The sequence below is a fragment of the Anas acuta genome, chromosome 4, assembly GCF_963932015.1.
Source record: "Anas acuta chromosome 4, bAnaAcu1.1, whole genome shotgun sequence".
Taxonomy (NCBI): domain Eukaryota; kingdom Metazoa; phylum Chordata; class Aves; order Anseriformes; family Anatidae; genus Anas; species Anas acuta.
This window is the reverse complement of record NC_088982.1, coordinates 5,842,255-5,945,106: the sequence shown is the minus strand read 5'-3', so window position 1 is coordinate 5,945,106 and position 102,852 is coordinate 5,842,255. Positions and strand designations below refer to the sequence as shown.

The following is a 102,852-nucleotide window of genomic DNA, read 5'->3' as shown; positions in this document are numbered from 1 at the left end:
AAAACACAAAGCAGGGATCTGCTTTTACACCAAGCTGGCAGCAGAATTATTTTACTATGATTTATGAGAGAATGAGACCAAATTCTGAGGACTGGAACAGCCGAGTTTTCGTGTCAGCCAGCCAAACCTGAAGGCTCTGCTGCCCGCTGATAAATGGGAAGGGTTCCCCTCCTCTCCTGTGATCAGCTGCTGGCTGCGTGGCCTGGGAGCGCAGACAACAATCTGCTTCCTAAACTCAGCCTCCTGTTGGGAACAGGAAGATGAGCGTTGTCATTTCTGCAGTCAGTGAAACTGAAGATTGAAAATTTGACTTCCATCCCTTCCCCTGTTAAAATATTATTGTGCCCTTTGTCTGGGGGGGCTGCGTGCCAAGATAAATTTCAGCAGCCCAATGTTTAAATGGCCAGAAACCTGCTCTTCCTACGAGTCAGCCTGCTCCGTATGTGTAATTGTTAGGAGTTCACCAACACGCAGGCTCTGGATGTGTATTTTAAACAACACAGGTGCACCTCAACCATTTGTGTGCAGGATATGAAGTTTTATTTGTCATTAACCCATTAAATAAACCAGCAAACCTCTAGGTGAGTGTCCAAGCAAAATGTCAGCAGCCAGACAATGTGATTATACGCAGGGGAATTTTCCATGAGAAGCTGTTTCCTACAAAAGGAAGGAGATTTAGTGCACAGGTGTGAATCTGCAATACAACAGCCAGTATCCGAGACCTCAGTAAGGCACTGGCTGTGGAGGTGAGGCGATCCTGACGTGACCCAGCAGTGAACCACTGGTAATGCTGGTTGGAGCACAAAGTCCGACCTCGTGCTCAGAGCGGGGTCAGCTGGGACACCAGGCAGCACTGCTCAGGGCTATTTCGGTCTGGAGTTTCACTCCTCAGCTCCCACAGTCACTCCTAGGCAGCTGGTGTTTTCTTTAACAGCGTGGAACCCTTTATGACCCTTGGAAACATCGGGTTCTGTTTCATGGCAGATGTAGGAACACACACATACATCAGGAAAACCTGCCTGAATGTCCTGAGGTGACCCAAGTGCCCACTGTGGTAAAGAACATAATTAAACCAGCATGTTAATAGCATAACCCCTCCCCCCACGGCATTTGCATGTCTTTATGCATCATACATGAGCACATAAAGAGCATGAATGCAAACAAAGGCAGCTCTTTGGGCCTGAATCCTAAAGAATGATGGTGACCTGTAAAAACCTACACAAGTCACACATTCTTATGCAAAAAATACTGTTTTCTTGCCTTATTTCAGCAGTATGGGCACAGAGGAGACGATACAGCTCCAGACTGGGACCACACACTGCTTTTCACAGCATCACAGAACTGTAGGGCTTGGAAGGGACCTCCAGGGATCATCAGGTCCAACCCCCCTGCCAAAGCAGGTTCCCTAGAGCAGGCTGCCCAGGCAGGCGTCCAGACAGGCCTTGAATATCTCCAGAGAAGGAGACCCCACAGCCTCCCTGGGCAGCCTGTCCCAGTGCTCCATCACCCTCACCGTGAAGAAGTTCTTTCACGTGTTGGTGCGGAACTGCCTGGGCTCTATTTTGTGGCCATTGCTCCTTGTCCTGCCCCCACAAACCACTGAAAAGAAGTTGGCCAAATCCCTTCACACATGACTTTAAGTTTAACAGGGTCTTTGGTTGCATCACACTGCAGAAAACACAGGAGCACGCCTGGCTTGGTTTATTACCTCCACATACTGAAACTGGAAAGAGAACGTTGGTCAAAGAGCATTAAAGCAAGGCCATTTCTCACAGCTTGGCTTCCACCAGATGCTCCCTAGATAGACAGGCAGCCTTTAGGGTTCAGCACAGCCCTCACAGAGCTACTCCCCGGCCCACCTACCTGCGGCCGGGCCCCTACGGCTGCACTACCCACACACAGAGACCACTCGGGGGCCACCTCCCCTGACTGGAACGCTGCCCCTCACCCCTCAGCGAGCCCCCAGGCTGCCCAAGGAGCCTCCCCATGGGGTCTCAAGACAACAAGGCCGAACCCCTCAGCGCAGCGCTGCCCCCCAGCCGCCATCTTGCCCCTTCCCCATCCCCATAGCAACAGCGCCTCCTCAGGCCCCCTCCCTTTAGCTGCCCGCCGCGCTGCCTGAGCCACCCCCTCCCTCAAGGCCCCCTCCCTCCTCCCTATACCTATACGGAGCCGGGGCTGCCCGCCGCGCTGCCTGAGCAATAATCACCGCCCCTCCCCTCCCTCCCTCTATCCACCGGGGGGGGTGGCCGCGGCGCTGCCTGCTCCGCTGCGCTGCTCTGTGAGGCCCCCACGGGGGTGGCCGCGGCGGTGCCTGCGCGGAGCCCGGGCCCGGTGGCGGCGGCGGCGGCGGCGGGGCCGGGACCAGGCCCTGAGGGGACGAAACGGGAGGGGGGGGGGGGAGGAGGGGGAGATCCTGAGGCGGCGCTGAGGGGAAGGCGTCGGCCGCCATGGAGCAGTGCGTGACGGTGGAGCGGGAGCTGGAGAAGGTGCTGCAGAAGTTCTCGGGCTACGGGCAGCTGTGCGAGAGGAGCCTGGAGGAGCTGATCCAGTACGCGGGGGGGCTGCGCAGGGAGATCCTGCAGAGCGAGAGTACGTGGCGGGACCCCCGGGGCCTCCTCAGCCTCCTCCTCATCCTCCCCTGACCGACAGACCCGGCCCCGGCTCCCTGCCCCCTTCCCTCAGGGTGTGGGGGGTGAAAAACTGCCCCAAAATGGGCTAAAACTGCCCCCAGACGGGTTAAAACTGCCCCCAGACAGGTTAAAACTGCCCCAAAACGGCCTTAAAAGAGGCTCGGGGCCAATTTGGGGTATGCCCCCCTCCCCTTAGCCTCCCCTCCCCTCTCAGAGCAGCCCCCAGGGTGTGAGGGGATCAACCCCCCAGCCTGGCTGCCCTGTGCCCTCCTTTTTTCCCCTCTTTTCTCTCTGTTTTCCTCGCTATCTCGCTCGCTGACCGGGTTTGGGGGTGTGTAGGGTGAAAGCTGGAGGTAGAGGCAGCCCCCCTGAGCTTTGGGTTTGTTTCGCAGCCGGTATTAAAAAACAGGGGTAAAAAAAGTCGGGTTAAAAGCAAAAACGGGCAGGCTCTGAGCCCAAATTTGAGGGTGAGCTGTGCTCTGTCACCGCTCTCTGGAGCCTGGTGCTGTTTGGTTCGGGGCAGAGCTGTTTGCAGGCTGAGGGTTGTGCAAACACAGGTGCCAGGCTCGCTGCCGAGCCCCGATTTGCATGGAGAGCAAACAGGGAGCTCCAGCTCTGAGGCATCACTTTGGGGTGAAATAACGCCCGGTTATTTCAGGTTGCATGCTGCAGGGTGGCTCGATGGCCTGGGAAGCTCTGTGCACAACTGGGATCGATCCCTGTAGGGCTCTGTGGGGCTGGTTTGGCAGAGCCCTGCCTGCAGGATGTCTGCTCTGCATCCCCAGCTCCTACCTGCTCTGTAGGAACACACAAAAAACACTTACAGAGAAGGGTTGGGGTGATCCCGTCCCTGCCGAGAGCATCCCAGACCCGGCTCCTTTTTATTTGGGACTCTAGGGTGAAGCTAATGGGTTACCCGTGCAGCTCAGGTATTTGGGAACTCTGAAATTTTTGTTCCTGTGTGTAAATGGCTTTCATGGGGGACAACAATTCTAATTTATCTTTAATACCTTCTGTATAAACTTCTGATAGGAGCAGGCATTTGTGGCTTTTATGTCCCCTAACCTGAATATTTCTGAAAATTGGTGGGCATGGAAGCAGCCACGCATCTTAATGTGGAGTTCAGGGGTCAGAACTTCAGAAATATCCTCGTGTGCATCATTTCAGAGGGGAGAGGAAGGAGGAGGAGAACAAATCACAAACCCCAACCAACCACCCCTCACTGCTGCAGGAGAAATCCCCACTGTAGGACGAGGATGGAGAGCAGAGACGTAGGAAAACACCGTAAATAGGCAGTGGATGTGGAGAGGAAGTGGGTGGAGAGAGGGAAACGCTCTGAAGCTGCTTCAGTCTCGAGGCTGCCCTGGGTTGTGGTGCTGCTGGAGGTGGTTTTTCTCCCGGTCATCCAGCCCCGTGAAACTCCTCGAGCTGTTTTCACGTGGCAGCCCGAGTACAAACAGCCCCATGTGGACAGCGAGGCAAAGTTTGTGTTTGTTTTTCTTCCCCTTGTTCTGAGCTCTGTGCTCGGGGCTGGCTCCTTCATTCCTGGCTGCTTCCTCCTTCATTGTTCCGCTCTTGCTGGTTTTTCCCCCAACATGTGGCAGAGGACAGCGATCCACTTGCCTGGGGTAAAAATACCAGCATGTTTAGACCCAAATCGATGTTTTTTTTTTCCAGGAAGAAGTGACTGTTAGGAGAATGTTTTATTTTCTGCTCATTGGGTGATGCAGATCAGGGGAGCGAGCGTTTCCCGGGCCTTAGTTGTGTCACCTGGCCACTCGGTTTTGTCTCGGGGGCAAAAGTCGTGAGAAAGAAACTTAAAATCCTTGCTGTGATTGGAAGTGTACGCAAACAGGAACAGAAAGGATGCTTATTCCTGAAGTGGTTGTAGGAGGCCGGCTTCAAGTAACAGCTCAGCAAAATTTCACTTCTAATTTAGGATGTATGAAGCCAAACCGGTGGCTGAAGGGATTTTCTCAGTCTTATTACTCCGTATCCATTCGCTGGGAGAAACGTGGAGCACTGGGAAATGACCCCTAGCTTCATGGGACTGCAGGGGGGAAAAGTCAGGGCTTTTTTATTTCCCCCCCACTCCTTAAAGGCTGTGTCTGGTGCAAAAACACTTCCAGCTTCTCAGCCAGGGCTCGTGCAGAGGAACCAGAGTCGTTTGCTCTCCTGAGATGAACCAGTTCTGGAGGGTGACAACTTCAGCTGGTTTTGCTGCTGTCACCAGCAGCCGAGCTGGAGGTTGGGAAGCAGAAGAGGAGGCCGAGCAGCGGGCGGCTGGTAAATCATTCCCTCCCCCTCCAACTGCAGCCCTTTTTCTTTGTGAGGCTGGGTTTCCTTTGCCCTCTCCAAGGCAGGCTGCGAGGAGCAGTTGCAGTTTTCTTTCTATTGTTCTGGCCTTGCCGGGCCCGCAGCAGCAGCTGGACACGGCGAATTTTGCCTCAACGTGAAATCCCAGCAGTGAACCCGACCCTAAAGCCTGTGAAAACACAGAACGGGAAGGGACCGAGCCCAACCAAAAAGTGGTCGGTTGCTTTTTGAAGCTTTCTTTCAAAGAGATGCTTTGGGTTTTTATTTTTCACGTGAAGGGTTCAGATCTGGAATGTTAGGAAATTATTTCTGGGCTGGGCTCCTTAAATGAGCAGTTAAGTGGCAGTTGTTAGGTGAGGAGAGAGAGCGAGGGGCTTGGGAACACTTCACATCTCTTGCTTTGCCCACAGTGGGGTCCTACAGCCTTGTGCTTGCTGGGTGGTTGGACAATAGCTTGAAAATATCATATTTTCTAGAGGATAACCCTTACCTGATCATCCACTCCTCTTGTAACTCTTTGATGTTCGTGGCCAGGGCCTCAACAGGCCACTTCTCATCTGCCAAGGAGAATTAGAGACCGAGTGGCTGAGCTCCTAGGAGCTCTTCCCTCCAGCCAGGAAGCAGAAGTTTCATTCTTCCAGACAGCTCCCTGGAGACAGTCTAAAAGAAAACTCACCCTGGAGTAGATCAGGGGCTGCATCCCATCATACTCCGTGAGATTTTTGCTTTTCTCTGAGTTCTGTTTATTACTTTGCTGAACTCGAGCAGGGTGCCTGAGGTATTTACATTAATTTTTTAAAGCCTTGCATTTGTTCATTGTTCCTAATGGAGTGAGCTGTGTCCTGTACATCTTTCTAGATTGCATTTCTTTCTTCTAATGCCATTCCTTGTCCCTTTATAGTGCTGGATACTGAGTGATGGAAGCTATCATTGTTCACAACGAAGCTGGTGATTTTCCTCTCTTGTTTAGATCAGGATGGAGACTTGTCGGGGACGATCTCGCTGGTCATGACGCAGTGCTGCAAACGGATAAAGGACACGGTTCAGAAACTGGCCTCCGACCACAAAGACATCCACAGCAGCGTATCCCGAGTTGGAAAAGCCATTGACAAGGTACGTGTGTTGTGGTTTCAGTGTATGTTGTGGTTTTGGTGTATTATTGCATGTATTCTATGATGGGTACTCCTCTTCAAAATTTATATTTGTGCTGCAATTAATCTCAAATAAGCCTTCCTGTTAAATGCCAAACTATAGGGCTGGGAGCAGAGGTCAGACCAGGCGAGGTCTTGCTTCAGAACTCATATACAGAGTCCTCCCTTTTGGAATACAACTCAAATCTGTCATTTCTGAGAGAACACACCATATAGACTTAGTAATTGTGTGTTGTATTTGTGTAGCAAAATGCTTCAAGAAATCTTATTTATAAATACGCGCTGCGTTTCTAATTAATCGGCAGTAGCAAATGACTTGGCGACGTTCTGTCCTAGAAGGCAGAGTAAAAACTGGTGGAATTTTTAAAGACGGACATTTTGCACATGATTCAGGCGTGTTGTCGGTTCTTAGGGCTTAATTTCACAAGGTTTAGATCGTTTTTAATGGGAGCAGAGTGCGTTCAACTTCTCATAATATCTGTACCAAGTAGTTCATGTTGTGCAGCTGATCTTTGAAGCTTCCTGTACGAGACATTTTGTGTGAATTCCAGGTTCAAGAATAACTGGGGTCTGGATTATTTTTGTAGGTGGATATTAATAATTCTTTTAAATAGCTCAAAAAAAAAGAATTGTAGTACTAATTGGTGCTATGTGTGTACTTTCAGGTCATGCTTTTCTCCTGTCTGTTCACTCTTACAGAGTAGTTCTGCAGGCAAAGGTTCTGTTAGTCACTTTTTTGGACTTTCAGTATAATACCTCATATCAGAACATGCTTATATTGAGAGGGTCTTAACATTTGGCGTGGGATCTGGTTTATAAGCTTACTGAGGAAGACACTGGGCAGTGGTCTTTTCAGCTCAACAAAGACACTTGTAGCACAGCAGAAAAGAGATTCGTCCTTTGGGTGTCTCATTACTCTCAGTTTAAATGGCAATCTCTTACAGCATGATTTAACAGCACAACCAGCTGACAAGGTAGGACATAATGCTGCGTTACGGGGCAGAATGTCTGTGAAACTTTGATTTTGCTTCTCTCTGGGATTGACCATCATGATGGAGAGCTGAAACTTTGTTCTGATAGCTTTAATCCAAGCATCACGGTTATCCAAAGCTTAAGGACGCATCTGTCTCTAATCCTTGCTGCTGTACCTAAACCAATTAACTAGAGCAAAAGCCCATCCCTATTACTGGCTTGAGGCCTGAGATAAATCTATGTAATCTCGTCCTGAGGTTGAAACTTCCCGATTCTGCCTTAGCAAGTGGACTTGGTGTGAAGGAGCTCTCAGGTTTGGCCGTGCCTTTTTCATTTAAATAATCTGATGGGGTAGGGCATCCCTAGGCCTTATAGAATGGGTTCTTATTCTATGGCAAGTGGTGGCAATGTTTCTTAGATGCCAAAGAAGATAAGCTTATAAAGTTTAAACTTCAGTCTGATCTGCAAATTGCTGTTTCAGTTGTCAGGTGCACAGTTTTTGTAGCGTTGTTACTGTCCTAGCCTTCTGCGTTTCATCTGCTGTTTTTATTTTTAAAAAGATAGCTGTAAATGAAAGCATTTGTTACATTTCACGTACTCAGCTGTGTAAAATAACAGAAAGGGACAGCAGTGATGGGATCTGTGCCTGTGCGGTGTCACAAGGGCTGCTTCAGTCAGGTGCTCCAACCTGAGCTCAACTTGCTGCATCCAGCGGGCTCGTTCCTCTGGGTTCTCAATCTGGCCTGGAGTCTGTAATGTTTACAACAGAAGGCTAGAAGCAGGAATTCCGTGAGTCCTGCTGCTAACATAGGACACTTTTATGAAGTTCAGAGCCTCAGTTGGGATTATCTCCTGAAATATGAACTGTTCAACATGCCAGTAACTTGATTTTTGTTACTTTTCACCAACTTTAATATCTTAAATACTTGAAAATATACCTGGGAATCTCAGTCTGTTCGTCAAATATGTGTAAGGTTTAAATCCAGGTGGTGTTTAACCCTGTTCAGTGATGTTTGAAGGAAATCTTCCACGTGCACTTAACGCGTTTTCTACCTGCTGCTTGAAACCTAGCAGCGAGCTCTTTGCTGGCACCTGAGTCCCATAACCTATGGAAATTGTTCTCCCCCCATTGCTTCCCAATAATATACTTAAACCCATAGAACTAATTAAGTATAATTTATGTAGTGAATTGATTCTTGACACGTTCTGGACGAAATATGACTGCCCCCTAAATTAAAATGCTTGTTGGAATTTAAAGCAGCAGCCCTGGCTTTGATTCACGAGACGTGAGTTCTGCTTGTGGTGTTTAAATCCTCATCCAGCATTTTTCTGTCCGATTTTATGGCCAGATTACCATCTCTAGAACAATTACGGCCGTTTTAGCTGTGTGTGCTCAGGCACAGGTAAACATAACTCAGGGTTTTATTGCCTGCTTTGAGATTGGGCAACGTGCTAATCCTGGTGCCAATTTCGTGTGACACATCCGCATGACAGCTGGTACACGTAGCATCACCAAGCTTCCTCCTTAACAAGCTTGGATTCTGCAAGAACTCGCTGTATTTCCTGCTTGGGGCAATTTTGGGGTTAAATTCCTTTTTTTTCCCAGTGTTAAGGAAGAGGTACACCTGTCTGTGAATTTTATTTTGGGCAGTATTTGATCAGTGTAGTTGTTAGGTAGGAACTTGGAGCAGACCTAGATCTGCCCTGAGAACAGAAGCTCCTCAGTCATTTAAAAAATGAACTTTGAGGTTGGCATGAAATATTGCTGGCGAAGTTGGACACTGAAATGCCAAGGCTTTGTGGATTGCTTTTAAATTAGCAGCTCCTGAAAAGTTGAGCTAATAAACTGGGCTGTTTTTCATGGCAGTTCTACGTGGATTACGTGTTCCTGATCTTTGAAGGCTCCCTTTTCTTCCAAAGAGCGCTTTCCTCTTTGAAAAGCAATGTTTGCATCCCGTTTGCTCTGTGTTGTACCAGCATCTGCCCCACTTCCCGAGTTCCTCATGCCGTTGGTGTTCAGCAGGTTGTTATCAGATAGCTCAGCCATCAGTCTCCCTGTAAATCACACGGCTGGGGTGATTTCAGTTCATCCCCAAGCACGTTCGGTGGAGCAAGTAAACATTTTCCCTTCTAGCAGCAATCTGAGCAGTGGTTAAATGCCTTCATTCAGGACAGCAGGTGGGATAACTGGTTAACTCCTTACATTTTTCCCCCTCCAAATTTTAAGCTTGTTTTTAAAAGGCCTACATTTTAATCCAGATTTTTGGGGAAAGCAAGGTTTGTCTCAGTGTAAAAAAGAAAAAAAAAAAGTATACAAAGAAAAAACCTTTACTGAATGTAATTCTGTTGTTGTGAGGAATAGGGCTGGATAAATTCAGGGTTTTTGCAAGTTGAGCACTGTCTTGTGAACCAGCAAACTGAACAGGGAACGTAAACAAGTGTGTGGTGTTTGTAACGTGAGTCAGAATTCAGGAGGGAGCAATGCACGAAATGATCTCAGCTGGGAAACTGAGGAATACGACTGTCCTTAACCCTTCGTATCGTGGCATTCATCTGGAGGGTTGTGTGGTGGCTGAAATGTGTGTCTCGAGTCCCCGTATTCCAGCAGGTATCAGTAATGTGCTTTACATAATTGCTATATTTAGCACATAATGCCCTCCACTTCGGCACTAGGCTCTTAAAAAAAAAAGAAGCTGTTTCCCTGGAATGAGCACTGGCACGCTTCTAAGCTTAAATCTGAACAGTGTGAAATAAACTTTCTGGAGTTCGTGACTTAAGGAATTCATTTCAACTTTTACAGTCCTGTTAAACTCCCCGTGCTAGCAGCGAGCTTACTGTGAGCCTTTAAAAAAACAAATCTCGGAGACGCGGAGTCACGAGCACGTACTGCTTGTGTGATTATGAAATAAGTAAGCCAGAGGCCAGCAGCTGTTTGTTGTGCCGGGTGACTGTCGCTCACTGTAACACAAGCAGGCACTTCTTGAAACTGCTCGGGACCTACTGGAGGCAGAGCTTAGGGTCCCATGTACAACAAAGACCCCCGAAATCGTGACTTTAAATATAAATTACTGAAGTGAGGACCTGGCCAAGCGTGAGTTGTCAGAGATCGGATGAGGGGGAGGGTAAAATAATTCATGAGGTCCCCAGGTTGTACGATGTGACCTGATGCCATAGCAGGTAGGTTGGGATGAGTCATTATTAACATCTTTTATGGTATTAAAAAAACAAAACCACACAATTTTCCATGGGGTTTTGAGAAGTTTCGCAAATCTTCCAGGTTTGTTGCTTCAGGACAAAGTGTTGTCTGTAAAATTGCTTTGAAACAGTCGAGAACATGGAAACCTCGGGGATACACAGCTCTGCAGTAGCTTCAGGACTGCAAGCAGAAGTGAGCGCTGTATGGGGTGCCTGCTTGCTTTAAAAACAGCTCGGTTGAAGTTAAAAACTTGTGTTTGAGTGATCTGTAGGTGGTTCTGGCACCTCTGTCCCCAGGTAACCAGGAGGATAAGAAGATGTTTAAGGCATTGGTTCAGCTCAAACAGCTGGTAACTGCCCAGAACAGAGCTGCTTATGGGGTTATGTGTGTGCTAGGAGTTGAAACTGGATGAAGAATGACTTCATTGATAATTTTAGATTACTGATGACTTTTTTTTCCACCCCAGAAACCTAGGTAAGAGAAAGGGGTTATATGTTCTTGATACTGCCTCTGGTATTTCTGTAATGCCTTCCCTATGGATTTATGCTACCTGCTAGAGGCGTTTGGAGAGCGATACCAGAGTCAGCAGTGGTGCTGAACCTCAGGGGCTTCAAAGGATGGGCGCAGACAAGAACGTGCATTTAATCTTCAAGACACTGATGTTTTCCAGCACGCAGCCTAAAGACGAGCAGCGGGACAGGGAGCTTACAGGTTGAGACACCCGGTTGGAAACCTCACATCTGAGACTTAGATCAGTGGCAGTGATCTGAAGGCTTTCCTTGCCCCCACCGTCTCCAAAAGATGGAAGAGAATTTGCTTGCCTGGGGTTAGGGTTTTCTTGGAGGTTTGAGAAGGGACTTGAAGGGAGAGGTGGCTTTGAAGCAGTGGGTGTGGGTTTGAGGAGGCTGCCCCTTTCTCTGACAATGCAGAACACCATCAAAGTGGTTTCAGCCCCTGAGACTGGCTTCTGAAGTGTGCTTAGCTAGGTGCTGCCTGCTAAAGAAAGAGCAGAGAGGCTGGGTTAGGTCGGGGTGAGCTCCAGCACAAACCCTTGAGCCCTTTGGGTGCTGTAATGGGTGCGTTCACCCTAAATGCAGGGATCAGGGTGCTGCTGACCCCTCTGTGCTTCCCTTGACGCATTTCTGTGCACGTACCTTAGAGGAACTCTTAATTGCTTCAGGTGAGGTGAGCCTGGTATTCACGAGAGCTGCAAGGATGCTGTTCCCTACTCTTTTTAATCAAAGACTCCTTCAAACTCGATCAGACTCCTGAAATGGGTTAACAGGAGGCTCCTGAACGCCTCGGGAAGTGTCACCCTGCAAGTGCCTGGTCTGACATCAACCCACATTGCCTGCTCCCATCCTTTCAGGAGCTGTGTGCTGGCAGACCTTACACCCAGTAGGATTTTGGCTAACCAGCGTTACGCTGGCTGAGAGCAAACCCGTGGTATCTGGTTGGCAGGTAGCTTGTGCAACCTCTGTTGATTTGAGGCGAGTGTTGGTGCAGGGTGGATGTCCCCGTGCTGTGCCGAACCCTTCCTGTCACAGAGCCACAGCTAAATCACTGTTAATTTCACCAAGTTCAACCATTTTCTGGTTTCTGAAATCCCTTCCTGGAAGGGAGCTGCAGTTAGCAGACAATGGGATCAACGAGCCGTCTGCTCAACTCCGCTCCTCCTGCAGAAGGTTTGTTTTGGGCCACGGGTGAGGGTTTTTATTCAAATTAACTTCTTTGCCCTGAGCATTAAACATGTTAGTGGTTAAAACCCCGTTTTATATCCTGGGTTAGAGTAAGCACTGCTCCCGTGCTGCCAGGAGGCGCGGTGCCAAGCAGTGCCAAGTGTTGCTAAGGCATCGCTGTGACAATATTTTTTGCTTATTCTTGGAATATGTCCGCAGGCCGCTGGCCTAAAAATACCCAGCAGTGGGATCATCAGGGCTGGACCCGTAAGAGATCTCAGACCGTCAAAGCTCATCCTGTTGCTGGTGTCTCGAGGTCTTCAGAGAATTGGATTTCATTGTCATTCGCAGGGTGGGGAGAAGTGGAGTTTTCCTTTTTCAGCGTTGCCTGCCCCCCCCCAGCTATGTCAAAAATCCTTGAGTTAAAGCTTTTACTTCCAATTTGGTGCGCTGTGGTGACAGTGATGCATTGATAATGCTATTTTGATTTTTAGTGTAGGCGATTTTGTTTTCTGTTCCCTGTGCTTTTCAGTTTTCATGTATGGCAGAAGCCTTTTCTGCAGATACTTCCTCCAGAAACGCATCGTGGTCTGGTAGCCCCTTTATTAGTTAACAAGATTTCTAATTTGCTAGCTAACTTGTAGTTTGCCGGTGTAATTCCTTATGCTGGGTAATATTCAGACTCAAAATGAGCGAGGGAAAGGATTTCTGTACACAGGAGATAATGAAGCAGCTGATGGATAGGCTTCAGGTCGACCAGGAGGTAATTAAGGGCAAACTGAGCAACAGGCAGAAAACACCCAAGCAGAGACATAGGTGTCGTGCATAATTAAAGAAAAATTACCTGGGGTTATTTGTTCCAACCTATTAAATGTTAACTTGTATGTTTCAGAATTTCGACTCCGACATCAGCAGCGTGGGGATAGATGGGTGCTGGCAGGCTGACAGCCAGCGAATCCTCAACGAGGTGATGGTGGAGCACTTCTTCCGACAGGGGATGTTGGATGTAGCCGAGGAGCTTTGTCAGGTAATGACAAGTACGGATGTTGAATGGTATCAAACAGAAAATGTTACTCTTTATGACAGCATCCTTATCTGGATGGTAGTGTTCCAGGTAAATATTGAAATTGTCAGAAAAACAGCAGTTGCATTGCGTATTTTTTTTTATTCTTTACCTTTGTTTTTCAGGAATCCGGTCTATCAATAGATCAAAGCCAGAAAGAACCATTCGTGGAGTTAAACCGAATATTGGAAGCATTAAAAGTCAGAGTTCTGAGACCTGCGTTAGAGTGAGTCTGCTCGGCTTTTTCTCCATTTTTAAATTCTTTAATAAACTCTTAGTTTTTCACTTTAAATATTATCTTTGTTTTGATGCATCCCCGTTTGGTCTCTGAGAGATCTAATTAGGGAGTGAACGTTTCTTCTGTTGTCCCCTCCGTGCCCCTTCCCATGGGACACAGCGCTTAACTGAGGGTCTCTTCCTTAGGTTAAGGATTAACTTGAATCATTTGTGATGTTAATTTAGGATTTGGGGAAGAAATGCTGTCTGCCATGATGGTACTTCACCTTAGTTACAGTGAAACACGGGTGAATCTTACCTGCAAAAGTCCCCTTATGAAGGATACCAGGACTTACTGAAGGTGTTGAGAATCCCTAAGCTTTTTGGCTTCACCAAGCCATGGGGGTGAGGAGGATGTGTGTGATTCAGGATCAGCAAGCTCATTTTTCTTCAAGCTAGTTCCCTTTTTAGAGCAGATAAGGGATCCTGGGACAGAACCAAAGTATGGGGGAGAAGTCTGAGATGCCACTGATCAACCTTAGACTAGGATATTTTCATGACCTTAATGGACTTTACAACTATTAGACACCTGAGCTGATGCTAAAAACAACAGTGAAGAGGGAAAGGTGATGAAGTATCTCTTGGGCTACTGCTTTATAATTTCCAGTAGTGGATGCATTACTGTGCTGTACCATTTCAGCTTTTATTTTAAGAGCAAGAAAATGCCAAACCAACCCTCAACCTGATTTTATTTTCTGGTTGCAAGACCTTTGGTTAGCCTATGTTGGTCCCAAAAGTAAGACAAAATAGAAGGTTACTAACAAGGTATTACTCTAAAAATAGTGAAATAAAGCAGATTCAGAGTTTGTTTCATTCCAGAACATAATTTGTACACTTCAAATAATGCAAAAAAGATATTTTATTCAATACATTTTCACACTAACAAACCTTTTTTTCTCCTTTTAATGTGAACCAATGCAGGTGTATGCCAGTTCAGAGGTCACTGGCATCTCAGCTAAATGCAGGGGCTCTCTGATATTCCAACCTTGGTGTTCCTAAACTAAATTCTGGGTTATGCCTCTGGGTTGTGCAAAGTTTGGCCCAAGTAGCCTTTGAATATAGTTACGCAGATGAAAGCTCGGGTGGTTTGTTGCCGTTGAATGGGTTAACTGAAAGGAAGCAACACCAAAATGCTGCTATAGCCACACACTGCAAGTCACTGAACTCATTTTATCTCAGGTTAGCTAGGATGGTCTAACTCATGGCACCTTCATCATATCTTGTAGCTCCTGGCAATGTGTTAAATATTTCTCCAACAAAGGAGAAGGCACGGTCCTTCTTCAAAGGAAGCCTTATTCCCCAGACAGTCGAGTGGACAGAGAATAGGGGGTATTGTTAGCACAGTTCGCATGCAGGTTTCCCTCCCCCACCCAGCCTCATTTCTGTTTAAAATGCCACTTTTCAGAGCAAAAACTCTCTGCTCCGGGGTTTGCGAGTGCTGGGCATGGATGCTTATGTGAAAAACATGATGGTTGGGGAGGACAACCAAGGTGGGGTGAATGCACAGTGATCGGGTACACAAGGATAATTAATTTACCATGTCATGAACAAAGAAGGGGGAGGGTATCAGGGTCCCTGTGTAAAATTGTGGAAGGCTATGAAAGCAGTAACCAGGCTCTCTGGCTCTGTTGGTGCTCTGCAGTTGGTGCTAGGCTCAACTCAGCGTGGGAAATGGAGCAAAAACTCGTTGCTCCTGGTCACTGCTATCTAAAGGGAGCTGGCAGATGAGTAACTCTTTAAAAAGACTTTCAATCTTTGGTGATGGAAAGAAGTTTAAAAAAAAAATAAATTTAAAAATTTTAAACAAACAACCTCCCCTATTTGTAGTTTTCTTTCAGATTTTCTTACTAGCAGAAATTCCAACACTTACTCATACTGTACCTTTGGAATTAAATGTAGTACAGCTGGCCAGAACGTTTGTCTTTTTCTTGTGGTTTTCAACTTAATTTTGTAGATGCTCAGTCTGGGCCTGCACACACAGCTGTGTAATTTCTGTGCCTCCGTAGGATCCCATTTATTTCCAGTGCCCTTTCGCATTGGAGTTTGGTGATGGGGGAGGGAAATCCGTAGGTTCTTTGCGGATGGATTCAGGTTTTTGTGAGCCCAGGTGGGTCTCTATGTGAAGTTGTGGTGGGAATGGCTTGCAGGTTCAGAGCATTTGGCTGTGATCTCCCAGGGAAGAGGCATCATCTTCTCATATGTCTGTAAAGCAGTAAGGTCCTGCTATTTGTTGGGACCTTTGGGACTTGGTTTAAACTTAATTTAATCTTTATTAGGCTTTGTGGAACTTGTTTTAATTAAATCCCATATGGGAGCTCAAGGAGAGCTCTGTGTATCCGTGGTTTGTGTATTGTACCGTGTGTATACTTTAAAAAATTCAGATGGATTTGAGTCACAGAGGTGAAGGCACTGTGGAAGCATCATTCTGAGAGGAGTTAGGAAGGCAGATGTTGTGATTACTGCTGATTTTGGGTTGTGATAGAGAATATGTGCATTGAATGTTTTAAACAGCGCTTATTGCTTCTTGTTTGTTACGAAGCCTTTGAATAGGAACAGAACATCCTAGCCCAAACACCTCAGGCCTTGCTTCTGTGGTTGCTCTCCTCTGATAAAAATCTGTGCTACCACTCAGAGCAACAACAACAAAAAAGGGAAGCCTGCCTAAAAGCTAATTTGGAACGACAGACTCTATCTCTGCAAGATGAAGCACCGTGCCACGTGGGCACGTGGTTGTGAATATTGGCAGGGAGAGGATGGAGGCTCTTTGCCTCCCTTTTGATGCAATACAGATTAATATCTCATTCATGGGACTGTGGAACTTCAACCTCATATCGATATATTAGTTTTATAGTTTACTGATAATATCTTCTTATCTTTCAGCTGCTTATTGGCCTACGGCTGTCAACTTCAGGCTCTAGTTTTCTTAGTTGGGGGTGAGCTTTATTGCCAGTAAATCAAGTTCAAACCACGGATGCTGACCATTTAAAACAAATAAGCAAAAAGCAAAACCAAAAAGAAAAAACAAAACAAAAACCTACCCCAACAAGCAACAATAATAACAAAACCAGACAAAACCCCCATGGTTAGTGAGTATATTCAAACTGAAGGTAGACTTGGCTTCTCAATGGTACATCTGCAGACTAGCTTTCCTTAAAAGCTTTACCAGTACTGTAAGAATGCTTAATTTTCTTATTTTAGCAATGATTAAAAAGAACAGGAGCCTCATATAGTCCTCCTGCTTAAGGGACAGACCTATTGCACTCCTCGCTAAAAAGTGAAAAGCTCCTCTTTGCTTGATGGGGCCCCCACAGTGCAAATAGTATAACTAATTAGCACTAATGAGAAACAGATGTGACTGAAGAACACAAACTTGAAGTTCTTCAGAGGAAAAGATTGGGTTGATTTAGGCCTGACTAAATTGAATTAAAAAAAAAGGATAAAACCTAAATAATATCACTTTTTAAAAATGCATTAAAAAATCCAGTTTGTTTTACATGGTGCCTGTTTAAAAATTTATCCATGCTATTAAGGAGCCAAACATTGGAGCTGTCGTGGTGAAGGAGACCCAGAAAGTGAGAAGTATTTTTATTGTCCAAGTTGAAAATAACACAGAAAACAAAGTTTAGCAGAGCAACGTATGGTATTTAAATGAATTTCACTTCCCCCTGCCCCCTCAGTGTAAGGTCTTCATAATTTTTTTTTCTTTGATGCTTCCTTCCATGGACGTACTTCCCCTCTCCAGGGCAACATACACATGCATGTAAACACAGTGGCCGAGTAGAAAATGTTTGGGGAATGAGGAAGTTGGAAAATACGTTGTTGAAAGGCTTGGTCAAACCTGTTTAACGTGCAGCAGCAGCAGGCTGTGTGTAATTGTTAAGATTTGGTGACAGAGTGGTATCCATCCCAATACAGGAATTAATTTCAAATGTTTTTCCCTTATGTTGTGACCGTATCAGAGTTGCCTTCCAGCCACCGAGTGCTGAATTCTGCTGCTGTGTTTGTAGACAGAGGTGAGCTATACAGCAGTCCAAAAGTACTGCTACCCTCCACGTGCTGTGCATACCGCAGAGCTCCTCACTTGTAAAAGCTCCTTACTTGTAAAGGGTCTGGCTGTTTTCTGGGCTCCACGTAGGCTAACAGAAGCTCAGGGAACAGTCATATTCTTCTTGAAATAGATGTTTGACAATTGTAATAATTTCATATCATGTAGGCTGACATTTAATTACTCCTGTGTCATGTCCCTTTGTACCTCCTCGTTTCTTCCAGGTGGGCGGTATCCAACAGAGAAATGCTCATGGCACAGAATAGTTCGCTGGAGTTTAAGCTACACAGGTTATATTTCATTAGTTTATTGATGGGTGGAACAGCAAATCAAAGAGAAGCACTTCAGTATGCAAAAAACTTCCAGCCGTTTGCCCTAAATCATCAGAAAGGTGAGTAGGGTTTTGATCACACTGAGGGGAATAAAGCCCTTGGATGTGGCATGTGGTAGGAAAATACAAGTCATTTTCCAAATGTGTTTTACTCTATTGTTTTCATTTTATTTGAGGCTTCTTATTTATATATTTAAATATGCATTACTCAAATCCTTATGACCTGATTTAAATCTCATTTTTTTAAAGAGGGTGCAAAGTTGTAGTTAAATGCCTGCAAACTTTCTTGAATTCAAGAAGTAGCTACGTGGATGAGTTTGTAGTATAGTTATAGTAGCTGCTTAGATTAGAGATCTGGAATAGTCCTGGTGTCAGGGCAAAGTGTAAAACACGCACAGCAACATTCTTGGAGCAGTCATCTGCTATTTTCTGCTGCGTGGGGTAATATAAAGAGATACCAAACTTTTGAAACAGAACAGTGCAAATTGAATCCAGCATAAATCCTTATTTTTAGCATGCTGTATGTGTCAGAAAACTTCAAAAATGCTAGTTTGGAATTAGTCAATAATACCCACTTCAGCCTCTTCCTGGATGCAGAGACACAGTTTGTTCATTCTTTTGTGATGAGCATTGTTCATTTAAAAAGGCTGTATCTAAAAGCTGCTAAAAGCATGCAGAGCATTAAAGTAAACCCTTTTAAAACAAATCAGTAGGCAGAATGCAGGTGCTTCTAGAGGAGAAGAGCCCCCCCCATCTTTTTATAGTAGACTGGAGTTTCTGTAGACATCTGTTCTGTGATGGCTGTAATTGTATTTTGTAGAGGTGAGGATATGTGTTACTGATTTGATGTATGTGCCAATTCTGCCTGTTTTCCTTGTAAAAGCTAAAACTGTAGACACTAGCTTTTATTTATAGCATGAAATAACTAACTATTCCTGGTCCCTCGCAGATATTCAGGTTTTGATGGGCAGCCTGGTGTATCTGAGGCAAGGTATAGAGAACTCTCCGTACGTTCACCTATTAGATGCAAATCAGTGGGCGGACATCTGTGACATCTTCACAAGAGATGCCTGTGCTCTTCTGGGTCTCTCAGTTGAATCACCTCTCAGTGTTAGGTATGCTGCTTTTCGCTTGCTTTTAAGACCAGGTTTTGGCTTCTGTTCCTTGCTGAGGACAAAATGAACAGCTTTTTGACAAGTAGCCTGATCTAGCTTGTGTTAAGTAAAAAGTATGATTTCTATCATCTCTGAAAAGATTTGTGAAGATTAAAATTCAGATATTTCAGCTTGCTGTGCTTTCCCAGCTCGTGAGGAAGCACCTTTTCGGCTCAAGAGGAAACATTCATAGGTGGAATTTGGCTTCTGTAGTTTAGACATCAGTGTGAAGAATGAGGATGGCAATCAGCCATTTATTTCCACAAGCGTGTGATAATTGTTCCTGCTGTGTAACTGCAAAGCACTAAAATTTCAGCCATGATTCTGTCAGCACTTGATCATCTCTCTTTTTAATCCACACATTACTTTACCTGTCTTCTCCCTACAATTGTGTTCAAGTGTTGTGATACTAGCTGCTAAAATTTCCAAATTATTTACTGGACCTTATTTGCAAAGAAGGAAGAAGCACTTTGAAGCCCAGTAGCTAATCTGACAAAATGCAAATCTGCTGGAGGCTGTTAGAAATGTTAAGAAAAAACACAATCCAATCTCCTAGCTTTTCTGAAGATAAAGCAGATTAGCTGCTATTTTTCTATTGGATGCCAATGCCTGATGTCTTAATTTCTATTTCAAACATAAAATGCAAAATAAATTATATGTATCTTTTGGGGATAGATTTAGTACTTATCAGAAGCTTTGTTACAACTTCTTTATGTAAATTTACTGTTTGCATGCTAATATTATTAGACTTCTGTGCTTAGTTTAGAGCTCTCTTAAAATTGTCAAACCTTCTGCTTCTCCTGTTCTGCACCACTGTCATAAAATACAACCAAACCAACAGAGGACTTCAGATAAAATTGTCTTTCGTGAATAAATTATGCCTATTTCAGGGTTTTATAGATACAAATATTATTAGATATCTAAAACTTGTTTTTTGTTTTTTAGTTTTCATCTTTTTTTCTGTTCCAGTGAAATGAATAGCCACCTTTTCATTTTCATTGTGTATGCATTGACACTAATGCCACTACTTCCAGTGCAAATGTCCAAGAGATTTTCAGTGGAGTGGAAAAATCCCTCTTATTGATGTTTGGATTTATTGGATGCTTGCTTTGGGCCTACCATGAAATCGATTGTGCTGAAACTTATTTACTGTATAGGTGGTATCGATACTCTTGTCATAAACAAGACCCTTCTGAGCTGTGGTGACCTTTGTGTGCTGCAAATCCTCTAAAAATTAAACTAGCTTAAAGTGAGATCCCTGTTATAAAATGCACTGCTTTCTAGAGAAACAGTAGTGGTCACTTTTTATTTTTAAATAATATTTTTTTTAAAAAAAAAGCTGATAGGTTTCTTCAGTAGGCCTTTTTCTAAAGGCCTCATGGTCTGAATTCAGGCACGTCCCTCACAAGCAAACTAGCCAGAGTGGTGCTGGAGAAACATAAAAACAAGTATCTGGAGGGGCAGAGTTGAGAGGAAGGTCATGACTTCTGTAGACAATAAAACTTGCACAAATAGTGAAATAATTTGCCAAAAACAGAGCAGGCTGATACCGAGGTCAAATCCTGTTTCTGTTGCTGCTGCTTTCCAGGCCTGTAGGCCCGTCACTGCACTTAAATTATTGTCCGTCAAAATGTCGGCTGAGATGTGGAAAATCATGGTCATGCTTTGTGTTGTCACAGAGGGAAATACTTCAAAATCATGTGGTAATTTCTGGAAACGGGTAGCTCTCAGGGCAGGCAGAAGTGTCTTCAGGGCACTGCCTTGCTTCAGTTGTTTACTGCCCTTCTTGTTAGTCATGGCAGGTTGTGCTTGCCTTCCTTCACTCACCTTCCTATGATTTTCTACATTTGTTTTCTTGATTCAAGATACAGGTGGAAACATACATTTCTTTACATGGTAATTACACATTATTAAAGGATTATCAGTGGTGTGTGCACCTGTGGGTTACATAGAACCTCTCAGACTTCATGCAGTCCTCCATAGCTGTAATAGAGAGCAACTACCTATACAAGTTAGTATGTTTTCCTCCTGTATACCTCAAATCAAAATAGGTAGCTTGGAAAATCACTTAAATTACAAGATTCAGAGCAGGTATTAACTGTTGTTTTCAGTACAAAGTGTAGTGCCTTTGGGGTCCTTTGAGGCAGGTTAACTGATAGTCTGCCCCAAAGCTCTTGCTCTTGAAGGGTACTTGTAAGTATGGACATGAACTGAAAGACACATACAACACTCTTCTATCTTAAAGCTCTTTAACATAGAAATACAAAAATGCTTTTTTTTTTTTTCCTAAAAGGTACGTTATCTTAATATTTCCTTTTTCTGCAGTTTTTCAGCAGGGTGTGTAGCATTACCAGCTCTAATTAATATCAAAGCAGTTATCGAGCAAAGGCAGTGCACAGGGGTTTGGAATCAGAAGGACGAACTACCGGTGAGTTAACACTGAGCTATTCCAGGACGCATTTCTGATGGGGAAAATGCTGTGTTTTGTGCTGAATGTTACAGGATGTTACATTTGACTGCCACCTCCAGCAGCTCCAGGGCCTGAGGTTTCCTCCTGTACAGAGACCTGGGGATCTCTCTCCTAGGCTGGTGGACGTGGCTGTTTCCTGTTTGTAGGTTCAACCCATGGCAAAGCTGAGCATGAATCACACACCCACGCGCACACACAAAGGCCACTGGTATGACCAGCTACGCAGGCTGCCACAGACAAGGCACTGTCTTCAACACCCACGTACAGGACTTGCATAAAACATAAGCACACAGCTGAGTCCCCTTCCTCCTCTGCGTCTGGTAAAGATTGAAATTCACTGGTGAAAATGCATACGTGCACACACACCACACTCTGGTTTCACAAGCACATTTGTGGATCCTTGAGTTTTATACCTGACTACCCACTCTGGGAAGGAAATTCATCTCACAAAAAAACATTAATTTCCTCTGGCTAGGCTTGAGCTCTCCACGGGCTGCTTCACATTGACACTTTATTGTGCAGATATGAGGTGAAAAATGTAAGGCTACGTCTAGGGATGTGGGAATTGAATTAGGATCCAAAACATTATGCTTCCAGCACAGCTCTTTTGTATGAGTTAAAATTAAGTTTGGTTGTTAAGAAACCCTGTTCTGTAGCTGTTACAAGGTGTGTGCAGCTCTCCAGTGACCTAGTCCTGTTTTGGAAAGAAAACCTATTTAGTGCAAATTGGGCATGAACTGAATTAGCCTCATGGATTGTAGATAGAAGAGATTCATATATATATATAAACATATAAAAACTTCAGTTCATGTGTTATTTTTTTATTTTTCTTCCCAGCTGTTTTTCTGAAACACTGAGAGTGGAACCTCCAAGTCAGTTCCATGCCATGCTGCCCAGACAGGAATGTTTAACTAGGAAATATTTGGGAAAAGACTGCTATCAGATGCAGATCAGTTAATAGGTTTTAATATGCCTTCCTGCATATTCTAAACTTAGAGGTGTCCACTGTGTACTGCTAAGGTAGCATGGGGATGGGAAAACTTATTTTCATCATGCAAAGATAGAGATTAAGTAAAATGAAGAGGTTATATCATCAGATTTAATCAGAGACTGTCTTGTCAGAACCTGGAGCTTTAGCTATAGAAGCTGAGATTTTGGCACTTTTCAATCCTTTCCTGAAATCATGCACACATTCTTTTCTATTTGAGATGGCCTTTTCCAAAATCATTTGGTTCTGATGGCAAGAGTTTTTCTGTACAAGTGTTTTCTGTGTTGGTACTGAAAATAAATGATTCTGGTATGCTTTAGTATTGATGGGACTTGTAGGTGCTGGAGGAGTCTTTCAGGAAGCTGCAGAATATTGCCATCATCAATCTAAGGATGTGTTGTGGTGTTTTTGTTTTGTTTGTTTGTTTTCCCTTCCCCCTTAAATGAGATCTGTCATCTGAACCACTTTGGAAATCACTGGCTAGAAAGTACAGAATGTCTTGGGTCATCAGCCCAATTTTCCTGCCAGAGTGCAGATCTGCACTAAAAAATGCATTTGTCTCTTGGCAGAGTACTCTGCTTTCTTGGGGGTGGGGAGAAGCAACATAAATTACCATTTTAAGATCACAGTTAAGTATTTTTGGCTGGGAAATTGTCAGGCATCAACACAATGGATTTTGCTGCCTTCACAGCTCAATTATGAAATCTGTTAAGGAAGGGCCATGACCTAAAGGGCTAATTGCCTGGAGATGTAGTTTCCCAAGATAAATTGTTGTCTTTATTTCTTTCACAGATTGAAGTGGACCTCGGTAAAAAGTGCTGGTATCATTCAATATTTGCCTGTCCCATTCTCCGTCAGCAAACAACAGATAACAACCCACCTATGAAATTAGTCTGTGGTCATATTATATCAAGAGATGCTTTGAATAAAATGTTTAATGGCAGCAAGTAAGTACCATTTTTATATTCCAAGTACAGACAAGGACAAATCTTAAGACTAGAGTATGGCATTTGGGGAAAGCTGAGTCCACAATTACATAATTGGAAGCTTGTAAATCTTGGACTATGACTTTGAAGCCAGATAGCTGGGTTAATGTGCTGGAGAACAGCATAATCAACCCTCTGATGTTGTAGAAAGTGAGATGACATGAAGAAAAGTGGCAAACAGTAATTTTCCAAGCTGCAAATACCATTGTGTTGTCCCACATTCAAACAGAGACTTTTGGACACCCAGTTTTTTGCTGGGAGCAGGGTTGGTAATGGTTGGAACATCTCTTTAAAAAATGAAGGGAGTGGGGAAAGTAAACCTCTGGGGGGAAATACAGCTTAGTAATTGTGTGGATAATTAACTATCACTCCTTCAGGGGGATGCCTATGGGCTTTTGGAAGGGAGGAAATGTGAGAGGGAGAACTATATGGATTTCCTTCAGGAAGAACCAGTGGTAATTTGGATTGAATGTATGCAGCTTCTGTGAGGGCTGACAGCTTAATTTAGAGTTGTAAGTTGTTTTGTGAAATCCATTGTGAAAATAAGTGACGCTATGACTAAAAACGTTGAGTGGAAAAAAAAATAGAAGCATAAAGGTATGCTTTCATAGGTGACTTCAGTCATTTCAAGCCAGTAAATTCATTGCAATGTTATTCTGGTCCCCGATCATTTATTCCTGATGCTCTCATTCATCAGCTTCAGTGACAGAACAGCTCTGATAAAATTAACTCTCGGGGATGAAAAGCCCAAACTTAGAGATGGAGAAAAAGACATCAATCCTAGAAAACCTGTAGTGAGCAGATGGAATTGTATCAGTGGAGACCTCAGCAGGAAGGCCAGGCTGACCTATTTAGCCATAGCCTGCAGGAGTGGATCTAAGCGGGTTGTAAAATCACAGCATTTTGGGAACTAGGAAGTCAAACGGACTGGATGTTAATCAAGTCAAACCGAAAGCTACCGGCCTGTTTAAAATGACTAAAATACAACAGACTAACCTCAAAGTTTAGATAAAAGATTAACCACAGAGTGTAATTTCTTGGTATTTAATGATTCAGAGGTGGGTGGGTAAAAGGTGAGGAAAGCCCATAATTAGAAGAAAAAGAGTGATAAGGTAACTTCTAGCAGAGCCTTGGAGTACGTTCACTTTGTGCTGTGGGGAGAAAAGAGGAAGGACCGTCACCGCAAACTCGATACCATTTTGATGGAGGGAAAAGTTTAGTTCTTAGTTGTTTCAGCAGTGCAAAGTCACTTGTTTCAGTGCGAAATCAGTTGTTTCAGCAGTGAAAGTACACGGCTATGGGGCTGCTTTCTGCATTACCATGATTCTAACATGTTCTCTTTGTCCCCAGATTAAAATGCCCCTATTGTCCGATGGAACAGAGTCCCGGAGACGCCAAACAGATATTTTTCTGAAGAAAAGTTTCCTTATGCAGTTTGTAAGTGACACTCTGAATTTCAGGTGCATTTCAGGAGAATTAAAACACACCTGTTCCATTTTATGCAGCAGACTGAGGACTCCTATGTTTGTATAAGCTAATGCTACAGAAACTTTGCCAACATTTAGTATATACATACCAAGTGGAAATGCTACAGAAATATTATTACCATAGGGCTTTACCTATACTCTTGGTCTCCATACCTGATCAAGTTACTACACCAGCAGTTGTCATTCGATGCAGGTTTTTGTACTTAATTATATGGTGACTTTTTACTTTTTAAAGGCAGAAATTGATCACCTCCCCCCATTTCTTTAATATTCTTCCTGCTATCATTCTATCGGTAACTGTCACCTTAGAGAACGTTTGTGGAAAAAAGTTTTATTTCCTGTAATGTGTATATAATTAAAGGTAAATACTTCAGAAAAAAAAAAAAAAGTTTGATAAACTGAATAGTGGTTATAAAAACTAATTTGTATTTTTTTCGCTGAAAAAGCTGTGATATATTCTGAGTTTTTTCTTTCGAGCATTTTTTCAACTTTTACATAGAATTCAAAGTAAATGTGCATATATATAAAATATATTAAATATATAGCCCCGAGGGGCTACCCGTTAAAATCCATCACTAATTTATAAGGGTGGTGTGTGGATAAATTGCTACTGGAACAGAGAGGGAATAGGAAATCCTGTTCCTTTGGTTTCATGATCAAGAAATGTTTGTGTAAGAGAATATTCAATAAAACGAAATTCTGAAGTGGAAATGCTTTTAGTTGATGACATTTGCTCTCTGGCCTTTGTAGTCATGTTCTTTGAACTTTGTATTCAGGATTAGGCTATAAATGTCATGTTGCTGTATAGTTTTAATAGTCATTATAGTGTGCTATTTATAAACAGTTATCAAAACCAAATAAATTGTACAAGTATTCATTGTTAAATGGGGGAAAAGCATGTTCCGATGCAATCTACTGATCACGACTCTGCACTCAGCAGAATTGGGCCCTACATCATATATTAGGAGATAGCAATTTTTCTGTAGCTTAAACACTTTGCTTCTAGCCTTGTTTTTGTAGTAGATTATTACTGCCATTGCTACTTTTTCTGCTAAATTTGTCATATTGGTGACTAGGTAAATTTGTACTCATAAACCAGATGTAGATCATGGCAGTTAAATCTTTTTCTAGTGTGCATATATTTGTATTTATTGCACTGTCCTATAGTAGGGCAAGCAGCCATAAGGCATGCGAAGCTACATGTAAAATTATATTTCTGTATGTGTAGTAAAAACAAACAAAAACCAACCCAAGCTTATCTGGTTGAATACTAACACACTGGTTGAATGCACTAGCACAATGCACTACAGAGAAGACCGTCTTTGGGAAACCTCCACCTTTTGAATTTGTTTGTCGCCTGGCTTGAGAGACTTGAGTTGGACTCAATCGGATCGGTGACATTGGACCGCCCTAAAGAGACATTAAGAGGAGCAAGTCGAGGCACACACATTTTAAACTTTTTAAATGTGCTTGATACGTGTGGAAAATGCAGGCGTGTGACTTTCTGCAAAACTTAAACTGTGTATTCACACTGAGTTCAAAACAACTGGGTTACCAAATGGTAAATCAACAATAAAAGGGTGAGGATGTTATTTTCCATGTAGGTTTCCTAGTCTTGCTGAATGTGCTTCTAGTCTTTTCTTTGGAGTGGAATTGCCTAATGCTTTGAACTTAAATGAAATGACACCTGGACTACTTAAACGAAAGAAAAACAAGCGTAAGTGCTTCATCTCCCTTTCTCTTCTGTCACACTGGTAGTTTTTTGGCATTAATGTGAGCTGAGGTTTGTGTTGATAATGCCTCTAGTGTAATTCTTAGTATACAAAAACAGCAGACTCATAACAGGGCACGTTGGTAAAAATTCAACTTACATATTAGAACATTTTTAATGCAGTGATTCTGTTTTCCCTTTAAAAAGCACCAATTAGAGATAGGTAGCTAATTCACCAGCTTGGCTGTTATCACCAGATCGTTGCAATTCTCGCCGTCTCCACACTTACTTAATAATTGCCTGCAGTTCTGAAACTCCACCAACAGATGATGCTAGCAGCTTAATACAGAATGCTCGTGTGCGTACAGGAATGGGATGCTGGGCGTTTGTGAAACTCTGCCTGCATGTTGGCTATTACAGTTATCCAGTATTTGCTTCTGTTAACCAGAGAAAGTGCTTGCACAGGGAGAAGGGAGTAATAACAGGAGGTTTTCATACTTAAAATACGGTTAGCTGATGTGTGTACACTTTCTTTGCTGCAGCTTGGAAACATCCATAGCAGAGTATTTGATTTTAAAAACCTTTAAAGTTTGAAGTGCTGCGGTGGTATCTGGGCTCTGTCCCTATTACACTCTCATACCATATTCTCTAGCTGTTAACTTAATCCTTAACTTAATTGCAGCAGTCTCATGAAAAGCACATAGCCAGAGGGACAATATTCATCTGTCACAGCGAGGTCTGTGTCCAGGTCACCGTGCAGCTGCTGCAGTGCTGCTTTCCACCCTCCTTTGCAGATTGTTGGAGCGCAGCTCTGCGGTACCAAGCTCACCAGTGATGCAGATGGGCTTTAAGTCAAGATTTTTCTGACCACAATTCTCTAAAAAGGCTTAGTTTCTAGGTGCTCTGTCGTGGGTGTTTATAAACAACTTCCATAGTGGTGGGTTGGTCGTAGTGTTAGTTTTATGTCTTTTAATAGACTCTTCCAACTTTGGTACCTGTCTTGACGTATCACTGCAGCTTTCCCATTTCTTGGCGGGTTTGAAGTCTGATTTGTGTCAGCACGCACGATCAAACCTTAAAAACAGATACTGGGGAGTGAAAGTAGTATGGACTGTTTGACCTTAAATGGTTCTTAAAACCTATTGAACACTTTCAGGGTAACGTGACCGTGTCGCTGTGACAAAGCTTGTGTCTTTACCTCCCGTTCAGCGCTGTGGATGATCTGCTCTGTGAAGTATTTTTCAATAAGGAAAGTCTTTTCCTGCGGGGACTTTGGCGCTATAAATTGCAAGTGGACATGGCTGAACAACCGGCCATGCCTGCCAAGAATCAGCGTGTTTTGCTTCTGCAATACGGCATTGATCTCAGCCTTCTGTCTGTAAGTCAGATTGATTAACCAGTCTAGAAGCTGCAGCAAAAGCCGTGCGTTGAAACTAATGATTGAGAGCTCCTGATCCCTGTTTGCTTAGATCTGTCTCCTTCCTGGAGCTTTCATCCTTTCCTTCTAGCATTTCACAGGGTGCTGCTAACGTTTAAGGCTGAAGTTAGTTATGACTACTCGGAGCCAACGCACCAGATTTAACAGAGTACGTTTGGGTTAGATTCTGCTTGCAAGGTTTGTTTGCCTGCTGCAAAAATACTGTTTGCTTTTCCGCGCTTGCCACTGCAGAGGTTGATTTGTCTCTCTGAAAATGTTATGTCCTATAACCCATCGCCACTCTTGTGATCTTCCTTTTGTAATAGCAGAATGCAGTGTAGGGAAAAATGCTTTGAGGATAGAAGAAAAGAGGAGAGAGGGGCAGAGATGATCTATAATAAGGAGAACTGTACCATAGTGTTGGATTACTACTCTAAATTTAATTCAAGCCTTAATATATATGTGCAAGAGAAAAGCTTAAAATGTGTGAGGTGACACTCAGTATGACTTCATGTTTGCATTAAATTAGCAGTCCTATAGAGAAATATGGAAACTGGACTCTTAGCCTGCTGTAAACTAACAAATCTTGCTGGGCTCCTATGCAGGAACTGATGTTTAAGTGTCAAATTTAATTGCAGTGGTTTTTAACACAAGAACTAGCAGAATCCTCATTCAGCAGGGAAATCCTCAGAAGCAGGGAAATGGCAGGAAACTAAAATCAACTCAGAGCCTGAAATCTGTGTGGTGGGTGCACCTTCAAGGACAGGTGCACAATCAGTGAAGGAAGAAGGGAAGTCACAAAGGCTAAAATACCTACAGTAAAAGTAACGGGGTAGGGAAAGGAGGAATTCAGATCCCTTTCTTAACCTATCGCAGCCTGTCGTTCCTTGCCAGCAGCCTTTCAAAGCTAAACTTTTGCTCTCTCCACAATTTTCAGCTTGTAGGTTAAGTTACAGGGTGACACCCTGCCTCATCCATACCTTTGTACGTTTTCTTTCTTCATTGCACGCTGTTGGGATAGCAGAATATCGATGCAGGCTGTGGGGAAGGACAGCTCTGTCTGTATCCTCCAAATACAGAAGCCCTGCTAGGCTGGCCCAGTGCATGTTCTACTTTACAAATAAGATTTTTTTACAATTTGGGGGTTATTCTGAATGTAGCTAAACAGCACAGTTTCATGGAAAACTGGAACGAAGACCCGGCCCTGAAGCTGCAGGGTGCTGTGACCAGGACTGGCGTGAGCACAGCTTAGGTGAACTCAGGCTGGGAAACAGCCACTTTTCTCCTCCCTTTTCTCTCCCTCATGTTTGTTTTCACACTTGGTGCTGCTGCTGTTGGTTTCTTCTTTATAGGGTCAAGTGAGCAGGTTTTCTTTGATCAAAGTATCGAGGAGGTGGGGGAAGCTGCAAATAGCTTCTCAGATTTGCTTCAGCATCATCCACGAGATGTTTGCTGCAGAGGGGGGGAAAAACTGAACACATACAGTTATTAATTTCTTTCCTAAATTCCAGTGTTTTCCAGTGTTTCTGAATTATTTAAAGAGGTTTCCAAGAACGTGGAGCACAAGCAAAAATGTAAATGATTTCCTAGAACAAAAATAACATTGCATTTATTTAACAGAGCCCAGGATGTCCATCCAGTGGTGCATAGGTCATGCTGACCCTGCGCATCAAATGGGTTTTATTTCAAATTAATTAGAAGGAAGACACCCGGTTACAGGAGGCTCGTATTTCACTGTCTCTTTACAGTTCTCCCTGGAGCTATCGGTCACTGTTTCTTTTACCTTATCATGCTTTTCTGTTCTGAATGCTGAAGGGGTTTGGTTCCCACGGGGCAGCTGCCAGGCACTTGCACACCACAGTTTTAGTGCAGGGAGTCTGGGCTGGGCTGAGCTGCCTTCGCTGTAGCAGTGAATAAGGCTTGGACGGGTGAAGGGCCTGGAACTGGCTCAGAAAAATCACTCAGAAAATATTTTGGAGTAAATGAAGCGCTGGCTGAGGAAGCAGCAGGTGTCTAACAACGGCAACAAATTCAGGAGGCTTTGCGTTGTGGGGGCATCTGATGCATCCCTCAGCTTCTTAGGGTTTGCAGTGACCACCTTGTATCTTTTTTCCTTCGTTAGCTGAGGTTCTGTTTAAATCATAAATCACCTCTTAGTCTTTTGACTGCTAACCTGTGTTTGCCATTAGCCCATCAGCTTCTGATGAGGCTTTGAGCTACTCCCTGCCAGGTAACCCTCAAGAGCTGAACAAATTTACTGCTTCTACTTGTCTTTAAAAAGGTACTGCTCTCAGCCCCAAATCCAGCCAGGTTGTTCCTAACCAGCTTTGCTGGAGGCACCTACGTGCCTCCTAACATGATGCTGCACTGGGGCTGGGCTGGCTCTTGGCTCGTTCGTCTCACCCCTGCAGTGGTGTTTTGTGTCTGGTTATTATGGCTTTAGTGCAAAAACTGTGGTTTGTTTTTTTTTTTTTGCCTTCCAAATAGATTTGATCAGAGACCTGAACTGCAAAGTGACCTGGTCGTGGGACTGCACAGGAGGGGCTGGCTCAGGGGGCTCAGCCCTGCCTCGGAGAGCTCGTTATCTGCTGGAGGGCTCCTCGGTGATGGAAGATCACCCAGCTTCTCGTGGATGTCTGCTGGGGAAGTGCTCCTCGTTTCTAGGGTGTCCATCCATAGCTGCTGGCCTGTGTCCTTTGCTTTACTCCGGGCTGCCTCTGACTTGGGAAGTGATCGTCCCCTTGTACTCGGCTCTGGTGAGGCTGCACCTCGAGTACTGTGTTCAGTTTTGGGCCCCTCGCTACAAGAAGGACATCGAGGTGCTTGAGCGGGTCCAGAGAAGGATGACGAAGCTGGTGAGGGGCCTGGAGAACAAGTCCTACGAGGAGCGGCTGAGGGAGCTGGGCTTGTTCAGCCTGGAGAAGAGGAGGCTCAGGGGCGACCTTATCGCTCTCTACAGGTACCTCAAAGGAGGCTGTAGTGAGGTGGGGGTTGGCCTGTTCTCCCACGTGCCTGGTGACAGGACGAGGGGGAATGGGCTTAAGTTGCGCCAGGGGAGTTTTAGGTTAGATGTTAGGAAGAGCTTCTTTACTGAAAGGGTTGTTAGACATTGGAACAGGCTGCCCAGGGAGGTGGTGGAGTCACCATCCCTGGAAGTCTTTAAAAGACGTTTAGATGTAGAGCTTAGGGATATGGTTTAGTGGGGACTGTTAGTGTTAGGTTAGAGAGCGGACTAGGTGATCTTGGAGGTCTCTTCCAACCTAGATGGTTCTATGATTCTCTTATTCCCTGTTACTCAGCACTGCGGCCTACATCCCGTGCTGCACAATGGGCAACATCAAAAGAGGCAGGGCTGGTGGTACCTTTTGTGTAGGGGTGAGTCACAAAGAGCCTCAGCAAATAAAAATACGAGGAGGAAAAGGAGTCCTCTGGGTGGTGACGCTGGGCCCAGGGCCTGAACACGACGCAGGAAGAGGTGGTCTTGTGTGGAAACCACCTCAGTCTGTCAGCCACGAGGACCAAGCTGAAGGTCCTAAGCTGTCCTTATGAGAGGAAACCGGGCTCCTGTTTGGTATCTGGGACTGACCTGTAATAAAATAACACTTTTAAGTGGAGAAGTGGAGTTCCTGGCCCCTGAAGTGGAGAAGTGGAGTTCCTGGCCTAGGCTCCTCCATTAGGCGGTGAAGCCAGGCACCTCCCAAGAGCAGCTTATCCCATTATAAAGGCAGCATGGATTCCACTTAGGTTAAGGAGAATAACTTTAAGGAGAAAGGAGAATAACTTAATGAGGTTAAGGAGAAAACTGCCCCCCCAAAACAGAAGGGGCCTACACAAACAGCATAACTTAGAAGTCACATCCAGAGATGGCCAGAGTCCTAAGAGATTTCTTTACCTCAGGCCTGATGTTCACGTTTGCTTGATGGGATTTCGAGATTCAGACCCTTGTAATGTTATTTAATTGACAAAACCTATGTTCTTTTGAAAAAAGAATCTATCTCGTGTTGACATCACAAGTCATACAAAGCACATTTTACATACAAAGCTTATATACATGTATACAAAGCTCATCAAAGCACGTTTCATGGATCTTAGTGGGCCTAATACATGGTGTCCTCACTCATCAAAAAGCTTTGAGGCCTGGTGAAATGAGCCCAGTTCCTAGCCCATTTAGCTCACTTTCTCATAACCATCACATCTAAGTAGCAGCCAGAACAACAATTTTATCAGTCAACAGCACCTGATTCCTGGCATGCCTAGGAACAGGGGGCTTTCTTTGCAAAGGAGTAGTAGAAATACACCTCCCACATAAAGGAAAATCATCACCATCATCATAGAATCATTAAGGTTGGAAAAGACCTTCAAGATATCTGGTCCAACCACCCACCGACCACCAATGTCACCACCAAACCATGTCCCCAAGCACCAGGCCCAACCTTTCCTTGAACACGCCCAGGGACGGTGACGCCACCACCTCCCTGGGCAACCCGTCCCAATGCCTGACTGCTCCTTCTGACAGAAATGTCTCCTCATTTCCAACCTGAACCTCCCCTGGCACAACTTGAGGCCATTCCCTCTGGTCCTATCACTGGTTACCTGTGAGATATAATAATTAAAAACAAAATAAGTACGAAGACCAGGAAATACCAGCAAATAACACCAGCAGCCTGGTGAAACCGTTTCTAGTCTATGTGCGAATACCAGGAAGCCCAACCCTCCCAATGTACAAGTGGTCACCTGGAGGCAAAACCAAGGGCCCTGAATGCTGAAACGTGTGAAGTTTTTTTTGGCAGTATGGAAGTCCCTGCGGTTGGAGTTGAAAACCACAAGATGCTCAAAAAAAAAAAAAAAAAAAAAAAAAGCCTGCCACTGGGCACAGGGCTTTCTTGATGGGTTTTGCATCTGCGACCACCTGCCTTGCACAAAGCAGCTTTTTCAAAGAACAATTGCAGAGAGCAATTGGGCTGAAGGACTCAGCTACACGTCAGCAATGCATGGGCTTGGATGTATGTGTATCTATATAATGATAGATAGATGGGTATATGCTGTAAAACATTCCTGCGTCTTGATCGCTCTGTAATAAAAAAGCTCTTCCACCTACACCAGGCTGCTTGAGCACACACAAGTGAAGGCCTGTGTCCATGGCATGGCACTCACCCACGTTTTCTGCAGAGCTGGACCTGATGTGAGTGACCCAAACGGCTGGGAGACAGCAGTCTGCGGTAGCTGATCCTATTTCAAGCCCACAAGTTGTGAGTCTGAATCTCTGGTGAAGTTGCCACAGCAAAATCCTCAAGGCACCATTGAAATAAATGCCATAAAGACAAATGAGCCCAAGTTCTGGAACAGAAATGAATTTCTTCAGAAATCATTGCCTGTTTCATTTCACCTCAGATGCTGAACACCGGCTCTTCGCTTAAGAGGGTCCTGGTGACATCACATCCTCTCCAAAAAGCTGCACAGCCTCCGAAGGCAAGCGAGAAAGATCATCTGTGCTCCACTGCCTCGTCCCCGAGGATGACCGACGCGTCTTCTGCGCTGCTCCTCCTGCTCAGCCTGGGGCTCTGTGAGTATGGGACTGGGATTCTTGGCCACCTTTTCCATGGGGAGCGAGTAAAAGGGGTTAAGGTGTTCCCCTTTCACCAAATCCAAGGAATTGGGGAAAATGAAGAGCAAGCCCAAAAGACAAACGATCAGGGCTGCTCAGTGAACGAGGAGGGAAGGAAAGCAGGAGCGGCGTGACTGCAGCGTGATGCAGCGGGAACACAGCCCGCTCGGACAGGCATTGCTGGAGGGGACAGGGAATGGCAAAAAAAAAGGGGGAAGGGGAAAAAAAAATAGCAGTTGTTATTAGGGAATCACTTCAGAATAGCAGGGAAATGTTACCACCCCCAAGAATGCAGCTGAAAGCTATTCTGAAGGGCAGCATCTGCCTTAAAGCCTGGGTGGCTGAATGCTGAGTCCCCCAGGGACTCAACCAAGACACCCAAGCGTGCCAGACGGTGCACTCCTCCCTTTGTGTCCTCCTTCAGGACAGGGGTGCCAGCCCTGGGGTTGCCCAAAGACCCCCAGGAGCAGCCCCTGAGCTTGCCCGGAGCGAAGCCGCCCTTCCCGAGCAGGCTGTGAAGGGTGATGATGGACTTGTTCCCCCGCAGGCTGTCCTGGAGCCCAGGGCCAGAGGATGACAGTGACAGCCAAGTTCTACAACAGCAAGACCACGCACCCCCAGAGTGGAAAGCCCCTGGAGCTGGAGTGCACAAATTCCCAAGACAGTGGCGTCTCCTGGATCCTCCAGGACAAGGCTGGGACCCCTCACTTCATCGTCTATATTTCCACCTTGTCCAAGCCAACATTTAAGGGGAGCCAGGCAACGTCTTTACGTTTTGAGGCGTCAAAGAGTGGCAAATCCTATCGGCTGGTGGTGAAGTCCTTCGAGGCACAGGATGAGGGGACCTATTTCTGCACCGTCAACTACAACCAAGCGCTGTACTTCAGCTCTGGCCTACCCGCCTTCTTCCCAGGTCAGCAACATCCTCACCTACCTCACTTACACCCAGCACCCCTGCCCATGCCTTTTTTTCTTGTTGTATTGCCCCCAGTCCCCATCTCCCTCCTGGTTTGCCCAAGGCATCTTATGCCCAAAGCCCTGGTCCTCCTGCTGGAGGCTCCCTGCTCACCATCTCTGCTTGCTCGTCCCTGCCCAAAAACAAAGGTGGTTGAGCAGACCCAGCAGCACCTCCCCATCCCACTGGTGGCTGAGGGGATAAGAGTAAAAAAAGTCCACAACCACCCCCTCCTTCCTCACTTCGCCTCGGCCCTAAAAGTCCTTCCAACCTCTGAGCGCTTACAGCACCTCAAACGGAAACTCACGGGCGAGGCTGGAGGTTGGACTGAGGAAAGAAAAAAAAAACAACAGGTCAGTCAGGACATGTGTCCTAAGAGCTACAGATGAGGTAAGATAAGAGTTCAGAAATTGAGAAGTGGTGGCAGAAAGCAAGAAATGAGGAGCCCACAGCTATCAGCCTGCAGCTCGGCAACACGTTGGGGCATCGCAGTCCCAAAACGGGCCCTACAAAGACCTCCCAAGCTGGCAACAGGAGCAGCCGTTCCCCAGCAGGGCTGGGGGTGAGCTATTTCATTCTGTCTCGCTGTGTGCTACATTCATCCCCTGTCACTTACAGTCACAACGACAGTGCTGTCCATCAAAACCGTGCCCCCCACCACCCAGGGCAGCTGATGGTTGGACTTGGTGATCCTGAGGCTCTTTTCCAACCTAGATGACTGCATGGTTCAGGGACTCCAAGCACTGATTCCACCCCACCTGGGATGACTTACAAAGCATGAGCCTGTCTGATGGCTGGGCACTCCAAACAGAGGGCAAGTCCTATGGGCTAGCACTGGTTTTAGCCTCAGCAGGAGACACAAGAAGACTTTTGGCTCCCTCAGCTGCCTCTCCTTACCTACAGCTCCTGCCAGCCTCGCTCAGAGCCAGACGGGTCCCTTTGCTTGCTGGGCCCCCAGGCGGCTCTGCCAGAGCTGGCAGTAACCCCAGCTGTGAGTGCCTGCAGGACCTTTCCTCTCTCTTGTCTCTCTTTTATTCCTGCAGAGACAAGCAAGGAGAAAGAGCTGAATTACTTCTGTGAGATTTTCGCCTGGGTTCCTTTGACTGGCGCCTGCTTACTGGTTCTCCTTATCCTGGTCATCACCATCGTGCTGTGCCAAAGTAAGTCACACCCCAAACCCCTGCAGATGTTCCTGCAGCCTCAGGCCAAGGAGCAGAGCCCGGTCCTCCAGCAGAATGGGCTTTCTGGCTCTTCCCCTCACATAGCTATTGAGTAACCAGGACACAGTGAGTGCAAAAGGGCCACTCTTAAAATTCATTTCCACATTTTCCTCAGCTGTTTGTTTAGCTTGAGAAACAAGCATCAAATCCTACACTATAAGACGACAGAATACAAAGAGGAATCTTACCCTACCAAACTGTATCGGTCCTACCACCCTTAAATCAGGGTATGAGGGGCAAAAGTACCAGAACTCTTTGACAAAACAGGATAAAGGTGCTTCAGCATGGGCCTTGCAAATCCAAATGACTCTGATTGGCAGCTGGAGCTGCAGCCAGCTGAGCTACTGAATGCCCAGCCCCAGAGGCTGGTGCAGGTCAGGCAGTAATGCAAGGTCTCTGGGAAGGCAGGAGTCCTGTAGCTGAATTTCATGTCTGAAATGTCTTTAACTTACCCTCAGCAAGCAGTGGGAGCAAATGGATTGAAATCAGTTTAATGCCAGCTGAAATCAATTTAGCTTTCCTGTGGGGAAGGGCCCAGACACCCCCAGCACCTGCACCCCTTTCATTACATGGCTCAGCTTGTTAGTGTGGGTCACTGCCAGGCTCTGCTGCTGAATTAACCTCACCACATCCTCACTGACCCAACAGCCCAGAGCTGATGTGAGATTGATTTACCAGTTTAACAAGTACATTTTTTCAGCATCTGTTAGCCTCAAAAAACACTAATAAAAACACTAATCTCCACTACCCATGGCAATAGGAAGGAATACACAAAGAAACACTGATAAACCCCAGCCAATTAGCTGCATTAATTTCTGCAGCAGGCAGCACAAACCCCTCCAGGAGGGTTTTTTACATCCAGACACCTCCCTTTCGTGCTAAAATGAATGGTTTACCATTGTATTTTCCTGAAATAATGACATAGATGCTAAAACGGGGAAGAGCATCGTTCAGGGGGATGGATCCTGAGCTGATCTAAGTCAGGTTAGAGCCACAAAGCAGCAGTGTATTTAACAAATGCTGGCTGAAGGCAGAGCCCCGTGTCTCTGCATCCCTCTGCACATTTGTAACAGCAGTGAAGAAGCCCAGAGGGTGAAACCAAGCCCAACAAAACCCTCCTGGTGTGTGCAGGCAGATTGCAGCCACCTGGAGAGAAACTTGGGATCTGTGCCACTCGCCTGCTGCTGAAATAACTGCTGAGTCTCAGCAGCGTGCCAAGAAGTCACTGCAGAGAACAAGAACTTATTCCCTGGCAGTATTGGTAGGATGACCCTGCTCTTGCTGCTGCTCCCAGGAAAACACCCTATGGTTTGGGATGATCCTGGAGCTGAGAGTCGGGGGGACGTGCAGCACTGCTCACTTGTGTGGCTTTCCCCCCAAACAAGCTTTATCTGCTGACAGCCTTCAAGGAAACAGAAGGGTGGCAGGGTGCTAGGGAACACCAGCTCGATGCCACTGCTGCATTTCTTCACGAAGCTGTGTCTTGGTGTCTCTGAACTAAAACATTTCATTTTTATTTTTTTTTTCCATTTTAGAAACCAGGCGATGAAGAGAGGAAGGTAAAGGTGTAAGAGGTTAGTACTTGACAGCTGGTGACACTTTGCAACTTGTTGGCACCTCAGCCTGAAGTGACACAGCAAGCAGGTGTCAAAAAGCACCTAAAAAGCCTTCATTCAGGGCAGGGTGGTTGGGAGGGGGCTGTGTAACTTGGGGGAGGGATAAGGGCAGAGGTAAAAACAGAGAACATTGCTTTCTGCTGCTTTCTTTTTAAGGAATTCAAACCCCTGAGAGCTGATGCTGCAGTAGATATTTAACAGAGAGACAGGAGGCATTTGCAGCAGTCTAAAACCCTTGCACATCTCCCAGAAATTAGCATTACCTTTATGCATTTCTGACATGCTGCCACAAAAAAGCTGCATCTATGGACCATGAACAGGGTGTGCTGGTGCTAACAGAATGCCCTCTGCACCATTTTGGAGCAGCGGCACCACAGCCGTATGCTTCTGTGTCCCCAACAGGCACCACGTAACAGCAAGGAGAAGGCTCATGCAGCCTGAGATGATTTGCCTAAGAAACAGCAAGTTAGATGAGTAAAGCTTTAAAGTTAATTTATTTTATTGGGCAAACAGGAATCCTTTTCTCTGCCTTCACCTACCTCTATCCATTCCACTCATCACCCTGAGCCCCCAGGACCAGAATGTAACAATACTGCACTGAGCAATTTCCCAGGTAGAAGCAAGAAATCCTCCTGCCCGCACGGACCGCACGGTTTGCTTCTGCAAACTGCCCTCCCTGCAGCTGGTTTCTTCACCCAGCCCACGCTGCAGAAAACCACCCGTGTGCTTCTGCAAGCCCCGTGCTGAGGCTGCGCCCTAGGGCTCGCACAAAGAGCAGAGCTCGAGCACGGGATCCCTGCTGCTGCCCCAGCACCGGGCTAGCGGTAGAAAAACTGGGTTGCAAGAAAGGCTGGGGCAGTAATTTCACACTACCACAGCCTCGTTCTTTGCAAATCAAGCATCTTGCAACCAAGGTAAATGCAGGTTCCTTATTACACAGCCGTAGGTTTCACAGTAAGAGAAAAACCATGTTTTAGTTACACAAATAAATTAATACAATCACTCAAAAAGCGACTACTAAGAGGGAAAAATAAAATTCCCTCCCCTTGCATTTACAAAAAATGGATCCCTACGGATTTATTTAATTGTTAACTGCATGCACCTCAGAGAAAGATCAGAAATCAGTGCCTGAATAACAACATGTTATAACAATAACATAACAACAACATGTTATGGAGCTGGTACGGAGTGGCAGTGCCTCCTGATGTCTGGGTGCAATTTTCTGCACGAACCCCATGACCACACAGGACATCACACCTCCAGAGCTGCTTTCTGTCTGGCCAGGCTGAAACACCAAGGGAAGGGCCCCTGGCTTTTACAAAGCCTATTTTCCACACCCAGCCCGGCACAGTTCTGATCTTTGCCTGGCTTTCCAAGGGCTAAATCGTAATGAAGACTCTTCTCCTAACGTTTAGGCCAGTGCCTGCATTCCTCGCTTATCTCTATTCCTGCTGCCAGCCCTGTGCAGAGATGTTTTCTCCCCCGGGAAAATCATCCTGCACGACTGTAGAGCTCTTCAGGTTCCCACTGATGGAGTGCTTGGCTTCCAAGAGCCTCAGGAAATCACCTCACCGAGGACAGCTTTCCTTTGGCACTGCTGACGTGACAGGGTTATGTTTTAAGCAACTGCAGCGTATCCCAGCTTTTATTTAGAGAGGAAATCCCTGCTGCTGTTAGCAGTTGCCACTCATTGAAATGAAGCTCTCTGGAAGGTCACAGCACAATTCATTCAATTAAAGAGCACCTCAGGAGCTGGCCTGGGATTCCTTCTGGCACCTGAAGCGTTTGTTTTCCATCACAAATCAGTCTTCAGTGAAAACAGATGCCAAATCTTCACCTCATTAAATCATAAAGCTATCAGTTGCTGGGGACCAGTAACATCTGTCACATTGGGAGCACGCGTGGAGCCTGTAAAGCCTCCTAACAAGCAACCAGAGCAGAACTGGCAGCATCTCCCCTGCCTCCCCAAAGCCCTCAGCCTTGCTTTCAGGGCAGCGTTGTGTTAGCAGAGGGAGGGGGACAAGGCTCCTCGCCTTTCTGACAGTGCAAAGGCTTGGTGAGAGCATGGAAATGCGCAAAGGTTAAAGGTAAATTTTAAAACAACTCGAAAAAGTTTTTTAAAAAAATAATAGTTAGACAGACAAAGAAACAAAAAAAAAACACAATTGCTTAGCAGTTTATCTCAAGCCCTGCTACTGAAGGGGCTGTTGGAACACTTCCCAGCCTGCTCTTTGAGATCCCAGCTGCAGACCAAGGCCAAGGGAGCTGATCAGAAGTGTTACAGCAATTGCCTTCTTGTTTGTTTCATGTCAAATAAATCACAAACTTTTCTCTCTCTAGACCTGCAAACTGGAAGCCCAAAATGAAACCCAAGGTGCCAAGCCAACAGATATGAGCACCTGCACCTCTTGGCTTCTGGATCCCCTTCTGGGAGCAAATGCCCATCACCTACACGATCCGTATGGCTGCAACTTCTCATGCACTCTTATCCTGAGAAATTTGAAGAGACAAGTGTCCAGATGGAGCAGGGACACGCAGAAGGCAAGCGGGCACTTCCTCTGCGAACTGCGTGCCAAAGCACAGCTCCTTCCACAACCTGAGGTTTGCAAAGTGATTCCCAAGGCCGAATGTCGCCTTTAATCCCAGTGACAGAGCTCAGGTTCAGGCAGAAGAAACAGGTCAGTCCTGATGCCAACATACAGGACTGTTGGCAGTCCTGATGCCAGCAACAGCCAAAACGCAGCAAAATTTGAATTTGCTCCAGAGTGATTTCCAAATAAAACAATCTCACTTCCTATACCCTCTTTTTTGGGGTGCCATGCATCTCCAGAGTCTCCATCTAATACAACACAAGGTCACAACGAGAAAGTAAATATGAATTAATGGGCCTTACTCTTCAGGGTTTTAAAGTCCTGTAAGCTGAAGCTTACTGTTTCCCTCTTGCTGTCCTTGTTCTGCTGCTAGCCCCACTTCCACGGATTTCAGCAGTTTTACCTGAGCACAGAATGGGAGCTTTTATTTCTTTCTGGAATAAATGGTTGTGTAGGTAAAAAATAAAAGTCTTTGCTACTTGTTTTGGTTAAGCAGGGTTTTTAGCATAACAACCTGGGACATATCGACCGACCTAAATGAGAGTTCTGGGTTTTTCTAGCTGTGTACTTGGTGTAAATATTTCCTTATGAGACTGGCAAATCAACAACTGGGGTAAAAAATAAAACAGTATTTCTAGTCGGACTTATTAGTGTTTCTTTCTTTCTTCACTTCCTAGCTTCAGAAAAGCTAAAAATCAATGTGAAAATATAAACGAGAGTTTGAGGCAAGGGGTAAGGGAAAAGGCAGTGACTTACACACCAGCCTGGGCTTTATGATGCCAGAGTTTAGCTTGCAGTTTGCCACAGCCTTGAAACAAGCTCTCTACAATTATTTTCCCTGGGACTCGCAGGATGGGCCCAGTAACACTCCCCCATGCTAGGAAGGGGGATGAGATAAAGGCTGGGAAGGTGCTCTGATATCCTTGCCAAGGGACTGATAAAAGCCTGGAGAGAAAAAAAAAAAAAAAAAAAAAGAATGAAAAACTCTTTGCTAATCTGCAAACAAGCTGGGAATGAGAGAATTGAGAGAGAAACTTCTCTTAGCTCCTTGTAATAATTAACGTGGAAAAAAGAGAGACTGAGTAAGTGTATTTAAACAACAGAAGAGAAATACGGAGTGACAGAACTACAGGAACACACACTGTAAAGAAAAAAAAGGAGTCTCAAGGTGAGCTGCTGCTTCCAGGCACATCGGGTCCAGCCTTTACCCCCACTTCACCAGGCTGTGCTTAGCCAAAGCAGTCTGAGCTCGCCCGACGGTCAGCTCTAACCACGCAGATGAAAGGCTCAGGCCTCTCGTCTCCCCTGCGAGCACCCCTTGCATTATCGGCTTGGAGTTGCTGCCTTCATTTGAGATGAGCTTGAGTTCCCCGTTTGAACGCAGAGGGCTCACTGGGGCTGCAGGAGAACCGATCAGGGAAGAAACGCAACAACTGCAGTTAATTAACCAGGGACAGGAATTGGGGCTTAAAGATGTCAGTGCCACGTCTGGCTGCTCTAGGAACCAAGAGATCCAAGGGTTACACGGTACAAAATGTGCTCAGGACAAACCGAGAGGGCAACAAGAGAGGCTGGGATGCCCAGTAGGGACACTGTGAAAGGTTTAAAGAAGTTTCTGATTCCCTGCTTCTGAGCTAAGTGAGCTGTCCTCTCCTTTAAACATCTGCAGATTTGAAGGACCCTGAGCTGAGCTTGTAGGACAAGCTGCTAACTAAAGACGCTCAAAAAGCCCTTCCTCCCCTGCGCCTCCTCAAACAAAGGAGCAGGTGTTATTTGAGTGAGCTGTAAAGCCTTCAGAAAAGAAAGTGCAAGCAGCTCACGCAGTCACTGAGGAAAAGATTAAACTCTACAGCTGACATCTCCTGAGCCAGCCCTTACCACGGGATTCGTACAATGCCACGATCTGCAGCTCTGCATCCACCTGCACCCCCTGTGCCTTCCCCAGGGCTCTCGTCACGGGCTCTGATGTTACAGAGTCACTGCTGCTGAACTCGGCTCTGTCCTGAAGCACAAGGCTTAAAACAAGAAGGGATGTGATCCATCTGCCTCGAGTCCCCCTCGATTGCTGATACCTGGCTGCTCACACTCACTCTGTCAATCCAGAGAGGCTCCTCTTAGGGAGGGGAGATGACTGGAGACATCCCTCCCTCACCAAAATCAACTAAAGGAGCCCAAACGTGCCTCTTTCACACTGGTGATGGCGACAAAAACCCACCCTTACTGCCTGCAGGAGGGTCTTGCACATGGCCACTTCAAGGACTCCTCGTTTTTTCCCCTCAGCCTTCATTGTTGCTGGTTCTTCCCCATCACCTCCCCCTGCTGCTCGGGCTTTCCGATGGATTTGGAGAAAGGAGGTGCAGGAGGTTTAGTGGAGGACTGTTAGTGTTAGGAAATTCTGTGATTCTGTGACTCTCCTGACCTTCTGCAGGAGGGATTTTGCTGTATGAGCAACAAAATCCTCAATCACAGCACTTCATTGTTTTTTTTTTTTTTTCGTTTTTTTTTTTTTTTTTTTTTTTTTCCCTAAAACATCCTTAAATTGCAGGCTCACAAGGGGCTCAGAGCGATAATATTCCTACAGATACCTTACAGGCAGTTTGCAGCTGGCTTAGGATGTAGTTTGAGTGATAACATCCCTTCTGTCATCTTCACAGGTGTAAGAACCAAGCTCAGAGAACACCGAGATCTGTGTTTAAGGAGATGCCAAGATGTGATCAAAGATGAAGACGTGAATGTGATGCCCAGCTGACAGCAAGAAGCTGAAAGCAGTCATTTATTTGTAATACCTTGCTGCTACCCAGTAAAATGCGGTGCTCCCGTAGCTGACAGCTGTGGTGTCCAGAAACTGGCAGGCGGGGGAATTTGTGATGCCCCCATTGATGGGGCTTGCTTTATAGGTGAAACAGGGAGAGCTTTACAGAAGGAACGTAGTGCACAGGCAGGAGTGGCACAATGAGAGCCCTCCCTTCGCAGTGCTGACATTGCTAGGGATTTTCCAGGCTCATGAATTTAGGAAGGAAGGCCTCAGTTATCTCCCAAGATTTCCTCTCTGCTCTCTTTGAAGGTGTCTGGCTGTGAAACCGGAGCTCAGACCTGAGGTAGGGGTTGCTGCAGGCAGCTGGGTGATGGTTGGTGAGCATCGTGCCCTGCAGTGCCTGGATGCAGGCTGGCTGCTGAGCCCTGTGCCCTGCAGCACGGTGCCAGCTGTGGCTGCAGGAGTGCAGACTGGAAACGTGGCACGAGGGGTGTGTAGGGACAGGCAGGAGCCACCCCAACCCCTCCTGATGTTGGCATCGGGGCTAACGAATCAATTATAGCCCAAAAGCCTGTAGACCCCCCTGTGCAGTGGGTTTTATGCTGTGTAATTGCACCTGGGATGTCAGGCTGCGTCTGAAAGCAGCAGAGCACGTGGGGAAGGACACAGAGTGATGCTGCCGGGCTCTCTGCTCACCGTTTCACACCACACCTCTCATCCCTGCACGTCCCAGGCCACGTTCACGCAGCGCTGTGCTGGGCAGGATGCATTGCCAAGGAGGGGCTCCCCGTGCACGGGGGGCTGGCTGTGGGCAGCAGCAGGTGCCTGCAGCCCCATCCCTGCACCTCCTTTCTACAAATGCAGGTGGATGCAGAGCTGCAGATCGTGGCATCGTACGAATCCCGTGGTAGGGGCTGGCTCAGGAGATGTGTCAGGTGTAGAGCTCAATCTTTTCCTCAGTGGCTGCGTGAGCTGCTTGCACTTTCTTTTCTGAAGGCTTTACAGCTCACTCAAATAACACCTGCTCCTTTGTTTGAGGAGGCGCAGGGGAGGAAGAGCTTTTTGAGCGTCTTTAGTTAGCAGCTTGTCCTACAAGCTCTGCTCAGGGTCCTTCAAATCTGCAGATGTTTCAAGGAGAGGACAGCTCGCTTAGCTCAGAAGCAGGGAATCAGAAACTTCTTTAAACCATTCACAGTGTCCCTACTGGGCATCCCAGCCTCTCTTTCCCTTCTTTGGGTTCTCCTCTCAGTTTGTCCTGAGCACATTTTGTACCGTGTAACCCTTGGATCTCTTGGTTCCTAGAGCAGCCAGACGTGGCACTGACATCTTTAGGCACCAATTCCTGTCCCTGGTTAATTAACTGCAGTTGTTGCGTTTCTTCCCTGCTCCGTTCTCCTGCAGCCCCAGTGAGCTCTCTGCGTTCAAACAGGGAACTCAAGCTCATCTCAAATGAAGGCAGCAACTCCAAGCCGATAATGCAAGGGGTGCTCGCAGGGGAGACGAGAGGCCTGAGCCTTTCATCTGCGTGGTTAGAGCTGACCGTCGGGCGAGCTCAGACTGCTTTGGCTAAGCACAGCCTGGTGAAGTGGGGGTAAAGGCTGGACCCGATGTGCCTGGAAGCAGCAGCTCACCTTGAGACTCCTTTTTTTTCTTTACAGTGTGTGTTCCTGTAGTTCTGTCACTCAGTATTTCTCTTCTGTTGTTTAAATGCACTTATTCAGTCTCTCTTTTTTTCCCCGTTAATTATTACAAGGAACTAAGAGCAGTTTCTCTTTCAATTCTCTCGTTCCCAGCTTGTTTGCAGATTAGCAAAGAGTTTTTCATTCTCCTTTTTTTTTTTTTTTTTTTTTCTCTCCAGGCTTTTATCAGTCCCTTGGCAAGGATACCAGAGCACCTTCCCAGCCTTTATCTCATCCACCTTCCTAGCACGGGGGAGTGTGACTGGGCCCATCCTGCGAGTCCCAGGGAAAATAATTTGAGAGAGCTTGTTTCAAGGCTGTGGCAAACTGCAAGCTAAACTCTGGCATCCTAAAGCCCAGGCTGGTGTGTAAATCATTGCCTTATATCTTACCCCTTGCCTCAAACTCTCGTTTATATTTTCACATCAATTTTTAGCTTTTCTGAAGCTAGACAGTGAAGAAAGAAAGAAGCATTAGTAAGTCCGACTAGAAATACTGTTTTATTTTTTACCCCGGTTGTTGATTTGCCAGTGTCATAAGGAAATATTTACACCAAGTACACAGCTAGAAAAACCCAGAACTCTCATTTAGGTCGGTCGATATGTCCCAGGTTGTTATGGTAAAAACCCTGCTTAACCAAAACAAGTAGCAAAAACTTTTATTTTTTAACTACTCAACCATTTATTCCAGAAAGAAAGAAAAGCTCCCATTCCGTGCTCAGGCAAAACTGCTGAAATCCGTGGAAGTGGGGCTAGCAGCAGAACAAGGACAGCAAGAGGGAAACAGTAAGCTTTAGGTTACGGGACTGTAAAACCATGAAGAGCAAGGCCCTTTAATTCATATTTACTTTCTCAGTGTGACCTTGTGTTGTATTAGATGGAGACTCTAGGAGATGCATGGCACCCCAAAAAGAGGGAATAGGAAGTGAGATTGCTCCAGAGTGATTTCCAAAGAAAACAAATTCAAATTTTGCTGCGTTTTGGCTGTTGTTGGCATCAGGACTGCCAACAGTCCTGTATGTTGGCATCAGGACTAACCTGTTTCCTCTGCCTGAACCCGAGCTCTGTCACTGGGATTAAAGGCGACATTTGGCCTTGGGAATCACTTTACAAACCTCAGGTTGTGGAAGGAGCTGTGCTTTGGCACGCAGTTCATAGAGGAAGTGCCCGCTTGCCTTCCACGTGTCCCTGCTCCATCTGGACGCTTGTCTCTTCAAATTTCTCAGGATAAGAGTGCATGAGAAGTTGCAGCCATACGGATCGTGTAGATGATGGGCAATTGCTCCCAGAAGGGGATCCAGAAGCCAAGAGGTGCAGGTGCTCATATCTGTTGGCTTGGCACCTTGGGATTCATTTTGGGCTTCCCGTTTGCAGGTCTAGAGAGAGAAACGTTTGTGATTTATTTGACGTGAAACAAACAAGAAGGCAATTGCTGTAACACTGCTGATCAGCTCCCTTGGCCTTGGTCTGCAGCCGGGATCTCAAAGAGCAGGCTGGGAAGTGTTCCAACAGCCCCTTCAGTAGCACGGTTTAAGATAAGCTGCTAACCATTTTTTTTTAAATTATTAATTTTTAAACAAGCTTTATTTTGGTTTGTTTTAAAATTTACCTTTAACCTTTGCGCATTTCCATGCTCTCACCAAGCCTCTGCACAGTCAGAAAGGCGAGGAGCCTTGTCCCCCTCCCTCTGCTAACACAACGCTGCCCTGAAAGCAAGGCTGAGGGCTTTGGGGAGGCAGGGGAGATGCTGCCAGTTCTGCTCTGGTTGCTTGTTAGGAGGCTTTACAGGCTCCACGCGTGCTCCCAATGTGACAGATGTTACTGGTCCCCTGCAACTGATAGCTTTATGATTTAATGAGGTGAAGATCTGGCATCTGTTTTCACTGAAGACTGATTTGTGATGGAAAACAAACGCTTCAGGTGCCAGAAGGAATCCCAGGCCAGCTCCTGAGGTGCTCTTTAATTGAATGAATTGTGCTGTGACCTTCCAGGGAGCTTCATTTCAATGAGTGGCAACTGCTAACAGCAGCAGGGATTTCCTCTCTAAATAAAAGCTGGAATACGCTGCAGTTGCTTAAAACATAACCCTGTCATGTTAGCAGTGCCAAAGGAAAGCTGTCCTCGATGAGATGATTTCCTGAGGCACTTGGAACCCAAGCACTCCATCAGTGGGAACCTGAAGAGCTCTACAGTCGTGCAGGATGATTTTCCCGAGGGAGAAAACCTCTCTGCACAGGGCTGGCAGCAGGAATTGAGATAAGCGAGGAATGCAGGCACTGGCCTAAGCGTTAGGAGAAGAGTCTTCCTTATGATTTAGCCCTTGGAAAGCCAGGCAAAGATCAGAACTGTGCTGGGCTGGGTGTGGAAAATAGGCTTTGTAAAAGCCAGGGGCCCTTCCCTTGGTGTTTCAGCCTGGCCAGACAGAAAGCAGCTCTGGAGGTGTGATGTCCTGTGTGGTCACGGGGTACGTGCAGAAAATTGCACCCAGAGATCAGGAGGCACTGCCACTCCGTGCCAGCTCCATAACATGTCCTTGTTATGTTATTGTTATAACATGTTGTTGTTATTCAGGCACTGATTTCTGATGCTTTCTCTGAGGTTCATGCATTTAAAAATTAAATAAATCTGTAGGGATGCATTTTTTGTAAATGCAAGGGGAGGGAGTTTTATTTTTCCCTCTTAGTTGTCGCTTTTTGAGTGACTGTATTAATTTATTTGTATAAGCAAAATGTAATTCTTCTCCTATTGTGAAACCTACGGCTGTGTAATAAGGAACCTGCATTTACCTTGGTTGCAAGATGCTTGATTTGCACAGAACGAGGCTGTGGTAGTGTGAAATTACTGCCCCAGCCTTTCTTGCAACCCAGTTTTTCTACCGCTAGCCCGGTGCTGGGGTAGCAGCAGGGATCCCGTGCTCGAGCTCTGCTCTTTGTGCGAGCCCTAGGGCGCAGCCTCAGCACGGGGCTTGCAGAAGCACACGGGTGGTTTTCTGCAGCGTGGGCTGGGTGAAGAAACCAGCTGCAGGGAGGGCAGTTTGCAGAAGCAAACCGTGCGGTCCGTGCGGGCAGGAGGATTTCTTGCTTCTACCTGGGAAATTGCTCAGTGCAGGATTGTTACAGTCTGGCCCTGGGAGCTCAGGGTGATGAGTGGAATGGGTAGAGGAAGGAGAAGGCAGAAAAAAGTATTCCTGTCTGCCCAATAAAATAAATTAACTTTAAAGCTTTACTCATCTAACTTGCTGTTTCTTAGGCAAATCATCTCAGGCTGCATGAGCCTTTTCCTTGCTGTTACGTGGTGCCTGTTGGGGACACAGAAGCATACGGCTGTGGTGCCGCTGCTCCAAAACGGTGCAGAGGGTGTTCTGCTAGCAGCAGAGTATCCTGTTCATGGTCCATAGATGCAGCTTTTTTTTTGGAGCAGCATGATAGAAATACTTGAGGGTAGTGCTAATTTCTGGGAGATGTGCAAAGGTTTTAGACTGCTGCAAATGCCTCCTGTCTCTCTGTTAAATATCTACTGCAGCCTCAGCTCTCAGGGGTTTGAATTCCTTACAAAGCAAGCAGCAGAAGGGAATCTTCCCTGTTTTTATCTCCACCCTTCCCCCCAGTTACACAGCCCCATCCCAACCACCCTGCCCTGAATGTAGGCTTTTTAGGTGCTTTTTGACACCTGCTTGCTGTGTCACTACAGGCTGAGGGGCCAACAAGTTGCAAAGTGTCACCAGCTGTCAAGTACTAACCTCTTACACCTGCATCTGCGTCGCCTGGTTTCTAAAATGAAAAAATAAATAAAAAATGTTTTAGTTCGGAGACACCAAGACACAGCTTCATGAAGAAATGCAGCAGTGGCATCGAGCTGGTGTTCCCTAGCACCCTGCCACCCTTCTGTTTCCTTGAAGGCTGTCAGCAGATAAAGCTTGTTTGGGGGGAAAGCCACACAAGTGAGCAGTGCTGCACGTCCCCCCGACTCTCAGCTCCAGGATCATCCCAAACCATAGGGTGTTTTCCTGGGAGCAGCAGCAAGAGCAGGGTCATCCTGCCAATACTGCCAGGGAATAAGTTCTTGCTCTCTCCCGTGACTTTTTGGCACGCTGCTGAGACTCAGCAGTTATTTCTACAGCAGGCGAGTGGCACAGATCCCAGGTTTCTCTCCAGGTGGCTGCAATCTGCCTGCACACACCAGGAGGGTTTTGTTGGGCTTGGTTTCACCCTCTGGGCTTCTTCACTGCTGTTACAAATGTGCAGAGGGATGCAGAGACACGGGGCTCTGCCTTCAGCCAGCATTTGTTAAATACACTGCTGCTTTGTGGCTCTAACCTGACTTAGCTCATCTCAGGATCCATCCCCCTGAACGATGCTCTTCCCGTTTTAGCATCTATGTCATTATTTCATGAAAATACAATGGTAAACCATTCATTTTAGCACGAAAGGGAGGTGTCTGGATGTAAAAATCCCTCCTTGAGGCTTGTGCTGCCTGCTGCAGAAATTAATGCAGCTAATTGGCTGGGGTTTATCAGTGTTTCTTTGTGTATTCCTTTCTCTTGCTGTGGGTAGTGGAGATTAGTGGTTTTAGTAGTGTTTTTTAGGGCTAACAGATGCTGAGAAATTGTACTTGTTAAACTGGTAAATCAATCTCACATCAGCTCTGGGCTGTAGGGTCAGTGAGGATGTGGTGAGGTTAATTCAGCAGCAGAGCCTGACAGTGACCCACACTAACGAGCTGAGCCATGTAATGAAAGGGGTGCAGGTGCTGGGGGTGTCTGGGCCCTTCCCCAAAGGAAAGCTAAACTGATTTCAGCTGGCATTAAACTGATTTCAATCCATTTGCTCCCACTGCTTGCTGAGGGTAAGTTAAAGACATTTCAGACATGAAATTCAGCTACAGGACTCCTGCCTTCCCAGAGACCTTGCATTACTGCCTGACCTGCACCAGCCTCTGGGGCTGGGCATTCAGTAGCTCAGCTGGCTGTAGCTCCAGCTGCTGATCAGAGTCATTTGGATTTGCAAGGCCCATGCTGAAGCACCTTTATCCTGTTTTGTCAAAGTGTCCTGGTACTTTTGCCCCTCATACCCTGATTTAAGGGTGGTAGGACCAATACAGTTTGGTAGGGTAAGTTTCCTCTTTGTATTCTGTCGTCTTATAGTGTAGGATTTGATGCTTGTTTCTCAAGCTAAACAAACAGGTGAGGAAAATACATAAAAGAAATGTAAGAGTGGCCCTTTTGCACTCACTGTGTCCTGGTTACTCAATAGCTATGTGAGGGGAAGAGCCAGAAAGCCCATTCTGCTGGAGGACCGGGCTCTGCTCCTTGGCCTGAGGCTGCAGGAACATCTGCAGGGGTTTGGGGTGTGACTTACTTTGGCACAGCACGATGGTGATGACCAGGGCAATGAGAAGCAGCAAGCAGGCGGCAGCCAAAGGAACCCAGATGAAAATCTCACAGAAGAAATTCAGCTCTTTCTCCTTGCTTGTCTCTGCAGGAATAAAAGAGAGACAAGAGAGAGGAAAGGTCCTGCAGGCACTCACAGCTGGGGTTACTGCCAGCTCTGGCAGAGCCGCCTGGGGGCCCAGCAAGCAAAGGGACCCGTCTGGCTCTGAGCGAGGCTGGCAGGAGCTGTAGGTAAGGAGAGGCAGCTGAGGGAGCCAAAAGTCTTCTTGTGTCTCCTGCTGAGGCTAAAACCAGTGCTAGCCCATAGGACTTGCCCTCTGTTTGGAGTGCCCAGCCATCAGACAGGCTCATGCTTTGTAAGTCATCCCAGGTGGGGTGGAATCAGTGCTTGGAGTCCCTGAACCATGCAGTCATCTAGTTGGAAAGGAGCCTCAGGATCACCAAGTTCAACCATCAGCCTGACACACCAAGTCCCAGCACCAAACCACGTCCCTTGGTGCCACATCCACAAATCTCTTTCACCCCCCCAGGGATGCAGCTCCCCAATTCTGACAGAGCTCAAAGGATCCCTGCCCATCCCAAAATGTAGCAGTCACTACAGACATCCAGCTGAGCTCTTTGGATCCACAGCAACCCCTGTGGCAGAGCCCCCCTCCTTCCCTCTGCCTCCCCTGGGTTACCTGCCTCGTGGCTCTGCAGGCAGACGTCCCTCTTGGTGACCTGGCTGCCCTGGGTGGTGGGGGGCACGGTTTTGACGGGCGCCGCTGTCGTCGTGACTGTAAGTGACAGGGGGTGAATGTAGCACACAGCGAGACAGAACGAAATAGCTCACCCCCAGCCCTGCTGGGGAACGGCTGCTCCTGTTGCCAGCTTGGGAGGTCTTTGTAGGGCCCGTTTTGGGACTGCGATGCCCTGACGTGTCCCCCTGGGGTGAGCTTGTGTTGCCGAGCTGCAGGCTGATAGCTGTGGGCTCCTCATTTCTTGCTTTCTGCCACCACTTCTCAATTTTTGAGCTCTTATCTTACCTCATCTGTAGCTCTTAGGACACATGTCCTGAATGACCTGTTGGTTTTTTTTTCTTTCCTCAGTCCAACCTCCAGCCTCGCCCGTGAGTTTCCGTTTGAGGTGCTGTAAGCGCTCAGAGGTTGGAAGGACTTCTAGGGCCGAGGCGAAGTGAGGAAGGAGGGGGTGGTTGTGGACGTTTTTTACTCTTATCCCCTCAGCCACCAGTGGGATGGGGAGGTGCTGCTGGGTCTGCTCAACCACCTTTGTTTTTGGGCAGGGACGAGCAAGCAGAGATGGTGAGCAGGGAGCCTCCAGCAGGAGGACCAGGGCTTTGGGCACAAGATGCCTTGGGCAAACCAGGGGGGAGATGGGGACTGGGGGCAATACAACAAGAAAAGAGGCATGGGCAGGGGTGCTGGGTGTAAGTGAGGTAGGTGAGGATGTTGCTGACCTGGGAAGAAGGCGGGTAGGCCAGAGCTGAAGTACAGCGCTTGGTTGTAGTTGACGGTGCAGAAATAGGTCCCCTCATCCTGTGCCTCGAAGGAGTTCACTGTCAGCCGATAGGATTTGCCACTCTTCGACGTCCCAAAATGTGAAGACGTCATCTGGTTCCCCTTAAAGGTTGTCTTGGACAAGGTGGAAATATAGACGATGAAGTGAAGGATCCCATCCTTGTCCTGGCGGATCCAGGAGACGCCGCTGTCTACAGAACTCTCACACTCCAGCTGCAGGGACTTTCCGCTCTGGGGGTGCGTGGTCTTGCTGTCGTAGAACTTGGCCGTCACTATGTTCCTCTGGCCCTGGGCTCCAGGGCAGCCTGTGGGGGGACAAGTCCATCATTGCCCTTCACAGCCTGCTCGGGAATGGCGGCTTCACTCCGGGCAAGCTCGGGGGCTTTGGGCAACCCCAGGGCTGGCACCTGGGTCCTGAAGGAGGACACAAAGGGAGGAGTGCACCATCCGGCACGCTTGGGTGGCTCGGTTGAGTCCCTGGGGGACTCAGCATTCAGCCACCCAGGCTTTAAGACAGATGCTGCCCTTCAGAATACTTTTCAGCTGCGTTCTCGGGGGTGGTAACATTTCCCTGCTAATCTGAAGTGATTCCCTAATAACAACTGCTATTTTTTTTACCCTTTCCCCTTTTTTTTTGCCATTCCCTGTCCCCTCCAGCAACACCTGTCCGAGCGGGCTGTGTTCCCGCTGCATCATGCTGCAGTCACACCGCTCCTGCTTTCCTTCCCTCCTCGTTCACTGAGCAGCCCTGATCGTTTGTCTTTTTGACTTGCTCTTCATTTTCCCCATTGATCATTTTCCCCAATTCCTTGGATTCAGTGACAGGGGAACGCCTTAACCCCTTTTACTCTCTCCCCGTGGAAAAGGTGGCCAAGAATCCCAGTCCCATACTCACAGAGCCCCAGGCTGAGCAGGAGGAGCAGCACAGAAGACGCGTCGGTCATCCTCGGGGACGAGGCAGCGGAGCACAGATGATCTTTCTCGCTTGCCTTCGGAGGCTGTGCAGCTTTTTGGAGAGGATGTGATGTCACCAGGACCCTCTTAAGCGAAGAGCCGGTGTTCAGCATCTGAGGTGAAATGAAACAAGCAATGATTTCTGAAGAAATTCATTTCTGTTCCAGAACTTGGGCTCATTTGTCTTTATGGCATTTATTTCAATGGTGCCTTGAGGATTTCGCTGTGGCAACTTCACTAGAGATTCAGACTCACAACTTGTGGGCTTGAAATAGGATCAGCCACCGCAGACTGCTGTCTCCCAGCCGTTTGGGTCACTCACATCAGGTTCAGCTCTGCAGAAAACGTGGGTGAGTGCCATGCCATGGACACAGGCCTTCACTTGTGTGTGCTCAAGCAGTCTGGTATAGGTGGAAGAGGTTTTTTATTACAGAGCGAACAAGATGCTGGAATGTTTTTCATCACATATTCATTTATAGGTCTGTGTATATATATATATATATATATATATCTATATCTATGTCCAAGCCCATGCACTGCTGACATGTAGCTGAGTCCTTCAGCCCCATTGTTCTCTGCAACTGTTCTTTGCTCTGAAAAAGCTGCTTTGTGCAAGGCAGGTGGTCGCGGATGCAAAACCCATCAAGAAAGCCCTGTGCCCCAGTGGCATGCATTTTTTTTTTTTTTTTTTTTTTTTGAGCATCTCGTGGTTTTCAACTCCAACCGCAGGGACTTCCGTACTGCCAAAAAAAACTTTACACGCTTCAGCATTCAGGGCCCTTGTTTTTGCCTCCAGGTGACCACTTGCACATTGGGAGGGTTGGGCTTCCTGGTGTTTGCACATAGAGTAGCAACAGCTTCACCAGGCTGCTGGTGTTTTTTACGGGTATTTCCTGGCCTTCCTACGTTTTTTTAAGTTATATCTCACAGGTAACCAGTGATAGGACTGGAGGGAATGGCCTGAAGTTGTGCCAGGGGAGGCTCAGGTTGGAAATGAGACATTTCTGCTCAGAAAGTGCAGTTAGGTTCTTTTTTCAAAACAGAAAGAAAGCAGGTTTCGTCAATTAAATAACATTACAAGGGTCTGAATCTCGAAATCCCATCAAGCAAACGTGAACTTCAGGCCTGAGGTAAAAGAAATCTCTTATGACTCTGGCCATCTCTGGATGTGACTTCTAAGTTATGCTGTTTGTGTAGGCCCCTTCTGTTTGGGGGGCAGTTTTCTCTGTAACCTCATTAAGTTTTTCTCCTTTCTCCTTAAGTTATTCTCCTTAACCTAAGGGGAATCTGTGCTGCCTTTATAATGGGATAAGCTGCTCTTGGGAGGTGCCTGGCTTCACCGCCTAATGGAGGAGCCTAGGCCAGGAACTCCACTTCTCCACTTCAGGGGCCAGGAACTCCACTTCTCCACTTAAAAGTGTTATTTTATTATGGATCAGTCCCAGATACCAAACAGGAGCCTGTTTTCCTCTCGTAAGGACAGCTTAGGACCTTCAGCTTGGTCCTCGTGGCTGACGGACTGAGGTGGTTTCCACACGAGGCCACCTCTTCCTGCGTCGTGTTCAGGCCCTGGGCCCTGCGTCACCACCCAGAGGACTCCTTTTCCTCCGCGTATTTTTATTTGCTGAGGCTCTTTGTGACTCACCCCTACACAAAAGGTACCAGCAGCCCTGCCTTTTCTGATGCTGCCCATTGTGCAGCACGGGATGAAGGCCGCAGTGCTGAGTAACAGGAGATGTTTTCAGGGGAGCTATTCCTTTCTGCTGCCTTCATTAAGCTGCTAGCGAGTATATTCCTTTAATGCAAGACAAAAGCTTATTGTCAGTGGGGAGAGAGATGTAAGCAGGCTGTCACGAGTCCTTTCCCAGCTGGGACACCCTTCATCAGCCACAGGGGTACACAGGGAAGCGTAGCTCTGAAGGAGACGTCTGCATGTGATCAGATGAAGCCACCCCTCTTTTGTGCCTCCATCTCACATCTCCTCAATAACAAATTACCCGGGGGCAGGGATCATCTTTTTCTGGGTCCTGTGTTTACATATACCCTGGCACAAAGCAATTTCTCCTTTCTACAATAACAAATAAGAACAACTAAAACAGTTGCAGTGGCAATTACTTCAGTATGAAAAGCTCCAGGCACACAAACAGGACCTCCAGGAAAAGCTGTTATTTAAAAACAAGCACGTGTATAAAGAATTTAGATCCGCAGCATGGTGGCATGCTCAGATCTCAGCCGTGTTGAAGTGTCTGCTGTGATGCTGAGGCTTGCAGACCTCCTGAGATCAGCACTGAACGCCCGTGGGTGCAGTCGGGCAAAAAGGCAGCAAATTTAATCAAGCAGCTTGAACTAAGCAGAAAGTATACCTGTGTTTTACACTCTGACCTACTCTGAAAGTGGGGGTGAGGTGGTTAATGACATTAATTAAGGAATCCCTGGGGCGTTTGCATGCTCAGGTTTGACAGGTTGTCCTCTGGAGGATATTTTGCAATGGACTTGTTGGATTGAGGACAGCAGTCCAATCAGTGAAGTACCAGCATTACTAATGTGCTTTATTAATAATTTCTGTTGTAGTGCCACACTTATGATATGCCTGAGGAAGAAGAAATATCAGACAGCCAGTTACTTCTGCAAAATGTTGTGTAAGAGATGTGAGGAGACCAGACCAGGTTGGTTAGACAGTAGAAAGCAGATTTTAATTTTTTTTTTTTCTCCCATACCTCCCAGTAAGTTTCAGTTTACTTATAGCTAAAGTTGCAGGGCTCTGATTGCTGGTGAACTCCAGCCTAAGCTGCTTATCTTTAAATACTAAGATCAGCCTAGATTAAATTTTGATGTTTCAGATCTGCTAAGCCCTGCTGGGTCCTCACCTGCCAAACCAGGTGCGAGGGGTCTGGCACCCCATGGCATAACACAGCCTGAATCCAGACACAGACACCTCCATGCAGAGAAAGCATGGGGACAGTGAAAGAGGAAACCAGCTTTATCAGTGTAGGGGATCTTCATATCTGATAGGGTTGTTCCCTCAGGACTCAGTTTGTGAAGCAGAAGCTGTTTGCCTTGCCCTTGTTTTCAGTGACAGACTGGATTCACTGGAAGAGGTGCAATTTTGGTTAGAGCAACTAGTAGAGTTGGAAAACAGAGATGAACTTTCAGGTATGTAGGTCCTTCTTCCCTTCAGAAATGGCAAGACTAAATGTGTGTAGGGACTGGGGAGAAATTGGTCTGTATTTTATTTATGTCAAACAATTAAATAGAAGATGTGAACAAAGAGAGAGGAGACAATCATGCAGGGAAGAGACAGACTGATGAGGACCTGCATTTTTGGAATGGGGTTCAGCAGGAGGCTAATTTAGGATTAATTTTCTCTGTGCTTGCTGAGGAGAGTTCAGCTGGAAAAGCTAGGAGAGCTTTCCTACTTCAGCCTCTGGTCAGACACAAATTTATCTCAGTGGATTTTGGAGGGGGCTTTTAAATGGGAAACTTTTTGTGCTTTTTGTAAACATCAGTGGAGTAGGTTGTTGCATGTAAAGTCTTCCAACCCTTATGGAAATTATGAATTAAATGCCAGTCTGAAACAGTTTAAAATTGCAGAGAAGGGATTGTGAGTGAGAGGGAGCTCGGGGCATCAGAGCTGGAACAGGTACTGAGTTTTGGATATGACTGATTTCTTAGGCATCTCGTGGAAGGATCAGTTCTCCAGCACATCAGTGACTTTTTCATAGTGATAAGAAACTCTTCAGCTGCTTTGGATCAGTAATATTCCACATGGTACTGATCTCTGACAGCACTGTGTAGCTGGAGCACATCTCGGGACGTGGGAGCTGTGCTGTGAGGAAGGCAGGCGCACAAGGAGCATCAGAATGACCGTGCTCCACCAGGTCTGCTGTTTCTGCTGCTCATGATATCTCACCACAGTGCTTCAGGAGGACACCTCTGTGCAGCCTGCAAAGCAAGGATGCAACGTTGCTGGTTTATGACAAGCAGGTGCTGCTTGGTCCCTGCAAGTGATCAGCTTGTGGTAACTCAGAGTGTGATGGCTGGTCGTGTTTAGCCATTGCTGATTCTTCCTGTTGTTAAAATTAGAACTCGAGCTCTTCGGTAAGGAGGAATGGAAAGTTTTAATTAAGATTTCAGAATTTAGTCTCAAATCACAAACTTTTGTTTCAGATGCAGGGAAAAAAAAAAAAAAAAAAAAAGTTGAGACCTAAACATACAACTTTTCCGGTGAGAAATGAAGCTGTGGTTTACGAGCAGCTTGCTGCACCCTTTTCTTTGCAAAGCTGCAGCACTGAAGGGCTCTGGAGAATGTCAAGTGCAGTGCTCACACACCATCTTTCCACTCTAGCTGCATGTTTCCAGTGCAGTGGCCAATACTGCACTCTATTCTGGATACTCCTCATGTAAACATCACATGCCGTAAAATAGATTTTCCTCAAAATACAGTTTGCAAACCATAGCTGCTCCTGCACGCTCATCTCTCCAGGTGCAGCCGTTTAACCTGATCACTAAGTCAGAAATCTCCATAACCCCAGTGCTCGTTGGTACCTGAGCTGAGAGCTTGATACAAGACCAGAATGTGTTCAGGCTTCGCTCTGGGCACCTGCCTTGCTTTGCACAGGCATCCTGCACCTGCTGCAGAGCTGGGGCGTGCAGACTCTTGGTAAATCAGCAACCAACGACGCCATCTTTTGGGGACCGGTGACAATTCACTGCTACAGAAAGCAGGGTGATTTTGCTGCAGCTGGATTTTGGGGAGAAAGGTTGGTTTTCTGCAGCTCCGATTCCCTGCATAGCACAGCAACCTGAGGTTCAGTCCAGAACTGCAGGAAGGCTTCACATGTCCTAGCACCTCTCCTTGGAAGAAAAGCTGATGATCAATATTGCTCCAGTACACCAGATTTTGTCTGAAGAGCAGTCCCAGTCTTTAACTGGTGAACTGGGCTCATGATCCCACTTCCAATTCACATTTTCTGTTGCAGTCCCCATCCCCACAACCACATTTCTGTTGTTTTTGAGGCACTGTGTGGCTTCGGGCTTCTAGTTCAGCCCCCTCTTACCCCCCCAGCTCTCATAGCCTTGGTGTTATCCCCACAGCCTGCCTTCTCTCGTCTCCATCAGTTCAGAGTCTTGTCTGCTTCCTTGGTGCACGCTGATTATTTTTCCTGAAGACCTTGGGCAGGAATGCCTGGTGGAGATACCCCAAGGAGCTTCTGGGGCTGTTTGTGCAGTGTGGGAGGACTTTCACAGACTGCTCTGGGAAAATACTGCTGGTACATGTATCTGGTATTGCTGTGCATCTTACCTATCAGCATCTTAGAGAAGGAACTTTAATTTCGGGGGCTGGTTACAGCTAGGGGAATGGAGTTGGTCCCATTTCTGATTGTCCACCCCTCCTGCTGGCAGTGCTGGCTGTATGGAAACCCATGGCTGGGTCGACTTGCTTCATCTATTCTGTGGTCCTGTTACTAGTGTTGGCTGGCTTGTACCTCTTGGTATTTCTTCTAGATTTTTGCATTTACTTGGAAAAAAAAAAACAAAAAAAACAGCAGCACACACACTAACACACACACAAAACCCCTCACTGTAGAATTAAAGCTGTGAAGACACAACCCTCAGACAGGATATCTTACTCAAAAGAAACAGGGGGGTGCAAAGAGGTCGGTGTATCAAGAAGCAGCAGCTGGGTTAATGTGCCCCTTGTCATCATCAAAACAAGCTGAATTCGGTGCTAAGTTTCACTTTCGACAGCCTGAAGCCCACCACAGCTGTGAAGAGAAGCGTTTTATTGCTGGTTTTGCACGCCTGCTCTCCTAAAAGTGCTGCTCACACCGTGTTTGTGATGTAGGGCTCAATAGTCGTGTAACAATTCACATTTAAGACACAAACTGCAAATATTACTTCTCTGCATGTTAATTTACTCGTATTTATGCCTTGTAAATGCAGAACCATTTCCATTCAGGAGTGGAAATTTGGGTTAAGACTGATAAACATCAATTCAATGCTCGGCAGCAAAACCAAATCAGATGGTAGCAGGTAGGAAAGGAATTGGGTGTAAAATAACAAAGCTGTGTCCTTGTGTGGTCCAATCCATGGCCCAGTGCACTGAATAAATCCTTGAATGCTGTGGGCTGGCCTCTGTCTCGAAGAGGGGACTCGAAGTGGTAATAGGGCCAGAAAAGGGCAAAAAGGAGGGTCAGGCACCTGCAGGGGATGTTGTGTGGGCAGGCTGGGCCTCCTTGGCCCGAAAATAGCTGATTTAAGTGAACGTTCACTACAGGTCTCCAGAATCGTGACTGGCAGGAGGGAGCAGGGAGGGGTTGATTGCTCCCTGCCTCTTTATTAACTGTCTGCGTGGAGGCACAGTAGTCCTTGCTACCTTTGTACCTTTGCTCTACCCCAAACCCATCATTTTTATGCTCTGAAACACGAGACCTCATGAAAGTGTGTAATTTTAGGGAAACCATTTGCTACCAAGCTCCACTTTTTTTTTTTTTTTTTTTCCTCTGAACCACTGTTATTTCTCCAATTAATTATCTCATCCTTCAGGGCAGCACAGTTAAACCTTCCTGAGCTGCTGGCCTGGCACAAGGACGTGTATCCCCGGGGAGGAACCAGCGCTGCATCCCTCTCCCAGCATCTCTGAACCCCTGGCAGTGAAGGAGCAGGGCAGGGTCCAACTCCTTCATGAGGTTACGGGTGCACAGAGGAAGAAATCATCTGTGTGTGTACGTGTTTGGTGTACAGGGCATGAACATGCACTGCCTGTGCCTTCCCAACCCATGTCTCCAGCAGGGTAAGGTGGCAGAGAACAGGTTGGGGATGGCTAAAGCTTCACGTGGCCCACGGCTCCTGCCCTGCAGGGCATCAGCATTCAGCCCTGCAGGCTGGGGAAATGGAGTGAGCGTGTTCCCAAAGAGAGGCACGTCTAAATTACACCCGAGCTGCCCTGGGCATGGCAGCGATGGGTGAGTCAGACGCCAGCAGACCGACCTGAGGGAGGGGGTGTGTTGCAGAAATGGCTTTTCCACTGCTGCTCAGACTCATTTCCTCTTGCACCAAGATGACTCGAGACATATTTTAATAACAGCACGGTCATCTGCTCGCTGCTTATTGCTCAGGGCAGGAATATGGAATCCCAGACCCCAGGAATATGTTGCCCTTTTTTTATTTTTTTTTATTTTTGGAGAGACCACTAGGAAATATCCCAACTTGAATTCTGCATTCGGTGCTGGTGTTAAGGCACGATATTTTAAAGCCCTCTAGCTGGGTGTAAGCCCAGCCCAGCATCTTTCCCCGAGACCTCAGCCAGCGAGGTCACCTCGTGCTTGCAGCAGACGGAGATTGCACCTTGAGCTCTGCTGAGGATGGGTGCTGGTTCCCCCTGGGACCTGCAGAGCTGAGCGAGGGGACAGGACACCCCCACCCCAGCATCTGCTCCAGCAGTGGTACCTGGAGAGACATCAATATGGTGGGACCTGCCTTGGGCAGCAAGATGAGGATGCAGAAGATGATGCAGAAGAGCCCCCGGCTTCTCCAAGGATGCTCCAAGGATCCCCAGCACTTCGTGTCGGACATATCGTGGAGGTGAGCACCAGCCCTTGGCCTTGGTGGTTTTCCTGTCCTGTTGCAAATATTTACAGCATGGGGAGAGTTTTGTTGCATGTGGAAGAACCCCAGGGACGGATGTGTGTCACGCAGAGGTAAGAAATCTCTCCCGTTGGCAGGGTATATGCAAAATGCAAAATATGTAAATAAGCAAAATATGCAAAATGCATATTTTATGCTCCCATTTTTAACTAAACTTGATCTGTACTCCACTTAAATGACTGCTGAGACACCAAGTCTGCATGTATCAATGTACTCGGTAATATCTGCAGCTTCTGTGTGACCTCAGCATTTTGGTGTACTGAAGGAAATGCTGTAGGGTCCAGGTAAATACAGGCCACGAGTACTCAGGCTGCTTGGAGCAGGTTTTTATGTTCCTGCAGCTATAACATTTGTGTCTGCAGTGGCGGCACTTGGGATTTGCTCGTTTTGGGAGTGCTGGAGTGCCGACAGTGCAGACCAGCTGCAGAAGCACGGGAAAGAGAACAGCAGAGGAGGAGGGAACGTGACCCAGCACCCTGTCTCTGCTCCTGAGATCAGCTCTCCCCTGGGCTCCGTGTTTGCATTTAGGAGGCAGCTGAGATAAGGAGGCAGAGAGCTGCAGCCTTGCCAGACACCAGCGTTTTCCCCAAAAAGCATTTCTCAGGTGTCCTGCGCCGTTCTGCAGCACTGCTTCTGGTCCCTCTCATTCCTGAGTTCACTGTCACAGCCAAATTTTTCTCCTGTTTTTCCTAGAGGTCTGTCAAAACATATTTAACTATCAACGTATATAAAACTATACGTGTATCACTACATGTACAGTGGACACTGAATGGCTCTGGATGCTCAGAAGTCCTGCTGCGAACCTGTTGTCCCTGCGGTGAGGAGATGTGCAATCACCAGTGACCCCCGCACCTTAAAATCATAACGACAAACCCAGTGCTGCCAATACTCGATGAGCAGCTGAGATATTCTGGAAAGATCGACAATATATTTTTAATTAATTGACAAAAGCTTTACAGAAGCAGTAACAGTATTCCCTGCGATGCCTAGCCTGTGTTTCTGCTCTATTTAATGGCTGCAAGATTAAATGGCTGAATGGCTGCATATTTAGTGAAATAATAACTCTATTATTTTTTCTAGTATAAGAAGGAATAAAACATATTCAGTCTGTGACGGATCCTTGCAGTGTGTCATTTCTGACCTCTTTTACAATTCCTTGCCCACTGATTGATGGGTGTGGGCTCAAGGTAGGGAACTCTGTATCAAAACCCACAGATCTACCAGTCTCCTTGTCCTGTCCGAAGGCACTTCGTCTTTGTAAGACCTCGTGCTGTGTCTCCTGGTGTCGTTTGAGTGACATTGTTTAGCTGCTGATCAAGGGCTTGGGGCTGTCTGTATAAAATCCCGTTATTTTTCCCTTCTCCTGGCAGGAGGAGGGGGCAGAAGGCTGGCAGCTCCTTGGGAGGAAGTACAGAAGGAGGAAGAAATGAGGGAGGACATCACCCTGGAGTACCATACACACTCTGATACCATCTCTGTGTCTCTTCCTCCTCCCCACGGACCTGGCTTTGTGGCTGGCTCAGGCTCACTGCCATCAGCAGTGGCCCCGTGGTGTTTTTCCATGGGGTTTCACCACCAAAATGCCCCCATCCCTGCTGGCCTCACAGCACCCTGAGCTTTGGCTGCTCTTGTCGTTGTGCTTTCCACAGCGAGGAGGGTAGGAAAAAAAAAAAAGCTGCAAACATCAGGGGCTCGTTTTCTCAGATGTGAAAGCCTCTTCTCATTAGTGTTTCCATTTCTTTCGTGCGTGTGCTCTGGAAAAAAAAAATCTGTGAAAGGGGGGCGATCTTTCCACCGGCTCTCGCGTTTGTGAAACCTGCTGCTCAGATCTCTGAGCGCGACAGAGGTTTGCTGCCTGGAAATACTCTATTGGTGATCAGAGGCATCACCAGATTACTTTTTATTCAGAGTTTCCATTGATGAAGTGCATGAAGCTGCCTTTCGAAAGGAGGTGCAACCTCAGCTGCTGCTGTCCTCTCTGTCCTCATTGCACGCAGCTGAGGTGCAGGTTAGTTTTTTTTTTTTTTTTTTTTTTTTTTTTTTTTTTTTTTTACCAGCTGTAATGGAGCAGCAAAACCAAACTGGGGAACTCAGAAATTAAGCAAATTCCTCACTGCCTGTTCCCATTATTCACCCGTGGGCAGGGAGCCGAGAGAGAAACACCAATGCAAAACATTTATTTTTGCCAGAATCAACCTTTGCACAGGGACAGCTTCAAAGGGGTTTCCTTTTAGCTACTGCATAAGAATGAGATGTTGTAAAAATCACCTGCTCAGCACACCCAGCACACAGTCAGGGCCATGTATGTGCCTGGCTCACCGGCAGCAGGGATGCTGCTGTGCCCCAGCCACTGTGCCCCACGGACGTGGCACTGCCACAGCAGGCTGATTTTCCTCCTGGAAATCCAGCAAAAAGGGCTTTTCCTCAGCAGTGAGCATGGCAGATCCATGTGCTCGGCACCCCGGGGTGCCCCAGGGGCTCAGCATCCCCGCAGCCAGGGCAGGATCGTCCCTGGCCGTGCCATTGGGCTCCTCCGCCTGTTATCAGCGTCTGTTTTGCCAGGTGCTCGGCCTTGGGACGTGGCTGTGTCTGCCTTCCTCTCCCATTCCTGCCTGTTTGCAGGCTCCCGTGGGAGCTGAGCCTCCCTGGCCCTGCTCCCTGCTCCAAAGTCATCAACCAGCGCTAGCAGGAGGAAGCCCAAAGCCCCGAGGTGCTGAGCACAGGGAGCCCAGGCGCTCTCAAAGCATCTTTCCAACCCGGCTGTGTCCTTTTGGTGCCCCAGCCCTGGTGCAGGGGCTCGCCCTGCTCCTGTAAAGCTCCTTGAGGCAGGCTCAGCGCCTTGCAGGATCCGGCCCAGCCTAATTATCAGCTGCTGTGTCAAGGAAAAAAGCTGAAAATCGTCATCCATCGCAGGATGGAAGCGTGCGAGTCCCCAAGTCCTCTCTCTCGAACATCCAGGCAGGGCTCAGCACCGGGCGGGGGCTGCTCCTTTTCCCAGCAGGATTTACTGCCGGTGGATGCGACGCCACAGCCTCCTCCGCAGCCCTGAGGAGAGAAGGGGCCGGTCAGGGTCAGCGTGGGGTGCCCCCCACCCTGAAATTGGTTTTTCTCCCCAATTCCCTCTCCCAGGATGACCCCGGGGTGCGCGGTGCTTACGGTAGAAGCGGAGGGCGGTGGGCACCACGCTCAGCAGCAGGATCAGGGCGCCGGCGGCCAGTGGGACCCAGACCAGGGGGCTGCAGGCACCTGGAAATAGGGGGGGACACGGTGTGGGGCTGGGCACCGTCTGCCCAGGTGATGGAGTATGGGGTGGGCAGGGAGCAAAGCAGCTCAGGACCTCGGGAGGGGATGCGTTAAGCCAAAGGTATCGGGGGGAACTGAGCCATGGAAACCTTTTTTATGGGATCCTTGCTGGTTTTCCCCCACCTGGGAAAAGGCTGCACACCCAGAGGGCACCAGAGCTAACTGGGAATCCGTCCTGGCCCTAAACCCCCCTCTAACCCAGGGGACAGCTCGGCTCACAACCCTCCCCAAGGTGGCCGGAGCTGAAGTGTTTCTGTTACCTTTGCTGCCCGCGGCTTTGCTTTTGGGTTTGCACCGGGAGGGTCTCCTGGTGAGCGGGGCTGGCCTGGACGTGGAAGGCAGGGGCAAAACATCGACTGGGAAAGAGGGAGAAAGTCGTGAGTGTTACACCAAACACAGCAGCAGCTGGGGCTGGAAACTGGGGCTTTTAACCCTAAATCCTTTGTGCAGTCACAGAAGGGTTTGGGTTGGAAGGGACCCTAAAACCCATCCGGCTCCAGCCCCCTGCCACGGGCAGGGCCCCCTCCCAGCAGCCCAGGCTGCCCAAAGCCCCATCCAGCCTGGCTCTGGGCACCTCCAAGAGGGAAATTTCCCCAAGCTTCACTTGCTGCCAGGCACAGCCCGACCAGCACGGCCCCAAAGCCAGAAATAAGCACCCGTTATTTATTTTCAAGTTCTGTGTTGCTGCCTGTCGGGCGCTAACCCCGTGCTCTTTACCCGTGAGCACGGGGAATGGGATCTCAGCAGCACGGGAGGTTTTAAGGGGTCCCCGAATCCTTCCCGTATTCACATTGTTGTTGCTCAAAACTGTGTATTTCTCCTCATAAAATTTAGACCTGAAGGGGCTTAAGGGGGATTTATTTTATTGTGGGTACTAAAGAGAAAAAAGAACAAGTCCTGGGGGGTCGGAGCCCTCCCCAGCCACCTGCTGGGGTTTAGTTTTACGTTGGAGCGGCTCTGAGCGTGCCAAATTTCAGTCATATTTTTCATGCCTTGCTTTTGGGACATAGATAAGCGCATAGCTGGTTAAAAAACAGCTCTCTGTTATCTTAAAGCAGCTTTCCTCCTAGCCAGCAAGGGTCCAAAAGGGATTTCTGAGGCAGCTCAGTGAATGAGAGGTGCAGGGCGTATGTGTAAAAAGAAGGAAAGGGAAGTTTTAGAGCCAGCAACCACAGCTGCAGCTTGGTGAAATAAGGTATTTGTGTCCCTAAAAGCCCCCAGGGAAAGGGCTGGAGCCTGCTTCGAACACACAAATGTTCCTGTGCCACCCCTGCTCCGTGCTGGGGGAGAACTGGGCTGAGGGGAGCTGCTGTGGGACCTGGGCTCTGCCCAGCGGTGCTCCCCAAGCGACATGCAGGGTGGAATAAATCCCAAATAAATCCCCTGTGTGAAGGGCAGGCTCAAAACCTGCTGCCGAACCCAACCCCAGGGGCAACGTCCCCTGGCTTTGAGCTGTCCTTGTCACCTGGAGAAGGGTGCGGAGAGCCAGAGCGTGGACGGACCCAGGAGATGAGCAGGGCACAAACCCAAACTCTCACCTAAAGTACTGCGGGGGGTAGCAAGATGCAGGGCATGCCAATACCGGGGCTGAATGGCTCCCCAGGGAAATCCTAAAACCAAGGCAGAGCTCACGGCACAACCACAGCAGTGATGGCAGAAGGCCTGCCCGTGCTGCTGCCCTGCAGTGCAGCTATCTGCTGCATTTTCTGCTTATCCCCTTCACAGATCAAGTTGTGAACCCCCCCCAGAGCCTGAACCTTGTATCCCAAACCTGGACAAACCATCTACCACCACACATCCCCTCATCACAGCCCACCGCCGGCATTTTTGGGCACTCCGGGGGCGATGCTCACCCACGCCTAGCCTGGTGCCACTGCCCAGGACGAGCTCGGAGGACTGGGAGACGGAGCAGTAATACATGCCGGTGTCTGAGGCATGCAGCTGGCCGATGTGCAGGCTGTAGGACTGGGAGCTCGACCCACGGACGCTGAACTTCTCCTGGTTGACGTTGCTGCCGTAGGTGCTTTTGCCCAGCGAGTTGGAGAAGAGCAGGAACTCGAACTGCTGCCGCTCCGGGCTCCAGCGGTACCAGTACACCCCGGTGTGCTCCCTCCTCGTCTGGCAGAGGATGTCCGTGCTGCTGTTAGTTTGGGCTAAAATATGGTCTGGAGTCTGGGTCAAACGTAGATTGGCACAGAAACCTACAGAAAGAGCCAGGAATACATAGCTGTGTATTTTAGTTTCGTTAGAGCTGTAGAATCACCTCAGTTGGAAAAGACCTCCAGGATCACCGAGTCCCAGCACCAAACCACGTCCCTCGGTGCCACATCCACACTTAAATATCTTATAAATACCTCCCTCACTTCCCTTCCATGCTAAGAACTCCTTCGGGGGCTCAGTAACACCAAACCAGAGCACCTCTGGCAGAAACACCAGCCCATGCTCCTTCAGAGGCCTGTGTGGGTCCCCAGTTATTTTTTAGCAAAACCAAGATATTTTGGCAAAACCATATATGACTGCATTTTGCCCCATAACTGCTCCTGTAGAGATGGAGCTCAGTGGCAAAGGGAGGGATGCAGGGATGCTTTTAAGGGTGTGCTAGGGGCTGTATTAGTTGGCATTCCCTCATTTTTTGGAATCTACAGATCCTTTTGAGCTCCTTAACACATGTTAAGAAGGTGGTGGAGGTGTGGGATATGTGTCAGCCTCCTCCTAAAAAAATGCATCTCCAGGAGTGGCAGCAAAAACTCTGGAAGGAATGGGAAAATTAATGTAAAAGGATCAGAAAATTAATGAAAAGGTAACGGCATTTCAAAGTGAGCCCATTTCATTTTCTATTTATTCCTCTTGTTCACAGGGGTTTTGTGATCTGGGGAAGGAGAACGGCTCAAGGGTAGCGGAGGGGTTCAAAAGCTTCCATCTGGCACCGCAGCGCCTTGTTTGGGCTGAGCAAGTTTTGGGGAACAATTATCTCGGCCGGGCTTCGCCCGGGCAGACACGAGCGGTGTTTGTGTGCGAGCGAGGAGCGAGGCGGTGCGGCCTTGGGGAGCGAAAAAGGAGCTTTGTGCAGTCCTTCGTGTTCAGCAAACAGCCCACACAGCTGCAGAGACCGAGCGAAAAACACCCTCAGGAGATAAGGCTGCGCTCTTTTTCCCTGCTACTTTCCCAGGCATGCTTTAAAGCCATGCAGAACAAGCCCCCTTTTTCCCATTTTTTTGCCTTAAAATGTCCCCCTTCCTTCAAAATCCCATGGGGACAGCTGCACAGAAATCACTTTGCGCTTACAGCCCCATCCCGGTGCTGGCTCTGGCTGGGAGCAGGGGCTGGGGCTGGGTTTGTTCCCCATGCGGGCTCAGCTCAGGAACGGCCCCGTTTCCCTTGCAGGTTGCCCATACGGGGCACATTCTGCTTTATTGGGGTTTTCTCTGGAGGGGAGACAGCCGATTTGGTCCGTAATGTGATGCTTTTCTCCCCCAAGGCACTATTTCATTTTTTTGGAAGTTATTTAATCTTCACAACCCCGCTCCTTGCTGTGACCAGCAGGCTCATAGGGTCACAGGAGGACCCCACAGCCGTATGGGGTCAACTCTATATTTACTTTTTGTACAGGACATGTATATATGCTATACACACACACCAACTACAGCACTTATACCTCACCTATAGCACAGATACATCACCTACAGCCCATATACAGCAGCTACATTTTCACTCCAGCCCCCTGCAATCCGCCGGCAAGCAGGTTTTTATGCCACACGACTTCTCGCAGAGGCCCTTTGGAAACACTCGGGAGGAAATCTGCCTGGATGGTCGTCCTCCTGCCGCTACTCTGGGGGCTGCTTTGCCCAATTACTGAATATCCATCAGCAAAACGAGGCACCCGAGGGGTCAGCAGCTTCCCACTGAACGCCTGCACTGAGGGGGTGCAGTCAAACCAAGCCCTGCGGTGTCTACACCATTAAATATTACATTCTAAATTATCGAGTGGGGAGGTAATAATGTCCCGTAGCTCCGTCCTGAGCCTGGATATTTCAGTTCCCCTCACCCAGAGGCCTCTCTCTTACCTGGGAGCTGCAGGCAGAGCCAGAGGCAGAGCCACAGCCGTGCCATGGTGGCGATGCCCAACGTCCCCAGAGGCTGGGGGACCCTGGGGGACCCTGGGGGACCCCACGCTCCGGGGGTGGCCCTCGGGATCCCGTTCTCCTGGTGGGATGGATGTGACGGTGACGGTGTGTCTGGCTGTCCCCCCGGCTGCGTGCAGATGCCACCGGTGACGTCTGGCGAGGAGCGGAGGCTTCTTCCGTGCCCAGCCCCAAAATCAGGTGTGCGTCAGGCCCCCTGCACCGCACGGGGCTGCCTCACAGCGCCCTCGGGAAGAGAAGACCCCAAAGTCATTCAGGGCTGGCTTTTTCCTTATTTCTCCGTATTTCCCCACGTGGCTTTTCCTTCTCTTTCCAAACCTAGCCCCTAGCAATTAAAGCGCAGCCGGCTAATTCGGAGGGCTTGGCATTAAAAGACAAGAAGGAAGCGATGAACTCGGGCTGGTTTCTCCTCTCTTAAAACCAAATCGCTTTCAAAAGGAGCCGAGGCAATCAGAGGCGTGCGGCCCTTTTCTTCAGCAGAAGGCAGCAAAATTGGCAGCAGCCGCTGGTGCTGGCAAGCAGCAGGTGAGGAGCCATCCTTCTGCGGGAGGCGTTTTGTCCTGGCCCTGGAAAACGCCGAGAGCACCCCTGGCTCTCCATGAAGCACACGTGAGAGGCATCGCAGAAAGCTTTGAAGCCGACAGCACGAAACCTCAAACAAAGGCTGTTTGTTAGCGGCTGACAAACCACAAAAGTAAGGAAATTCTGCTCGGGCTCCCCACCTGGCCCCGAGCTTCGACACCGAGCGTTTCATATGCAGAAATATTTAAGTCATAAGTGAAATATCAGAGCTGCTTCGAAAGGCCCTGGGTGCTGCGAGGTTTGAAGCATGCAGGGTTTGGGATCTGGACGGTGAAACACATGGTGTGAAATTGCAGGGGAGAAGGGGCGGGTGGGTGGCAAAACCCTTCGATATTTCCATGTTTGGGAAAAAAACAACACGTGGCATTTGGTGTAATTTTCTTCACTCTCTTTGCCGGGGTTCCCTTTCGGTTTCTGCCCCCTCGCACCCCGAATCGTGGTGCTTGCAGAGTCCCCGCGGTGGCTCCGGGGGTTCCCCTGCTCCTGGGGGTCTCCCATAGGGGCACGGGGACCCCCCCAGTGCTTCGAGCTGGCCGACGAACAGGAAAAAATGATTCTTAGTGCAGTTTTGCCTTTCAATTTTTCACCAGATTATTCTTGGTGGCTCTGACACGCTGCCCCCACCCCCTCCACCCTGTTCGATATGATTTCCTGCTCGGAGCGGGCTGCTCTAACCACCCCAGGGCTTGTGGCGAAGGGCTCAGCTGGTAACATTTAGGGTTAGCTGAATCATCCCCTAACTCCTTCCCGGCAGGAGCAATCCGGAGGTCATTTCGGTGCTTTCGGGCTCGCTTCTGTGCTTTTCAGTGGTCGTTTTTGGTGCTGAGCCCTGGGCACAGGGTGCTGCCAGCAGGGCAGAGCTGTGCTTGCTGCAGTCCCTGCTCCGGCCACGGTTTCTGACCAGTGCCTTCACCTGGGTGACATTTTCCCTTTAACCCCATGCTAAAGCTGGCGAGCTGATGTTTGGGGCTGCTGCAATAGCTACGTCCCCCCCATCCCACCAATCTCACTGCTGAAACCCGGACCGAAGTGCTCTCAGAGGTGGCTTTTGTCACCTGTACAGCCTTGGGCATGTGGCACGTCTCCCCGAGCAGCCACGAGGCTGGTGACCCTGGCTTCCCCAAGCAGCTACTTAATTTGGGAGGGTTCCCCAGGACGTTATAGCACCTTTACAGACCCTTCCCTGCAGAAATTCAACCTAGATGTCCCCAATGGAACAAAAAAGGAATGCTTGCAATGCAAAAGCTTAACGAATGTGTTGGAATAATATTTTTTTTTTCCCCAAAAAATGCTCTTTAGCTATTTACCAAGCAGTTCTCAGGCCCGGGTGCTGCTCCTACACGCAGGTGCTGGTGGGGAGATGCCCGTGTCTCGCAGCCCATGGCTAACAACATCACGAGCACTGTGGGAGCGTGCCGGTGGCCACCTGCTGTTTATCCCAGCCCCACGTTGTTTGGGGCTGCTGTCCTGGGAAGAAAATAGAGGAGGGAGAGAGTTGGTGATCTGAACTGGTCCGGTAACACAACAAGATGTGTGGGTGACCTTGCCAGGGCGCAGCGGCTCCCGTGGGACCCTAGTCACGAGCGGTTGGCTCATGGCTGGGGCAAGATGGGGGGGATTTTTGAATTTTTGTGCATTTGTGTAATTTGGCTGCACGGTTCCTAGCAGGATTTAATTCTTAAGTTTCTGAAATGAAATACATTTATCCCAGTCCCCTGCCCAGCTGTCTCCCTGCCCTGTCTCAGTGCTCTCCCTTCAGATCTGCTCCTTGCCCATCCCCTCTGCTTCTTCTCAGAGTGCAGCCTCTGCACCTCACCCTGCCAGCACCAATTCCCTGCTCCTTTGCCAGCTTTGTTACAATTTTTAATCTCCATTTCCCCCTATGATTTTTTTTTTTTTTTTTCCCAGCAAAGCGTTTGCTTTTGAGGGGTAGGAGCAAAACCTACTCGAACTTTCCCCTTGGGAAAGAAGAAAGGGGTCTGCAGGTGAGAAGCAGGACCCCATGGGATTTCCAGCTCTGTTAAAATCCCATATAGCAGCAGAGGCATGGGCCAGGCTGGGCTGTAAGGGATGAGAGGATCCAGCACACGCTGCCTGCTGGGCTCAGTCTGTGGGGAAGGTCGGAGCTCTTCAGTAGCCACAAATGCAAACATTTGCCATAAAATAAAGAAAAAGACAGACTCTCCCTTTATTTCAGCCTACAAAGGGTGGCTTTTGGGATTGGGGAGGGTTTCTCAGTCTTGGGCCTGGTCAAACACGGCTCTGAAAGTGAGAATGGAGTTACTGGAAGTCCAGGATAGCAGGCTGGTGGGGCCCCGTGGAAACTCCCCAGGGCTCAAGTAGCAGCAGCTGAGCATTTTTTCTTTAATTAGCTCATTCTAGTGAAAAGATTGGCTCCTGGAGTATGTCAGGAGGGGATAAGCAGGGGTGAGAACGACGGCACCTTCGCTTCGGGGGGTGAGCAATGCCCTTTTCCGTGCAATGGCAGGAAAAAAACAAACAAAAACACACCGAAGCGGGTCGGGTTTGCTACACGGCTCCGAGCTGCGGTGTGGTTTGTGAGGCCGGGGTTGGAGGTTTGCTCGCCTCTGCAGGTGCAGCCCTGCAGCTGCCGTGCAGCTGAGGCAGGGGCAGGGTTTGCTCTCCCGTCACAGTTTTGGGGCACAGGTTTGCACCCCCCAGGTGCGTGCCGGTGCACAGCAGGCCGGGTGGTGGTGTGACAATGCTGCTTTTCGAGTCCAGAAGCCCAAATGGACGTCTTGCCTCCCTCTGCAAGCAGATTTCGGCTTGAGGAGGGATGTGGGGTCCCTCGTTTTACAGGTTCAGGTGTGACCCCCCAGCAGGTGCTGGCAGAAGCATGCAGAAAGCAAGCAGGCCACAAGGGGAATTTGGGGGTGCTGGTGCTTAGGGGACAGGCAGCAGTGAGTGCCTCCAGATCTCCCTCTTGAGGACACTCGGTGCGAGCAGAAATTACCATAAAAATGTGGTGACTGCTCCTGCTCCCCCCTCAGAAAAACAACCAGCACCTGCTGCCGCGTGATTTCAGCCACCCTTATCAGTGCCGGGGAGGATAGGGGAAGGCAAGGAAAGCGTCCTTGGGAAGATAGCGCAGAGATGCGGCACCTGAAGGGAGGGAAAGCCACCGAGGAAGTAAACAGAGGCATTTTCAGCCCCAAACAACGACCTGACATCCCTATAAAAAGCCACCGGGTCCGGAACCCCGCAAACACCTTGACCTTAAAGGTGCTGAATTCAACGGAGCTCTGCGGCAGCCGTCGTCTCCGGATCGCCGGGACTCGCAGCGCATCCAGCCGAGGATTGGTGAGATCTTATTATCGGGGTCCCCCGCCTCTGCGCCGCTTCTCCCGTCCCCCGGGAGCGGGTGGGTCGCGGCGGCCGCCCGCTAGGGCCGCGGCTACCTGTCCCCGCTGTCCCCTTCCCTCGGCGTCCCCGGGTGAGTGCGGCCGGCCGAGCAGCGAGGGGTTTTTGGGAGGGGTGGCTGGCGGAGCCGGGTGGGACGGGGGTGCTGGTGTTATGGTAGCTTGGCTGTGAGACGGAGCCGTCTCTCAGGTCGCCCCCCTTTTCTCCTCTCACTATGATGACCGATATCGTTAGCAACTGGAAGCTGGAGCAGTTTGTGCTCCAGAAGTGCCTCCCTCCAGTGTGGTCCCCGGGGGCCTTCCAGGGCCCGGAGGCATACCAGCAGTTGTGTCAGCAGTGGGAAAGCTGGTCCGAGGAGACCAAAAAACCCAAACCCACCAACAAGTGCAAGAAAAGAGCGGCCTTGCAGGGTTTGCTGATGGTGGGCAGGGAGCTGTCGAAGCTGCTGAAGGAGGCTCTTGAGAGCGTGCAGACACTGGAGCAGGCCAAGGGCGAGCTCAAGATGCAGGTGGACAACCTGCGGGCGGAGGTGCAGGGCTTGTGCGGGGACTCGCTGAGGAGTGCGGTGGAGATAACCCGGCTGGAGAACAAGCTGGGCTACGAGAAGCTGAAGACGGAGGAGCTGGAGAAGGAGGTGGGCAAGTGGATTGGGGAGACCCATGACGCCCAAAGTGCGGTGCGGGCCGTCCTGCAGGACGTCCAGCGGGACCGGGGCACCGGCCCCGATCACAAGGTGTGCCACGCTAAGATCCAGGAGCTGCAGGCCGAGCTGGGGGTGTCGCGGGGTATCGTGGCCGCCATCCAGGGCAAGAGAAGCCGGTTCGGGAATGGGGAGGGGGACGACTGCCTGGACCCGCACCCGCCCCACTACGACTATGAGGATGACGTGTGGGGGGCTAACGGCCCCACCAGGCCATCCCCATATGCTCCCCTGCGGGAGGAGATGTGCCAGATGCAGGGCTCTGAGGCTGAGGCTGCTAAAATTAAAAAGAGCCCCCCCGAGGAGCCGGCCAGCCACGGCCCGCTGCAGGCCATCGACACCAACAGGGCCATGCTCTGGTTCACCCCCGAGCAGCTCAAGACGGTGGGGAAGATGCTGGGGCCGCTGACCAAGGAGACGGCCGTCAACTGGCTGTCGCGGGCCCAGAGGCTGCCCAGGTGCCAGAGCGGCAGCGCAGTCAGCGACCTGATAGACGTGGTGAGAAAATGCATGAAACCCGATGATTTCGCGGCCCTGCCGGGGGACGTGCAGATGGGCAACGTCCAGGACATCGGGGATGTCCAGTCAGCCGTGCTGAAGGTGTTTTTCCCCGAGGTCAACCCCTTGGTGCTGTTCCACCAGGAGAAGCAGAACCCCGAGGAGCGGCCCGATGCCTACGTCAACCGTAAGAAGATGCTCTACCAGATGGCCGGGCTGCCCGGCTCCAAGGAGACCCCCCTTGATTTTGACAGGCCCGAATTCAAGGAGCCGCTGGTGGTGGGGCTGACCCCCCCTCTGCGGGTGATTGCGGGTGGGGACGCGGCGAGGAAGCCGCTGTCGGAGCTAGAGCAGATCCTGACCCAGAATTTCGAGCTGCAGAAGCAGGCCTTCCCCGGGTACATGCTGGGGGGGAAGAAGGGAAAAACCTCAGCCATGTCCTTCCAAAACGCGGGGGTGAGGAAAATGCAAGGGGACAACCGGAAAGATCCCGATGGCAAGAATGGCCTGGGGAAGGAAAACCAGCAAGGGCCGAGGTTTCAGAAGTCCAACCCTTGGCGGGCTGAGCTGAGGAAGCGCTTGATCAAATACGAGAAGCAGGAGGACATCGACGGCTTGCCAGATGCCGAGCTCTTCCGAAAGCTGGCGCTGCACGAGGCCAAGAAGCACAGCAGCTCCAACCCCATCGACCCGGGGTCTAAGGCTCAGCAATAGGGCTGCCAGGCACCTGCATCGCCCCTTTTTGTGGCACCGATTAAGACCGATTTGTGGGGGCGCCTGATAGTTGATATAACTATTGGAGGAGGGGTGCTTGGACAAGTGATGTTAATTGATACTGGTGCCTCTTATTCAATTCTGAATATGACCCCTGGCGAAAGCGGGCTCTTTCAAACGTGTGAAATTATTGAAATAACCGGTCCAAATGGCCAAAAATCCTCAGTGCCCTTCACAGGGCCTGTACCCTTTGAAATTGGAACTGCCAAGGGGTCTGAAAAATTTGGGAAAATGGAAATGAATGGAAAGCCAGGAATTTTGGCCATCTCTACGCTTACAAAGATGGGGGTGGTGGTGGACCTGGCAAACCAAAAACTATTACACTGTCCCCAAAGCGATGCACCGGTCATCCCGGCGAGCCACAGGGTCATGTCGGTCAAAGCTCCCGAGCTCCTGATCCACCCCGAATGGGAGCCCCGAGTGAAACGGGTGACGGAGCAGTTCCCACAGGTCTGGGCAAAGAACAAGCTGGACTGTGGGCAGATCGACACTGTAGTGGTGGTCAAAGGGCCAGACCCCCCTCCTCAGCAGCAGCCCCAGTACCCGGCTGAGGCTGAGGAGGGCCTGTGGGACACGGTCAAAACCCTGCTAGAGCAGGGGGTGCTGGTGGAGCAGCAGAGCACCAGCAACGCCCCAGTGTGGCCCCTGAGGAAAGCTGATGGGAAAACCTGGAGGCTGACAGTCAACTACAGTGCCCTCAACCAGGTTACCCCGCTGAGGACGGCCGTGGTGGCCAAATACCCCGATGTCATGGCAGCCATCTCACGGGGATCTAAGTGGTTCTCGGTGCTCAGCCTGACCAGCGCGTCCTTCGCTATCCCCTTGCACCCCGAGTCCTGGCACAAGTTTGCCTTCACCCTCCGGGGCCGGCAGTTCACCTTTGCCAGGGTCCCCCCAGGGTTTCACAACACCCCCGCCATCTGCCACACGCACGTGACGAGGATGTGGGAGAAGATCAGCCACAAGGAGAGCGTGCTGTCCTGTGCCGGCGACATCCTCATCCACACCCGGACCAAGGAGGAGAACCTGGAGGTCCTGGCAGAGGTGCTGGAGGCCATCCAGAAGACGGGGTTCAGGGTCAGCCCAACAAAGGCCCAGCTGTGCTGGAAGGAGGTGTCGTACTTAGGGGTGACTCTGGGAGAGGAAGGGCGCTCGCTGGAGAAGCAGCGGGTTGAGTTGATACAGAAAGTGTCGGCACCGGCCGACGTCACCACCCTGCGGTCCTTTTTGGCTCTTGTGAGGTTCTCCCGGGAGTTCGTTGAGGGCTATGCAGAGAAAGCTGCTCCGCTCTGCAAACTCCTCAAGAAGGACACCCCATGGGAGTGGGGTCCAGAGCAGGACGAGGCAGTTAAAACCTTAAAGGAGAGTGTGGCGAGAGCCCCCGTGCTGGCAAGGCCCCGTGGGGACAGACCCTATGTGCTGCAGCTGGCCAGCATGGGGATGGGGCTGCGGGCCACCCTTGCACAACAACACGGTGCCCACCTCCAGCCCATCGCCCACGCCTCGCGGCTCTTGACACCAGCTGAGCAGCAATTCACAGCGTACGAGAGGGAGGTTTTGGCTTTAACCTGGGCCCTGCAGCACTGGGAGTATCTGTTGGGGTCGGCCCCGGTGCTGCTGAGGACCTCCCGTGCCCCCGTGAGGTACCTCTTGTCAGCGAAGGAGGGGAACAGTCCCATGCGCTGCCCCAGGATGGCCAACTGGGTGCTGGCGCTGCCCCATAAAGACACCCCCGGGGATGCCCCCGAGCCCTCAGCTGGCTCCTACGGGGTGGTGATCAGTGGGGACAGGGACGGGGAGGAGGTGCAGGAGATGAAGCCGCGGAGGGTGCCCCTATTTGAGAGCAGCATCAGCCTGGCAGAGGCCAAGGACAGAGGCTACGTGGTGTGGTTTGTAGATGGGTCCAACTACCACGAGGACGGGGTGTCCTACACCGGCTATGCCGCCGTCAACCGCAGCACCGGGGAGGTGGTTAAGGGGAAGTGCCTGCCCCACTCCATCCAGGCTGCCGAGCTGGTGGCTGTGACAGTCGCCCTCGAAAACACTCCGGCAGACCAGCCACTGGCCATATTTTCTGACTCGGGCTGGGTGGTGAGGGCGGCCCTGGAGTGGCTGCCGCTCTGGAGGGAGAGGGGCATGCAGTCTGCCGATGGCAAGCCCGTCACCTACGCCAAAAAGCTGCTGTACCTCGCCAAGCTGGCGGAGCAGAGGGCACAGCCGGCCCAGATAATTAAGGTCAAGGCCCACAAGAAGGGGACGGAGGAGGCCAAGTGGAACAAGGAGGCGGATGCCAAAGCCAAACAAGGGGCTAAGGAAGGGCAGATGTGGAAGGCCAGCAAGATCTCAGAGAATGGCCCCTTGTTGGTGGCTGCAGGCAGGAACAGGGAGAGTGTGGACCTGCAGGGCTTGCAGGCGCAAGACCCAAGCGTCCGGGAGCTAGCACAGGGCAGGGAGTACAAAGGCTGCAAGGTCTGGAAGGATGTGTCAGGACTGGTCCTGGCGCGGAGAGATGGGGCAGACTTCCCGGTATGGGTGGTGCCTGAGCTTGTCCGGACAGAGCTGGTGGCCCTGGCTCATGAGCAGGGGCATTTGGGGACTGACAAGACCTTGGCGAGGCTGCAGGGTGCAGGGTGGTGGCCTGAGATGAGAGAGGATGTGGAGAGGTACGTCAGCAACTGCCTCACCTGCGCGGCCAATAATCCCGATGCGAAAACAACAAAAGCCCTGCTGGGCCACCAGAGGATTTCCGGGCCCTGGAGCAAGCTGCAGATGGAGTTTATCGGCCCTTTGCCCCAAACAGCCCAAGGGAACAAGTATTGCCTGGTGATCAGCGACACTTTCACCAAGTGGGTGGAAGCATTTCCAGCTCGAAACAACACAGCCAGCGCGGCTGCCAAGATCCTGGTAGAGCACGTCTTCTCACGATGGGGTGTCCCAAAGGAGATCAACTCGGACCACGGCCAACGCTTTGTCGGGGAAGTCTCCAAAGGGGTGTGCCAGGCCTTGGGCATTAAGCAAAAGCTTCACATCACGGGGCATTTCCAGAAGCCCGACTCAATGGAGGGGCCCAACCAAACACTGAAGACTGCACTGCGGAAGCTCGTAAACCATCAAAGGAAGGACTGGGATCAGAAACTCCCCTTGGTCCTGATGGCGTTGCGGGGAGCAATGGCATCACATGCGCCTTCTCCCCAAAAGCTGCCTCCTGCAAGAGACCCGAAGCTGCTGGACCACTGGTGGCAAAGAGGGGAGCCTCCAGACGAGCTGCAGCCCCGCGTGCTGACAGACAGGTGGGTTCAGGACACGCTGAGGACGGTGTCAGCTATGTACCACCAGCTCGCCTCAGTGCAGGAGGCCAACATCCACAAGATTGATAAGCAGCTGGGAGCGCTGCTGCGCCCCGTGGAGTGGAACATGGGGGACCTGGTAACGTATCGGGGGGTTAGAGAGAAGAACCAGGTGCTGGGACCCCAGTGGATGGGGCCGGTTAGGGTTGTGAACAAGGCCAGCCCCTCCATGTACCAGGTAGAAATCAGAAAGGGGGCAAAAAGGCAGGAAAAGTGGTTCCACTCTTCACAATTAAAAGCATGGAAGGGAAATTAACGGGGCTGGAGAGCCCGCTTTGCTTATGTTTTGCAGATGAAGGAAAATGGAAGGCGATTGTGACCAGCGGGAAGGGCGAGCTTCGCGGCATCACCAGCCCTGTTTGTGCTGCGGGGAAAATGCTTTCAAATTTGTGGTTGCAGGATTTGCTTTGATTTCTGGTATGTGTATAGCGCTGAGCGTGCATCACGCCCAACCAACCCACCAGCACCTCCAAGAACAAGTCAGTCATTCCCACTTAGCCAGACACCCCGACAAATGGGCCGCAGTCCAGCACAGGGTTAGACGATATGCAAAAATTGGCACGGATTGGCCCTGGTCTCAAGCTCACGTAAAATATACTGGAAGCATGGGATTAAGTTCTAACAAAGGCTTAAATTTGTCAACAGTAGTTATGCATGGGGCTGAGGTGTATCTGGAAAACGAATGGAGCTGGGACAGCACAAGCAGACTTCCACAGCTGCTGGGGAAGGTGGGCCAAGAAATAAAAGTAGGGTGCAGGGTAGTTAATGGTTCCACCCATCAGCGGGTAACTCAAATCTCCATAACTGAAATAAAAACCAAAAAGAGTCAGAAAAAAAACTGTGCCGTGGAAAAATTGGATTGTTGGTGCAACTTCACTCTAGTCCAGCCTGTATTTGTGGTCTGTCTCTGGGCCCAAAACAGCGTGGGACTGTCATTTAAATTTAAGATTAGCACTACGATGCATTCATTTTCTGCCCTTAAGGTCCCAAGGTGCCATTTTTTGGCCTGGCGTGCAGCCCGATATGCTGAAGTGGGGAACCAAGTAAAATTGGAAATTAGATACTCTCAAGGAAGTATAACTGACCTGAGGAAAATTAACGGCACCACTGTGACTATCACTGCCCCTAATGGCCGTAAGTGGGTCGTGTTATTAAATTGCCCCCAGGACAACAAAATTCTCAATAGATCTGAATTAAAGCCAGAGGCCTCGTGGTACAGCCAGGATTACGGATACTGCCCACACCCGCTCGTAAACCTCCAGGTGTGGTGTCGAGGAAACCTGAACGTAGAAATGTCCCCCGAGCTTGGAGGAAAATGGTTGATAGGAGGCCCTGAAGGATTTCAGAAAGAGTTCCCCATCTTTGCTGTCCAGCGTCCCTTTGTTTCAAAAATAGGCCCGTACGTGGTCAAGCAAAACCACATCCAAGAGCTATTGACCAGCCCTGTCCGGTCATTGAAGAAGGTGGTGCTGTCCCTGTCTACGGTTAATATTTCCTCCGTCAGACCGCACTGCACCCCCTTCCTGTCCACCCTCTACACCGGCTGGCTCGCGTGGCTTCACAGCCGCTCCATCGAGGGGGCCCGGGCCAGGAGAGACCTTCTGGCCACGGCGCTGGGAGGAGGAGGCGCCGGGCTGGGAGTTCTCAACAGCATGAACGTTGAGGTCCTGGCCAACAAGCTGGAGGCCGTCACATCGGGCGTTCAGGGCATCCTCAGCCCCCTGAACTCATCCCTGGCCAGCCTGGGGATGGGGCAGTGGCTTGTGTCGGAGGTGTTGCCCACTTGGGAAAAAATAAGTGAGAAAGACCACCAGGTGCTGTTGCAGGCGCTGGGAATCGAGCAAAATAACGTCTCCCTTGCTCTCAGCTGCATCCAGGCCCAGATGTGGGTGCAGAGTGTCGTTGCAGGTATCCTGAGGGACGGTGACAACGGCGTCCTCCCCACCGAGATCCGCAAGATCGTGTGGGACGCGGCCACGGACAAGGAGCGGCAGCTCCAAGCCTGGTGGAGGCTGGTGAACTTCACCCACGACCAGGTCCTCGATGCAGTCATCGCCTACGTCCTGACCGTGGCGGAGGCCCGCATCGAAAAGGTTTACCCCATCGTGGCCCTGGGGGTTAACACTAACGGGTCCGTGGTCTACCCGCTGGACCACCGCATGTGGGCGCGGGTGTCAGACAAAAAGTGGCAGTCGGTCGATCTGGAAGCCTGCATTTTGGAGCGGGGGCTGGGTTTTATTTGCGAAGATGACGCCCTTAAGGCGAGCGATGTTTGCTTTGATACCAGCGAGGGGGTGTGCCATTTCGAGATCAACCCGCAGAGCAATAACAAAACCGTGTTAGTTTATGTAGGGAAAGGGTGCGTGTGTTTCAGAACGATGTGTAAATACGTGCAAATCAATGACATTTACAATCAGACCGTGTTCAATGATTCAAATATGTGTGCTTGCAATGTAGCTATCATTAGGGGCTGTGATTTTGTCTATAAGCCGCCCGTGTTCACTAGTCAATTGCTAATCAGAAACTATACCCTGTATCGTAGTATAACCCCGACCCCGATCGGCATGGATTTGTCGCTAGTCAAAGAAATGTTAGAGCATGCAAATTTACAGCAGCTTTTAGAAAACGCTAAGGCAGAAGCTAAAAAAATCCTAATAACTGTACACCACGATGGCAATGTTATAAAGCAGGTAATAGAGCGGATTAAGAGGGTGGGAGAGCACCACTGGTGGGAAATGTTCTTTGGCTGGTCCCCCACCGCCTCTGGCATCTTTAACGCCCTCCTGCATCCCGTTGTGATCATCCTGCTCATGCAAGCCTGCGTGTGCTTTGCCATGGTGGCCACTTGTTACTGGATAAGGCAGGTGAGGCTCTGCATCAACAGCCAGCTGAACCAACTGGGGCTGGCCAAGCGCCTCCTACCATAGTCAAGGGCAAGACTGGGTTGGCCTCTGTGTTTGCCACCAAGAAGAACCCTTCGCTCCGCTGTTGGCTGCAACCCAGCAGGCGTTGAGCGGTGGGGACACACGCCATACCAGACCTTGACGTGAGGGGTGGCCTCCTCTGTTATAAGAGGGCCTCCCAGGAGCGGCGAGCGGGCCAAGCAGCCTGAGGTTGGCTTGGATCACAGAATGGTAGAGGTTGGAAGGGACCTCTTGAGATGATCTGGTCCAACCCCCCTGCTCAAGCGGGGCCACCTAGAGCAGATTGCCTAGGACTGTGTCCAGTTGGGTTTTGACTATTTCTGCAGATGGAGCCTCCACAACCTCTCTGGGCAACCTGTTCCAGTGCTTGATTACCCTCCCAGTAAAAAAAAGTAAGAGTTAGCTTAAGAAAATTTCCTTTGAATGTCCCAGCTCCAAATGCTAATGAGAAGAAGCTGCTCTTGTGTGAGATTTAAGACTCCTTAAGCAGAGAAGAAGGGGTTAGGGAAAGCCAAGGACAGTGTCTTTGGAAGGAAACTGAAGGGAATGTCATGCCTGAGTGCAGAAAAGCAGCCACTGAAGATGGCAGAAGTGTTACCAGCCTCAGAGACTTGGAAAGATGACGATAAGAACTGAGCAGAACAAACAACCCTGTAATCACTTTGGACTCAAAGGAGCAGAATCCACACGGACCTTTGCAGCAACCATCTCTGGGCTCCCAAGACTCCCAGGACGTCTGGCCAACGGATTGGTGAGATTTTGGGTTTGGAGACTGGACTTCACCGCTTTGCTTTGCTTAGTTTTGCTTTGCTTAGTAGTGCATGTACCCAATAAAATTGTCTGGTAGAGGACCAACTGTTCAGTCTCTGCGTGTTCACTTCCCAGGTTTGTAACTTTAGCTATACCGGTAAAGAGAAATTCTGGTTAAAAACAAAGGATGTGCTTTTTTTTTCTCCATTACCAGGCCAAAATGACTCCTTTGCTTTTTGCCTGCAGCATATTCACTGAAACACAAGGATTTCTGCCTCGAAGGGCCCTGAGCTGGCATTACAGCTCACATCCACACAAACACAGTGCCCTCTTCATTCTGCCTCTCCCGTCCTGCAACCCCTGCCTCTGAATTAGAAAAAGCCTTCAAATATACAGGGGGGTGGGGGCTCAGGTTACTTTAAACACCAGCAATTCAAAAAATAAAAATAAAATTTTCAAAAAACAAAAATAAAATCATCCGTCGGAGGTGCTGCTGCAATGCATCGAGCAGACAAAAAGCCCTTTGCAATCCAGACGGAAAGCACAAGATTAAAACACTGCCCTGTAAGCCAACAGGCAACTACTGGGCTAGACACGGTCATGTACATCCCCTGCTGGTTTTGCCCCCGTCCTCTGGAGCAGAGGGGGATCCATGCAGATCACACAGCTTCTGAAGATCATCGGAGACTTTCCAGCCCCTGTGCCTGCCCCGTGAAAACCAACCGAACAAAACCAACCCACCAAACGAAACCATTCGATAGATCTTGGAATTATTATTATTAATTTTATTTTCCCTTCTGAAACCCTGAGGACTGTCAGGGCTGCTGAAGCTCATTTTACACCTCCTCGGGCAGGGCCAGGCAGAAGCTGGCTGATTTCTGTCCATCTGCCAGAGCTGCTCTCCCAAGCCCACCAGCAGCATTTGGACCAGCGTCGCCCTCCTGCACCAACTTTGCCTCTCAGACCCATGGCTTAGCCATGGCTCTCCTTCTCCCACCCTGTCCCTTTCTCTTGCCCATCTTTTCCACCTGTAAATTTCACCCTTCACCGTGTGCCTTCCACCTTCCCTAATGCCTGCCAGACACTGGCCCCTCGTATTTCCAACCTGTAAATTTACTGCAGAGGTGACCCAGCGTAACGGAGCAGTAAGAAGGGAGGAGAAAGCCCCAGGGACAAACACAACCAGGCGGTGATGTACTGCAGCGTGCTGCAATAAATGGCTGGTCACCATTTATTAGGTACTGGCCGTATTTTTTTGGGGGGACCAGATGGAATAAACTAATTTTAGGAGGTGGAATAAAGGACATCAGGATTCAGAGACCCAGTGAGGAGAGCTGTTGGAGAGCCAAAACGCTGGAATGTGGGGCAGGTTCTGGGTCATGTTGATTTTTTTTTCTGCTTTGCAGAGTCCCAGAGAAATACTGAGATGTGCTGGCACTCAGCATGAAGGAAGATGCTCGATTTATCTCCCCCAGCAGCCTCGTGATGGGCTATACATCAGCCTGCCCAAGAAGGGACCATAAATAACCCCGTGGGGAGTTCGTTTACTCGTCGGAGCGGTGCAAGGACTGAGGTTATACCCTGCGGAGGGGAATGCAGGCAACTCATGGGGGTTTGCACTTGAAAAATAAAACACGATGGAAAAGATTTCCAGTTTTGAGAGAGAGCTGTCATGGGCACAGCTTGAGTACGGCAAAATTAACACAGGGCTGTGTAATTAAGGTGTAGGCCTTCTACAGCGTGGGGCAATCAAAACGGCCTTGTCCCCCAGCCACTCTCAGCAGCTCAACCTTTGCAGGTTTCCCGAGGACATAAACAACCAGAACACGCCATCAGGTCGTTTAATGACTGCTGTGTTTCCACAGCCACCCTTACAGCGATTAAAAGCCAGGAGTTTCAAACCTGGCTGCCTAACACAAGGCACCCAAACCTCCTTTCAGACAACTCATTCGCCTGCCTGTGATTTTTAGTGCCTGTAGTCAGAGGTACCTAATGGGGATACGGGTGCTTATTTATTAGCAATTTCAAGGCTGTTTGGATGGTGCTGGCCTAGGCTTATATCTGCTGATCCCCTCTGAAGGCTCTTGTCTTATCCACGTTGTTTCTGAAGCATAAACGCAACAAATCCATCACGCTGGGGGGCTCCCAGTGCTTTAGCCTCACCCTGCTAGCAAATGTTGTGATAATGCTACTCCTGATTGCTTGTGTTTGCCTATCCAAACAGCACCAGAGCACCCTACAGACATTAGTAAAGCAGAAAAATAAATGGAAAAAAATAAACAAACAAACAAGGTGAGCCTGGAGGTGGGTGAGCCTGCACCGTGGAGGCTGGGGTGGCCACCAGCTCTTGGGTATGGTCTCAGCCTTCTTTTCTCTGCTAACTGGTGCTTCTTGTTGTGTTGAGCACAGAGGGAAGATGAAAGGCTGTGCCCGGCGAGCCCCCTGCTCTCAGATGTGCTGCAGACAGCCAGCGCTGCTCAGCTCTGCCGCAGGCATCGTGCACGGGTGGCACTCTCTTAGATGAGTTTGGTCTGAGGTCTTCTTTTGCCAAGCTAGAAAAAAAGAAGAAGAAAAAGCTGTAAACAAAAGGCAGGCAGCCAAGCATCTGGCATGACCTCCTGTGGCAGGTGTGAGAGGTGTTTTTCTTAGAGCAAAGCCCTCTCCGCACAATCCTGGCATTGTGAGGGAGCCTCTAAGGAAGCTTGCTCTGGGCTGCGAGGGCAGAGAGACACAGAGAGAGACACAAAAGGGCAGGGAAGGGACATTCATCCTGAGAGTCACAAGCACCAACACGAGTTATCTGGCCCAGGAACTTCAGGGCGTGCGCAGATGTTGCAGCCGAGGCGTTATCTGAGACAAAACCCAAGTGCGTTGAGGGCATCCTGCATGGTCCCTTGATCTGGACTTGTACATAGCTGCAGCAACACCAGCTCTGTTGATTTCTACGAGGTAAAAGAGCCAGATCTTGCAGGGAGCTGAGCAGTTTGACATCTCAACAGTGACCCACCACCTCACCCAGGTGGCTCTGGCCTCCTGCCCTGCAGAAGGTGGGGCAGCACAAAGCACAAAGTGAGAGACTTGAAGCTGCACAAAGCAAAAGACTCGAGGCTGGGACTTCCAGGCCCCTGGACAGCCCCACAGACAAACGCTGCAGTTCAGCATCACTTGGGAGCAGGGCAAGCACGCTGCCTTCGTGTCCTCTTTCCCTGTCTCCTTTTCACCAATGCAGGGAAAAGCTGCGCTGGTTGCACTAGCTATTTGCTTATCCAAAGCCAACTTTATGAGCATGTACCAAATATAATTTAGTTTGCACCTGAAGCCGAACAAATATAAGGATACAGACTTCACAGAATTGATTAGCACTGAGGAAAGTATGTGTACGTACCGTGGTCCTTCGGTGTGTTATTTACTGCCGACGTTACCAACACAAGGAGTGAACACAAACAGAAATTGTGATTTCTGCCGCCTTGTACACAAAGGGAAGGCTTTGCCACTGCAGCTCAGGAAGAGCATCAAGAGGCTGGGGTAATGCAACTAGAGAAGAAATATTTCAAGGGAAAAAGCTTAGTTCTGAACAAGTATCCTATTTAAGATACTATTTCTCATACAGCACCCTACTAATAGTAAACGTGCTTCACCCTGTGGAGCTGGAGTTTATAGTGCGGGTGGTTTGGAGGTGCCTAGCACTAAGCTTTGGGGAGAACAACTTTATTTAAACTGTTTGCTAAGTGCAGCAGCACCAGCAGTGCCCAGAACACTGCTTTAATCAGCATCAATCTGAATTCTAAGAAATCCTATTTCCTTTTAAAGGTCTCCTTTGAATTACCCCTCCTGCCCACGCCCGGACTTTCAGTTTTCCCCACAGATCTTGGAGGAAAAAAAAACACAACGCACCACTTCTTCCCCCTTTCTGCCCTCGATATTTTAATTTTATTTCAAGCTTTCATGTCTGAAGCAGAGCAAAGTAGGCTCCTGCAGGTGTTTAGGGCTTAGAACCCAAAACATCATTCACTTGTGGAAATTGAGACTTACACCCGAACAGCAGGGATTTCAACACACACACAGCAGCCATCCTGGGCAGGCATTTTGCTGTAGCTCCGAGAAAACTGTTCAATAGGAGTTAATGCCTAAATCTTCATGAGAAATAACTGCGGGAATAGCACTTCATTGCTTTCAGCTGGAAATTGATCTCTCTGAAATAAAATACAGAATAGTGTTGCTTTTTTTTTTTTTTTTTTCTTTTATAGCTTTCCTGCTGAAAGATTTATGGCACTGTACTTATTTTGTTTTCTTATATATTTATATATTTTTTTCTTTTGTGACTCATTTTTGTGCTACCAGCATTCTGCACCAGTTCAGCTGTATAGTCGTCAGACCTGCTACAGCGGGTCTAGGTTAAAAAGGACCCTGATCCTAGCTGTTCCTCACCTCAAAACACCAGCGGGATAGGGAATAGGTACGGCTGGAAGGACACGAGCACATCTGGCAGGGCTGAATCCTCCTCCCTTGGGCTGTTCCCGCTGGTGGATGAGAAGATTTAAGATGCTAAGGCTAAAAAAGCTGCAGCTGGACGAGCTCATCTGGCACCAAGCGCTCAGCGAGTCGTTAGTCCCACCAGAAGCTCGTGGAAGAGAAAACCCAAATCCCTCAGTCCCCAGCCTGGTGCTTTAATCTCTGTGCTCTGGCCGGTGAGCAGAGCTGGTTTTCAGCTGAAATGCTCTCTGGCTTTAGAAAAATGCCCTCGGACCAGCTCGCAGCTGGGGGATGCTGAGGGGATGCCCCAGGGGTAGGGTTAGCTCGGGAGGTGGCAGCGCTCTCAGCGTGCCTGGCTGAAACCACAGCCAGAGTTCAGGGTGTGCAGGGTGACTGCGGTGGTTCTCCCTTTTATCTCAAGACCTGAAACGAGATCCTTCCCTGGTGAAACCGACTTCTTGCTCGCTTTACGGGACGCAGAAGGAGATGTCCTGTTTCAGTTGTGGTCTTTCTCAAACGTATCTAGCACTAGGATCTCACTATGAATGTTTTCACGTGCTGCTGCCGGTCATAAAGAGGAAAAAAAATGTAAAAAAAAAAAAAAAAGTCATAAAAGGGAAACCAAACAATTAAAAAGTGACAGCATCTTGCAGAAGAGCACGTTCATACCACTCTGCACAGGGCACTGAAGCTGACAGCTGCTGTCAGAGGTGAGCACTGAGGCTCCACACGTTTCATTGAACAAGACTCCAATGGCTTGAGGCATTTCTTGTTACCCCTGCTCACGCAGAAGGCTGCCTGGCCTCCCCCTGATGCTCGCTGCCCTTACCGGGGTTCAAGCTGAAGTTTGCTTGTTTGAAGCAGTTGTCGGAGGGGACCCACAAAGATCATTGAACTGAAATGCTTTGACAGCTTTAATGAGAACAGATGAACAGAATTAGCTTTCATTATACAGAATTGTATTCATTTGCTACCAAGAAGTAAAAAAAAGACATATTTACAATAAAGGGTAAATAAAGCCATCAGTCTTTGCCTAGTATTTTAAAATGCCTAGCATGTAGACAGATAATGGCACAAGTGTGATAGGCTAGGAACAAGGCAATCAAGAAACACATGAACAATAATTATTCATGACTTTAGAAGATTGGACATAAGTTATCTAATATAGATGTCACTTGTGCTCGATGAGACAATCTGCTATGTCTCATTTGCAGCATTTACATCATAGATTAATCTTTGTTTCATTAAAATATGGCAAGAGCACTTCTTTCGGGATCGTATCATCTCATGTTTGATGCTAAGAAGCTTTGTTTAGAGCTATTCTACCTCGCTTGTGGAACTCCTTTCCAGTGGGTGGGGCAGGAAGGTATGGAGCCCAAATACAGATTGGGAACAATCCCTGAAAGAACAGAAGAAATTCCCAAATCATGCTTTTCCTGTATTTTCAGAGCTGTTGATCTCTAGCTCTCTGGCACTTATGTCCCTTCAACAAATCTGCTCCTTGTGCACATGCAGAGTACCCCATCACGGCCTTACCACCTGCTGGAGGTCCAACTGTTTCCTTAGACTGACTTCCTAAGGAAAGGAAGAGTGCATGACCATACAGAAAAAGCATTTCCTACTAAGACACAGGCCATATCTGTACAGTCCCATCTGTCAGAGTAGCAGAAATATCAAAGATCTTCCAGTGCCCCAAAGCTGAAATGGGTGTCCTGGGAGAACAAGTCATTATTTGTCTTACATGGGAAGCAAGCTGCAGCACTGCTCAGGTTACTCTCAGAGCCATGTTATTCTCAGCCTATTCTCAGAGCCTATAAAGACAGAGTGCTTAAAAATGTCCTCAGTTGCACTGCAGGCCGCTGCGAGCAGCCTGCAGTTTGCAGTTTTCAACTGCTCACAGCTATTGCCAACAGTTAACATAACTTATGATTGACCCTGCTCTCTTCCCAAATAAATAATGAGGAAAGCAGTTATTATCGTGTGACCTGAGGCTCCCTCATCAGAAGAGCAGGGGTTAAGGAAAGCCAAGAAGGAATCCTTTGAAAGACACAGAAAGGCACACAATTACCGAGTGAGGAAAAATAGCTACCGGGGAAAGAAAAGGCATTATCAGCCTCAAAGAAGATTAGAAACGGGGACCAGAGCAAGGACTCTATATCCACCTTAAAGCTGAAACCTCATGGATCTCTGTCACCAGGTTCCTGAGACTGCTAGGACAAACTTCTGAGCAGTGAATTGTTACTGGCACCTTCGTGTTCCTGCTCAACTTTGTATGGCTGTGCATGACTCTAGTTAAGCCTGACTGCTAGAGGATGGACCACGTTACCTGACAGCTCAGATGCCAGCTGCTCAGATTTATTACATTAGCAAACAGCAACCCTAAACCCAGGACTGCAACCTACAACTACACAGATACTTAAGAAAAACACAGTACTTTATTCACAAGGCTTTTCAACCTACTTCTTCCTGCAAAACCAAAACAAACCAGCCAGAATTCAAGGCTTGAGGGCTCTGGTCTCTACGCCACCCCACCCCACAACCACCCACAACAAGAAGATTCAGTTGGGCAGATACACTGAAAGCAGCAGCTCAGTACAGGTGCCCCTACAAACAGACTACCCAGTGGTGCGACTTGACAATGTGGGGCTTTCAGATCCCACATCAAGGCTAAGAAAAAGCTTTCTTGCAGCCTGAAGGCACTGAGAGAGAAATGAAATGGTGTCACAACATTGCTTTTAAATACATAAGACAAACGCAGGACATCAGTTCATGTGCCACAATAAGGCAAGTCTGCATTATGAATGAAGGTCTGATGACACTATTTAAAACAAATAAAACGTGTTACTGATTCTTCAGAGTACTATTTGGGTCACAGATCTAGCTTCATTCTAATGTCCCTCCTGTAAATTACTTTGAGTGAGTGAAGAAGAAAAGAGCCTCATGTTAGCTATTACTTTTGCATATTGCACCTTTTCTGGGTTTTCAAAATTAAACTAAGAATCAGGATTACAATGAGAAAAAATAATTTATTAGACATAAATCTGACAACCAGTTGCATATTTAATAAACCTTTTTAACTCTCAGAAACATGTGGAATAAAATAACAGTAGCAAGTAAGATCTGGAATCAAAAGCCTTTCACATTCTTCTTTAAGAGTTGTCAGTGAAATGTTACAGATGTAGCTGGGAACACTGTGATGCCCTTACTTATCCTGCCATGTACTTTCATGTAACCTCATATACTTTCCTGCAAAACTAAAAGAAATCTCTATTAGTATTAGGACAAAAAAGCTATACATTTGGGTGAATTTCCAAGAATATTCTGTAAGCTACTGTCCCTTATCTGAGGAATATTCCAGAAGAGATTACAGACTTTCAAGGTCACATCACTGCAATGGCCGGTGTATATGTAACAACGAACAATTGATTCAAAAGACTGGCTTTTCCTTGCTTCCAGATTGGAACAAAACCTTTGTTTTTAAGCAGACAACAACAGCAAAACAGCCACTGCACTTTACAAAGTGCTTTAGAGAAACTACAACCAGAATCAGCTTCTTAAAGTTAAACAAAACCTGTATCAGTATCCAAAGATGGATTAATCCCAAAGTAGCTCTTCTTCTGTTTTGCCATCTGTCTGTGGCTTCTCTTCATCCTTTCTGTGCTTAGTGCTCTCTTTCTCAGCAGGGTTTTGTTCAAGTCTTTCGCCTTTATAAGGCTTTGATTTCTTCTCATTTACCAAGTCTACGTCAAATTTAATTTGCTTTTGCCTCTCGTTTTCTTTTCCAAAATCTGCATATTCACTACTTTCCTTCCTTTTTGGTGTTGTGGCTTCTTTCTTACACTTCAGCTCTTCACTAATGTATTTTTCCTCCTCGCTATGTTTTATCTGAAGTTTCTGTTCACTGTAGCAGCTGGTAAAAGTTTCATCAACCTCAAGTTTGCAGTAGTATTTAGATTCTGCAACTGACTGTCTAAAGCCTTTATCTCTGATGGTGGCCACCTCAGATGCTTGCTCTCCTGCACAGTGTCCCACGTTACAATTAGGTGTCTTTTCCAGTGCATGCTCACAAGCTGATGGCCAACTGGGCGATCTCTTTTCCCCACTATTTGGAGGTGACTGGGTTTCTGAGAAAACGTTGGAGTGCCAGCCTTGTTCACGCTTAAAGGTTGAAGACACAACCCCACCGAGGTCACTTCCTCCTTTGGCATCTTTATCTTGAAACTCTTCCTCTTCTGCTGTTCTCAAATATGTTCTCTGCTCTAGACCTGTAGCTTTCGGAACTTGAATGCAATCTGTTAATTCATAAGTTTTCTTTGAATTCTCCGTGAGATTGACAACCGTTGTTGCTCTGCATACATTGGATAGAAAAATCACAGTTATTAATACTGATCAATTTGCTTAGGATTTGTTGAGGTTAAAAAAAAAAGTCAGGAGGGCAGAAGGACATACATGATAAAACTATTTATACTTCCAGAGTTACAAAAAGAACATATCCCAAGTGTGTTGCTCTCTGTACCTACATGAAACCTCTTATACACGATCATATTTCCAAATCTGCTGACATGACAGGGAACAGATTCAGTCCCACTACTGTGGTTACATTATTATTGCACCTTCACTTAAAATGTCTTATCAGTATGTCTAACATGAAAGCAATTTTGATATTTGGCCTACTTGCATAGCAATCTCAAAAAAGATACATTTTAAATCACCACAATATTCATTCTGCAATTACCACAGGCTACGGTGCCTGTTCCGGGTTAAAGGGAAAGTAAGAACTAGTTGAAGGTGCTGCTGTCCCCAGACAAGCAAATATCTGGGGATAGTAAACTAAGTGGGAAAACCACTAGGTTCAGGACCTTTTTTGTGGGCTGCCATCAAAGCTGCAGCTGTAGGAACTCCAAGAGTGAACATCAGTCATAAGTACGATGTTTAAAACAGACAGTGACCCTTAAAGGCAATAAACCAAACCAAAACCAAATTAAAACAAAAACAGTAAAAAAAAATCCCACAAGAACAACAAAACCAAAAAACCACAATAACTGGTCAAAGTCCCTTAACAGCAGACAGCTGGGCTACTGAAGAAGGCAAAGTCTTTAGTAGAAACTTGAAAGTAGAAGTTACAGAGGAAGAGTAACAAAAGACTTAGTGACTTACCTAATCTGGTGTTTTCTCCCTTGCACGTGGGACCGGTACATTTCTATAGATGAAAACATGACATCACAAACACGGCACATGTAAGGACCACGCCAAGCCACAGAGAATAAGGAATCTGTAGGTTAGAAAGACTGCAAATGAAATGCAAAACTCATCACAATCCTCCCCCTCCATGCAAGAGTCCTAACATGATGTTCCCATAATCAGCTCCTACAGACATATACAACGTCTCTGCTGCAACATCTCCATTTTACACTAGAACAGTATTTAGGAAGAGAGCTGTACAGCTGCAGTTTAACCATTTTCAAGTATTAACAAAGCGTACTTCTGATGACTGCAATGATTCAAAGTAATTCTAGTGAACTGTTACCAAATGCTGATAAGAATGAACCGTACTGAAAAATTAAATAGCGTTGTAAGCACCTGACACAAAGCAGGCACCAACAAGACACCAGTCAGTTCAGATTCACACTGATCTTGTCTGAATTTAAACGTTAAGTGCTCAAACATTCACAAAACATTGGCTCAACTCTGGCAAGAAGATGCTGAGAGAACTGTCAAACAGTACATTACAAATACAGTACGCAGAGACAGCCAAATACAACTTAAGGTCCTTGTGTTTTCGAGGTTGTCACGCTCTCTTCTCTTACAAGCTGTGTTACTCATAGACATAAGTATATAAAATAATTAAAAAAGCACCAAGTAATTGTTTTCCCCATGCAAACCCAAGAGCAAAATGCAGTGTTAATTCCAATGGGCTGCTGCTCTGCATCAAAATGCACCATTTTCTTTAAATTATAGCATAATTTATTGAATAACAATGACTTGAAAACAACTTCTGAGTATCAAGCAGAATTTTGAATTCTTTACTAAAGGAAGGATCAACTCTTCTGTTGCACAAGCCCAGATGATCAACAGTTCTGTTACAGAAGACCCACTAAAACAAATGCAAGTTGCACTGGTACGACACCAGGGCCTTGGACACAGTGCTAGAGTTGGAGACTGTCCTGATGGGAGGCTGGAGAATAATGACCATTTAGGAAACAAATTTCCTAGTGGGAAGACTGAAGGAATTACAGCAATCAGTCTGGTGAACAGAAGATTAATGGAAGACATTATAAGAATTAAAAGCAAAGGAGAAGTCTCTCATTTCCTTGCCCAAATCAGAGCTAACTACTCAAGCTGTCCCCACTTGCTCATGTTCTGCTTACCATTTATTCTGACTTCTGCAAGCAGAGCTTCGTCCCCCAGCTCCTCCATTATTTTTTTCCGTGCTATGTTTCTTCTGTGTTTCTTCCCAACATAATGCTGCTGGGCCGAGAACAGATTATCGAGGGGAACACAGCAGAGCCGGCAGTACTTCGTATCGTTTAACTCCAAACTCGTGCTGGAGGCTGATGCAAACTCCTCAGCTTTTGAAGGCAGCAAGGGCTTCTCAGCTGCTGGCTTCTGTAAAGCTGGAGAGATGGAAGCAGAGGATAAACCTGCTGATGGCACAGCAAAGGAAGGGCTAAACCAATTCCATGGAGCAAAATAGGTAATTGCAGAACGATGGAGCTGGAAGGGAGAACAGCCTGCTGGGGGCTGAACTGCTTGCCAGAGCCCATAAAGTCCCTTAGTCCTTACAAAGATACAAGAGCACAATGTGATAAGGAACACATGGAATATTCAGAAACCTCACCATTTGATGGCTGTGCACTCTAAGGGCTTTAAACAGTCCAAGAAGAGACTTACCCTGCAGAGGGAGAGTTCAGCAACTTGTACAGAACTAACACCAGTTCAGTGTTGCTTGAGGACTTCTTTTTTTAAATTAAACATATTAATTTATCAGAGTAACATCTTGTTGGACTGCAGTGATTATTTTGAGCAACTGTAAGCATCTTTCATCAATACAAAAAATCATAGATATTTGCCTTTAGCTAGAAAGATAGAGAGTTTGAAAGAAAGGCTCCCCAGCTTCAGAGTTTCACTGGGTATTTTGTATCTTTGTTTATCCACCCAAGGAGTTACTACGCCACAGCTCCATGACTTTGGCAGAACAGAAGGCCAAGAGACATGCAGGTGTAGGAAGATATCTCTGTATTTGTTTCAGAGAATAAAAGGAAAGCACACGCAACGCAGATTATTTAGTTCTTACCAGGAACAGGCTGTGTGCTCTGTACTGCCATCAGGACTTCGTCTCTTGATGCTTGCTTCAGGTTTTTAGCGTGGATCTTTCCCAAGTAGTGAGACAATGCAGTAATTGGGCAGGAAAAGAACATGTTGCAGAGACAGCAGTATTTATCTTCTTCACCACTCCTATGCACCTGAAAACAGGCAAGATCAAGCTCAGTCTTAAGCACTTACTGAAGGACAAGAAAACAGTTTAGTTAGCGACACAGACGAATAGTCACCTGAAAATTAATATAGTTTGCTTTCTTCTTTTTGCCATGCTTCTGCCTCTCATCCTTCTCAGCGTGCATTTGGGTGTAAAGACAAACTTTCCGAGCATGCTTTTTGCTCTGAGAAGAGATTGGAATTATTCCTGTTTCATTAACAAGAGGTCAAGCAGTGGTATAACCAGCGACTGGGATTTCACTCATCCACAATTGCCTTCAACACTTGCCAAACTGCATTTGTATAAGGCAGAGCCACAACCAGACAAAGGCCAGCTCATGTAACAACACCGTTCTTTAATCAGTAATACACTATTTAGCGCTATATTTTGCCTCAGGCAGCCCTCAGAGTCACCTACTCTCAACACCCTGGGGAACCAAAAATCCTTACACATCCTCCTACAAACACAGACACTAAAGCAAGTATGGAAGGGAACGTGTCCATGCCACAGAGCAGATTCTCTGAGCTCCTTTAATGCTAAACCTGGTGGGTTTGACATCAAGGCCACCCTGAGTGGCGGCACAGAGGACTGACAGGCAGCACGACCTGATTTACCTTCTTAAAGAAGCCTGGTCTCCCTGGAGAAGGTGACAATCTCCAGCTTTGAGGAAGTCTGTGGAGAATTCTACTGTGCATTCATTAGTCCAGTAACCTCAAATCCCATCTTATGTATACTTCCCTCATCTGTGATTATTTATTAATTCTTAGATGCTTTCTCAGTGCATCACTCCTGCACTTATAACATACTTACCCACGTGCCACGCTATACACTGGTAACACGCAAAGTCAAACAAGTGGCTTGTCTTTTTCTAATCCGATGCTTTCCAAGCAGCTGTTAAGGATTCTGAGGAGCTACACAGGAAATCATATCACTATTACCAAAGACAAAGAGGTTCTATCACACCTGGCTAGACAACACAAAGAGAACTGAGGAGAAAGAGTCAGTTACTTCCATCTCGATTCATTTTGCAATGGTGAAGTCAGGTAACTTTGCAATTGCTTCTTTTATCCTCAGCTGGATTTGGATCCAAGAAAGAGAAACTCAAATTGAGAGTCTGGACTCTCAGTTTGACAGGACAAGTGCAGCTGAACATAAATCAAAGTAAGGAAATAGGACAGCTTGCAAGACCTGAATCTTAATTAATAATGTGAATAACAAGAAAGACACCAGAGAGCAACTGGCATTGTGAAGTAACTCTGGCAAGAAGATAGAAATGTCTGTGCAGGCAAACCATCAATATCAAGTTTCAAAACAAAGCTCAGTTTCCTCTGTTGACAGCAATATCCCAAGGCACACACTTGTTCCAGGAAACTCCTCCAGCACAATTCATACAACCTGCCTCATGCAGACACCTGCAGACAGAGCAGCACGTGTGTGTCTCTGGGTGAAGAGAAATGAACTCCTCTGTAGTTAGCATTGCTCCATGCTGTTCGTATGTTCTGGGCTCACGTGGGGTAGATCTGCTTCAATCCCATACACAGCATTGCCTGAACCTGCTCAATTCCTTCTATAATTGCCCTGCAACACGTAGGTGACTGCCCTTCAACATCACAACATTTAAACCTGGTTAATGGCTAAGCTTTAAGAAAAACTATGAAAAGCCTTGAGGAGCTTTTTATAACACCATACAGAAACCCCAAAGAAACCCAAACCCCAGTGCATGCTAGGAGAAGTCCTCCCTTCCAGCCTACCTCATAGTGGGACATCCTTTGGGACTCAGACTGCAGCACTGCACTGCAAACCTTACAGAAAGCGTCGGTGAACAGTTCTTTCCTCATTGCCTCATCTAAAACGTCTTCTAAACACAGAGCAAAAAACAAAAAACATCAGTCAGTAGACAGGACAAGATACATTTGTATGTCTTTGCTTACTCAAATTATTGACCACTTGAATATTCATGTGCAGCAGAAGACGAGGGAACCAATTTTCATCCCCTCAATCACACCATTCTCTGTTGTGGCTTCACAGCCACCCAAACCTTCCTGCTTACAGAGGTATTGCTCGTAAGTATTACTGTAAGTGTACCTGGACTTGAAAAAGAAGGAAGATAAAGCATCTTCATAGGGTTTTCAGCTCACTTCAAATAGGGCATTCTGTCGGAAATACTAGATTAATGGCTTAAGAAAAGGTTTTTAGCTGGACTAGGTCACACAGTTAGTTAAATATGGGGATACTGCTTAAAGAAGAGATGTAAAGAAAGTCTGGGAGCAGCTCAGTACATAAGAAAGGCTAGGAGGTATCAGAAGCTTCCAAAGGTTCTCAGAGAAACCATTTTATTTTATTTTTTAAAGTTATATGGAGAAAAACCGCTCCAATGGTTTGTTTCTATTTTCTTGCCCTGTTCCCCCTTAACTCACGACATGGACACACTTCAATTCTTACTGAGATTGGCCCAGACTTAGAGGTAATTCTGAATAATTTTATGTGAAGGCACATTTGATCTGGGGGGACACCCTCATCAGCACTTAAAAGCAGGGATCACGTCAATCAAGAGCATTAAAACACTTTTGGAGCAGCTGGAGCTGGCCCTGCTCTGACACAGGGGCAGCTGCTCACAGAGGCCACCCCTAACCCCCAAACCCATGCCAATACAAAGGGGAAATATTGTGGAAAGTACCACCACGTCCTAACTGTCTTGTAACGAACGGCATGGAGGCAAATTAATTCAGGAATAAATCAGAATCGCTCCCACTAAAACCCCAACCAGGCTGCAAGATGAAAATGGTCTTCGGTCTGACCTGGGCAGCTGCAGTCCCCTTCTCAGCAGGGATCTCACACATCAGCAGCCCTCTCGGCTAAACGAGGCTCCTCTCCTCATTTCCAGGGGAGGCTCAGGAAAAACCCTGCCCTTGCTGCTTTTCACGGTGCTTCAAGACCATTTGTGACACTCAGAAGTGAGCACGGGGTGGATTTACACTACCACTGCCTGCGAGCAACTGGTTCTGTGAATAGTAAGTTGGACTCCTGAGAAACTAAGTTGTGTTTTTGCAAGAGAACTAATTTTCTTTATTCCAAGGTAGCCGTGCAGTTGTAACAAGGAGAAATGCTCAAGTAGATAAGGGAACAGTCAGAGGCCTCACTGTTCCAAAAATAAGGTAGGAGCTTGAGAAAAACAGGATGGGCAGTGTGAGAACAGTAAAACAAAGATCACAGGTTCTCAAAACATAAGAAAAGGGGGAAAAAAAAGGGAAAAGGGAGAAATTAAAGGGTTGCAGAAAAGAAAAATTGCACATATATGGTATAGAGGAGCAACGAGTAGCTTGTGAACCTGTAGTACTCAGCCATAGGAAACAGGGGAGGTGATCAGGTGTCAGGAAATAGGGAATAAAAGGTTAGGATTTATTTAATACAATGCACTCCTAATTGGCAGGACGCTTGCTGTTGCAATCACAAATAAAACAGCTTCAACAGAAGATCCTGTCTGAAGAAAATTGTTTGAGATCTTTCTCACAAACTTGAGGTCTTCAGTCTTCGGATTCAGAAGACGTCTTTCCTGGCAATGAAGAGAAACTTAAAAAAAAAACAAACCAACACAGCTTACCTTACAGCTTGCAACCACACTATCAGAAAGTTTTCAGAGATTTAATCAAAAGCGGCAGCCTTACAGGGCTGCTGTTTGACCTCCTCATTTTGGTGCCCCCGAAACATTTACTGGTATCCTGAATTCAGAGTAATTCTTTGAACAAGCTCCTGGCTATTAAAAAAAGATGGCTCTGCTGCCAAGCAGACCAACCGCTGTTTGTCACAAAGGGACTGCTCCTTAATAAAGGGATATGGAAAGAGGTTTTAGAAATAGATAATGTTTTTAAAAATGCAAGCTATAGACTGTCATGCCACATGATAGAGACAACCAGCAGTAATAATGTAACTACTAGGGTATTTTTTCCCCTCTTATTTTCGTTTTAATGGCATTATTGGTTCATGTCGTTCTCTGTGGGTCTCACGGCCTCTCCTTGCCCCAGATTTCTCAGCTCTGTGATGAGACCTGTGGCACACACTCCTGCCACAGACAGACTTCATGTTTTGTGAAGTTCACTGGCATCTCAGAGAAGACATGCTACACCATAGCAAGAAAACATCCAAATGGGGATTTCTCCCACCTAATTGCAGGGACCTGACTTATACCCTGTTTCAGAGCAAAGAAAAGTGAGAAAAAAAAATCATTCTAATGTTAACAAAATTAGGTATCGATCTCTGGGGATGGGCTCCTTCAGCAGCTTGTTAGCTGCCACAGCTGAGGACACGGAGAGCTGGCTCCTGGTGGAGCCTGGAGGAGTGGTGCACCCAGCACCAGAAGTGTGGGAGCTGGAAGAAATCACAGCCTGCCAGCTTTAAATCGGAAGCAATGTTCTTCTACTTAGCCTAACCTTCTTAGCCAGACCTCTCAAATCATAAACGTTAATAATTTTACCACCACAGCAGGAATCCCAGCCTGTTTCAGGTCTGGACTCTTCCAGGCACCCTCAGGTAGGTGGAAACTCCACAAAATATCCAAACCATTCCCTTCCTGGGCTCCCAAATGCCTGCAGCTCTGACCTAAACACCACCACGCACCAAATGAATACTAAGGCTGCTTCTTATCCCACTGCTATTTCCCCATCCACCCAAATCGCTCTGTTAATAGCATGGATTTAAAAATGCTTACAGGTATTGATACTTCTGGATGGCTGTCTGAAACCACGCTGCATGGCTGCAGCACAAACAGCTCATTTGAGACCTGAGGGCGAGATCAAGAAAGCAAATATCAAATCTGATTATCTACATAAAGAAGGACTGAGCTGTTAATTGGCATCCAGAAACCTCCAGAGATCTATTTCACACTGTTTTTTAAATGCAGAGAATAAACCCAGCCTAAATCAGTAGGCAATGAGGAACACGTTCCTAAAACATGCTCAACAAGACTGTCTCAGTATTCAAAATACTGAAATATCAGTACTGAGAAGGCAACGGGAGGGCAGGTACTCAGTGTCAATTCAGATAAATAAATAGAGGTGGGTAATAATAAGAAATCAGACTGAGCCACTGTCTGAACTGAAAGCCCAATATTTGCTTACTGCTTCTCAATTCCCATTTACCAGCTTAGAAGCACATTCAGCATTTTTTTTTTTTTTAGTTTTTAGTTTTATTGAATTGCTGTGCTATTGAAGAAGTGTATTAAAACACCGATGTGAGAAGGCTCGGGAACAGTTTTAACATGATTGTACTTGTCTATTTGTACTACTTGGAAGAAGTTCCAGGATGTTTGTCTTTTTCCAACTTTAAACCTTTGCTGTTTTCTTGCTCTTGCTAGGTAAATTTTATAGAGTTTTTGTGGTATGCCATGTAGGAAAGGCAGGGGAAATAATGCCATCCCTCTGGGCAACATGAAGTTGGCAATACTGAAACTAATTAAAATATCAGAAGCCAGGTAATTTAAAAGATAGACTGTTCAACCTAAGATTTTCTACCACTTGATTAAAAAGGAAACACAACTCAGCCTCAGTCTAACATTAATTTTTCTTCCTCAGTTCTTGAGGGTAGAGAAGACAGCAGGAAGAATAATGTAGTAAGGAAAAAGCACAAGCTAGACAAATCCCTAAAGGCAAAGGCACCAAGTTTCAATTTCAAGGTATTCAGCCTGGAAAATGACACAGCCAAGTTCTGCCCTCAAATGCCAGCAGCAAACATAGCATCTTTATGAGAAATAAACAGATATACACGAATCAAGTCCAACAGCAGCATGCCCTCAAGAGAGGAAATATTGACGGGTGTTGTTCGCTTGTTTTACAAGCTCTTTCACAGGGCTGGATCCAGGGTATGCTCCGTGCTGGCAGCATCTTCATGTGATGTGCAAACTCTGCTGCTTGTTTTTAGGTGATTGTATTCCTCCTAAATAACAGGATGAAGGGTGAACAAAAAGCTTGACGACTGGGAGCAGCAGCTGTCCAAATGTGCAGGCAGACAGCATCACTGACATCCAGCCGCTTTTGGTCACGGTACAGCAGGCAGATGTGGCCACTGTACGGTGGGGATCAGAAAGCAATCTTAGAAATTACCTGGCACAGACATCCACGGACACCCAACTCAGAAAGGGCAGGCAAAGATAACAGAATTTAAAACCCTTATCAAATACACTCAGGTGTGGTATTGCAGAACTGGATTCCTGGATGAGAAGGGGAGGCTGAACCAAACTGATTTCTATTTCCGCAGCTAGGTAAAGGCATTTCTCCAAGGAAGCAATACTGTCGGACTAAATGTTATTTTTCTCAAGTGAGTTTAGTCCCTTAATATTGTTTTTTATGACTTTTGTCCCCTTTCAAAGCTCAGGTGATTGTAAAACTAACAAATACCAGACTGGATTCTGCTGTTTGAAAACGAGAGCTGTAAAACTGAACTTCCAGCACATTTCATAAACTGGATTCATCACCCAAACTGCAAGGCTGACTTTTTATTTCCACAGAATACCATAACATGACAACCTCCAAACATTTACACACATTTTCAAATGTGTTATTGCAGATTTCTGTATTTCATATCTACATAGTATCACAGATTTGCTTGACACATCCCTAAGCCTGTACGCAAGCACAGGCCTCTGGAGCATACAACACCACCACCAAACCAGGGGTTAAAGTTAGCATTGCCCAAACTTTCTGAAACTAAATCAAGACAGTGCTAAAAGCCTTTTACAGCCAGATGGATCCATGATCTGCCCTGACACACAACAGAAGGAGCTTACAATTGATGGGAAACACAACTCTAACTCTTTTGCCCAGGGTAAATGGTAACAAGACACTTTGTCAGCTCTCTTCGGCAGCTTTCTGAAGGAAACAGAAAATGTTTTAAAGCATTAAGATGGAAATACAATATATCAATCACTACTAATAAAGTGGAGGTGTCCACTTCTGGCAACACAGCTCCTTGCTTCTCTTCATTTTTCTCCCTCTTGTCCCACTTCATCCACCACCTTGTCTGTGACCTCTGCTCCCCACCTCCTATCACACCCAGGGGAGGAAGATCAGCATCTCACAGTCTCTATGGACATATTTAAATCCAGCTGCACTTTTTGAGAGACAGTCAAAACATTAATAGGGTGCAACAGAAAGCTTATTAAAGTCTATAGTGGGAGGCTGGTTCCTTTTAAAAACAGACCTAAGGCATTAGATTTGTTAAATACTGCAGGATAAGTTGCTAGTTCCCTTGCCAGTCATAAACTTACTTCCTTAGGATAACAGAACTGTTTCCCTATCCACTCTTTGGGTCTTAAGAACACATAAGAAACACAGCCCTGATTCCCCACCTCGTAAATGCTCTGAGGTGGGTTAAGACAAGTTACCTACCCTTCAGCCAGGTTCTCTCCTGACAGATAAGTGCTCCCATAAGACTGTACAACAGGTAGCAGTTTGTGCAGTGCTATTTCTCAGCCTAGTTTCAGTGTTTTTAAAGAGGAATTGTGGAATGCTGGGTGAGAAACACGAGATGTGAATCGGTACCCAATTCGTTTTATTTCTTCTCCGGTAGGTGGAGGATGAAGATGTGCAAAATAAAAAAGGATGGAGATGGGCAAATTAGTAATGTAGAACACAAGCACGTGCTACATACTGAGTCTTGAAAAAGGAAATGTGTTTGTAACCTACAGGATACCTGCCCTCCGTCCCTTACCAAGCTTTAAAAACAGAAATTTGTCAGTGATGTCCACTTATATAGCTCTCCTTAGCCCAGACATGAACCAACTGTGTGTCCAGCAATCCTTGCAGTGTGGCTAACCACCAGCCTCATGCCTTTTGAGCACTAAAAGTCAGGGAGCGAGCTGCCTCTACCCGGCGAGGAGCTCAGAAACACTACCCTCAGGACCCTTAAAATCCCTTGAAATTCCTCGAAAATGGAATTCAAGCCTAAACAAAACACGGGTGTATTCATAACTTGCCCCAGGTATATTCTTTTGAGGAGTGTACCTCATTCTGTTGCTTTTTTCTCCCCCAGCAAGGTGCCTGCTTACATTAGTTGCCAGTTTCACTCAACAGCCAAACAGCCAAGGGTGATTAATTCCTCTGGAGTTATTTCTGTTTCACAGAGCACTACTAAATTTAACCGACAATGGGGAAATCCGCTCTTAGTAGATGTTTTACATATTTAACAAAAGACCATGTTTATGCATTGCTAAGTTTGTGGCTAGCTTAAAAAAAATATAATACATAAACAAAACCAACCAAAAAATACCAACCGAACAAAAATCCATAAACCAGCCCAGTCAATGACTATAAAAACATGAACCAAAGCCTTCCAACACGTGAATATTGTACACCCATTATGCATGGTTTGGGATTCCTGGAAGTTCACCGCTGTTTTTAGCCGCTCGCTAGCTTTTTAGCGGGATGTTATTCCACAGGATGGCTTATATCTGTGAAGGAGAGGACAGCACAACCGTGTTCCAGCCACCTCCACCATAATAACAGTGTAAATGTACTAAAACCATCCAATTATTTAAATTCAAACGTAATAAACCCTCCTCCCTCTCCCCGGGGCCACTCACCTCCGCGGCCGAGCTGGGGCTGCGGGGCCGCCTCCTGCTGCCGCTCGCGGCCCCCCTCAGCCGCCATCTCCCCTCAGAGTCCCCTTCACGGCCACAGCTCCACCGCCAGGGCCGCCTTGACCGAGCCCCGAGGGCCGGGACACCTCAGCGGGCTCCTCCTTTGACCCAGCCCGGCTTCATCCTCATCCCCCGCGGGGCCCGGCCCAGCCTGCCCCGGCCTCCGCCTCCCCTCAGGGCCCGCAGCCTGAACGGCGACTGCAGGCTTCGTCCCGGGGTCTCCTCCCCACACCTGTACCCAAAACACCCCCCAAAATATCCCCCCAAAACATCCCCAAACGCAGCCCTCTCTTTGTCTTCAATCACCCCCCAAAACACCGATCCTTCCTCTTCAGGGCTTAAATCCCCTCTGTTTAGCCAGCCTGCCATGCTGGTGTGTGTCCCCAGAGGAAATGACAACCACATTTCCCCCCAGATATTCCCTGCTTTTGCCCCAAAAAGGGGGTTGTTTCATGGGGACAGCAGTGTGGCTACTGTGAGACCACCCTCACCCTGCAGGGCATCAATGTTAAAGCAGAATTATAATTGCAGCCCTGCAATTAGCTGGACAGGATGAGTGCAAGCACAACCAGCCTAGGACAGTATTATTATTTCTTCTTTATTATTATTATTTTTTCTCTTTTTCCTTCGAATTCACAACTTGTCTGAGGGCTGTGTTCAGCTCTGCACTGAGTGGAGGCTGCAAGGCAGAGGGTTCAGCAAGGACTAAATTTGATAACGTTTTGATTTGGATAAATGCTCAGAGGGCAGTAGATGGTGCTGTTTGTTCTCCCGGTAGGAGGACAGGGCGCTCATCCCTCCACCCGCACCAGCCAGGGATATATCCAAAATAGAGAATAATTCACAGTTTAAGGGCCTGTCTTTCTCAGTACTCCAAAATTGACCTGGCTTTCCAGCTGGTTTTCATATGTCATGTTTCCAAGGGGTTGAAAGTAGAGCCACCGCTCCAAAGAGGTGTTTAAATGGGACACCCCATTTCACAGCTCCTCTTGGCCCTCTCCAGCTTTCCCAGTGATTTTTCTTTGCATGGATGGTTTTACCACTGTATTTAGTACACAGGTGTTCATGAAACTGTGGCCTAGTGGTATTTCGATGATTTCAATGATGGGGATTTCCCAGGCAGATGTGATGTGCAGTTGGATGTCTGATCTCCCCTACGACCCAGCTGAGGGCACACCACCATGGCATTCACCAGGCTGCAAGGAGAGAAATGAGATTTTTGCTCAATTACATGTTTTTTGGCAGTGTGAAGGAGTGAGGGTACATTGCACTGAATGCAATGGTGGCTGTCCATGCAGAGACCTGCTCTATTGTAAGTCTGTCCTAGAAGGAATTTGGTCTCCTGGTTTTAGTTTACTACTTTGTAAAGATATAATTATATATATTTAAATTTGTTTTCTGAGATTCAGAAACAGTGTGTGTTTACTGTGCTTAATGACTGGCTTCAGCATAGCCACATTCCTAATCAATTTTGCACCTAATTTTGAGGTGCTAAAGCACTACTGATGAATATACGTATCTAAAAGGCACCGAATGCCCAGGGGAATTAAACATGGGTAACAGGTGAGGCCAGCACATCCTGACATCACACAATGTGTTACAGCAGAGGATGATTGCAATTAAAATTCTAATTGCTTTTAGTGGCTGATTGCTGCTTGTGACATTTCTGTACAGCGTAAATGCTACGAGGTTTGTGCTGACAGCTCTACGACAGCTCTGGCCATCCTCAGTAGGAGTGGAGCAGGCTGGTTGTTTGGGGAACGGTGCTAATAACCACATGAGCACCCAGATCACCCTGACTTTATGGAGCTCTGGATTGATATCGTTTGTGCTTGGCACACTCGGGCAAACTATAACAGAGGGTATTTGAGCTGCAGCGCGATACCATACTTCATCTGCAGGAAAGGAAAATTGCCAGAAGCTTTCAGCAGAAGATGCTGAGCAGTTCTGAGGCTGTCTTGAAGAGGACAATACTTCCCACCGCCTTGGTTAGGTAAAGCAAGTCCTCTGACAAAACAAGTCTAGGGATGCACAGGAATTATCCTCCTTACAACTCTGCACCTTGCTTTCCCT

The 102,852-nt window shown here is 47.7% G+C and overlaps 6 protein-coding genes and 1 long non-coding RNA gene across 8 annotated transcripts; 4 read left to right on the top strand and 3 right to left on the bottom strand.

The window, feature by feature from the left end:
* The first annotated feature begins 2,329 nt into the window (after positions 1-2,329).
* Positions 2,330-26,346, top strand: RMND5A (required for meiotic nuclear division 5 homolog A). Its single transcript, XM_068679628.1, has 9 exons — positions 2,330-2,592; positions 5,920-6,062; positions 12,840-12,974; positions 13,136-13,236; positions 17,556-17,722; positions 18,612-18,777; positions 21,142-21,244; positions 23,067-23,221; positions 24,611-26,346. The coding sequence occupies exons 1-9, from the start codon at positions 2,451-2,453 to the stop codon at positions 24,672-24,674; spliced, it is 1,176 nt and encodes a 391-aa protein (XP_068535729.1). The 5' UTR covers positions 2,330-2,450; the 3' UTR covers positions 24,675-26,346.
* A 1,139-nt stretch (positions 26,347-27,485) lies between these two features.
* Positions 27,486-35,431, top strand: LOC137855472 (T-cell surface glycoprotein CD8 alpha chain-like). The gene is made up of 5 exons (XM_068679634.1): positions 27,486-27,836; positions 30,363-30,834; positions 33,267-33,438; positions 34,028-34,393; positions 35,054-35,431. The coding sequence occupies exons 3-5, from the start codon at positions 33,267-33,269 to the stop codon at positions 35,107-35,109; spliced, it is 594 nt and encodes a 197-aa protein (XP_068535735.1). The 5' UTR covers positions 27,486-27,836; positions 30,363-30,834; the 3' UTR covers positions 35,110-35,431.
* A 9,346-nt stretch (positions 35,432-44,777) lies between these two features.
* Positions 44,778-53,359, bottom strand: LOC137855459 (T-cell surface glycoprotein CD8 alpha chain-like). Its single transcript, XM_068679600.1, has 6 exons — positions 52,097-53,359; positions 51,141-51,506; positions 50,365-50,460; positions 49,653-49,769; positions 48,035-48,065; positions 44,778-45,671 (listed from the first exon to the last, which is right to left on the bottom strand). Exons 1-6 carry the CDS (start codon positions 52,266-52,268, stop codon positions 45,617-45,619), a joined length of 837 nt encoding a protein of 278 aa, XP_068535701.1. The 5' UTR covers positions 52,269-53,359; the 3' UTR covers positions 44,778-45,616.
* Positions 53,360-58,885: 5,526 nt separating this feature from the next.
* Positions 58,886-60,915, top strand: LOC137855461 (uncharacterized). 2 transcript variants are annotated; one of them, XR_011095735.1, is made up of 2 exons: positions 58,886-59,739; positions 60,496-60,915. It is a non-coding gene; the product is annotated as an uncharacterized lncRNA (long non-coding RNA). The 2 variants fall into 2 exon arrangements; XR_011095736.1 differs by having other exon boundaries at positions 60,165-60,915.
* Positions 60,916-61,958: 1,043 nt separating this feature from the next.
* CD8B (CD8 subunit beta) lies at positions 61,959-68,112 on the bottom strand. The gene is made up of 5 exons (XM_068679601.1): positions 67,170-68,112; positions 64,959-65,306; positions 63,366-63,461; positions 62,959-63,048; positions 61,959-62,847 (listed from the first exon to the last, which is right to left on the bottom strand). The coding sequence occupies exons 1-5, from the start codon at positions 67,213-67,215 to the stop codon at positions 62,807-62,809; spliced, it is 621 nt and encodes a 206-aa protein (XP_068535702.1). The 5' UTR covers positions 67,216-68,112; the 3' UTR covers positions 61,959-62,806.
* A 2,821-nt stretch (positions 68,113-70,933) lies between these two features.
* On the top strand, positions 70,934-80,308 carry LOC137855458 (uncharacterized). Its single transcript, XM_068679599.1, has 2 exons — positions 70,934-71,150; positions 76,822-80,308. Exon 2 carries the CDS (start codon positions 76,832-76,834, stop codon positions 79,454-79,456), a length of 2,625 nt encoding a protein of 874 aa, XP_068535700.1. The 5' UTR covers positions 70,934-71,150; positions 76,822-76,831; the 3' UTR covers positions 79,457-80,308.
* Positions 80,309-87,682: 7,374 nt separating this feature from the next.
* On the bottom strand, positions 87,683-100,969 carry KRCC1 (lysine rich coiled-coil 1). Its single transcript, XM_068679598.1, has 7 exons — positions 100,723-100,969; positions 93,902-94,008; positions 92,227-92,334; positions 91,971-92,139; positions 91,045-91,290; positions 89,834-89,948; positions 87,683-89,024 (listed from the first exon to the last, which is right to left on the bottom strand). The coding sequence occupies exons 1-7, from the start codon at positions 100,787-100,789 to the stop codon at positions 88,271-88,273; spliced, it is 1,566 nt and encodes a 521-aa protein (XP_068535699.1). The 5' UTR covers positions 100,790-100,969; the 3' UTR covers positions 87,683-88,270.
* Between the last annotated feature and the right edge of the window lie 1,883 nt (positions 100,970-102,852).

Excerpts from the sequence above, each read along its gene's own strand:
- RMND5A (XM_068679628.1), top strand. The coding sequence starts at position 2,451 with ATGGAGCAGTGCGTGACGGTGGAGCGGGAGCTGGAGAAGGTGCTGCAG. Across the intron at positions 13,237-17,555 it reads GTTCTGAGACCTGCGTTAGA|GTGGGCGGTATCCAACAGAG; the intron begins GTGAGTCTGCTC and ends CGTTTCTTCCAG. Across the intron at positions 17,723-18,611 it reads TGCCCTAAATCATCAGAAAG|ATATTCAGGTTTTGATGGGC; the intron begins GTGAGTAGGGTT and ends GGTCCCTCGCAG.
- LOC137855472 (XM_068679634.1), top strand. The coding sequence starts at position 33,267 with ATGCTGAACACCGGCTCTTCGCTTAAGAGGGTCCTGGTGACATCACAT. Across the intron at positions 33,439-34,027 it reads CCTGCTCAGCCTGGGGCTCT|GCTGTCCTGGAGCCCAGGGC; the intron begins GTGAGTATGGGA and ends GTTCCCCCGCAG. Across the intron at positions 34,394-35,053 it reads CCTACCCGCCTTCTTCCCAG|TCACAACGACAGTGCTGTCC; the intron begins GTCAGCAACATC and ends TGTCACTTACAG.
- LOC137855459 (XM_068679600.1), bottom strand. The coding sequence starts at position 52,268 with ATGCTGAACACCGGCTCTTCGCTTAAGAGGGTCCTGGTGACATCACAT. Across the intron at positions 51,507-52,096 it reads CCTGCTCAGCCTGGGGCTCT|GCTGCCCTGGAGCCCAGGGC; the intron begins GTGAGTATGGGA and ends GTCCCCCCACAG. Across the intron at positions 48,066-49,652 it reads CACCATCGTGCTGTGCCAAA|AAACCAGGCGACGCAGATGC; the intron begins GTAAGTCACACC and ends TTTTCATTTTAG.
- CD8B (XM_068679601.1), bottom strand. The coding sequence starts at position 67,215 with ATGGCACGGCTGTGGCTCTGCCTCTGGCTCTGCCTGCAGCTCCCAG. Across the intron at positions 63,049-63,365 it reads CAAAGCCGCGGGCAGCAAAG|GTGCCTGCAGCCCCCTGGTC; the intron begins GTAACAGAAACA and ends CCCTATTTCCAG. Across the intron at positions 62,848-62,958 it reads CACCGCCCTCCGCTTCTACC|GGCTGCGGAGGAGGCTGTGG; the intron begins GTAAGCACCGCG and ends TTCTCTCCTCAG.
- LOC137855458 (XM_068679599.1), top strand. The coding sequence starts at position 76,832 with ATGGAAGGCGATTGTGACCAGCGGGAAGGGCGAGCTTCGCGGCATCAC.
- KRCC1 (XM_068679598.1), bottom strand. The coding sequence starts at position 100,789 with ATGGCGGCTGAGGGGGGCCGCGAGCGGCAGCAGGAGGCGGCCCCGCAG. Across the intron at positions 94,009-100,722 it reads GCCCCAGCTCGGCCGCGGAG|AAGACGTTTTAGATGAGGCA; the intron begins GTGAGTGGCCCC and ends CTCTGTGTTTAG. Across the intron at positions 89,025-89,833 it reads GGGAGAAAACACCAGATTAG|AGCAACAACGGTTGTCAATC; the intron begins GTAAGTCACTAA and ends CAATGTATGCAG.